The sequence below is a fragment of the Strix aluco genome, chromosome 6 (assembly GCF_031877795.1).
Source record: "Strix aluco isolate bStrAlu1 chromosome 6, bStrAlu1.hap1, whole genome shotgun sequence".
NCBI lineage: Eukaryota > Metazoa > Chordata > Aves > Strigiformes > Strigidae > Strix > Strix aluco.
This window is the reverse complement of record NC_133936.1, coordinates 23,460,393-23,574,107: the sequence shown is the minus strand read 5'-3', so window position 1 is coordinate 23,574,107 and position 113,715 is coordinate 23,460,393. Positions and strand designations below refer to the sequence as shown.

The 113,715-nt window shown below is 37.2% G+C and overlaps 3 protein-coding genes across 20 annotated transcripts; 1 reads left to right on the top strand and 2 right to left on the bottom strand.

Moving 5' to 3' along the window:
* Positions 1 to 19,956: 19,956 nt before the first annotated feature.
* CYBRD1 (cytochrome b reductase 1) lies at positions 19,957 to 36,228 on the bottom strand. Of its 3 annotated transcripts, XM_074829105.1 has the most exons (6): positions 35,969 to 36,058; positions 34,651 to 34,738; positions 34,412 to 34,520; positions 28,597 to 28,805; positions 25,784 to 25,938; positions 19,957 to 25,588 (listed from the first exon to the last, which is right to left on the bottom strand). In XM_074829105.1, the coding sequence occupies exons 2-6, from the start codon at positions 34,708 to 34,710 to the stop codon at positions 25,288 to 25,290; spliced, it is 834 nt and encodes a 277-aa protein (XP_074685206.1). In that variant the 5' UTR covers positions 34,711 to 34,738; positions 35,969 to 36,058; the 3' UTR covers positions 19,957 to 25,287. The 3 variants fall into 3 exon arrangements, with proteins under 3 accessions (XP_074685206.1, XP_074685207.1, XP_074685205.1); XM_074829106.1 differs by lacking the exon at positions 34,651 to 34,738 and having other exon boundaries at positions 35,969 to 36,044; XM_074829104.1 differs by lacking the exons at positions 34,412 to 34,520; positions 34,651 to 34,738 and having other exon boundaries at positions 35,969 to 36,228.
* A 1,972-nt stretch (positions 36,229 to 38,200) lies between these two features.
* Positions 38,201 to 63,742, bottom strand: DCAF17 (DDB1 and CUL4 associated factor 17). 4 transcript variants are annotated; one of them, XR_012623792.1, is made up of 15 exons: positions 63,297 to 63,742; positions 61,923 to 62,026; positions 60,483 to 60,573; positions 59,420 to 59,559; positions 58,581 to 58,659; positions 58,313 to 58,402; positions 56,066 to 56,173; positions 55,454 to 55,559; positions 51,797 to 51,939; positions 50,362 to 50,471; positions 49,899 to 49,986; positions 48,216 to 48,299; positions 46,616 to 46,771; positions 45,558 to 45,830; positions 38,201 to 39,309 (listed from the first exon to the last, which is right to left on the bottom strand). XR_012623792.1 is itself a non-coding variant. In XM_074829092.1 (14 exons), exons 1-14 carry the CDS (start codon positions 63,459 to 63,461, stop codon positions 45,642 to 45,644), a joined length of 1,653 nt encoding a protein of 550 aa, XP_074685193.1. In that variant the 5' UTR covers positions 63,462 to 63,742; the 3' UTR covers positions 45,130 to 45,641. The 4 variants fall into 4 exon arrangements, 1 of the variants encoding a protein (XP_074685193.1); XR_012623791.1 differs by lacking the exon at positions 38,201 to 39,309 and adding an exon at positions 45,130 to 45,469; XM_074829092.1 differs by lacking the exon at positions 38,201 to 39,309 and having other exon boundaries at positions 45,130 to 45,830.
* Positions 58,360 to 96,112, top strand: METTL8 (methyltransferase 8, tRNA N3-cytidine). 13 transcript variants are annotated; one of them, XM_074829096.1, is made up of 12 exons: positions 58,360 to 58,431; positions 64,469 to 64,581; positions 70,902 to 71,057; positions 75,437 to 75,528; positions 80,206 to 80,597; positions 81,167 to 81,216; positions 83,153 to 83,216; positions 83,549 to 83,688; positions 86,678 to 86,784; positions 86,879 to 86,944; positions 88,091 to 88,317; positions 91,172 to 91,452. In XM_074829096.1, exons 2-11 carry the CDS (start codon positions 64,577 to 64,579, stop codon positions 88,279 to 88,281), a joined length of 1,263 nt encoding a protein of 420 aa, XP_074685197.1. In that variant the 5' UTR covers positions 58,360 to 58,431; positions 64,469 to 64,576; the 3' UTR covers positions 88,282 to 88,317; positions 91,172 to 91,452. The 13 variants fall into 13 exon arrangements, 10 of the variants coding, with proteins under 10 accessions (XP_074685197.1, XP_074685196.1, XP_074685199.1 ...); XM_074829095.1 differs by lacking the exon at positions 58,360 to 58,431 and adding an exon at positions 63,827 to 63,977; XM_074829098.1 differs by lacking the exon at positions 58,360 to 58,431 and adding an exon at positions 63,827 to 64,334.
* The last annotated feature ends 17,603 nt before the right edge of the window (positions 96,113 to 113,715 follow it).

The window sequence follows — 113,715 nt, the reverse complement described above, 5'->3', positions numbered from 1 at the left end:
AATCCACGTATAATGGTGTAAGAAAGAAAGATCGGTCTGTAGTCTCAGTGCTGGATTATTGCTGTTCTATCTCAAAGCTAATTGAAATCCGAGATGTTTGTATCAAAGCTGTAATGAGACACTGACAAATACCTTTCTGCCCCACTGGAAATGTAATCTTTCTATTGAACATTTTGTCCTGGTAAATTCCATCTGCAATAGGAATAGGCGTTTTGCATTTGAATCAAGAAGGTCACTACTTTGGATCAGACGATATGGTGTACACTCCACTTGCCTTTAGATGAAATTGATCCTTTACTGTGTTGAACATAAGACTGAATTTTTTACACCTAATTATCGTATTGTTTCATCTAGATTAATTTGGAATGCTAACACTACCACCACTTTTTGATCTTTGCATGTATCAGTGTGACAGTTCTCTTAAAAGCCAGTTATTCCATAGATAGTAATACATTTTAAATATTCAGTTGCATTTCTTTAAGATCACAGGGTTGCATTTATTGATAATGTATTTCATCATTTGATAGAACTGAGTATTTGATAACGTTTTTGCAGCAATAAAGCAATAGTTCTATGTATAATTACTCAAACTTCTTTGAGTGAACTTATTTACTTCTAAGTACCTGGGAACTAAACTATGTATTCAACATTTTGGTTATTTTACTCATAAATAATCCCATTGACTTCAGTGAAGAGAGGCACTATACAACTAAATGGCACTTGCAGTGTGTTCACTCATCTTCAGTGTTAAAACTTTCATTACCTTTTTTTTTTCAAATGTGGCTTGTTATTTTTTTATAATATAAGGTAAATTACACTGAGTGTATGTACAAAACAGTATTTTTTTCTTCTTTTGTTTTGACATGAATATATGCTCTTAGCATTTTTCACTTCACATCAAGTGTGTAGATTATGCAAAAAAGAGATGGGAAGAGATCTCTAGCTATGGAAGGGATAATGTGAAAGGCATAAATAGCATCTAGTCTCTGCAGGTATGAACCTGTTCTTATTTAAATAGATGGAAATTTCAGTGCTGACTGCAATGAATGCAACATCAAGTCCTCAACTCTTCCTGAAAATCAATTAGATGCATTCTTAATAGGCTTTCATGACTTTGAAAATCTGTCTCTAAATTACTGTTGGAAACCAATCAATTAGATATTGGAGTTCATTTTATTAAAATAAATTCCACAATATTATGTAAAAAGAAAGGAAGTGCTTTAATATACTGGCTTTTTATTTATCCAAAAAGATTAATCTGTATCTGGGATTTTCAAATCACCTTGTTTTATTTGCTGAAACATCCAGGATTCAGCAGAATGCTGATGTGACTCTGTATTTGAATTGTTTCTGCACTATGAAGAATAGTGCTGGTACTGGGAAGCTGATAGATGAGAAATTGCTATGTCAGGGATTGGGTTGAAATACATTTTAAATAGACTTTTTATATGGTACTGAAGCAATTGAAAATTCTGATTCAGTGTCTGCTAAGCAAATGTTGGAAATGCTTTTAGAAGTTTCTTAACCAATACTAAATTTGTCAGTTCAGTAATAGTGGATAACCCAAAATAAATAATTAAGGAAGACTAAGCAATTTTTAATGTAAAAACAGTGGCTTATTCTGACTTGGATTTATTTTGAATCTTCCATTGTTCACAGGAGCTTCAGTGATGGCTGAAGAATACATGACACAAGCTGGCAGGTGGTACAGCATAAGGTTTGCATAAAGCTAATTTTTCCTTTTCTCCCATCTTCATCTGCTGTCTTTCAGGCTCAATAATCTGTTTCCTTAAACTGCATTATTGTTAAATGTTATATTGACCATGTGATCATATAATGTTGTGTTATATATTATGCTACACTGTGCTGTATTTACCTAGAGAACAGCGTATTCTTTTGAAATCTTAGCTAGTTATACAGCTTTTATAGATTTAAAATTACAATGTTAACGTCTATTATGTAATTGATACCTTTTAATTGAGGTATTATAATACAATATATGGTTACATAAATTACAATTATGTAATGTGGGTAATGTATCAATACATGCATATAGTGTGTATATTAACTCATGCCTAATTCTATAATAAAGATACTGAGGTTATTATTAGTTTTATTTAATAAATTCAGATAGTGAGTCAAGTAAAAAGATGCTCTAAATACCTTATAACTTTAATGGACCCAGAGAGGAGACAAACTTCAGGAGGAATTTCAAAACAAGAAAATTTTCAAGTGATGTTTGAGGAGTTATTGTATATTACTTATTTATAATTAGGAGAGGGAAAAAAACCTTTGAATGAAAATAAGGAACTATTGTAGTTGGTAAATATTTAATAAACCCAACTGTATCTCTATATATTTGAAAGCCTGATCCTCATAAAATTACTGAATGCATTCTCTTCAAACTAAAAATAGTAAAAATGTGACTGTTAGTCTGAGAACAAGCATGAGAAGTATTGGCCTAGAGGTAATTGTTTTGAAAAGTTATTTTAAGCTAATGAAAAGAATATCATAGAATAAAAGTGCCATCTCAACCATGTAAGCGTTATAAAATCAGCTAATGCAGGAGTGCATTCTGGCAGGAATAAATAAGCGTTGCAAAGCCTGATATGGCCAGTATGGAATACAGAAATGTATCCAAGTGAGTAAACATCAAATGAAGGATTATCCCTACTTGTGAAGAATCCATTCCAGCAAGAAATTGAACCATGGACTACTGCGTCTGAAATATGTAGGACTCCCTAGAGAGCTAAAAGGGAATCTGTAGATTCTGTCGTCAAGTATGCCAAAGATCTCTGTACTGTACTGTAGTGCACAAAAATACACATTTCCCAGATTTCCCTTTTTAAAGGTGTTCTTTCAGAATATTAATCAGACCTTGATGTTCTGAGGTTTTAAAAGTACAGCTATGTTCTTTTTGCTGTTGCTTTGCATTTGAATGCAAGAAAAAAGTTCTGGTTTTCTAAATGTTCTAAAATAAGAACAAAAACATTGTGATATTCTGAAATGGCTTGAAAGGTAAATAGAAGGTTCTAAAACGCTGCCAAATGTGCAAGCTTGCAATAGTAACAGTAAAAACAGGAAAAGAGAAAGGATAAGCATTTAAGGAGAAATAATTTATTCTGTATTTATCTTGAAGTGGAAAGAGACTGTCCAAAGCAAATAACAGAAATACAACCAGATCTGTGAAACTAGGTGTCAGGAGACTGGGGAAGTGTGGAGGAAGAAATTTCTGAGGCCGCAGAATAAAGGTGTTAGGTATAAATCAGAACTGACTTTCTATTGAAGGACCTGCCAAAATGATGGTGCTAGAATATATTGATGCAGGAACATCCTACATATATTGCATATGTCTCAAATAAGTTCCGGAACACCATGCTAGACCATGCCAGAGCAAAGAAATTATCCATGTATAATTTCTTATATTATAAGAAGAGAGAAAATATTTTTATATACCTTTATTAATATGGTATAGAAAATAGAAAGAACTGCTGGAAAAGGATAGTGATGAATTGGATACTCTTAACAAGATTATTAACTACGTGAGTCAGAGGTGATGTTAATAACATATGTATAGTGCCTGCCACAAAAAAGCTTTTGTACTTGAAGCCTTGAGTGTAATAATTTAAAACATATATATTTTAACAGTTGTCAAAGAGATAGGAGATAAGTGAGGATAAAATAATGAAATTAGTATTTCTCTCAAAGTGACGCTGATTTTTGGTGACCAAGAGGTATTACTTTGGGGTTTAATTTTGTAGCTAAAATGAACACTAAGAACTATAATGACTTCAAGAGTCAATTATGGATGTTCAACAGTTCTAAAAAAAAGTCCTAATGCATCTCAAGTAGACACGCATATGCAAAGGTAACAGTCCCCTTGAAAACTGTGGTCAAACAGCACAACTGTCTTTTATCCAAAATACCTGTTTTTTTTGGGAGATGGATCACATTATGAGATTCTGTCTCTGGGCTCAAGAGGTAATGTGATCTGTAGAATCAGTGACAAAAGACTTTACAATTTTACTGGATTTTTTAAACTTTGTGTTTTGTATTTCTCCTGCCACACATTCAGATGTCAGGCTCACTATAGTGTGTTATACTTCTCATAGGATCAGGAAACCTGTGATATAATTTTTTTTAATTTTAAAAACACAGTGTTGCAGTTCTTTCTTAAACACTGTTCCCTGATTGACTTTGCCAGTGTAAAAAGTGTGATTTTATTCAAGTCATCCTTTCCTTATCTTCTATTCGTAAGCCTTGTTTGCATTAAGAAGTTTTTAACTAAATAGACTTCTAATTAAAACTTAATTCAGTTTTACTTGCACGTGGAGATCCCTTTTACAGAATCCCCAAGTTACTTTAAGATAGGTCATTTTAAATTAGGATATGGTTTACATAAACATTTATTTCATTGACTCTTCTGGGTAAAGTAGGTCTCACTGTGGATACCCATTCTCACCCATATTCCACTCTTAATTGGGCTGATTGCTTGTGTGATCATGTGAAGAACTGGATCAGTATTCTAATACAGTTCACCACATAACCCTGCTGATACTTAGATTACCATGATGGAGGAGGAAGTTATGAGACAGAAACAAAAGTCAGGATGTCATAGACTGACTTGTATTAGAAATAGTGTGACCAGCAGAAGTAGGGAGGTAATAGTCCCCCTGTACTCTGCACTGGTGAGGCCACACCTGGAGTATTGTGTCCTGTTTTGGGCACCTCAATACGAGAGAGATATCGAGGTGCTGGAGCGAGTGCAGAGGAGGGCAACGAAGCTGGTGAAGGGCCTGGAGAACAAATCCTATGAGGAGAGATTGAGGGAGCTGGGACTGTTCAGTTTGAGGAGGAGAAGGCTGAGGGGAGACCTCATCACTCTCTACACCTACCTGAAAGGACATTGTAGAGAGGTTGGTGCTGGTCTCTTCTCACAGGTAATTAGCGATAGAACAAGAGGGAATGGCTTTAAACTGCAACAGGGGAGGTTCAGACAGGGCATTTGGAAAAAAATTTTCACAGAAAGAGTGGTCAGACAGTGGAATAGGCTGCCCAGGGAGGTGGTGGAGTCACCATCCCTGGATGTGTTGTTTGGATGAGATGTTGGGGGATATGGTGTAGGGGAGAACTTTGTAGCGTAGGGCTGATGGTTGGACTCGATCCCAAGGGTCTTTTCCAACCTGAATTATTCTGTGATTCTGTGATAGAAGTTCTTCTGTCCCTGTGCTTATTCTTATCCTTACTGTAAAATAGGATATGAGTGTTTCATCAACTTTCACCAACATTTCATTGAGTGAACCCATAGAGAACATGAATGCACACAATTAGGACTATTCTGTTAATTCTGCAAGCCTTCGTAACTTGATTTTTTTTCAGTCCTGTGTCCAGCTGCATAAAGATAGTGGATTAGGCCTTATCACACACAAAACTGTTCTGAAGAATCAAGATGTTTTAGCAGAATATCCTAGCAGCCAGAACTGTGCAGAAGAGTCCAGTTAAGATATGGTTAAATATTTTTGCCAACCTTTAATGAAAAACACTGTTATAAAACTTACAACAGCTAAGAAACATAAACATATTCAAGTCAGTGAAAACTAATTAGATAAGCTCTCTGACATCACATTCAATGTGATTTGATTATATATCCAGAAAGGAAGCTTCATGTTTATGAAAGCTAGATTTCCAGTAACATAGTAATGAATTGCAGCACATCTTTGCCAGTGCTTTTTGACCCAGTGAAACATAAAAGATTGTTTATTTAGTTTATTTGGTAACAAATGGCTGCATGTGTGTGATAACGCTGTAACAAACAACATTGAATTGCGGAATGTTGATGAAAAATCTCATTCAGAAAGTGTGTTTATTTCAAGCAAAGCAGAAATATTCATGATTTCATCTTTGGGGTGATACTTTTACTGTAGAAACATAGCCTGATCCCCTTAGACCTGCAGTCGTAGAACTCAGTGTAAGTCAGTACTTTGAACCTTATCTACTGTACTCAGTGAAAAGCTTTCTTCTTACTATTTTGTTTGTATTACTGACATAAATAGGAGCCCTAGTAAGGAACAAGGAATTTGCTGTACAATGGGCTATACAAATAAAAAGAAAAAGGATGATTCTTCAGTGATGGGTTCTATAATCCAAGTATAAAATAGGTTGGACAAAGGTAGACAGTTTAGTATTAAAAGATACGAGACAATATTGGCTAGTATGATAGATAATGATTTCAGTGTATCAGGGACTGAAGCACTGTCAAGTTTTGGTAAGCGTCATGGAACAAGACAGTTTTGCCAGAGAGCTGGCAAAACTGGATCCCAGCAGCTTAGACAACTGCTTAGGCAACTGATGATGAGTCTATCAGTAGCAACACTTAAATCATGGCAAACGTTTATGTTCCAGCTGGCTTTTTTACTTTTCCTAGAAATAGAATACAAGGATGAGTCCTCTCAAACTGGCAGAAGCTAACCCATGCTTAAATATACACTAAAACCACCTGAAGGGCAGTTGTGCGGAGTAGCACTTGGGTATTTGGCTTTTACCATATCTCATTATGCAGTAATTTTCCAGTGTAGATACATCTTTGAATAAGCATTAGTGGATTTTATTATACTTTTAAGGCATCAAAACTTCTGCCTTCTAATTAGAAGAACAGTCAGTTCCATCAGTGCAAACAAAATGGTGGCATGCAAAGCTACCCTGCTAGTTAATTCATATGAAAAAAATATGTTTAACTTTCAGTTTCTAAATCAAGTTTGAGGTGAATAGTTGGGAAAAAAATCTTATTACATAAACAATAGATATATTTGGTTTATAAGTCTGAAATGTGGACAGTATTCTTAGAACTCCAATATGCCTTTATTTCAGTGGAAAAATGCAGCTGCGCTTCAGTGTATCAAAAAACCTGTTTCAGAGTAAAATGCACACTGAAATCCAACTTATATCATTTGTCTTATAACTTTGGCAGTAATCAAAAAAAATCTTAAATAATTATTTTGTCTTTGGACCAATGATCTTAAAATGTCTGTTGTGGTTTGAGCCCAGAGAGCAGGTGAGCACCATGCAGCCGCTCACTCCACCCTTCTCCTTCAGGAATGGGAAAGAGAAAATAAAGCAAAAAGTTCAGGAATTGAGATGAGGACAGGGAGGAATGATTCACTCATTATGGTCATGGGCAAAAGACAGACTTGCTAGGGGAAGAAAAAGAACATGAATTTAGTTCAAACACTAACAACAACAACATTTAACAGAGTAGGACAGTGAGAAGTATTGACACATCTTAAAAACACCTTCTTCCACTTCTCCCTTCTTACTGGGCTTTGCTCCCGATTTTCTCTACCTCCTCCCGCCCCCAGCAGCATAGGGGGCAGGGGATGGGGTTACAGTCAGTCCATGCTCCTTCCTCCTCAGGGGGAGGACTCCTCACATTTTTCCCCTGCTCCAGCGTGGTGTCCCTCTCACGGGAGACAGTCCTGCATGAACTTTCTCTGACGTGAGTCCTTTGCACAGGATGCATTCTCCCTGAGATGCTCCGCGTGGATCCTTCCCACGTGTTGCAATCCTCCCAGCACTGAACTACAACAGTAGGGGCTTTTTCCCACAGAGTCCTGGCCTTCTTTGGGCACAGCCACCTGCTCCTGTGTGGGGTCCTCCACGGGCTGCAGGTGGGCACCTGCTCCACCATAGACCTCCATGGGTAGCAGAGAAAGCCTTCCCTCTCAGGGGGGTCTCTGCTCCAGCACACCTCCCCTCCTCCTCCTCCTTTCTTCAACTGACCTTGGTGTTTGCATAGGTGTCCTCCTTGCAACTCCTCCTCACAACTCTCCTTCCTCCTCCCAGGGTCCCCTTCTTAAATACATTATCACAGGGATGCGGCCACTGTCTCTAATTGGCTTGGCCTTGGCACAGAAGTGGGTCCAACTTGGAACTGGGGGAGCTTCGAGAAGCTTCTCACAGGGGCCACCACTGTAGCCCCCTCGCCCGCTACCTAAAGCCTCTGGTCTACACACAAACCCAGCACAATGTCCTTCTCAGTACAATTGATAAAAAAAAAGAAAAAAAACCCAAACGTACCTTCAGGGAGAATGTCCTTAATTTTTTTGTTAACTAGCACTTTGTAACAGCTCTAATAGTTATATTCTGTGACTGCAATTCAACTTCGATTGTAAACATTCAAGCTTCTGATAGTCCATTGTTTACACAATGCTGCAATTGTATAAGATCACTTACAATGTCAGCAAGAACTGTGGACAAGAGTAAGAGAGTGAACAGTGGCATCTGCAAGTCAGTTTATTAAGGTTGTATGGTTGTAAAGACAGTAGTGGAGTATGGCATTCTGAACTAGGTCCCTCCTTTAGTATTTTCACCTGAGAGTCTAAGACAGTTGGCTAGAACACTGCTTGAATTCCTGTCTACACAGAAGTTGGTGGAAGAACAACTGTAGCAAAGTGTGGATTCTACAGTATATATACTGCAGTGCATGTATGTATGTGTATATCTGCATACACACACACACACAGAGTAGTCAAGGCACTTCCTTTTCAGAAAAACCTTCAGTCTGCAGAATTATGCCATTTCTAAGCTATCTATGTAGTATCCATCGATCAGGAGGAGACACCATTATTAGATGTGTAATTTAATAGTCCAAAATAAAAGATAATTTGACATTTGGCAAAAATAACAGATTTAGCATGTTCTATGTTTATAGATAACTTTTGTAAGATGTTAAAGTTAATCCATAAATTTTGGATCATGACACTCAAAGGCTAGCTTTTAGATATCTTAAATTACCTACAGCCTGGGGCAAAACCTGCCATTTTATGTAGACCTGTAGGGTGTGTAGCATATTGCAAGATTTTTTACTTACACAGCATCAGAAGCTGTTTTGAAAAATTTGGACTTCAGAATGTATATCTATCTCCTACAAAGTAGGTAGTACAAGGTGGCCATATGCAGGTGTGTTTGTATGTACCTGTACTGCTGTGTGTTAATTCTTTCATTCTAAAAGATGTTTAAACCCAAAGTAGATAGGCAGCATTCCTCCCTTTAGCTACTCTTCACAGGAATGAATCAGTTAAAAAACCTCAGGTATGCAAATATTGTATATAATGCAGAGCAAATCCAATTTTCCTTTTCAAATAACTGTATTACTGCAGCATCCCTAGATCAACAAAAAGTGGAAAATTTCTACTACCAAAAAACTTATATGAGCCAAGGGAAATATTTTGCTATAAAGTGCTGTGGAAGCTAGTTACACATTTTTTAAAAAAACCAACAAAAACTAGATACATAGTAAGATGTGTGAAAGGAAAAAAAAAGTGTAATATTTCCCTACAGTCAAGGAACTATTGGAATATATGACTTGACTTAATGTTTGTTCTTTTTATTTCTTCATATTTTGTATTGATAGTTTGATTACTTGTGAAGTACAATCATGTTTATGGAGCTTATATCCATAAACTCTGAAGTAACTCAATTTCTTTAAGTTAATATTTGGAGTGTATAACTAAGGTCAGACTTTAATTTCTTGTGTATTAGAGATATGAGATAGCCTCAAATGCAGAGGAAGTAAAGTAATCCTGCACTTGGGTCACAACAACCCCATGCAACACTCTAGGCCTGGGGAAGAGTGGCCAGAAAGCTGCCTGGCAGAAAAGAACCTGGGAGTGTTGGTCGACAGCCGACTGAATATGAGCCAGCAGTGTGCCTGGGTGGCCAATAAGGCCAACAGCATCCTGGCCTGTATCAGAAATAGTGTGGCCAGCAGGACTAGGGAAGTGATCGACCCCCTGTACTTGTCAGTGGTGAGGCTGCACCTCGAATACTGTGTTCAGTTTTGAGCCCCTCACTACAGGAAAGACATTGAGGTGCTGGAGCACGTCCAAAGAAGGGCAGTGAAGCTGGTGAAGGACAAGTGCTGTGAGGAGCAGCTGAGGGAAGTGGGGTTGTTTAGCCTGGAGAGAAGGAGGCTCAGGGGAGACCTTATTGCTCTCTGTAACGGCCTGAAAGGAGGTTACAGCAAGGTGGGTGTCACTGTCTTTTCCCAAGTAACAAGCAATAGGATGAGAGGAAACAGCCTCAAGTTGTGCCAGGGGTGGTTTAGATTGGGTATTAGGAGAAATTTCTTCACTGAAAAGAGTCTCAAACATTGGAACAGGCTGCCCAGGGAAGTGGTTGAGTCACCACCCCTGGAGGTAAAGATGTATAGACGTGGTGCTTAGGGACACCCAGACTTGGCAGTGCTAGGTTTGTGGTTGGATTGGATGATCATAAAGGTCTTTTCCAACCTAAATGACTCTGTGATTCTAGAGTCCATCTGACTTCCAAATAAAAAGCTAAATTTTATTGAATTGTGTCATTATAGTTTTATAGGTACTCCAGAATTTGGTAGGTTATTCAGTCTCAAAAATTATCACCCTAGGGCATGTTCTAGAGAACTTGTTTCTGGTGGTTTTGGTGCCTGAATTTTATATTACAGGATGAGTTTATTGTAGTATGTTGGTAGAGTTTTTGTAATTGGGAGTTTCATTAAAACTCCACTTGAAGAAGAATCTTAATACTTGGAAATCTCAGTATAAAAAGTAGTACCTACCTTGCTCTCTGTATGTTTCCTCTAATGTCCTCTAGTACATTTAACTTAACACTGTAAGACTTTCCTACAACTCTTGATTATCAGTTTGCTTTGGAATTGTAAAGTGATCATGGGACTCCAAAGCAGTAGTTATCTCAGAGAGTTGCAGTCTCTGGAATGGAGAACAACTGTAAAAGTTGCCTACATGTTTACTTTTCTGCACTTCATTGTCCTTCCACGTCATTCTGAATTATACGGAGACCACCTGCATATACAGATAGGGTTGCACATTGCATGGGTACCTCACCTGTGAGTCTTTTTCGTTGCAAAACTTTTTGATAAAAATCTATTAAGTCACAATGAGCAGATAAGTTTGTTTTGTGAGAATATCCATGCTTGTACCTTTGAGTTGAGGAGCATGAAAAAATAATAACATACTCTGACACAGTATTTGTTTGGAGGTGCAGAAATCTGTGTATTCCAAATGCAGAAGAAAGTATACCCAAATCAAGTATGTCATGAAATATTATATGGAACCACAGACCGCAGTGGTTTATCTCTGCTACCCATTTTGTGTGTCTACCAGAAACTGGACTAGCTCCTCAATCCAGGTCTGAATACTCAGTTGAACCTCACGGTGGATGAAGCTGGACCTGGTGGTAGACCACTGCTATAGCCAGGCAGAGAAAGAGGAAAATGAGACAGTCTAGCAGTCAAGAGCCATCTGATGAGTTGTCAAATGAAATTATGTCAAAACAAACAGTCTCTTGTCAGAGATAAGATATGTTCATCATACAAAGCAAAACTGAGTGCCCTAAAACTAATGTGGAATGATCTGGTTAACCAGTGACATTTACATAAGTAATTGATATAGCATCATTAGACATCTCTAAATTTCCAATTGTATAGATGATTGATACAGATAGTGGTAGTTGAAGAAGGTGTTATATACTGATATAAACTCATGTTTACCTTCTGGGTATTTTTTACCTGGTATGAAACAACATGCAGTAGTATTCTGGAAAATATCCTTGCAGTATATGCTTATTTATATTTTAATATTAAGTATAGAAGCAACGTGTTAGTCATTTTGCAAAAATAGCTCAATAGGACTCAGTTAATAAAGCAGCAGCAGTCTGGAAAGCTGGGAAGCTGCCAGCAAGACCTCTGTTTTTTTTCTTGTAATTCAGTTTGCACATATATTTAAGAGTTTTGACATTTTTTTTCGTATTTTATAGGACAGCACTATGTTTCCAGCTAGTTTCCACTGATGTGGTGTATATATAGTTACATATACTGTTTCCTTTTCATTGGCACTTTTTCCTTTCCTTTCAGAAACGTTCTCCTGGTTATATTGCTAGCTGTAATCATGGCTGATTGGGTGCTTTTAAAAAAATCTCATTGTAGAGTTTTCTGTGTTGGGTGGAAATTGGATATAATGGTTTATCTTTCTAATCTATCTGATGAATTGTCTTTCATCTTCATAATGTCACCTCCCTGACTTGTGCTGCAAGTGTAGAAAAGAATTGAGGCAAAGAAGTGCTCTCAGCTGCTTGTAGTTTTGTCCCAGTCCTGCAGTGAACCATACAAATTAATGAAATGGCCAAAAGAACTACTGAAAAGAAAGTGACCTGTTATCCTGTTACAAAAGTCAGTTTTATTCTAAATCTTTACCAAACTAAAAAATACTTTATTTTTCAGATGAAATTGTGAAAGTTTATGTGAGCACATATATCTCAAAGAAGTCCTAAGGCCACTTTTGTCATGTATAGGCTAGTTTTATATTGTATTTTGGAGGAGTAAATGTGAACTTGCTCTGCCTCTGCACTGAGCCTGCTGGACTCTGTTGGAACATAATGACTATGGTGAAAGTCTGAGCTGGCGGTGACAAATTTGATTCATTACAATTTGGAACAATGTGTCTAGGGTAAGAAGAATATTCTATCATCTAAATTCTTTAATTACCATTTTTTTCTGTATACTTGAGGCACAATTAGTGAACTGATATGGGAATTATTGATTAAAGGCCTATATCCTGTGATTTGTATGAGCTCAGAATAGTTCACAGAGCTGGACTTCACACTCTCTGAGCTTCCTGGTAAGACCTCTTGCCCTGGATTTCATCCTTAGAAATCTCATTAGCCAACCGTGGAAAATGGGAGAAATACAGCACCTGTTGTTCCCCATAGTGCTCACCTCCCCATGAAAGAGAAATTAAAGTCAAATGTGACATAGCAGGAGGTAGTAAAAAATAAGTAAGAGGTTTTGAAACAGAGAAGCTCTATGTCATCACTCCATTCTAAAAGGGGGCAAAAAATGTAAAACCCCAAACCTAGTCTCAATTTACCATGTTTTGAAAAGAAAATAAATGGTTCTGAAAAGTAGATCAATGCTAATGAGTCTGCCATACCCCTTATGGTAATTTTGTAGCTATATATCAGGTTATTAGGTTTCTCTTCAAAATAATTCTGTGTTCAGGGGGGTCTCAGTAGAATGGAAGGTTCACTAAGACTTTGGGTAGTACCAATTCCTCAGATAAACTTCTACACTCCAGGAAGCTTGTCTATATGCCCCAAATTCAAGGCTTTGCTAAAATTTCTGTTCAAGAAACACTGATACTAAAGGTAATCTTTAGCATAGGCAAAAATACCAAGCAATTATTATCAGTGGCCCTAAGATGACACTTTTTTTCAAGAACTGCCCTTTGAAAATTTTGCAGGTGGTAACTGAGTGTCTCAAATATGCTGTTTTCTGTCAGCAAAATCAGTATTCAACAGGCACAATTTAACTGAAGGATCAGTTACCCTTAATAACTAAATTTCATGAGATAATCATAATTTTGCAATCAACAAATGCAAAACGATAAAATCGGTCATTCTAGTTAGATGATTTGATTTTAATGTCAGGATAAACTGTTGTCCATGCAACTAACTGAAGGAAAAGGGAATGATGGGAATTCTTACCCATTTTTCTATTATATACATCTAGTTCAGGAACTCCAGAATATTTACTGTGGTAATATGATACTGTCTTCCAATTACTGGGTTTAAACTTTGAGACCAAGTAGATAATATTTATTTGTGGTTTGTTTAATTACTAATTATGGAATTAAATTTTATTTCTTCATTGTATATGATTTGATTAGAAAAATTCCTAAAATTTTGTTAAATGATCTGTTAATAATTACATTTCAAAACCTATACCCTCTCAGTGCTAAACTCGTTCAAACTGCCTTCTGCCCTCAGTATTTATTGTCTGCTTACTCTGGAGTCTTGCTTTGCTTGTGGAGTTCCCTGCATTGTGATGCAAACATATTTCAGTATCTCAGAACATTGCATTTTCCATAGGTATTGTAGGTTAACAAAAGACAACAGTCTGACAACTGGCTGTAAATTATTTCATGTTGCACAAATCTGCCTTATAAGCAAAAATCTTAACCCCTGTTAACGTTCAGAGCATGCAATCCAAAATGAAAGAGTACGCAAAAGACTATACAATGAATTACTAAAATAACTGTAATGATGCACAGTTCCACAATCACCCTTTTCTCTCTGATGAAGGACCCAGCTTATAAGGCAAATCTTCACCTGTGAAATTCTAATGACAGTTTTTCTTAATTACATATGTTACAAAATGCACTATGGTCAGCTCTATATACAGCCAGTATATTGCTTCCATTATAGTTGGACATTTGCATTAAAACACAAATAGTTTCTTTGCTTATCTATGTTCCTGGCTTGAGGCCAGTAGCTTCCCTGCTTTTTATTAGTTGCAGCATAATATAAAATAGAGGCTGGATAAAATAATTGACCAAGAATATAGCTTCAGATAATATTGTCTATGTGCCCCACTCTGTCTTTCCCTTTTCTATCTCTCCCTGGGGGAAAAGCAGTTATCTTCCTTATGCTAAATCCAGTTCCTATCCACAGCAATCATGTAAATCTTGGCATCAGTCTCACAGCAGAATAAAAAGTCAAATCAGCAGGAAACTTCCACATAAGAGCAACAGGCAGCCCCAGGAGGAAAAAATGAAAAAAAAATCCTCTCAAACTCTTCCATTTATTTTCTCTCAAAAATAAGAGTTCTTCTTATTAGAAACACTCAGGTTTTCTTGTAATTTTTAAGATAATATGCCTTCAAAGAATAACAACTCATTGTTCAGCAAGCTTGCCAGCTTTTCAAAGCCTTTTATTTCAAAGCTTCTTTCTGAATAAACAAATCTATAAAGAGAACAAATTGAAGTTTCTGCTTTTCCTAGTGTTTTGTATAGAGGCTGCACAAGCTGTCTTCTCTCAAAATGAGTCAGACCTCAAATTACAGATTTAAAGTAACCAAAAATTGTTGGATGTAGCTGGTGGGATGAATTTTATATATTTTACATACACACTGACTCTAAAGCCACAAAAAATATTTTTAATTGAAAATTCAATATGTTAGATCAAAACCCCAAGGTATTCTTTATTATTACAGTCCTGCATATTCAAAAATATTGCTAGTACTTTGATTAGGGGTATTTTTAATGTTTATAGATAGGCAAAGGAAGACCAAGTATAATACAAATACAAATAACTATCATATAAACATGTCAACAACATAATAAAACTAAAAGTGTTTTGTAATATGATTTGAATTTGTACATATTGGACTGATGTACAAAATGTCTTTGCACCCAGTTATTATCCACAAGAGCTTACTTCAAAGTATATTAGTCCTTTAAGGCATTAGGAGGAATGGTCTTATTCATACTCTACTGACTTGCCCTCCACAAATAAGAGAATTATTACCAGGGTTATAAAACAGAGAAAATGTACTCAGAGATATAAAGATTTTGTTTGCTAGAGCAGAGATTCAGGGAATACAAAGTTAGGAATAAAATGTCCTTGGAAGAACTGGAGAAGGAAGCTTGAAATAAGAAAGAAATGTTATTTAGTGAATGGAGCACATGTAACTCACTGGCTTGGAAAGCTTAATGTTCGTAAGTGCAAAATAATTACATTTGTAGGGAAAATGTGAAGAAATGTCTGAACTTTCACAGGATCATAATCACCTCTTAACTTAGGAAGGAGACCTGGGCATTGCTGTGAAGAGCTCAAACCATGTGTAGATTCCCTGCTAGAGGTTCCTATATTCATTTCTTCATTAGTACCTGAGTAACAATTGAAAATTACAAAGAGGCTCAAGCAGAGTATGCAAGACTCCCTGATGACTGAGGCAGGCGTACGAAGGAAGAAATCAAAATAAGCACTATATGTAATTCTGTGCCAGAATATTTGACTTTATAGAAAAAGCAGGTACAAACAGAGTACAGGTGCAGTCAGAGATTGGAATAACATTGAACTCTACTGTCTCTGAAGTCCACTAAAAACTCTGGAAGCAACTCTGACTTAAAGATACCTTTTTTCAAAGTGGAATAATACTACTGTGAGGGGTTCGAACTCCTATTGGTGTGGGAATGGCTGATGGCCTGTATTGCCTGTGAACTTCGTATCATTTATTTAACGATAGGATAGCAGTGCCTAGGTTCGTATGCAAACTCTTTGAGCCAAATACTGCTTTTGGTTATACACTTACAGTCGCATGGAAAAGCAGATTCTTCCCAAGCTTTTGCAGTGCCATTGTCAGGATCCCAACTGCTTGGTAGCAAAGAACAGTTCATCCAAATCCATGTACAACGGTGCCTTCTTTGCTCTGCAGTGGTTGTTATTTTCAGTCACCAGCTGTATAACTGTCAGTACAGACAAAAGAGCTAGGAAGTCTTCTACTGCAGCATTTTGAAAGTTGCTGCAGTTTTGTTTTGCAAGGTCCTTCCAGCTTCTGCTTACAGTGTGCAATAAAGCGAGGACAAGATTTATCTTTGATTTTACATTGCTACAAACTTTAAGAAGCATAGTCATACATTTCCAGCTGCCACTCTTATTAGGTATGGAGACCTGTGAAGTGATGGTACCATTTCATATCACTCTGTAAACGCAAAAAATAAAAGTGCTTTATTTTTTATTAACTGTCCAGCAGCCATCTTTGTTCACTCCATGCACCTCATCCTTTATTTGTGAATTATAACTAAAATGTGACTTTAAGCCTTTTTAAGCAAAGTATTTCCATAAAACCACATGAAGAGAAGAAATAGTTATAAATGGAAAAACCAGTGCCTGTCTACAGCAAATACTTCATGAAGACTGATCTATCCAGTTCAGAGTACAGGCTGATTGCTGTCAGGGAGCAGTGAGGGCTGGCTGGGAGCAAGGCAGGCATAGAAATGGCAACCAGGTTCAACATCATCATCAAAGTTCATGGTGCTGAGGCAGGTCTACAGTCATGCTGGAAAGTCAATCCAGAGGTCATAACCAAACCCACTGAGGGTCAGAGTCCTTTGGTCACTGGGCAGATCCATGGTGATGGGGTCAGGCAGAAACCAGGCCAGGAAGTCAGGTCCAGTGGGGCACAGGTGAGGATTGAAGCTCCCAGGTTGAGCTTAATTAGAGCCCCTGGGCTCATGGGCAGGAGTGTGTTGGTAAGGGTCCCAGGTGAGGCTGGTCAGGGCCATTAAAACCTATTAGTGTGTTCAGGGCCCTGACAATTGTAACATTAGATAAATTATTATCCATTGGAAGCCCTGCATTTGGGACAGACTAAAATGATTTTAGGGGCTTTGTTGTACTGAACTTTTGTTCAAATTTCTCATTATAGATGCAGTAACAATAGCAATGAATACTCATGTAAATTTTCTTGTATTTGTAATCCTGTTCTCTATATCTGCTCAGAAACAGTAGCCAGACAGCATTAGTGTTCTCATTGCCACAGTGTCTATGAGCTATCCCTTAACTGCAAGAGCAATTGATGTTTTTAACAAAAAGATCAAGCACCCAAGATGAATTGCTGGGATAATACCTATACTGGAGGTCTTTTAACACAGTATTTCTACCAGATCCAATAGTCACAGCAATAATGAAAGTAATGCCCTGGAGAATCAGAATTACACTAAATTTTGCCACTTTGTTGACCTAAACATGAATACTAAGCTTTGTGAAAAACCACAGTGCCCTGTCTATATCAGTACTCCCACTGTTACTAACACCATGAAATCACTGCCATAGTTAGTTACAGGAGACAAAATATCTTCCAGTATAGCCTGAGAGGACAAGTAAACAAGTCAGATCAAAAAGTAGCACTAGTGTGCCCTGTACAAAATAGCTTTCAGTAGTACCGAAACTAGTATATTCAGTGGAATGTATCAGAAAACATGCTTACAAAGTCAGTATGCACAAATAGAGTAAACTAAGAACAGAAGCTGTTAGCATGTATCAGGTGGAGAACTTTACTTTTTGGTTATTTGAAACTGGGTCTAATGTTCACTTTTCCAGGGTCAAATTTTATGTGAGACTACAAGATCAAATGGCGAAGTACTGGAAGTTCCTGGGTTTTTTTCTAGTTCTTGCTACTTTCATATCTTTTATGTGAGCTTATCCCTAAACTTTCATGCTCTTATGTTCTCTTTGTTGTGTCTTTTAACCAAGCTTGTACTTGCACAGAAGTTACAAACAGGAGTTCAGGAAGTAAACCAATAAAAAAAGCACAATAAAGAATGATTTCCAACATCAGAGATTAAGAAATACTAAGAAATTTTAAGTGAGCCCTTTAAAAGTATATAAAACTAAATATATAGATTCTGACATGACTGTGTGTTTTATGTCTGCTAACCCTGTAATTTTATTTTAAGGCAGATGACTCATCACGTTGTATCATCTAAAGCAATGATAGACTAGCATCTGTCAAACGCTGTTTTGGTAGTGCTTGCCACCTAGTGGATTACTGCTTGTGTACACGAGAAGGATCATCGGCTACAAAAATATTTGAAAATCTGCTTATTAATCACACTATTTAATAATATCCTGCAGACTTTGGGTACCACTAGATGGAAATTTTTTGTTGGGATTAAACGCTAGTGAAAATTGGAATAAAAATTGTAAACATTTTCACAACTTTTATCCACTTTCTGATAGCTCTATTTATAGCTATTGCTTGACTTGGCAATAGGCAAAAGATGGAATTTAAGAGCCAACGAGCAGTCAGTATACATGGCCATGGACTCAACTGTAAACTCAAGCCCCAAACTAACATATGTTGGTTGGTAGTCTATGATGACTATATTTGGCAAACATGAGTGAGCTCATTGAAATATATACTAGTTGTTTCTACTTCTTCTATTAGAGTTAGCTGTGGTCTTGTCAGTTTTGTTATAACAAAAGTTCTGATATGTGTACAGATTTTCTCCACCTCCTCTCTTTTGAAAGCCACATTCTCTTGGAATGGTTGTCATCCATTTTTTTGACCTCGACTTCAGCCTCTTCCTGTATAGTAATTTACACTTTGTTACTGCCCACTAGTCTTACAGAGATCAAAAGTGTTGCTCATACCATAACACAAGGCAAGAATCTGTACATAAGTTACAAAGGTTCCATCAACTATTTACAAAAAACACTTCTCCACACAAATGCAGTCCTCCTGTCAAAATGTTGAGTCCCCTCTTTCAAGTGTGAATTTTGTAATAATCAACATATTGAAAAAAATATGGACTATTTTACCAGAACTTTCCCCAGAAAATCCAGCCTACAGGAGAGTTAAGAAGTTATCAGCGAGAACTGTCAGATTTGAATACAGCAAGTTTTCTACTATACTGATGATTGTAACAGTTATTTTTTTACTCTTCCATGATGATGATGATGTCAGAAAGTTTTAGCCAGCTGTATGATATTCAGGAATAATCAATTTATGCTTTACACTTTTAGAAGAGTTTCCAATTAATCTTACTAAGCTCATAACATACCTTAATTCTTACTTGTTACAGATATGTTCATATAGATGGTTTTGCCATTTACAGCATTTTATGGTCAATAACCTACTCATGAGTAACTTGATGTGCAGATGTTAAATTGGGGTCAGAAGATTCCATGGGGTCAAAACCTTTGCTCTGCATTCAGTTTGGTTGTTATTTATCTGAGGGATCTTACAGCACATTATGTGACTGTCATACATCAGAATTTATGATGTTCCCTTATTTGCTATGGCAATCTCATGACTGAGGATCATTTGGGGTTTTTTTTCCCCTCTAACAACTCCTATAGGGAAATTCTATTGTGATCAGAAGGTGCAATGCTGTTTCTTTCCTTCACTTTCCATTATATACTGATCATCCTCCTAACACTACAGAGTATATAAATTTCATCAGGAAGATCATCGGAAATACTTGGAATTAAGAGGTATCTAAGAAATTTTGTGCAACTACCTCCTGTTTTCAAAAAAGTAATCAGAAGAATAATTAGGTCTTTTGCCAAATTTAGAAAGTTGTATTTTAGTACTGTAATATAAATCTGTACTCAGTGGTATCATAAGCTTGAAAAATCATTTTTATTAACATACAAAAAAGAATAAGGAAAATAGACATTGTAATTAAACATTTGCTTTCATCTACAAATAAGTACTGCAAGTAACAAAACAATAAAATAATTCTTTAAGTTCTTGTGAACAGTTAGAAACAGAGGAAGAAATTTTCTGAAACAGAAGCAAAAGAGTCTTCTGAAATAGAAAGTATTTGGCAATATCTTTTAGTCTCTCAACAGAGAGTCTCTCTTTTCCCTGGAAAAGGGGAAACATCTCCCCCATTTTTAAAAAAGGGAAAAAAGGAAGATTTGGGCAACTTCAGGCCAGTCAGTCTTACCTCTGTGCCTGGCAAGATCATGGAGCAGATCCTCCTGAAGGCTCTGCTAGGGCACATGGATAATGTGGATGTGATTGGTGGCAACCAACATGGCTTCACCAAGGGAAAATCCTGCCTGACAAATTTGGTGGCCTTTTATGATGGAGCGACAGCATCAATAGATAAGGGAAGAGCAACTGATGTCATTTACATGGACTTGTGCAAGGCCTCTGACACTGTCCCGCATGACATCCTGGTCTCCAAGTTGGAAAGACATAGATTTGATGGATGGACCACTCGGTGGATAAGGAATTGGTTGGAAGGCTGCACTCAAAGGGTTGCGGTCAATGGTTCAATCTCCAAGTAGAGACCGGTGACAAATGGTGTCCCTCCAGGATTGGTACTGGGACTGGTACTGTTTAATATCTTTGCTGGCGATGTGGATAGTGGGATGGAGTGCAAGTTTGCCAATGACACCAAGCTGTGTGGTGTGGTTGACATGCTAGAGAGAAGGGAGATGCCATCCAGAGGTACCTGGACAGGCTGGAGAGGTGGGCCTAGGCCAACCTCATGGAGTTTAATAAGGCCAAGTGTAAGGTCCTGCACCTGGGCCGGGGCAATCCCAAGCACAGGTACAGGCTGGGTAATGAGTGGATTGAGAACAGCCCTAGGGAGAAGGACTTGGGCGTGTTGGTGGATAAGATCAACATGAGCCAACAGTGTGTGTTTGCAGCCCAAAAAGCCAACCAGATTCTGGGCTGCATCAAAAAAAGTGTGGTCAGGAGGTTGAGGGAGGTGATTCTGCCCCTCTACTCTGCCCTCGTGAGACCCCACCTGGAATACTGTGTCCAGCTCTGGAGCCCCCAACACAAGAAGGATATAGAACTGTTAGAACAAGTCCAGAGGAGGGCTACCAAGATGATCAGAGGGATGGAACACCTCTCCTATGAGAACAGGCTGAGACAGTTGGGCTTGTTCAGCCTGGAAAAGAGAAGGCTCTGGGAAGACCTTATAGTGGCCTTCCAGTACCTGAAGGGCACCTACAAGAAGGCTGGGGAGGGACTTTTTACAAGGGACTGTAATGATAGGATGAGGGGTAATGGGTGGAAGCTGAGGGAGGGGAGGTTTATATTAAATATAAGGATGAAGTTTTTTACTGTGAGGGTAGTGAGGCACTGGAACACGTTGCCCAAGGAGGTTGTGGATGCTCCATCCCTGGAAGTGTTCAAGGCCAGGTTGGACGGAGCCTTGAGCAACCTGCTCTAGTGGGAAGTGTCCCTGCCATAGCAGGGGGGTTGGAACTAGACGATCTTTGAGGTCCCTTCAAACCCAAACCATTCTATGATTCTATGATTCTAAAATATCCATATAAACAAGTAATCCATATTTACAATATCATATGCAATCTTGGTTACATGTAGTAAGAAGCGTATATGCAATTACTGTACATTCAATTTTAAAATCTAATTTGCACTATCATTTCTCAGTTTCATTAATGTTGGAAAAAACACTGTTCTGCTTCTGTGCGCAGTACTGCATGACAGCATGTAAATACATTAAAAAAATATTTTTTTTCCAGGCATCTTAAAAAAATAGCACTTGTAGTATTAGGTTTTGTAACTTCCTATGTTTTTATAGGAATCCAAACTTGGAATGTAAGCTCTACAATCATGTCCCTGTAAAAACAACAATGTAGAAGATTTCCAAACATGCAGAAAAGTCCTGATAAAAAATCTAGAGTTCTACCTTCCCTTTATGTCTTTGAAAATACACCTTTTTATTTCCTGTGTTGCTACTATTATATATAAATACAGGTAAGAAAAGTTGCATGAAAGGAAAGTTAATGGAAGGCCACTTTGAGAAGCAGCTTTAGGAATATGTTTTTTTTCCAGAGAAAATTACTCTCCAAAGTCCTATGTATTTTTATTTAGCACTTGAACTAACCTTTATGTTGCAAGGATACTTAAAGACCTTTTTAATCACTTTAGAACAGAAGCCAAAAGTCTATAGTATGTTCAGTCTGTTTTAAACTGCACACACCAAGGTTGAGCAAGGTTTAGGAGCTCATGGCTACTGCATCTCATGGGGACCTTCCACAGACCAAAGCAGCCAGAGGCCCAGAGTTCATACACATGAGATATCACTGATTATGATAATTTCTCAGCATGGAATCTTCCAGCTCCCGCTGAGTTTCTACTATCACATTTAACCTCAAAGTTGAAAAATAAAAATACAGTCTGGCAGACTACCCTCAAAAGGTTGCTAATCCTTGATTTTCAAATAGTTTGATATCAGAATATAGAAGTAAAGAAATACCACCATTCTTTTTCAGATATCATTACCCTTGAACAGTACATGGAATAAAATGGAAAACAGAAGGCATACTGGTTACTATAGCTTAACTTTAACAGCATACAGAACCATTCACCTAAAAGCTGTTGATTTCAATACATCCAAGTCAGTATTGTAACAAAAGAAATCACAGATTTTCTGGGTTTTTTTCCCAATATACTGTACAGTTAAGAGTTTCTTCCAGAACAATCCTTAGACAAATGATTACCTTCCACATGAACACATGCTTTTATTAGATGACTTAGTACTATGCAAGGATTGAATGAGCTTATTTTCACAGGTGGATGAGACACAGTAACAGGCCAATACACACCAACTTAAAATGCTGTTGCCTGTGTGAGTGCAGTATAGAAAGCTAGCATAGTCAATTACTAGAACAGTTGAGTTCTTTTATTCACTTCATCTGTTATACTTCAAAAGTGTTAATAGAGCATCTCTCACAAAAACTAAATGTGCATCCAGCAGCTGTATGATGCTTACTGATTTCACCAAAAAAATCAGACTTGTTGAGCAGAACATAATGAGATCAGAAGACAGCACAGTTTAGTGTTCTCCAGAAGCTACTGCAAATCCCTCTTCCTACTTGATGCTCAATATATAAATTTGTAATAGGATGCATAACATAATCATGTCATGTCAGTTGAGCACTAATGTAATGTAAAACAAGTGCTCTTGTTTTTCTATCAGTACTATTTGAATTTTATGCTGAAGCTGCGCAGAACAATTCTACGGAAGACAGGTAACTGTGTAGAACTTGAAAAACAGGGAAAAAGCTGTCCGATCCACTGCACATAGTACGACTGGAGGAGTGCTCATGCAATAGGGTAGTACTCCTTCTGTCATACCTGAATTCTACACCAAGGCATTTAAAAGCAGGTATTTTCTCAAATGAAATAAACGAATGTTAGGTGGGTCCTAGTCATCCACAAACATATGTAAGTGAAAACAGAACTCCGGGATGTAGTCCTTAAGTACCAAATGGTACAGCAGAAATGTTTTTTTCAGGTGATTTACTATGCTAGCTTTCTATACTGCATTCACCAAATAATTAAATGTTATTACAAATCAAGTGACAGGAACTGAGGTGCTTCTTGTCAGAGAAGATCCAAAATAACTCATGACCAAAATTGTTTGTATTAATGCAACACTGAATTACAAAAATTGCATATTTACTGAAGTTTAATGTGTTTAAACATTTGTAAAAAGCTGAAGTAGATAACAATTTATGTAGGCTTAAAAAAATAGGAAATTATATGCTGTCTGAAATTGTCTATATTGTAAGATGAACTGTTGTAAATTTGGACTTGTAGTGGGCTCTGCAGGTTTTATAAGAGATTATGACAGAAAGGCTCATCATTTTGAACATGTGCAATCAAAATAATCTACTATAATTATTCTTCTATAGTAGTAAAAAATAAGTATTGTTTATATCTGTGAAAATAATGAATGAGCATAATACATTAATAGTCCCATTACTAGAAAGAGCTATAGAAGTGCCAGTAGAGACTCAAACTGCATTATTTAACACTTTAATTTCAAATTTAAAAGTCACAGAGTTTATATAGTTTGCTTATAGGCTAAAGTATGTCTTCATGCCTGTGACAATAATGATTTTGACACCAGTGTGAAGATACCAAAATTGGCTTTCAGTTAACGGGTAGTGTTTTAATCAAACCAGGAAAGCTCAGCTGTTTCTTGGAGGAAGCATTTCTCAATTCAAGCTCCTTTCTTCTGTGAGACTGCTAGCAGTCTCCTCTGGTTTCCAACCTCCTAATTTCTAGTCCAGTGCCATAAATCAATAGAACTGTGCAATCAAATAAAGACAGTAAAATGTTGCCTTTTAGGATAAAAGGAAGACTTGGTTTAAGTGATACATATTTTTCTAAGTGTGTATCTATAGCTTTCCAGATAAGACAAATTCTGCATTTGGATGTTTTACAAATTCCTTAGATTTCAGTAATGATTGCACATAATCCCAAATCAAGTGTTGTCTGTATACAATATATTTGGTTAAAAAGCCAATAGCTATGTTCTGATTTAAAAAAAAAACAACATAGAAGTTTCTGAAGTAAACATAACATTTAATGATTTCAGAAAAACTTTCATTTCTTTTTTTGAATTCAGAATTTTAGACTAAGCATTTTTATGGTGCAACTCTGCAAATTGCTGAATGACCTCAAATCCCATAGATCTTAGCAGCTGGTGAGGGGGTTAATCAGCTTAAGATATCAGGGCTTTAAAAAAGTGAACATTCCCAGAAAAATTATGTGTGATCAAGTAAATTCTGCTGTCTGGTATACTTCATGACTCTGATTCATAACCTGCAAAATCACTCAGAGCAAAATTTAGTCTCAATCTTGTTAACTTTTCACGACTATAAGAGATATAAGCATTAAATTAAGAAGTGATATGGAAAACATTTTCCAATTATGTGATTTTTCCCATTATGTGATGTCATTCATGCTCTCATTCTTTAATTGAGAACTGAGCATGGACCAATGTAATGTATTTGGGACTTAGTGGAATTTAAATTCATATGCAGAAAACTGAGTATCTTTGAGCAAGCCGTATTGAAAATAAAACCCCAACCTATTTGTATATCAATATAACTAAATCGGAAGGAACCAGGGGGCTTGGCAGTATAATAGTATTGTTATTCTGTGTATTTTCTTTACATAGTTGATCGTTGGCCTGCTTCATCAAGCTTGAGGTTTTGTTTTCTGGCTGCTTCACTATTGATCCTCATATCAGATTTATCTGCATTGGTACCGTCTGTCATTGTGGATTCTGCTTCTGTGCCTTCAGGAGTCTCTCCAATGGGCCGCAGAACTTTAGCATTCTCTTCTGGGGGACGCTTCCAGTGGGGCCTGCTTGCCATCCACAAAATAAGTGCACCAAATACGACAAGCAAAAGACCAAGACAGTTGACAAAAGTTGCCTCTGGTGGGGATGCACTATATGCAGGACTTTTCCTTTGGAAGGGAAAAGAAAAAAACAGTCAGTTGTTTTAAAGACAATCCTGGTCTAAAAACAGCAGTCTCCTGCTAGGTAGGAGGCCTTTTTAAAACAAAGCAAAGCAATGTCCCAATACTAGATGGTTATTATTCTGTGCAAATGGAACTACAGTTTGCAATGAATAACCTTAATAAACAAGTGAAAATACTTACAATGAAAAGATAAGCTTTTCTGTGATCCCCATGAGAGCTGTTGCAATCACTGTTGCAAAGATGGTAAGACCAGAATAAACATGTATTGGCAGGAGAGCTGCTCGGAGAGGAACTGGAGCAAAAGGGAGCAGAAAGACAGCGAAACCCAAGAAAAGCTAAACACAAAACAGATTCATAGTTAAAGCTATATGGCAAACAAGCTGTACTTCTCAAGCAGAATAAAAATAATCATAAAAATTCTATTTTGAGATGTCTTCAGGTACAAATTTGAAAAGAATTGACATTTTTGTTTCTGAATGTGTTTCCCTTCAAAACCAAAGCAATAATTCTGGATTAGCACCTGGGAAGCAGACATGATATATTTTATAAATAATCCCACCTAATATCAGTGCCCAAACTTATTGGTAATGCTAAAACTGCAACAAAACTAAGTATTGGAAACACAAGTTTTCAGTGTCACTGATTTAGTAATATATTAAAGGTGTGAGTAGCTACATTTTTACAGTCTCTTCAAGTCCTGTTCTCTTCTTCTGTTACAGATTTACTCATAAATGAAGATCAGAAGGCAGTCTAACCTTCTGACTTGAGTGGACTAAATAATTTTACCTTGTTAAGAGTTTTGGTTAAAGCACATGTCTTTAGAAGGGCAATGGTCTGTATCTCAATATATGAATCAGTTGGCATTTAGTCTGAAGATGTGTGTGGGTGGCATGAAGTTATTTGGGGGACATGAGCCCTCCTATTAGTGCTAATGTTGTGATGGATGAGAACCCATCATGTCACAAGGCTTCAGTCACAGGCTTGCCCGGTCATATTGAGGTTGCATCCCTTCTTTAGCTTGTTCTATCATTACTCACCCCTGCTACTAAATTAGAAATAGTGCATGAATTTGTATTTCATCTTCCTTTAACTTCCAGTCTTAGTCCTTGTTTTGTCTTTCCACACTGGATTAAAGAGCCTGGTATTTTCTCCCTGGGAAGCTTTTTAATACACCATAATCAAGTCATCTCTTAATCTTCTTTAGATCTGCTAAACAGTTGGAGCTTTTTAAGTCTTTCACTGGAAGATAGTTTTTCCAGCTCTCAAATCACTTTTCCAGATTTTTTTTTAATTAAAAAAAAAAAATTCATAGTATTTCATATTAGTTTTGCCAATGCCATATATGAAGGTTAAGATAATCTCTTATTAGAGAATTTACTTTTCCTGTTGTCACAGCATCGTGAGAACTCATTTTGAGCTTCATGTCATCTTTGAGTACTTCTTTCCAGAGACATTGCTTTCCAAGAGACAGTCTCCATTTTACATTTCTGCCCTATTCTTAAATTTATGCCCTTGTGCTATACTGTGTTAACATGCATTTGGCTTAAATACAATGTATTTGCACTACTGTTTCTGTAGACGTAGTATTATACAAGCATCCCCTCTCAATAATTTTTCAATTCTGAGATTGACATACCATTTCTGGTAAATGCCAAGTGTCTGCTCTATTAACAGAGATACTACTTTATGACTATTTTTTAACAATAGTGCTCAGTCACTTAACAAACATCAGTCTCTGACTGGTGACTTAGATCCCAGTTTGGAGGAAGTATCACCACAGTTCTACTGATGAGACAGGCAAGGCATTAAGTGTCATTGATCGTGTTTATATAGCAAAATTAAAAGTAGAATTAAGATCTTATTCACAATTCTTATCTTAACCATCAGAAAAATGCTGATACTCAGTATAGTGGCAGCAGAGATTTCTCTCAAATAACTGCGTTATTAAGACAAGGAAAATCTTAACATTGTTCCTTCCTATTCATTAGCTGTGGTTCAGCTATAAAGAATATATTCAACAATGCTGCAATATGCTTTCTTTTTTCTAAGTGTTAAAAACACTATTTCAATACTGTTTCCTGTACCTCCTAGCCTGAGCAGTGAAGGACAAAAGTCCAGAACCCAAATCCCTCAGCTGGGGATTTTTTTTTGCTTGATCACCAGATAATTAAATCTTATTTTTTCTTTTTAGTGTTTTGGAAAAAAAAATAAGAATCACAATTTGAAGGAATAAAATAAATTTCCATAGCGTAATAACACAATATAGGAAATTCAGAATTTATATGCAGAATCATCACATCTGTATGTGTACGCTAAATGTCAGGGCATGCCTGCTCTTCTATGACAAATGCAAAACATACTACATTAGTTCATTTTAGATTATGATAACTCTAATTCACTGCCAATAGGAGCAGTTAAAAGCATGCACATGAACATTTATGAAAGTTTTGCTGATTCAGAAAAGCTGGTTAGCCAGTAGTAGCTCATTCGTATGTCAGAGCCTTTAGATCTGCACTGCTCCCTGCTGCTCTTCTGCTGATAAACAAGTCTTGAGGCAAAGAAGTGACTACTTAAAATTATGATAGCTGGAAGAAAAAGGAAACAACTGCTTCGAGACTTCCATAATAAAAGCTCTAACTGTATTTAAATATGCTACCAACAAACCAAATCACTTGCTTTAACTTCAGCAGTTTATAGAGCTTGGAAACACGCTACTGTATAACTAAATAGTAAATAAACTGCCATTATCCCAGCAAATAAGCAAAATATGCTTTAAAATACATTTTTCTTTGAAGTCAAGGATCCGGTATTTGCACATTTACATGCTAATTTCCCAAATCACAGAATGTAAAGTGGGTATCCCATTTTACATTGAGTAATTTACTAATTACTATTAGCTTTTACTAATAAGAGTATATTAGTGAGGGCCTATTGTGCCTGAATTAATCAACGCATTCTTCAAATTTACAATCTGTTTATAAATAGATTCTGACCTGGAGAGAATAAAATATAACAGCAGTCAGCCCAATCCAGCTGTGCAGACTGTACATGTTAGGAATGTTCCTGGCATTGTGGTATTCAAACACGGCTACCATAGAAACAATTGCAAGAATCATAGCTATGGTATTTAATCCAGCATGTATGAACTTCATTAGGAGTTTGCTGCACTTCCAGGTCCAGGGCAACCTGTACACAATAATAGCTGAAGAAAGAACAGAAACAAGATTTTATGCCTTACAGGATAACTTCTCTCCAATTTTAATAATCACGCATCATTCGCATAGGACCATCGTAAATCCAGCATTTAATCCTCTAAAAAAGTCTACTAAAAGGCTTTTTCTCCTACACATAGCATAGCATATGCCAGATATACAATTGAGGCTTAAATACAGCTTTTAGGGATATTTCTTCCTAATTTTAAAAAAAACGTGTGTTTCAAAAAAACAACACTAAACAACTTGGTGTCATTTTTTCTTCATTCCTTAAATTGATCTAACAGAGATTCTGTACAGGATTTTGATTTTTCTCCTACTAGTCAGATTGGAAGAATAGGGCCCAATTCTTATATCCAGAAGACCACCTACTGGGAAAGTGTGTAAGATTATTTTTTAATATTTATTTTCTTTGTCAACTTTGGATAATGCTATTCTCTAATTACACAGATATTTATATGACTATCTATTGCATTGATATTAATAGGACTACTTTAAATGGGAAAATACTACTCAGCATAAGGGAATCATAATCTGACTCTTAAGAGACAAAAGGATTTGTCAACTACAACTCTTCCAACACTGTTAGATGAATGTAAGGGGTTTTTGCCTATATTTGCATTAATAACTCTAGCAGACAGTGTTTTGTCCAGTCTGAACAAACCAAAAATTTCTAGTGATCTAACTCCAGCTGGTCCATAAGCAGCCTAGAGCTGCTTCTTGCCAAGCTCTTTTCTCAAAGTCCCCACTGCTCCTTCCCTGCCACAACTGTCCCCTGGCTGTCGTATGACCCAGGTGCTTTCGACCGGGGACACACAGAAACCAGATTAGATCACTGAAGCCCCAGGTACATCTGATTACAAACTAGGTAGTAATTCTGGATGTGTGACAGCACATAAGTATATTCAGATAACAGGGGAAAAATATTTATGAGAACACCTGAACACTTGACCAATAAAGGCTAATGCCCACATCCATGTTTTGCCTGAGCAGAAAGACTGAGCTTCATTCATCTGATTCATCACACCCTCATTTAAGGTTTCTGCTTATGAAATTACATTCAAATCTTTATATGTAATTATCTATACTAAAACAAAAGAATAAGAATATATACAGGTTTTTTAAAAAGTTCCTGTTCCAAACATTAAGAAATAGATGTGTGCCAGAAAAAAAAGTATTACCCGATAAATGCAAAGGTTAAGAATTTACTGAAGTGATTCTCATGTACCTTACTCATTACTTCTCCATAGCCTTAGCTTTTTACGCAAAAAGCACAGGTTATGGAAAATAAATAGGATATTAATTCTGTATGTTGTGATGAATAATAATAAATTACAAATTAATTTCAAGGTTCTGTTTACATATTTTTGTTTACTTGGATTCATGCCATGAAACAGTACTGCACTAAGTAATTCACAAAGAAAACACTGTTCACAAGTGAAATTTCCAGACTACGATCAAATGTTACATCAATTTATGCTTTTACATACTGTGTGAAAATATAATACAGGAATGAAAGCGTCCCTTAGAATATTTAAATATATACAGCACTTAGGTAGCTCTCAGCTCACTACTTTTAAAAAGTAACAGTAGTAAATCTTACAAAATGAGGAAGATAGAAGCCTTGTTTTTAAGGCAGTTTGACAGTAATCAATCTACACGACATAGGTATGATTCGGCACACCAAGCTTGTGATCATCTCCAACAGTTCCCCAAAAATTATATGATAGTCTTATATCTTGTTAATATTCAAATAATTGTCTGCATCAGACTATTATTAATTTAGTACTAATGATTATGATTTCTAATTTTGTAAAGCAGATATGCCAAAAGGCCGCAAACAAGCCTCAACCTCATCCTATGAGGATATTTCCAGTAAATCCTCCTTGTTCCATCTTACAATATGGCCCATAGTTATTGTCAATAATTTATTCCAAGTGCAGCAGAGTACTGGACTCCGTATGTCTTGAAGTAAACTTGATGGGCATAGGTCCTGATCTCACTTTTCAGTCTTTGTATGCAGGGGGTCAAGTCCAGGCTAAAATTTTTGTGTAACATTTTGCTTTGGTGCATAAGATGTTATCTAGTTGATATAACTTCCAAAATCACTATCAAACTCCCTAGTCAATTGTCCACATGGTCTCAGATCTCTGTCTGGGCCATGAATTTTCTGGGCCATTTCCAATAAACAGTATGATAGAAAAGCAAGGAATACAGACTAATGGCTTGGACACTTGTTAACAACACCATGCATTAGCATGTTACATGCCACAAGCCCAGGACATATGCATGATAGTACAATCTGGTTTAATCCTCTTTCTATGAGGTCTATGTCTGAAGTTACACATGGCAATTTGAGCAGATCTGACTGTTTATCACTGTAAAAAGACACAGTCCCATTTCCCCACCACCACTCTTGTTCCACCTCTGTGTGCTTCCCCCTGCCTTTGTTGTAACTAGTGCTTTTCCGACCAGCAGGAGGAAGCAAGACAATCTGAGGAACAAAGGGGAGAGGAGGAAGATTCTGCTTTCAGTGGTACAAACTCCTAAAAACTGACTCAGACATGATGTGTAACTTCATCTCAGAATTAAAATAGCCTGGGTTAAAAGCACATACACAATTACAGCATTTTTAGTGGTGAGATGCTAAAGCAACTGCTCTATGAAGCACTTTCTCTAGGTATAGCATCTCTACTGCTGTTAAGAGATTTGACAATCTCGGCATCCTTAGAGACAGCTTCCTCACTCAGATCTCACTCCTATTTTGAGCTCTGATTTTAAAGCATGTCACACAGGTCAGAGTGATCTTGCAATATCTTGTATGTGGCATGGGACACCTCTTCTTTGCCAAATGTACAAAGGAAATTCTAGAGTTAGCTCTCTAGTATTTCTGACTGACACATGCTGCATGTGGTATTGTGGATGCTCGTGAGATGCCTTCCACCTTAGAAGGCACAATGCATGGTTCTGTGAGTGCACTGGGGGTGCACTGCACAGCACCTCACAGCTGCCAGAAAGCAATATTCCTCTTCATTCCTCCTATTTCCTCTCATGCTCTTTTTTGACTGATCCTGTTGCTCACCTTCAGCAAGATCTGAATGCCCACTAGATTCTTTGGGAACCACTTTAACACAGAATGGACAGGTGCCCATCTATGATTTCAAATGGACTCTAAACTCATCAGGAGAGCTGCCTCTTCACAAGTTGCCTGTGATGAGACCCTTACAGCTCAGCAGTCACTTGCCCTTCTAATTCTTGAGAATTCTGCAGCCTGTTGGATGTTAGAAACTCCAGGAATTAGCTACTTTTCCTTTGAATAGATGCTTTGTTATTTGAGGCAGAGGTAATCACTTTTTTCAGATAACTCAGAACAAGCATTATCTTTAGATGTGATTTCAAGATGAAAGGCTATGCTTACTTTAAAATAATTTGCACTCCTCCTTGCGCTTGCACATTGTCCTCCATCTCCCTTCTCCCATCTATGACACTTCTGAGACCCTTTGTGCAGACAATTCAAGTCTCTATTCCAGCAAAAACTGTACTTGGGTGGTTGTGGTGGTGTGTGTGTTAGTTTCTGGCTAGTTAATTCAGTTTATGGATCTGACAGAGCTCGCACAAACAAACCAGTAGGAAGATGAAGTCTGAGTCAAGGAGAAAGCTGAAAGGGAGAAGTGGAGGAAAAAAGTAGGAATATTTCAGCCACAGTGAGCTGTTAAGATTGTCTCACCCACCTAGGTAATTCATCCATACAGATGAAGTTTAATTAACTCTGTAACACCACATGGTAATGTGGCAGACCAGAATTTTTCCTTTTCTTCTCTCTATAAGAACTCTGAAGTAACATTCCTGTTGTATTCCTTTATTAATATACTGCTGACGTTAGGCTACATCCTCACATTTTAAGCCTGTTTAAAATACAAGTTATATGACATCTGCAAATGATATATGATGAGGAATATTAACCGTGCAACGATCTTCCAAGATTTATAGAGTCAACCCACAACTTTATTGTATAGAGTTTACATGTTACTCATAAGCAGTAGAAGACTGATCTAAGGATGGGAGATAGACTACCCTACTGTCCTTGTTCTGACTCACTCTTTATGCAATCTTCCACAAACCCAAAAACCACCATGCTGCCCCTTAGTCTGCAACAGAGATTGTCATGTCTGTAGAAAAAACCCATTCTTTTATTAGGTGAGTAATGGGAAATCCTCAAAAATAATTTATTCCACATTATATTTTGATGGGTTTCTTAATTAGTCCTTTAGGAGAGAACCAAACATCATCATTTGCAGGCCAAACATGAACTAACATGCAAATACTCCTTTGGAGCATGCCCTGTGTCTACAGTCATTGTTCAACATTTCCACTTGTAAAATAAGACAGAATTCCTTATTTACTTATTTAACCCATTCTATCACACTAATATTCCTTCAAGCCCTTCTTAAAACTCACTTTTTCCTCATTTTTTTCCTATCTTATTAAAATTGTTGCTGTACTAATATGCACACAGACTTTTATTGCCTGTGTTTTTCCCACTTTAGGTCTAGAAAATCATCTGGACAATTACTGTGCACTGACAGTGTTTTGTCAGGTATCATTTACCTGTAGGCACTGATCCTCAAATAGTAAGTATTAACATGCCTACAGCTTTTTCATTTGATTGATAAGATATATACAATGGTTTATCAGGGCACATCTACTTCCCAATATGCACATTATTATAGTCATTCCTTTTACCTCCTATAGACCAACAATACAACTTTTCTATCCTTTGTATAGACTTTAATGAACTCAAGAAACAGCTGATTTGGTTATTTCAAATTCTCTACACAAATTTAACCAAGATTATTTATTAGCTATTCCTTTTCACTTTTTAACTAAAGACTTCTTTTTCTTGTATGTGTGCAAAGAGGTATCCTATTCCCGTCTCATCCAAATTACTTTGAATTCAATGGCAGACTTTTGTCAACTGTATTTGATTCAGATTCACAGTGGTATCTTATCTGTTGGTATTTAATCTGATTTACTACAATACTGGTTCAGTGTCCAACTTTGCTTTTCTTGTTATACAATAGGATTTCCTCCCCAAATAATGCTTTATTATCAATTCCTTGTATGTGTTCCTTTTGTTCTTTTTGAGCTATGGTAAACTTCTGTTTACTTTACATATATGCTTACCTACACAAGGCTTGAGGCAACATCCTTACTCTGTGACACAGGGACAAACTGAGTTTCAGAGGAAAAAAAAAGAAAATGCCTAGGAAAAAGCTGCAGAAAACTTCCCCCTTTTTCTTCAAAAGGTCTATGCTTACATTAAATACAGTAGTTTGATCACAGTAAGTAGTATGGATCTTAGTGAAGTCAACAGGTGTTTCTTGTTGCTTATTTATAGCCTGAAATTATACTTTTCATGACCTATTGAGCAATATGTAAAACAACTTCAAAATACTGTTTATTGCTCAACAGCAATTTGTAACTTGAAGCCACAAAGCTGCGAACACGCCCCACTCCCACTAAAAAAAAGAAATTTGCAGTATATGTTCAAATCACAACATTCCCTTCAACCACCCACTCCCCTGCATCTTCCAACCTCTGACCAGCTGGGCTCCTGCCGAAGAGCGAGCGAGCGAGCACACATGTGATGCAAACAACATGTTCCACTGGAATGAATGTCCGGATGTGCTGGACAAGTTTTCTGGCTGGATGAATGCAACGTATCATGCAGTGGTGAAGCAAATGTAAATAAGGTTATTAAAAATGGAATTCTAAGTTTGTCTAGACAAAATTTTAGTTTGTCTTCTATTACAAAGAAAAAATACTCCTGCTTACATTTATACTGTAAGTCTCCAGAGGATCTTCCTTACTTAAGAACAGTAAAATCTTCTGCATCTTCTTCCCGCAAAAGTCAGTGGTAAAACTGTGGGAGAATTTCCACTGTTCTCTGCAGCATTTATTTGCCGTTCTTGGAGATGTCACTAATGTTTCATTTAGTTCATGTTGAAACTAGCAAACATCTTGTCAATGACTTTATAAAATATCACTGTCGGAAGCTCTTACCTGTCAAATTTCCCCATTCGTTTTAATACCATTAGCATAAATTGACACTCCCAGCTGTCAGGATTTTTAAGGTACAGTCCAGCGCCCTTATTTTTGCAATATTTAGCTCTAGTTTAAATATATTCACAGGCTAGATAAGCCCCTCTGTGTGCTCTATCCTTATCTGCTTTTTAAACTTTACTGAGAGCATTCTTTCCTAAATCGATACCATTTATCAACTATAGTGTGTCTAATGTAGTCGTTTTCTTGGAATTAGCCAATTACAGTAACAGAAAACCACAGTTGAAACTCCAGTTTTCCTCTCGGCCTGAAGGAACAACCCCTTACACTTAAGACCTAACGTACTAATCCTGTGGGATGGAAAAACAGATACTGTTTGTGTTGCAAGTGTAATGGGAAACATCTAAAAGTCAGTCCAAGGCTGAACCCTATGCAATCAAAAGTTCAAACACCTATAAAAGCCGAAAAACCACCACTGCATCATAATCATTGTATGTTACTTAGGCAACAGAATTAAGAATGAATTTAAAAGATATATTTTACAGAATATTTTACGTTAAGTCTGGGCTGATGAATTGTATTTTAACCATGCTTATGGTGCAACATTTTGTCTGGCACAAACCCGGTTCCTGGATCTAGCTTCAGTGGTACTGAACTTTCCTTTCTCCTATTGGGACGTGGGAGAGAGCCAAAAGAGAGGGAGCCAAAGGAGAGAAACTTTCCTAGGGCAGCACTTCTGGCATTTCGATTCTCAACTTGCATGAATCCAGGCTGACTGGGAAAACACACCTCGCAAGCGTTGCTCGGCGCGCACGGCAATCCCAGGCCAGGGTAAACAAGTGCTTGCAGAAAAAACACATAGAGCAGTTTCGGCTTATGACAAGGGTCTCTTTGTGCCTGCTCGGGGAGCGCTGGTTTCCCTCAACCGCTCCGGCCGCGGGCTGCTGCGCTCCCGCTCTCAGCCGCTGCCGGCCCCGCCCCGGCCCCGCCGCCCCGCTCCCCGCCGCCCCGCGCCCCGGCCCCGGCCCCAGGCAGCCCCGGCTCCCCCGCCGCTCCGCCCCGGCCCCCCCAGGCCCGGGCCCCGACGCACCGATGCCCTGGATGAAGACGAAGCCCGTGATGACGAGGACGGGGTGCCAGTTGAACTCCCGCGCGCTGCCGTCCCAGCTCAGCCCCTCGCGGTAGTGGAAGACCCAGACGAGGGAGAAGATGACCGACACGAAGCCGACCAGCAGCGCCGAGACCAGCAGCGCCAGGAATCGCCCGTAGTCCTCCATCTTCCGAGCCCCGTGCACGGCCGGCAGCGAGCGCCGCGAAGGAGGGGCCGGCCGGGCGGGGCCGGCCCCGGGCCGGCGGTGGCGGAGCGGCGGGCGGTGGCGGAGCGGCGGGCGGTGGCGGTGGCGGAGCGGCGGGCGGTGCCGCCCCGCAGCCGGCTGCCCGCCCCGCAGCGGGCTGCTTGCCGCGCCGCAGGGCCCCCCCGCCCCTGGCCGGCGTCGGGCCAGCGTCCCTCGGCCGTCCCGGCACTGCTTTTTCACGAGGAGGGTGTAGCTTTTCCTTTTTTTAAAGCGCTTTTTACAAGCTTGACGAGAGTTTCTTTCCCTCGAGTTCAGAACTCCGCCTTAGAAAAGCCGTTTCTGGGTCAGCCTGTCCCCTGCCAGCGCGCCGGCCCCACAGCTCTCCCCGCTCCCCCCGGCACCGGAGCAAGGGAGTGGGTGTCTGCGGGGCTTGTGCACGTGGTTGTAGCGGAGGCCGGTGAGTGTGGTGAGGGAGGACACCGATGGGCGACAGGAATTTACAGACCTGCCATAAAGATAAGCCAGCACAGCCATAAGCACTAACAGATAAAGCAGGAACGCTGCAGTGAGGAAGAGGCACACAGAGCATCCAGAAAATGCGGAGTAGAAGCTTGCTTAAAGACACTGATGGACTGTACTTGGAGCAGACCTCCCGACATGATCATCCCTTCCCATCAGATTCATTGAGTGCTGTAAATGTAAAACAGATACTAACCAGTTTCATATATGGACTCTGGCCTAAGTATGCGGGAGTATTTGAGCATTGTTCTGTTGGATAGCATCAAATGTATCAAAAGTCCGCTAGCTAAGAAAGGGAGAATACAGACCTTCAGACAATTCCAACAGGTATGGAAAGGCCCATTGCAGGGAAGTTAGAGAAGAAAACAGAAGAAAACAAAACAGAATTGCAAAAGAGACAGCAGGCAGCGCTAGCAAAAGATACCACTTGATAGATAGACCAGTTTTGTCAAATCATGTATTCAGTCCCTTTTTCCTTTGCTGTAGAACATTCAGTTGGCTCTGAAGCCTGTCAGATGTAGTAGGAGGATGTGCCCAAACATATATTCAACACTACTTTTCTGGTATTTGATTAGCTTACTTTTGAAATATATATAGTGTCAAAGTACATATGAATTAGAAATTCATTATTCATTAACTGGTTGAGAGAAAAAAATACTGTTCACTCTGGCTAGTCGTTGAGCTGTCTGATATCTCATGCTCAAACTGAGGCTGAAAAAATGAAACAGTTTTGTGGAACTTAAAATAGTTTCAGTAGAGTATCTGCCAATTCAAACCCAGTACTTACTAAAGTGTTGGAAACATCTACATAGAGACATGAAGACCAAGCCAGATTGGAGTGGGATGCAAATACATTTCTTCATTATTCTCTCTAATCTCCTAAAAATAGATGTTGGGCTCTGACATTTTAAAGAAAAACGTGACTTGAGCATCACTTGTATAATGGTGTTTAGCTTTAATTTGCATGGATTTGGTGTGAACTGCTCTCAGGATTTAAGTGTTTGCTCGTTCTAGTCACAATGGTAATGAACATTGATATTGTTGTTTCACAAGTCACAGCATCTAAGAGAAGGAAACACCTAAGACCTGAATCTTCCGATGAATGCACTCATGCATGAACTTCCAAGGATGCCAGATTGTCATTAGCTCATGAGGCAAGCAGGTAGTTTCAGTATTACGTTCATAAAAATTGTATTAAGTTTTCTGAGGATTGCTTGAATGAAGTGAATCTTCCTATTCTTTACTTGCAAACCAGCATGTAATAAAACCATAAATCTGCCTACTTATGCACAAAAAATGTCATGTGGCTTAAACAGCATAGTATTTATACGTGATCAATTTTAGAGTATTTTTACCCGTTAATATCTTTTTATCTCCTTTGCTGGAATTCCTTTACTCATTGTCTTTTAAACAATCAAATAATCTCTGTTATATTTTCAAAACTTTAGTGTTTAGTTAAAGAGTATCGGAAAATCTTCAGATTTATGTTGAAATGTTACAGATTGCAAAGCATCAGTTTCATAGTGCTTGTCAGTTCCATACAGGGAATTGCAAAATTATTACATATAATTCCAAAAAAAAAGATTCATAGGCCCCAACATGTATCCATTCTTTCCAGTTATATGAGGTAGTCTAATAAAATGTCTTTTGTCTCCATAAAGCCTACAAACTAACATAAAATAGATATTTTAATCTACCTTCTATGAACATAAATCTCCAAATGGTAAAATACTTCCAGTTCCCACTGTTTTCAACAAGCTTTTATTACATCCAGTCACCCCAACAGTCCCATATAGGAACCTTCTACCCAAGTAGATTTTACTTATGCCTAAAACAATATCTCTCAGACATCCTTCATTAATTCCTATAGCTCAAACTGGTGTACCCTGTTAAAGCACCCAATAATAAGAGCAAACACAGAATTCTATTGAACTGGAAGATGAAGCCCAGTTTTGCCAGCTAACCATGAACAAACTGTTTTTAAAATAAACATAAAAGCTTACAGAGTGTTTAATAAACCAAACCTGAACAAAGTGCAAAATAGTTAGACAAAGTGAAATGGGTTTTATGGAACATCTGTAATGCAGAAGAGATTTCAGGCAGCACAATTAGTAACTCCTGCCTGTATTTCTCCGTGTTTCCTGTTCTTCCACGCCTTCTTGCCCACTTGATGCAAATGTCGGGTTGGTATAGAATCAGAAGCAATCTTTAGCACAGCTACGATGTCTGAGGGGATTGCGTGTTTACATGGGGGTGGGAACTCAACATCATACAGCTGACTGATGAGGGCTGAATGATGCGTTTGATAATCTGTTTGAAACATAAACTCCCACTGGCATAAAAATGAAACTAACCTGTATGGGGCTTTCAAGTCTCTTGGATCAATGAACACCTGCTTTTGTTAACCATTACTGTGGATAGGTGCCATGGCAGCTTGTAATCTCTATTCTTTCCCAGAGCCTCTGTCTTCTAGAGCACGTTGATGTTTTTCCAGTACAGCACCAACTCTGTTTGTGCTCCCTCTTAGCAGTTCTGTCAGGACATCACCTAATACGCACATCTTTCTTTGGGTTGCTGCACCATCAGATGTAGGAGTAGGATGACTGTAACTTCAGACCTGGAAGAACATACAAAGTAGAGAAAATAAGACTTACAAAACAGACAAAGATTCACAGATTATTTTGAAGAGGCAGTAATGGACTCCTGCCTGTATTGTGCCTGTGGTACATGGCTACTTGGCAACTTCTGTTGTTGCTATACTCTTCATACATTTTGAGAGCAGCAGCTTAGACATAAATGTACATGAATGTTTATCTAATCAACACACCATGTCACCGTAGATCATTATTTTGTACTTTTGATGTAACTTTTTTAATACAGCAAGTGTTTAGGAAGCATTTATTTACTGAGAGGGTGGTCAAACAGTGGAACAGGCTTCCTAGAGAGATGATTGATGCCCCAAGCCTGTCAGTGTTTAAGAGGCATTTGGACAACGCCCTTAACAACATGCTTTAACGTTTTCAGCCTTGAATTGGTCAGGCAGTTGGACTAGATGATCATTGTATGTCCCTTCCAACTGAAGTACTCCTATTTTCTATTCTATTCTATTCTATTCTATTCTATTCTATTCTATTCTATTCTATTCTATTCTATTCTATTCTATTCTAAATTTTCCAGCAACTAGTGACTGATTTTTCAGAGCTGTAGTTAGAATGAGGTTAGAGAGTCTTTACCAGCTACAACTTATCTCTGTTTTCCATGCTGGACAAGTCATTGAAAATCCAAGCCTTAGAACAGGACATTCCAAATGAGTTACAGTGTAGCATTTGGATGAGTTTTTCAGAAACCTCATGGTTGTTTATCTTGTAAACAAACAAAGCTGCTGAGATAGACCAGCCATGTTTGTCCTGGCAGCTAATTTAACTGACTCTTGTGGAAGCTTTAGAAATATCCCCTTAGAAGTTATCTTACCAGGAGTAAGACTGACAAATGAGTTTAAGTAATGTAGTGTTTGAATAGCACTAACAAACCAAAATGATCCTTTTACTCTCTTTGGCACCATGTTCCACGTCTAAGAAGCAGAACCATTTGACCTTTGCTATTGAGGGTATCACTAATTTATCTTTGCAAAAACTGTGACTATTGAATGGGACCTTTCCTAGAAATAATCTTTACTTACTCTCTATCCTGGAGAGAGCTTTCACTGAGATACAGTAAGGTAGATAGTGCAGATTTTGTCCAAAATTCTGTACTGGTTATTGGTCAGTCATTATTACCTGTGCAATGAAACTCTTTATTGTGCTTCAATCGATAGACATTTTCTTTCTGTGAGTTGCAAAATATTTTTCTAATAACTTAAAGTCTTTTGTAACAATTTTTGAAAATTGTGGAACCATGGGGCAGTAGTTGGAACTGCCAAAGGAAGATTATAGAATATTACTGCTTGTACTTTTCTATTTGGCTTGTGCTTTCTCATTTTCTTCCCCATTGCTCAGCAGCCTTGTCAATGAGTATGTACTCAATGACAAGAGAAAGACAGGATGTGTGCTCTATTTATGCTCAAAGCAAATCTTATCAAGAGAAGCCAGTCCTTCCTATCTTTTCAGTCCCAGGTGTGCTGCAGCCATGCTGCAAGTTGCATGTTAGAGGCAGACAACACATGTACATACACAAAGTTGAGGCTAACTGCAGATCCAGAAGATAATCAGGAAAACTGCCAATGTATGAGTCTAATGTGGAACGTCCAAGTAAACATGTTAACAAAATAATTTTCCCATCTGGCTTCTGGCAAGCAGCTGTTACTGGGGACTGGCTGGTGTGCTTGCAATCCTATGGATCACGTGGAGCGCATTGCTTTTCCTGCAGCATCTGAAATAAGCCAGAGCTCCTGAGCCACTCTGTGGAGTAATTCCAGTGAATTTTAGCTTCCCCTTCCATGCTTTCTTTATCTCTTCCTGAGAAGAATGTGCACTTACTCTTTCCTAAAAATATAATATTCCTAAGAACACAATATTCCTTCCCCACTCAAGCAGTAATAAAGACATCTGTATTCCCAGTTTACTAAATGAGTTGTTAAGCTATACCAACCAAAGCAGTTCTTAACAGTTGTACCATTGTAACTCTTCACTCTGCTAGGATACCTAATTCCTTTTATTAAAAAAAAAAAAAATAAAAATTTTGCAGTTAATTTTACTCTTATTATCCAAAGCAAGAAGTTTGACTACTTCAAATTTATTTAATCTATAAATGTTAGAATGTGTTCACAGAAGATTCTTTTGAAACTTCTGAAGGTTATTTTGGTCATCATTTTGTAACTTCAGTAAAGTAGAAATAAATACTAAAGTCACAGATGCATAAATTCCAAGTCTAGCAACCAGAAACCTTCAAGTGGTCCTCACTGAAAATCTAAGATTGTGAAATAGCTGCAAAACAAAGATGGTCCCTTAAATATCTCTGACATTGATTTTAAATACTGGAATACTTGTTTCCTTCTTTTACCTTCATTACCTATTCAGTGAGAGACACCTGGAATTCATGTTGATACACAGAAACTTTCATCAGTATGAACAGAACTAGTTGACAATTACTATACTATTCATCCATTCTTCAAAAGTAACATATTTGCAGGAAGTGTCTGAATTCTCTGTTTTAGCAGGGACTAATTAAATTTCTCCAGTTCATGGAGATAAACAAAAAGGTTCAGAATAGGTTCAGATATGCTATGCAATTATTATGATTGAGGCATTGCTACATACATATCAGATCAATTCTCACACTTCCAAGAAAAAAAGCTCTTTGAAGGTTTTGTACTGGTGTCTGTGGCAATACTTGGCAGTTATGAAAGAACTCAGTTGCTGTTCTATAAATTCTTTTGTGGTTCAGCCTTAGAAAACCATGTTTGGACTAGTTCTTCCCCTTTTTCGCTCATATCATTTACGTTCTGTATATTCTGGCAACAGCAGAAAGCTTGTATCAAACAGCCTTAAATGAAACCCTGCGTGAATTCAGTAGTCCATGACCTTTTTACTTACTAGACCAACATTTTCCTTTTTGCAGGCAGAGTGCCCAGACTTTGCTTAAAGCAGCTAACAGCAGTTCCTCACAACTATTCTTTAAGAAGACACCCAGTTTACATGCCACCCTATATGGGTGTTCTTTCTAGCAGGTATTCCCAATAGCAATCTTTATCATAACTGGGAAGCAAATTAATTTGTTCATTAGCATGTGTGGGATAGCTGTCAGTTCCGTAAGGAAAAAAGTTTCATGCTGGTGAGTTTTTGGCAGTCTTCAGTTACTGCTAAGTAATATAAATGGCATTTTTCTCAAAAACAAGAGAGAAATAAAAGACAAAATGAGAATAAAATGAGCAAGAAACTCTGCTGTTAAAGTAACAGGACATATCCAGAAAAAAAGAATAAAGAAACATTTCTCCGCACTGAAAAGGCAGAAAGTTTGGTTGAAGCTACCTAACTGGGAATGTTGGCAAAAGTGGCTAAGATCCCTTCAATTCTGTGTTTGAAATACACATTCGAGAACCTTTACTCACGTTAACAGTTCATATATGTAAATTTACATTTATATATATATATGTACATACAGATATTCTTTTTTCCTTGGGCATCTAGTGCTAGTGAAAATAATGGAAGCATGAGCTTTTCAGCTTCAAGCTTTTAAAGTATGCACTTGGTCCAGTTGAGACTGCATTTGATCTAGTTACTTGAGGCTTTATCTGCAGAGTCCGGAGGCCACGGCGTGAGCAGTAAGCACCCCCTGAAATACACAGGAAGTGAGGGAACTCAGAATTTCACACTAATAGTTCCTTAGTCCGATTTTTGTAAAACAGAAAACTATTAGTGAATGGGTTTCCTGATTATAAAGCAGTTAGCTACTGCCTATGAAAACTGAAGAATATTTTTGTCTTCTGTATTTTATTCATCCTAATTTTTGAATTTATAAATGGGAAATAAACTACATTTGAAGAAGTTACTTCCGTTTTTTCAAAGCAGTTTTGTTTCTCTTTTCTTGTACTAATGTCACACTTCGGTGCTTGCAGAGATAATTATGCTGGTCATGTGCACAACATGTAATGGAAACCACATGAGTATCCTCAGAATTTCTCCACTTTAGAAATACTGTTATTCTTCAGTATACTGAATTATTCAGATTGTGTAAGAGATTTCCAAGTACCTAATTTACATTATGAAAAAGAGAAAGATAAGTGCTCTAGAATCATCATAAATGGACATCAAACTGTAGGTCTACAGGTCAGATGTAATGCATTTATTCAAATTTCATATCAATTTGATACTGCACAATAGTACAGCCCTGCCAGCAGCAGTTACCAAAAACTGCTTACATTAAAAATCTCCTGGCAAAGTGAAATACTACCTCTTTCTGATGGATGGGTTTTGTTTCAAAATTTAACTTGAAATAAAAGCTGTTGATTCAGGTGGGCTGCCACCAAGCATTTGTGTTTGGTTCAGATACAGGGTTATTTTTAACAATGTCAAAAACTATTGGTTTGTGGTTAGGATTTTCCTCTCATTCTAACAGAAGTTTATTTTTAGCATTTTCTGGGGGTCTGCATAGTTACAGAAGCCAACACTGCTGTTCACAGCTGGCAAAGTGCAACCCATAAGCGTTTAGTGATTCTGCTTCTCCAGTGTGTCCCAGCCCCTTTGTAAGTAGGGGTTGCAAATATACTCATAGAAGCGTTCAGGGCTAGTCCTTCTGGATTCTCCATTCTTACATAGCTTTCAAGGTGTTTTAAACAGAAACATCTCTCCTGTTTCGGAATGAAAATGTTTAAGTGTTACCTTCCAGGATGGAGTATCTGCCATTATCTGTAGACTGTGTATTTAAAGTGATAGAATTTCTTACATGAAGCCCATAATCTTCTTCATCAAAGTCTGGGCTGCCTTTTGGTCATAACAAATTGTTGCATTTTTCAAAAGATGGATACTGATGTACAACTGTTGATTTAGCAGAATATCACTGCAAAAGTATAGCAAACTCTTGATGAGCAGTACTTGCACTATTTAATAAACAATGAAGTTTAAATGTCTTGTTCTGGGAGGAACTGCTTTAATAATTCAGTCAGAAATGAGCATAAAATATCAGTATCTGCTTAAGAGTTGGATCTTCTGCCTAAGAGTACAGATTCGTATTAGTTTTTACCCTTGTATCTTACTTACATAGCTACTTATATAGTAACAGATAATGGAGAGATGATCTTCCCTGGATAATAAGTGAAAACCTGTTGAAGCTAGGGTGGAAGTAGGGTGTTGCTGCTGCTCTTGATTTCTACTGTTGTTTCATTACCTTCCTAGACCTTCTTTTTGTGTTTTTTTTTTTTCTTTCCACAATTGTATTTCACTTTTTCTTTTGCATTACACTTTTTATGAAAACTCACAGTAGATAATTTTTATAATTCTTCTAGAGCTCTTCATTGTTGCATCAGCTAGAATGATCCACATTGCATTAGTAAAGCTTGCAGTGAAAATAAGTATCTGGGTTTAGAGTTAACACGCTCACCATAATGGTGGTGGTAGTGAGAAATTGGGTGTTGGTCATCTCTCAAAGAGCCACTCTCCCGAGCCCAGCTTTGGCTTGCATTGGGAAACACTCTTTATCAGAATGAAGTCTAGAGACTGTGTTTTGTTGTTGTGTGTTTTTTTAAATTTAAAATGAAAACTTGCATTCTGCAGAACCTGAATATACCATATGGAACTCCCATGCATCAGACAGGCTGCACACAGGGATCAGGCGGAGCAGCTGGTAGCTTTGGCTCAGACTGAACAACTCCTCACCCTTGACACTGGGAAAATCAGAGAAGGGCTTGGTTTTATATATATGTATATATAAAAATATATTTTAAAAGGCAGTAGAAATATATAATTTATTAATATTTCTCTTTAAATCAAAACAAACACAACCAGAAAAGCCCAGTGATTTTATTTCTCACACAAAACCAACAGAATTTGTGTTGGTTTACCAACAAAATAGATTTTGTGTAAGTGGTTTAATGGTAACTCTGCCATTTTCATACTACTTATAAAATTTATCCTATACAGTTTTACATACTTTAATTAACAGTCTGTATTGAAGTTGCACAGGTAAAACTACATAACACAGATCGCAGCAGATGGTAGATGATCAGTAAGTCCATGTCTTTCTCTCTGATGTCCAGTATTTCAATCCAATTGCTGAAGAGAGGCAATAAATGCTGCATCTAGCATTAATGGTGAACTGGTGAATACATGAGAAGCCATGATGGACTACAGACAAATGTACAATGTTACAGAGGAAAAAGAAACAAAACCTTATGTAGTGTATGTAGTACAAAATGTTAAGATTAAATCCTACCTGAAAAACAGCAGTTGACTAATTTCTATGTATGAAGTCCTTAAATAATATCCAGTTGAAGTCTCTGTAGTTGCTGTTTATGGCTTAAATATATTCAAAAATTCTCCCTCCTTTCTTACAAAACACTCTTTCTGTCTTTTCATGGCTTGAACATTCATCATCTTTTGCAGTATCACAGACCATTTGGTAAACGTAACAACTGAACCTCCTGTTAGGCTTCTGTTCTATATGTAATACAAGGTCTTTGTCAAAGTAAACTTCATGACTGTAAGTCTGAAATGAGAAAAAAAAATATTTCTGATTACAGTCTCTGTTTCCACAACTTGCTAATACCTGTAACCATTTTCCTTGGGGAACAAAAAAATATTTAACAGGGGTGACCTCCATGATCAGACAGGAATTTTATGTGGATACACACAGACTGCTCTTCCAGATAAAGGACAGAATTTTAAAACTTTGAGAGGTTTCCCACATGCCTATTTTAGGAATCTAAGTGCAATTCAGAGCATCTGATTTAAGATCCTAAGTTGCCTACGCAGTCAATGATATAAGAGGTGCCAAAGGTGCTGAATATTTCAGACCATCTAAGCTGGATGTCCACCTAAACTTGGACTGTATGGACAGCCCATCCCATCTCTCCAAATATACACACAATGAGGTCCATGCTTAATTCTGTGCATGAGTAGTTCAAGTTAAGCTAGTGAGACTATTTACAAGTTGCAAAGTTAAGCTGATGTAACTAGCCAGAAGCTGAGTATTGAAGTTGATAAATACTTCAGAAATACCTAAGGGCAATCACTCCCCCAAACAAAAAAACCAAACAAATCAGCCAACAAAAAAAAATAATCTTAATTTAAATCATGGAGATTTTTAGATAGATGAACTACTGTCTGATGGAATACTTACAATTTTTGAGTTACGATTATTATTTTGTACAAGTCTCATCCACAGCACTTGGCAACACTATTTATATATCTGCTTCAAATCTGAACAAAAAATGGTAGGTAAATGGCTCTGGGGAAGCATTAGCATAAACAAAAGACAGGAATTCTCCTCACCACATCCCAGGACTCCAGTAATGGAATGCTCTTAAGTAGAATCCCATGTTCATTACAATGAAAATCAAGGTGCGCTTTTCCATCAGCCCCTATTTGAGTAACTGCCACGGTGGATAACAAATCCAATTCATCTTCATAGTCCACAATTTTGAATGTCTTAGGAAAAACAAAACCTCAAGTTTATGCATCAAACAAATTCACATTCTCCTCTACCTAAATTGCACAGCTCTCTTTCTTTCAGGTGAAAGCGGAATTGGAAGAATTATAGTTCTTAAGTCTTCTGGTCTGATAAAGAAAACTTTGCCAGCCTGACAGCCAACAGGCATCTTTCCCAACACAAGCTCTCCAATGTATTTTAGCAAAATTCCTTAAGATAGGAGAGAGGAAAGTGATGTCTGAAAACTCTTAATGTTCAAGTAGATGTATTTTATATCTATCATACAGAAAATACAAAAAAAGTACTTTGAAAGTGACAAAAGAAACGTATTTAAACTTCATGCCCTCTCTTGAAGCAGACATGTTAGAAACAGTGTAGTTCAAAACCATCACTGGTTTTGAGAGGAGGGGTATATTAGGGTAATTCTATTCACATGAACACCTTTATGTTCTGTTCAGAGCTCTCTCACGCTCCACAGAGTATGTGACAGCAAAGAACTGAGACCAAAAGGTGAAGATTGTGAGCTGCCTTAATTGCTTCTCTCTCTCACTGTCATGAACCTGGTAACATAGTCTCTAAATTCAAACCAACCTTTCTCTTCCATAATGGAAAAATATCTACTGGAATTAAAGTGTAACAGTGGGAGAAAAAATAGTGTGCAGACTCTAATTTTTTTTTTTTTTTTTTTTTTTTTTTTTTAAAAAAGTGGATAGAAACGAACTGCAGACCTTAAGGGTTATATTGGACTGTCCTATATTTTTACCAGAGTAAAATCCATTTCCTCAGAAAAAAAGAATAGAAATGACTGCCAGAAACTGCTGAATTTTAACTGTTGTGCTTATGTCAATTACAGCTCCAGCTCTAGATAGACAGCTAAAAAATTCTTCATAACCTCTTGAAGACTCAACACCAAGGCATGTGGTGTTTTTACTCTCAAGCAGTTACTTAAATGAAAAATATTAAACACCTTATCCTGCAATCTAATCAAAGTAACTGGGAGAGAAAAATATAGTTTAGAGATACTATATCAAAGACTAGAGGAACATAAAGCAAAGAAAAAAAAGAAATGTTTCTTTCATTTCATAAAATGCTTTATAAGAAATGTTTAAAGGAGATGTTTGAATGGAGAGGAGTAATGGTTTATCTCACTGATATTTCATTTCTGTGCCACTGAAGTTGCATGGAGTTATCACGGTATCATGGGGCATTAAGATCAGTTCTTAAAAGAAAGATATCCAAAGCACACCACGGAGAGAAGACTACAGACAGAAAGGGGAAATGACGTAATTAAGAAGACAAAGACAGCCACAGAAGAGGAATAAAGAACTCAAAAGATTAACACAGCTAATGGTTATAGCCACCACACCTGACACAAAAATTACTTCTGGCTAGCTAAACATTTTAAATAATCCACAAACTGCTCCGACTCACTACATCAGTTACCTCTTGTTCTGGGTCATCATCCAGCAAGTTAAAACGTGTTTTTACCACTCGACCAGAAGCTGTTACAGTAACGCTGTTGTTCACCTTTGTAGAGAAAGAAAAAAGTGGCTCTTGACTTCAGAGCATTTTAGTTTCTTCCTATCTACTTGACTATTTATCTATTTCATGTCTTTTGCTTTCTGACCTTGTTTTCATCTCTTGCATCTTGTTTTACTCATTAGCTATGCATGGCCCTAGTACTGCTATCTCTTCTGTATGAGGGCTCATGAACTCAGTGGCTTTAGTTGAGATATTACTGATGTTTGCTCATATTCAGAGGTTCTCAGTCCTGTAGAGATGGCAAAGGTTCTCAGCTACCATAATTTTTAGAACAGAAGTGACTGAAGCCAAGGTGCTGGAATGAGAATTAAGACAGCTAAGTCACCACCAATTTGTTTCTTAAACTCTTAGTTCCAGAAGAGGGGGAAAGTAGCATCTTAAACCACCACAGCTGCTTCCACTGGGCATCATTAACACCAGAAACATTCAAAACTGGGGTATCAGTGTCTTAATGAAAGTCAAAATGAAAAGGCACAGCACAGACAGGATTAGAACTCCAATTTCTTTCTCTTATTGCAACAGAAGTTATCTAAATAAATCCTACAAAAAAAAAGAAGTAGTATGGCAAGTCATTAGATGACAAAGCTTATCCTTTCTGAATTCAATGGAAGCTTTATTCCTGAGTTAGTGTAGGTTTTTAATACACAAATTTTTCTTCTGCAAAAGCTTCAAAATTAGTATCACTGATTTCCAGGCACTTTACAATACTCATAAACTATAAAAATTTGCTTTTATGTAGGACATAACTTTGTATGCTGAAGCAAAATGGAGTTGCAGGCACTGCCAAAAAATTGTCTTCACAAGTGTGCTCTTTGACCTTTTTGACATTTAGATTGTCTTTGTGATTTTCTATCACTAAAGATTTCATGAAACAGCTGAGATGATTTAACAGCTAATTTCTACCAGGAGGTTCAGATCATCCCCTCACCACTTGGTTCTACCTTTCTGCACTCTTCTGACCCACTAACGATTCAGTTCTGTTCTGTTCCAGTTCAGCTCAACAAGCAAGCAGAAAAGTACTCACCTTTTCTGCTAGGTTATTGTTCTATTATTTTGTTGCACTGACTTGGCTCACCAGGTGTTAGATGAATGTTAAACCTGTCACAAGCAAGTGACAGGTGTGCATGGCCAGGAGAACAAACAGCCTTTTGGAAGCAATGTATTATCTTTGTTGTCTTAGGAAGACTTACCGCTAAGTTACAAGAGACTTGAAACATTTCTAGCATTTGTATGGTCAACTTACCTGAGCACCAGAGATGCACACAATTATCACTTAGTGGCACCTTCCTTTGAAGGAAATCTGCCACCATCTTGTAAGTATGTTTTATATCAGTGATACATGGTTATACTGCACATCATAAAGAATGCTGAAAACTAAAGAAAAGACTGAAGGTTTCAGAAAGCTGTCCTGAAAGTGTTACTGATTTCAAAATCTTTTTCATACAGCTTAAAGTCCAATGAAAACATAGAATGCCTTTCAATAAACTTTGAATTAAGCCCATAAAACACAGTGATTACTCATGTACACAAACGCCCTGTATATTGCTCAAAATCATACATTGTGATCTCGGACACTAAACTCACAGAGTTTTCTCTGTTGGCCTCAATTGTAAAATCTTCTGCAATCTCCACTTGATCTGCATTATTTTTAACTTCCTTAAGCTTCAACACTCTACAAAAGAAACAAATTACAAAATAAGTCATGCATTCTAATCAATCTACTACAATACTTCTATATTTAGAAATTTAAAAAATCAGGTATATTAAAACATCAGCAATATCTGAAACAAATTATTGTTGTCATTTATATTTATCAGTAAAATTTTAGCACAGTGGTCCATGAACATTTTTCATATCAAAATCTAGTGTTGCCTGCTGGTGCCCACATTCATCATGTAGAAATCTGCAGGTGTTTCTACCAGAACTTCTGATTCTGACAGTTTCTAGGGCTTGATGACTATTTTGGCCCGCAAATTGTCAAACTATATACGCAGCTATGCAACTTTTCCTCTAACAAAAATAAGATTTGAGAAACAAAGGCTCATACTTTATCAAATTTGGTCCCACGTGGATTATTCTACCTGACATATCTGGATGGAAATATATCCAATCAGGTTCCAGTGAACAGCATTTCATATCCTGTATGCCATTTTTTGCCTGAAGGAGGAAGGAAAAGCTTAGAATATTAGTATTTTGAAAATCTCACATATCTAATTAAAGAGGAAATACTGACCTCCTCTCCACATACCTCTGAAGGTTTTTAAATATTCCTCATAATCATGACCAGAAAGGATAGCAGTGAAACAATAGTAATAATAACAGTTTCAACTTTTTTAATATGCAATAAGCAATGACCTTGTACCATGGCTATACATGGTGCTACTTCTCCTGAAACTAAGCAAAATTAAGGTTTAGCTTACACTCTGCAAACACTTCAACAATTCCAGCAATTTGAGTGTCAAAGACGTGAGCTATGTCAAGACTTATGAAAAGCATTAGCACAAACTTTGACTTGAGCGTCAAACCTCAGGCTCAGCCTCTTTTGTGCAAATATTTGCGGAGTGTGAAAGGCTGGGACAGCTTGCCATTTCAGCTGCAAGCTGGTCAAAATCTTGGGATTTTGGCACTGTCATTTTATTGTTAAATTTAGCTGACCCTGATCATTCAAATTTTTAAACATATGAACACACCTAGAAAAAACTAGGTGAGAAAGGATTGCACAAGTCCCTTTGAATCAAAATTGATCTTCAACTATGGTTGTGAAAGATCTGTTTTGAAAATAAGAGATAGGAGGGGGATCATTGATTTGATCAGGCTAGTAAAAGAGATGACACTTACAGATGAGAAGTTTTTTAGTGAAGAACCCTGAACTAACAGGCCTAGAAGCTGCCTGTATTACACAAGTATTGTCAGGTCAAGGCCAGATGCAAAATAAAAGCTGAGATGGAGAGGTCACACAAAAGAATATATGATGAATAGTACGTAAACAAAACCAATTAGGAATGCTGGATTAGACTGAGTAATAAAATCTTTCTAAGGAGAGAGAGAAGATACAAATCAGGGATAAACTACAAACATTAAGGAAACTTATTCTGCAATTTGTAAAACTTAAAATGTTTCTTTAGTCATGCCGTTTGGTAGGCTGACTAGACAGAAGTGCATTAAGATTTACCATGCAAGGGATCAGGTAATGAGATTCTGCCTGAGCCTTAATTTTTAAGCTGAGAATACAGTGCTACGTAACACTGACAGTGCTATGATCATATTGGAATGAGGAAAGTATCAGAAGCAGTACTAATTCAGAAGAAAACATTTTACACATGACTCCACTAGATTGCAGATGTAACACTGTGGAGTGATCCCTGTGAGAGGACCACACTGGAAAACAAGGGTACTGTTACCTCAAGCACTACTCAGAAGAAGATATGAAGACAAACATGATACACATTCATTTCAGAGAAGCTGCTATCTGAATATATTACCAAAGCATTGTCTTTCAGAGAACAAATATGGAAGACTCCTTTGTATTTTTTCTTGTTAGGTGTGATGATATAATGCCAAGGGTAACCTCCAATTTGAAATGCATTCTCCAGAGAAGATGCTTCAAATAACAAAGGTGGGGTATCTGCAAATATTCGGTAATGTTAACACCATTAGTAGCAGAACAATCATAATTCCACTGATCCTTACAATTCTAAATTCCAACAAAGCTATTAATTCTTCAGAACTTTTGAAGACTGGTGGAAATACATTGGCTGTGATCTTTTTTCTAGCACTATCTATGCTACCTCACCTAGCATCCAGGCACACATATGCAGTTCCCTGTGGAAAGTTACTGCCTTCTCAGATCTTCTTGCTGAACTACTCTTCTTATAACTTTGACTTACACTTCATTCCAAATGAACTGGATAAGCAAAGATGTAGCAAACAATTAAAATTAATCCAGCTCATCTGAATGAGAGAGGATGTACAAGTGAACAAATAAAAGAGCATATCAAAAGGGTCATTATTGTCTTGAGAAAAATAGTGATAAATAGCTGGAAACAGGCTAACAGCAGCAATCTCAAATAACAGAATTAAATGCAGAAAGATACCCAAATCTGAATATTCCTTCTCCTGTTTGCATAATACAACAAAATAGCATGGACCAAAGCGAATGCAATCTGTAGCTGAGTTCATAAAAATCAACAGAAGTCTAGGAATTGTAATTTATGGCAAAAGGTATCTAGTTTTTCCTTCAGTTCAGCTGGGATAAATTATACAGATGTAATATGCCATTCTTACAAGTCTGTGTACTAAATGAGAAGCAGCATCTTTGAACATAATGGACTGCATGGAGCTTTACAACTTCTACCAACTAGCTAAATAAAAGCAATTTCTACAGCTGCTATAGCTGAATCAACTTTAGACTGAAGATCAGCTCTTTCTAACAGTATAGAGGAGTGCTGGAAAAAATTTTTGACAAAATGTGGAGAAAATCTGCAATTACAAGGGGCATTTAAACAGACAGAATATAAAAACCCAAGCTGAATGACTGTGAAAACAGTGTTCTTATCTATAGACTTCTGTGTCCCAAAGGTCTCATCCAAATTTTGACTTGTTCTTGTCCTGCTTAGTCTAGATAATTATCCAGATCCTAGCCAATGGTGCTAAGATGTCATATGACATAAGAAATTATGTTTACATGGTGCTGCTTTCTTTTTTCCTTCGTTCATGTTGGAAATATGAATTAGTTCACTGCCCATGGAAATAAAGTCTTTCCTAAGGAAAGTGGCTGTCTCCTAGTTGTCTTTTGGACCAACACAGAGGAAATGGGAGATTCTGTGCAAGATATAACAAAGCATAGTTTATAAAAACTGAGGCATCTGCTGAAAGTGTATAGAATGTTGAAGATGGAGGCATAAGCAGAGGACCTTTTGATATCAAAATCTGTCAGAAAATTAAAAATGAGTCAAGAAAATTTAACATTTTACCCTATCAACTTTTTAAATAAAGCATATATAGCAAGGCCCCTCAAAAATTTTGGTAGATAGACTAAATGATAGTTTTAAATGCGTTTCAATAATACAACAATCCTAAGTAGTACAGGCTGCTGATAAAATATGCCTTTATTTTTATGTTAATTTGGCAAAGATTCACAAGATCATAGCCACCTAAACCACTGTGATAGCGTGACTCTGCTGCCTCTTTCCTGCTATGTGTCACTTGCTCTTGTTGCTCAACACCTCCTGTTCTCATTGTTTGGAAGTCCTTTCCCTAGCAGTGCCAGCTTTCAATCTCCAGTTGAGCTTCTTTGTTCACTTCCTTAAAACTCTCCAGCCTCATCTAAGCATAAAGCCATAAAGTTGTTCCTGGCAGCAGTAACAAGTATTTGTTCTAAATGTAAAAAAAAAATCTCAGCAAATTATCTTCCTCTCAGTTTTTTTATGAAATTACTGTATCCTCTAATAATGAATCAAACTACAGTTTTAAGTTCCAGACCTTTCAGAAAGTGACACAATGAAGATTATAAATAATAAAAATAAAAAATATAAATACCTCTCCATTCCTTCCACTGTGACCAAAATCAAATTCCTTACTAGTCAATAGCTGTAAATGATGTAGGTACATGGTAGCCTATAAGTTTTGATCTTTATACTATTCGTCTTGGGTACCCAACACACCCTAATAATTGCCATCCCTTGAGGCAATTTCTGTAGGGAGGCTAGGACTAAATAAGCAGGAAAATTACACATAGTTAAATTATAGTAAATACAGCTTAAACTCTGAAACTGTTAAAATCTCACTCACTGAAGCATGTTACATTGAACAGTTAAGTCAGCCATCTCATTCTTAAAAGAAAACAGCTCAAAAACCACAGGAATGCAACTATCTGCAAAGAGCAGCCATAGCAAATGTCTGTCCCGAGTTCAAAACATCCTAACCACAAATTCTTGAATATGATTCAAGATCAGAAATGTTTTCTCCAATACACTGGTTTTAAATCTCAAAACTAAAGAGTACAATGATCTAAGACATGAGAACAAACCCGGTATAGGGTTCCTATTAGAGGTCCCACAGCATGTTTTCCACAGGGCCCCTAACATTAAATTGTGGTTTTGCAGACTGAGACAGAGAGGAAAATGAGGAGAAATTTTCCTTTGCAGAATCCGAGACATCAATTATAGCAGCCTATCACTTTCTTTTGATAAAACACTGCATTATAAACTCACTATGTAAGTCTGTATTTGATCTTTGTGTATTTCCTCAGGTTTAGGTAAATCTGGTTTGGTTTGCCTGTTATTATCTGACACTGTTTGCGAACATAAAGATCAAAAGCATTTTTTATGTGGACAGTCACCTGTAAAAACCATTTAATACAGAAACATTCAACATTAAAGAAATAAAAGCATGCATTATTTGATATTGGTGAAACCTACTTTTATTTTTTTTTTGGAAGTGTGAACTTTTGAGAATGTATTTTTAAAGTAAAAAAAAGTTTCAAAGAAAGTCTCAGGCTTTGGTCATTCATTAAGATTCTCAGCACCAAATTCTAATCTCAAATGCACCAACAGGAATGATGTTTGGTTTCAGAGAAATTAAAGTCATCACATAAAGCAGAACATTCATAAATTAATGATTCGAGGCATAAGAATTGTTTTTAATAGATAATTTGTTCTCTCCTCAGGAATTAATTTTATTGAGACTGTCACATTTCTGACAACTTAGAATTATCAAAGTGCAACTCAGACAAATTGTGTTCGGTCTCCTTCAATTCCCTATGCAGTTAGATTGGACGTTCTCACATCTTTTGCTTACATACCATATACTGTTCCTGGGTGTTACTAACAGCTGTCTTAGCCTCTCCTCTTTCCCAAGAGCAGCTGTGTCTCAGAAATAAGGAAGGGGTTTCCACTTCATGCATTGCTTATGAAGTTTTTCAAGTAGCTTAGTTGCTGTACTAGTTTTCTAGGTAAGTTCTATGTAATTAATTTGAGTAGTTAGAAGTAAAGCAAAGCACATTTTCACTATAATGTAAACCCAGAGATACAGCTACAGCACAATATGAGTACAGTGATTTTAATTATTTTTCTCGGTGTGAAATAAATCATAATTAACCCACAAAAGCTACCAGCCAAGACAAGAAACATAATAAATACCTGTTATTTTAATGTTATATGGAAGACCAAATGGATACTTTCCTACAACTCCTACTTGACCATTCCAGTTGAATTCATGTCCCAAATCAAACGGCTGTTCCATGAACTAAAATAACACAGAACAATTTAGCTTTATTATTTACTTGCTGTTTCATTTTACTGCTCTGTTACTACTGCATTTATTTATCTTGTCAGATACTGCTTGAAGTCGTTTTTGAATTAATATTTGATTTTTGATTGGAAGAATATAAACTCAAAAGTCTCACTGCAGTTCTGTTTTGGATCAAACAATCTTGCATGCCCATCAGTTTCTAGCCTTAACAATCACCTATAACTACAGACTAGGTGTGTAAAGAAGAGCACACCCTGGTCTGTCATCTACATAGCTCCCCTCTCTATGCGCTGAAGTGCCTGTCTGACCCTGTATCTCTTACATTTTGCCACCTGTAACTGGTGCAGGTAGAATTTTTCCACTTCCAACTGCAAACAGATTTAGGCAAGAACTCTATCCTTTGACACATTCCCCATGTGCCTATGTGGCCTTACATTAATATTTATGATTTGTTATCCCAAAATAGCATGGACTGTATGAAAAATGTTATATTTCATTACCTGTTCCAAGATGGCCTGGAAGTTATAGAGCCTGACCAGACCCATGCTATGCATTACAATCAGGATTCCATTAGAAACAGCAACATCCGTCACACTATTACCAAATATCTGGGAAAAAAGGAAGAGAAAGATATTCTATTAGGGAAGAAATAACTGAGAGACAATGCAAAATACTGACATTATGTCCTTAATTTTGCAATCGCTTTAATTTTTTATTCTGATCAAACTCTATGATGAGTGTGAACTAAAGTTCATGCTGTTTTCTGTAACTCATCTGTTCTGCTGAGTTTCTATAATACTTTGCACTGCAGTAACACCTGAGATTAGATTAGTCATATTCTGCAAGCAGATTCATTCTCTAATCAGTTCTCAGTCTATCTGCATATCATGTTACCCAGTTATTATCATACATGAATAGATTATATTACCCAACATCCCACAGGAATGTTAGCACAGCTAACAACTCAATCTAAAAGTACTGATTTCAGATCTTCTGTTCTTTCATCACCAGGATAAAATACTAGTCTAATCATGGCTCTATGACTGTGTACAGCTGTACTAAAACTACATTATCCAGCTGTCACAGAGTACAGGATCCTCTCTGAATCCAAATTAGACACAGAAGCTGACTTACCCCTCTTAATAATTATGCAGTATTCATTTGTGCTACTGCTTAACACGTGTCCACTGAGAAAACCCCAACAAACTAATTTTTAATATTTAACAAATAACAGTGCATTAAGTTTGTATTTTTTTAATAGAGATGCTTGGAAATGTAGTTTTCATTTCTTTAATTTGAATCACTATGTTAAAAAGCAGTTAAAACAGGGTTAAAATGGTCTTAAAAACAATTTAAAAAAACCCCAAAAACCAAACCCCAAAGCTGTCGTACTCCTAAATCTTAACATTATCAATGATCTTGTGATCAGTTTGGTCCCAAAAGATACATTCAGTCCTGAGACCCTGCCTTTTAGTCTTATGGCCCTTTCTCAATACATTTATTAGTTTAGGTCCCAGTGTCTTGCAGACACAACCTCTAATAATCTTCCAACCCTAAACACTCCTTTCTATTCTTCAGACCTTAGCTAGTCTGAACTTATTGTGGTGTACCATCTCAAAAAAGTGCATTAGACGCATTCTGCAGTCTTGAACAGTAACCCTAATCCTAACTCTAATAATTATATTCCACTGATCTGCATCAGGTTTGGCATTGCATTCACTGGTTGCTTCCTCTGCCGGGTGTATTCTCAAATCCCAAATTCTGTCCTGATGTTATTCCTAGCTGTAACAATTACTCTGATGAGTACTCAGTACAGGCCCAACTGAAGAAGCACTCTTTTAGATGTTTTGCCTACTATTACCATGATGAATCTGGCATGCCATTCCTAACCAGATTCCTAACCTTTGATATCGGTAATGTTTTTTCCAGTCCTAAATACTAATTTTGAACAGAACAATACACAGCACCTCTAAACTTTCATGGGCTCAAACAAAAACTGTTCAACCTCACTCCTTCACTTGCCAGCCCAATCTCAATTACAGACTCAACCCAACACAGCACCAGCTAAAACCACTAATAGCTCTGGACCCGAAATGAGACTGTAGCTCACACAGCTCTGAAGACAGAGTCTGCGTGTTTGTACTGTTCCATTTATAAGTTGTACTAAGAGCTCTCTTGACTTAAAATAGACATGTTTTTTCACCAGAACGGTAAAACTTGCCATCTGGCTTGAGGTTTCCTAATATATATACTCTTACTTACAGGTCACAAACCGACCTCAGAAAGGTTGTTTGCTCTTGACTGATAAAGCAAGGCATACATTTTGCCATTCAGTATCAATGGTAATATGAGTTTGAAACATTTGCAACTGCATATAGAATTCATAGACTAGGAGTTGGTCAGAGGCACATCTATCTTTCTTTAAAGAGGTGAAAAGAAGTCTACAAACAATTTAGGATTCTAATTCTTGTAATTGCTGTAAGTAAAGGCTAAAGTCCTTCTACACATCAAAGAGTAACCCAATAGCAGAATACATTTGTTATTTTCTCTTCTGCTCATTCAAATTAAGAATCTTCTCCACAACGCCCCTATCAGACACAAGAAGAGTATTACTGCTAATTAATGTTTCAGGGCACTATAGTTTTACAAGCTGTAAGCAGGACTTCTGAAATTCTGCGACAATTGCCTAAACTATGCCTCTCATACAACTACAGTACAGATCACGATTAACAGACGAATTAACTTACCTTTTTGTTTATTTCTAGCATTCCAATGAATGAAAGAGGCAAAACTTGGAATACAGCAAGATAGAACAATACAGACTGTTGGATACCTGCCTGGGAAAGAACAACAATACTGAATATAGGTATCATACTTGAGGCATTTATTAACAGTAGGACACCTTCATCTTCTACCATAATAACAAAGCATAACGTCTCCATCTCTGTTGTTGTAAATTTTTTTTGATCGATTTTGTAAAAATTTAAGAATGACAGAATTTTTCAACAAACTTACCTGCCGCGCTGCTGCAGGGAGCTTATTCTGAGCTGACTTTACAACCATTATCTCTTGAGGAGTATCCCAGCTCAGATACCTATTTGTGACAAGAAATGCCTATCTTAATACATTTAATAATAAAAACATTATTTCACATAAAGTATAATCCACTATAACTAGGCAGATCCCTGTGTCCAGGCAAACTGTTCAGTATCTGATTCAGGAGAGGTACCTGAGATATTTGCTGTTTGCAATAATGCAAAGCCCAGGGAACTAGGAATGGCTTCTTTCATACAGAATTGTGAGAAAAATTCTGAAAGGATGAACATTTACCATCTTAATTTTTCTCCTCCCCTTCACAAATCACTGTTTTCCTACCCTTCAGCCTGAAGGAAATAATTTCTTCTGAGAACTGAAAAAAAGATGCAGTTTACCAGAAGAAGTAACTGCTCTGCTTTTAAAGAGCAAAATGGCTACTCTGTGGATAAGAATGCTTGCAAGTTAAAAATGTCTTAAACTTTAAATGTATTTTTCTTATGTTTTATGAAGTTTGTTTTACAGCTCTTAAAGGTCCTCTCCCAGTATGTTGCTATTGCAATATAAAAGGCTGTAAAATTGTCAGAGAAAAGCCAACAGTAGCCTAGTTTTTGTGGCTTTGGTGGAACTTGATACCATAATACTTAAGCTGCTGAAATTCTTCTATAGAAAACAGCATGCAGGAACAGTACTCCACATAATGTGCTAGACTAACAAACCTGAAGTCAGCCATAGGACAGTACTAAAATAAACATGATTCCCTTTCTCCAGTATAGTACTAGTGACTGTTAATTATATAAAGCCTAGTCAACGTTTAATACCTGAATTTACAACAGGCCCCGGCAAGGTATATTTTTTCCAGTATTTCTCCACTATCAGCAGAGAGACGTAGAAGCCAGTTCTGCACTGTCAAGACTATCAGGGAAGATTTATAGTCTGATGGACTTGGTAGCATTTCCCCCTACATAACAAAAGGTTATCAGGAAAAGATTTGTACCAGGAGGATACATAACATTTTTACACAGTAAGAAGAAAATAAAAGATAATACACATTCCTCAAAAACTAAAGGTGGAAAGCTGCCTGCTAATGACATCAGGATCTCTAAGCTCATGTCTGGGCAAAATAGTCATCTGACTATCACATAAATAATCTGTTGTCACACTTTTTGCAAGGCAGTTACCTTTTCTAGAAAAGACACCTTTTAAAACTTCCTTGCCTTGAAAAAATGAAGTATAAGGGCTTATTGATCTAATTGATACCAGTCTTGAAGAGACTTGTTTAAGTATTGCAGAGTAAGACATTCAGTGGTAACTGAACAGTAACTGCTAAGAATGGTATTCACACTGCTTTATTTTTAGGCACCTCAAGGATGGGGCTAATATTCCTGAGCTCTGTGGACATTGGATGAGAGAAAAACAAGGAGGGAAATTATTTAATCTATTAGCTAGAAAGAGCAGAACAGCTTTTGGGCAGAGTTGCTTCAGTGGGTCTTCAGTTTATGTGGGTTTTTGTATGTCAAAAGATCTGGTAAAAACTAAAACTCCCACCTACTGCTCTTGCTAAATAAAAAATAAAGAAAAAAATTAAACTGAATTTATGTTGTAAGGAATTAGTTGCATAAGCATAAAGGCACTGTTTTTAAAATTTTCCACGAAAGCTCACAAAAAAGCATCTGAATGCGCTATTGAGAAATTCAGGAAAGTATACCTCTAAATGTTCAGTCAAAATAACTACGCACACATTGCGAACCTTAAATGACCTAACTCCATAGGAACATTGAGAAAATAGTTTGTGGGGAAAGATCGCTCTATTCTAAATATGTTTCACTGAAAGGTATTAATTTGGTTTTTTGCACACAAAGCTCTAGTAAAAAGTAATCTTACCAGTGGGCATTCCAATAATAAAGCATCTTCTATTTTTTCTGACTTAGAACACTTTGGCTTTTGATAAAGTATTCTTGGCTCTTGTGCAATGCTGGAGGAAAATGATTGCTAATCATTAGTCTAGTTTATAAACTACTTTCTATTGACAAGTCATTTCATACAGTTTTATAAATCCTGCCTTCTTTTTAGGCAGGTCAGAAATCTAAACATCTTATTTTTACTTTGTAAATGTAACCTGAAATTGCTCACAAAATAAGGCCTAATAAACAATAGTTATTATAATATGATATTTAAAAGCTAACCTCTGTATTTTGTGGTTTGGTGTTGTGAGGTTTTTTGGTTTGGGTTTTGTTTTGTTGGATTTTTTAAAAAACAGATGTAATAGTAACATTCTTACTTCAGTGATATACATTAAAAAGAAAGCATATTACAGAAATTAACAATTATCCTGGAACCTGCCCCTCAAGCTCTTCCAGTGTTGCCTTTCATAATACAAAGGCATGGCATCATGTACAGGTATTTAAAAAAACCCCAACACAGTACTAGAGTAAAAGCTGTGCAGAGTTTTCCCCTCAGGGAGAGGATGAGACAAAGATAAACCTGAAAGATGTTAGACAGGTTAACCCAGTACTGGAAAGCATTCAGACAGTGTAGGAATAAAACCCGGCTAAGCAGATTTAGATCTCTGCTGTAAGTGATAGATTAATTTCATTAACTCTCAGTGGTTTACACTGACAGAGTAATTTCTTTTATGTACCACATGACACTGTCTGAAAACTGTACTGACCACAACTTACTCAGCAACACAGTCCTCCAAGTCCCTGCTACTTCCCTCACAAGAAGGATGGGCAAGGCCAAGGACTGGTGTGCACAGGGCTTTCCATTCTCATCCTCTACTCTGCCCTGTGCTGCCTCCTAAACTGTGCCTCTTCTGCAGGTGATCACGGAACAGGAGAGTACCAGATCAGAGAACTGATCTGCAAAATACATTACCAAAACCCAGCAAGTACTCCCCGCACTGTACTTTTACCTGAACAATAATCTACTTTTTTAACACAGAATTCACAGACATAGCACCAAGCTTGTTACATAGGCTTATTTTGCGACACATTCTTTAGCACACTGCTAGTTTACCAGATCACAAAGAACTACTGTTCATTTGGCATTTTAGTGCAAAATTATAAAATGGTGATAATCTTCCACTCCTATTAAAGTGCTCTGAAAGCTGAAGTTATACAGCACCAGTAAGATCAGACTTTTATTTCACCAAAGCAGGTGTCACATTAAGACACAAAGACTTAGGCACCTGGTTATTTTTTGTTCATAATTCCACTCAATTCACAGGGGCTATTCGGATAAGTAAAGTTGGCAACATGTTTAAAACAGAATCAGAGTGTTAAAACTGTAAGCCAGGGTAACTTTTAATTGTAAATTTATTACCTGCTAATACAGCACTGGTAATTGTCTAAGTAAATTCTTCCTCTTTCATATGCAATAGGAGATGCAGAATGAGTTGTCCAAACGTTCTTGAATTTAGTACTTTCCTGAAACAGACAGTGTTGCAACAGTGATGGCTTTTGTAACAAACCTTGCTTTTGGAAAATGTTTTATTTGGCTCCTGCAGCTTAATTGCTTACTTTAATTGAACCTTTGCTGTTGAATACATAAAGGAAAATCTTGGGTTTTTTTAAATCAAATTCAAAGACTTTTTTTAAGGAAATTTTGTCTTTTTTAAAAACCAACTTAAATTATTTTTTATTAGCTATTATGGACAGCATGGGTAATGAATATCTTGTTATTAACTTGCCTACAACAAAATTAGAACTGGCAACTAAACTTTAATGGCACTTTTAAAATCAAGGACAAAACTCTCGAGTGTAAATATGCACATCTCTTTTATATGCAATTATTGAATTTACTGAACATCTGACTCCATTCTGCTGTTGGTGTTCTGTGTGAAAGGTAGAAAAATGTGTTTAGTTATTTGCAAAAAGTGCCTGAAATGTTAACGGGATAAACTGCTCATATAGAGTTTCTTGGGTGCGTTAGAGACATCAGGAGCTCTATACTATTAACAAAGGTTCCAGTCTTACAAAAAAAAAGAAAAAAGGCATTTGTGTAAGTAGGATGTACTAATTTTTATTTCAATAAACCTTGCATGCCCATTGATCTAGTTTCACAAGCAGACACTTTAGCTGACTTCCAATAAACATATCTTCAATATAGCACAATTGCCAATTCTCTTCCACATATTCACCTTCAATGCATTTCTATCAGCTACTGCATGCGAGCAGTAATCACTCTGATAAAAAAGTCAAGTTCACTTTAGTCTGCAAGTGGTTTAATTCCTATTTTTTCTGTAACATAAATTTCACTGACACATTAGCAGTATGTTTACCTGAAGACCTCTGCTGATTATCTTACGTGGCTGTGAGAACTCCATTCAAATTTAACACTGATGCTCCCTAAAACACTATGAATTTAGTATTGGTATTAAATATTAAGCCATCTTAGGGAAAGAAGTGATATAAAAATCTCATAAAAGTCTATTTCTAACACTGTTAGTTTTACACGTGCTTCTGCAGTTTTTCCACAGCACAGTCCTCTACATTTCTAGGTCTGAGCCTCATGAAATGAAGTTAACCATTTCTAACTCTCTTCAGCACAACTGCAGCATTTTTCTCCCGAAACTTGTTAGTCAGCGTGACCAGGGACTTTCTCAAACACCTCGGTGGAAGACTGACGCTCGGACCACCCCGGCTGAAAGCCTGTACACGCAGGGGTACAGCAAGCGCCGGAAAGCATCGCTATTACCTGACATATTATCTTTCTGAGGAGTCCCAGGTTTTTTCTGTGGGCGACACCGGCGTCTCTGGCATAAAAGCCGTGGGCCCTGCGGGTGAGGAGGCAGCAGATGTTGTGAGCCCCGGGAGCCCGTGAGGCGGCCCTCCGCCCGCCGGCGGCTGCCTGAGGGTACATTCCCGGGCCTCGGGGCAGGCTCGCCTTTCTCCCCCGCTTCTGGCTCGCTCTTGGCGGGGCGAGCAGCCTTACAGGGCCCGCGCCCGTTGCCGGATTTCCCGCACCCCCCGCCCTGCCCGGCGAGAGGTGAAGCAAAGCGGGAAAAGGCCCGAGCGGCCTCTCCGACTCCCGGGAGACGCAAACCGAGGCCTCAGAACCGCGTCTCCCCCACCACCACCACAAAACCGAGGTGCCACAGGCACCAGGCGACGGCAAGCCCGTACCGCCGCCGCCTCCCCCGCAGCCCGCCGGGTACCGTAGTTTCCACGGCGAGCCCGGACTACATCTCCCGCCATGCCCCGCGGCAGCCCGCCCGCTCCCTCCGGCGCCGCTGAGGCGGCCGGGCGGGTGTTGGGGCCGCGTGGGAGCCCGCGGCCAGCAGCAGGGTAGTTCCCTCAGTGTGGGGGTTGCAGCGGCGTTGCCGCTGGCGGAACGCCGCACGGAGCACCGGGGCAGGAGGAGGGTCGCTGTGCAGAGGTCGGTGAGAGCCGCCGGCAGTGGTCGCCCACCGGTACCGGCGGCGTCGCCCCCACGGCGGGAGCTCTGCCCCAAGCCGGGCTCCGCTGCCGTACCCTGCCCTCAGGGACTGAAGTAAACGCAGTGCGCGTCGGCATGCGGGGCGTGTACATGGAATTATTTTATCCCCCCCCCCCTTTTTTTTTTTTTTTTTTTTTGTTTTAATTAAAGGCAGGAAAGTTTTGTCAGTGATAGTTCAGCGAAGGGAGAAGTGGGAACTCGTATCTCAGTTCTTTCAATGCTCCTGTTGGAGAGTGACGCCTCGCGGGGCTCTGCCGGGCGCGGGCAGCCGGTGGCCGCGGCCATGGGGGATTTCGGGTACTGCTGTGCTGGGTGGAGTGTACCCGGGCTTGTGGGGACGGACTTCAAAGGATTTGTTTAAAACTTGTTTAGAACTCCAGGGTCAATAGCGGCTTCCTGAGATGTATGACACTTGATTTTTATATTTTTAGAGCTACATCCCAAAGGTTGTCGCTATCATCAACAGCCGCTTGCCAGCAGAGCGACTGAAGTCTGTGGAAAAACTCGTTTCCCTTCCTCGACAGAGGCGAGGCGCCCAAATGGGGTAATGTCAAGTTGCTGATCTTACATGTTTCTGTGTCTTTTCTGCAGGATCTCTGAGTGGAACCTTTACTTTTTGCTGATACTGTAACAAAAAACAGCTTCCTGTGATTTTTCTGGTGCTTTGCAGTTATTTGGATGAAGTGAGCTAAGCACACAAACATGGTGGTTGCAGTTGCACCTCCAAAGAGTGGGTTAGGACAGTATGCAGAGCGTACTGCCTGGTGGGTCCACAACGTTGCCAGTGACTTCAGAGCTGGCAGGGCAGGTTGCACCTAAGCAAAGTCCTTGTGGACATCCAGAGTCTTGCAGGAATCTCAATGAACGAGGTTCTTCAAAGTAAATAACAGATAGTAGTAAAACTCATGTTGCTGTATCTCCATTCTCAGCATCTTTAATAACAAAATAATGTCGTTTGTGTTGAGACAAATCATCTTTTGATTGTTAGGCAATACAGTTACATGTTCAGTATTTTGTAGAAAATAGGGCTGAAAAACAATTTATGTGATCAAAAGATATGTACATAAATGCATGTTCACTGTGCATGTATATGTATACATAAAGTCAACACAGCTTTGTTTTGTTTTTTTCTTCCTACGTCAGCACCAACCAGCAGAGGGTGCACAGGTTAACTCGGAAGCTGATGGCTTCCTCTTGATGTTGAACTTGTGAATACATTAATTTAGTAAATCAGTTTCGTGTTGTATTCTGCTGTATAAATAACAGGAAAAGACGTGAATTACCTCATGGAAAAAGCAGAAAAATAGGGGAAAAAAGTAAAGGATTGCACAAGAATACTGACGTATTTAAATCCCATTCTACACTTACTGATATGTGGGTGGACAACTTGTCTGTGAAGTTAAACAAATGCAGGATAATAGGCTAAAGAATTACTTGTAGAATTTGCCTCTTTACGTTATGCAATGTTTAAGAAATTTGTAGTGAGAGTAACTGTTATCTTCTTAATTTCTGTTTTTCAAATTATTTTAGTCAATAATATTTATAATGACACTGTTTCTGAGGGTGCCTTTAGTAGGTGTCACAAACATAGAACAGCAGAACAATTAACACCGAAAATGTTACTATAAATAGATCTATACAAAAGTAGAAGTTCCATTCCAAGCATGATTCTAGGATATGAGAATATAATTTTAGCTTCAGTTGGAATGAAAGTATTTGTCACAAGTTGAACTATTTTGAATTCAATTCAAATACTTTTATTGAAGCTTCATTTTCAAGGCAAAATAGTATTTGATAGTGAAGTCAGAACATCACTATTACAAATGGAAATAATGCAAAACACTTGTCCTAATCAAAACAAAATCTTTCAGCATTACAAAAAATAATGAAAATGTTTGAATATATTAAAGTGTCAACAGAATTGCTACATTTCTTTAAAATACTGTGATTTTCTTGAATCAGCATTTTTTCATGAGCTTCTGTCAGAATGTTTTATCACCTGCCTTTACAAATGACAAAATAAATAGGAGCTCAGATTTAGTTTAGGATAGAAAAAATTACATTAGTCACCTGTGGCAACTGAACTCCACATTTTATCCATACAATTCAAATAAAATGCTTTTGTTATTTAATGCTCACATTAGTCGATTAAAGATTCAGTAAATAAAATGCATCTATATTTCTAAGGTACCTGTTTCTTTCTTCCTTGCTGGCTATTCATGTCTCTTTGATCTTGCAGTTGCCGTTATTTTATCTGTAGTTGCATTTTTTCAAGCTGTCTTCGTTAGCTTAAAAACATATTAACTAGTGTAGTTGATTCCCTCAGTACTGCAGAGAAAGCTTTCTTTGCTTCCACTGTCTTCTAAGATCAATAGAATCATATGCCAACAAGAATTAATGTTGCAGTTCATAGTCACAATTGAAGAACATTTTCCTTTTTTTTTATGGGAATTGTTTCTCAAAAATAAAAGAATAAAAATACAGTTATAAACCCTGTAGTTTTATAAGATACTGCAAAAATGTAGCAGAGTAATTCCAACAGCAGTATCAAGATGGAGAAGAGAGGCTGAGAAACAATTCTCAGTGAATACAAGATTAGGGAATTAAATAATATTTTTTAAAACTCTCAAGGACTTCTAGGTCTCTGCTTGTCCCTAATAACTGTCTGCTTTCTTACTTTTAGAAGTGATTACATAGTACCTACATATATTATTTTATCCCAAATAATGTACCTTCAGGTTCTGTTGCTGATCTCCTGGATGTATAGTGATTCAAGTAAATGTTTTCAGTAAATGAGCAGTTTTATTTCCCTCTCTCCTTCGCTCTACCATTGCATAAACTATTTCCTCTTTGCTTGACTTTTTAACAGTCTACCTGGCACGTGGTGTAAGAACAGTCTCTTCTTACTCAACCTTTCTGTACATGTAGTTAAAATTATATCTGGTGGGGTTTGTGTGCTTGTTTTTATCTGCTGTTACTTTTTAACCAATGTTAATTGTGTTGTCTCTACAGGAGTCAGAATAAATAAAAATAATTTTTTGTTTTGTTTTTATTTTCCCCTTGGTAGTCAGTGCTCTCCAGTAGTTTTACTGAAGTTGCTGTGTGCCAGCAGAGAGGCCTGTATCATTGCTGGTGATGATGCATGAGAAGGAAAAACAGTTGAGAGTTTTAGATCTGCTGAGTTTGAAAAGTTGCGAAATATCCTATTGTTTCAAATGTGCACAGTTTTTTTTTGAAGTGTATTGTTGAAAGACTAATCATGAAGCCCCAAGAGGGCGTGTTTAGTCTCTTGGTAGAATAGAATGGCATTAAGCATTCACTTAATGAATGAGTCTGGTAGACGGTAAAGTCCCCACCTTCCCCTCCTCCCCCTGCTCTGATTTGAAATAGTAAGAAATATTAATATGTATATATTCTAAAATTAACCACTTGTAATTCATAGTTATACATTCTGTGTTACCATTATCTTGACGAATTTTTCACTTTGTGTCCATGATTGCCACTTGCCACTTTGTGTAAGGTGTTCTGAGTTTTGGTAGGGTTTGATAGTGATAAAGCAGACGAGCTATACTTTACAGGAGAGCATTGTCAAATGTTGTGTAGTAAGCTTCTAGGTGCCAAGCAGAAAAAGTAATTGTATTAAGTTCATTGTTTCCAGAACACTTTTCTGTCTAGAAATATAAGCTGCACATACTCTTCCTAATATAGACTTTTTTTTTTCTTTATAATGGACACTCTACAAACCTCAAAGATGACAGGTTATTTCTGTTCTGTTTTGGTTGTTTGTTTTTTTTCGGACATCTGTTTCAGAACTGATACTTCTGAAGGATTTTACTCATCAATGAAGTGGTTTACATATGTTTCGGTGTGTAATTCACTATTTAAAAAGCAAGATTAGAACAGCTCTTTTCTCTTGTATCTCTAGTTTTTCCTCTCTGGATGTGACTGTTCAGAGGTTTTAACGCCAACATCAACTAGTAATGTATTATTTCATGTCTAGCTGGCAGTTGATGTGTATACTTTCTTCGCATGTCCACCTTCAAAAAGCTTTACTAAAGGTGCTGTGTTAGATTGCTTGGGGAGGAGAGTAGTTTTAAGGCTGTTAAAGTTTCTCAATGAAACTGAGGACCTGATCCATATTTGTAACAATGACAAAATTCTGAATGCTAAAAGAGTGCTCCACTGGGCAAAAAAAAATCTTCCATGTTGCTTTTGAGTGTGGTTACTAAGTACATTATTTCTTTAAAGTTTTTTCTGAAAAATAGTTATGCTGCCACAAAATATAGGCATTTTTAATGTAATTCAGTTTCATGATAATATCCTTAAAGGTGGAGGTTGAATTGCTTTGATTAATAATCAAACTTAAAGCCTTTCTGACCGTGGCTCTGAACAAGGAAATAACTTAATTCTTTCAGATAACATTTCTTGCTGTCATGGCTTTAGGGTATGATCATCTTATATGACAAAGAGAAAGGGTGTTTGCCTCTTTCATTAGCAAAATCAATTAGAGAAACAATTGAGCAGTGACTTGCTTCTGAAAATGTAGTTTAGGCTTCCAAGTAATTTAGATGCTTTTTGAACTTTAGTAGCCAGATTGCCTATTCATCTCATGATCTATGGATAACTAACTCTCAGGGATATACATGCATGTCTCCAAGGAGTTCCTTCACATTTAGCACTGGATGCAACTGTAAACTCCCCCACCTATCCCACTCTCCTTGCATTTTCTTGATGTTTCAGAATTTGTCAGCTAAAATTGTGCAATTATCACTCAAAGGATCACATTCTTATAAAAAGAGCTGCATCTCTGGATTCTACTGATGCAAGATCATCTTAGTCATCTGACTATAATTCCCATCTGTGCATCTTTTCATGTTCTTACTGAGATATTTAGAAAGCCAAGAAAAATTATGTGACTAGCCTAGCAGCTGAATCATTGTATTTTATGTTGAATATCAGTGCTGGAACAGGAAATGCAAGTTACTATCTCGGGTCTTTTTGAATGATTGAAGGAGGAAGAAGATTTGTAAACAGTTTGCGACGTAATCATGGAATCTTTATCGAGGCATTTCTATACTTTAATAATAACAATTTTAGATCAGATTAAGTTTTGGGGTTTTGGGAGATTTTCTATTTGTTTTTGTTTTCAAGAACATTGCCTTTATGTAAATTACACATTTTGCAGAAATTGTCATGGTGTGTTAATTTTCATGTCTCGATAATTATCATTTCATAATATTCCACATATGTTAATAATTGTGCATTAAGTTATTAAAAATGCATACATATTTTCAAAAACAAAGCATGAACAGTTTGTAGTAATTAAAGTATAAACTGCAATTGTTTTAGTTGCTGAGACACATTTTAAAAAAAAGAGCCATAATAAACTCATTAACATTAGAAGACGTTTTAATTTTTTAATAGGACTAAATGGTACATTTTCATTGTATGGTGAGGCCCCATATCCTGGTAACGTTGCAGTTGCTGCAGCTGGAATTTATCAGTGGTTTTATTTGACATTGACCAGCCAAAGGCAAATCCCATTTTATTTAATCTTTGGCAAATAAAAGAAATTTTAATATTTTTTCTCTTTTTTTCCTGTAGGCTTAAAATGAATAAACAATGCCCTTTTTAAAGCATGACTCATTCAAAAGTACACCTTAAATGAGGAATTGTTCATTTAAGTGATTCCTTTGCCAAGCTTTGTATTGATGTTTGCAAATTAATCTTTTTTTATTCACAGTACAAGACTTGTGATCAAATAGTACTATTTTCCTCAAGATAAAAATCTTCATTTTGTAACCAATTTGCACAGAATGTTTTCTGATAATGTCTGTATTTAAACCGTGCCTGTTCTTTTATAACTACATTTTGTATTTCCAGTGCATTAAATTTGTGTGTGCGGTTTATACAGAAGAAGCACTCAAAAAAAGAAAAAAGGCAGGAAAAAATAGGACTAAGAATAATTTTTAAAGTCATATGCAGAGCACTTGAAGGAAAAAAGAACAAAGGCTCATCAGGGTAAAAGTAGTAGGAGGGGTATTTCATTTTACTCATCTCCTAGAAAGCCTACTTTAACAAGAATATGCAAAAAACCCCAAAAGCCAACAAGAAAAAATGCTGGCACTAGCTACACACACTTGTTGTCTTTCGTTATTAATACTGTATGAAAAGATTCCAAGTAAAGTAAAGTACAGCAATGTAAGAGAGAATTAGACATGTCATAGAGAAATCTCAAGCACTTCATATATAATTTGCATGAATAGAAATTTAATGTTTCAACCCATTCATTTCAAAGAGGCATTAAACAGGGATTGGGAGAATACATGGCAGAAATTTTGGAAGGCTTTCTGTTGCATAATGTTTACACTTTAAAAAAAAAATCTTTCATTTTCTATCTAAAAGTGTAAAGCCACAGTCACAGTTCTAGAATGAAGTCTTTTGAAGATGGTTACCTAGTGAGTGGGGTGAAAAATGTCAATCTCAATGACAGCACGTACCCACTAGAACAAGTGGTTTCTTTACTGATCACTTCTTGCTTGTCTTCTTAAAGGTACAATATCAAACTTGGTTTATTGTTTTCCTGTGTACATCTTTTTCCCCTGCCTGATAGGACTTTGAAATGGTACCAAATAATTTATCTTTCAACTGGTTTCATTCCAGTAACCTACTTTGGGATTATTTGGGCTTTCAGCACACTGAAGGGATGTTGCTGTTTTCTAAAAAGCGTTTAAATTGATGCTATAGTAAAAGATTATTACTAAAGTTGATATTGGTGCTTGATTATTTGACCAGTTTCTCATGTAAGTGACATAAACAATTAAGTTACAACAAAACTGTAATTTGAGTTAATTGTGTTTTCAGGTCTCTGAACAAAATGAATTTCATTACAAGGCTTTCTGCTTTATGTCTGAGGAAAAGCAAGTTGCAACAGAGGCACCAAAGTGGTAGACGACCAGCTGTTCCACTTGGATCGCGGATTTTAACTGATCCTTCTAAGGTTTTTGAGCATAACATGTGGTGAGATGTTTCTTCAAGGCTGATTTTCTTATATTTTTGTGTGTTATTTACTATGATGAATGGGTGGTGTGTGTATATATATAACAATGGACTGCCAGAATAGACGTTGAAAGGTAGTACTAGAGAGAACTTGAGACTATCACAAGTAACCTGACAGTTACGAGTTCTCACTGACTTGTGTAAAAAGCTGCTGAGCAAGTAGTAAGTCATGGAATAAAAGGCAAAATACCATTATAGATCAGTAATGAATTAGGAGACAGAAAGTGTAGAGGATAAGTAGTCCATGTTATAATGGCAGAAAGTTACTAGTTAGGTACAATAATGCTGCATACTGGATTAGCACTGTATTCCAAACTTGACACCATTTCAAAAGGAACATGTAAATTACTTGTATTCTTTTAAAGGTGTACTGAAGATGTTACAGATAGCTCAGCAGAGATTTCCATACAGTGCACAGTTGTCAGAAAAGGTAAACTGAATCTTAAATAAATTATATAATAGCAGCGGAAACATTAACAGGTAGTTGTTAACAAGCATAATAATTGCCCTGTTTTGCAGCAGTACGTCTCCATCTCTAAAAGGTGTTTTTATGATTAATGGGGGCTCAGAAAAGAGTGAGAATGCTAGTCAACACAGTGGGAAGACTGAGATTGAAAAGGTTAGGATTTTTGACCGTGGAATGCAGATGAATACAAAACAGTAAGTGATACAGGAGGTGTTAGAAGGATAGAAGAATATCTAAATCTGTCTAGAAAGTAGAAGAATATCTATCTAAGATATTTAGAAGACCAGGAATTTCTATTCCTATAGTACATAACTTAAGAACAAGGAATATTTGATGAAAAGGGAATTTAGAAGCTATACAAGAAATTGTTTTCCACATAATTTTAAAATATATTTTTGAATTCTGCCACACACCATTTTTGAGAGCAAGGATTTAGCAAAATTAGAAAAGTGACTGGGTGTGGCTGATGATAACCAATGGGTAACATAACATAGGAGTAACATGACAAGTTTCAGGATTTAAGCTTACTTCATAAAAGTAATCTGCAGTTCTTATACCTTCCTCAGAGGTGTCCCCTGCTGGCAACTGGCAGAGAAGTTACTGGACAAGCTTTTGTTCTGAAATGAAGTTTCCAACTTGCTGGGTTTTTTAGTATTATTATTCTTTTTAATAGTCCTTTTTAATTGTTAATTGATCCACTTTACTTTTTAATCTAAATTATTTCCCAAGTTCCTCTAATAAAATTCTGATGAATAAAAAGGTTTTAAGAGAAGAACATGACACAGAGACTGTCTTCGTTACTCTTTTTAGTCTCTAAATTTGGGCTTAACTCATGAGGTAAGATACGCAAATAGATCTGTCACCTATTACTGTTTTCTAAATTAGACGTCCCCAAGCCATGGTCCCCGACACATACCACCTTAAGGCCAAATCTGGAGTTATCTATACTTCTGTAAGTTCCTTGGTTGAGGAAGCTGGTTATTGTGTTAAAAGAGTGTAAAGTTTATCTCTGTGTTTCATAAATCTATATGCAGTGTCGTTCTTAAGCATCTTCCAGTCTCAAGACCTCCTGCTAGATGGAAAAATCCTTTACTTGTGTGAATGCTGACTCAGATATAGGCTATATAGTCTAGGTAGGAAAAGATTTTAAGAAAAATATCACCCTTTTTCTGTAACCCTTGATGAAACTCAGTGTTGATTAATTTTTTATTTTCCTTCCTAATAACTGATCATGTGTAGCTTCAGTTTTTCTTGCTAGCATTTGGTGACAGTCTAATACAGTTATCAAACTATGATGCAGGTGGTTGGGATGGATTGTGAAGGTGGGATTGAAAAGAACAGGGTTGTTCATAAAGTGGAGCTGCAGATGAATCCACATAGCTTAGAAGGGAAAACAGGTGAAACTGAGTTGCAGGAGTGGCTGCGTGGAAGTTGCGAAGGTCTTGATAAATCAAGAACCTGGCTATGAAGTGTGTGGAGGTCCTTGGATCTGAAGCTGGCTGAATCAGCAGGGTTCTCACTAGGGAGATAAGGGGGATCAGGATGAGTGGTGGTTGATCTAAGTAGATCACACAGGGTGTGCATAAGAGATACATCCTTCCTAGCATTGATGTATGAGGATTTATGTCCTCCTGTTTGCCACTCATCATCTTTGGTAATTCATGAAGTGGCATCCTTCTTTTTGCCTGTATGTGAATTGGCAGGGAGCCAAGAGCTGCTACCATTGCTGCTAGGAATACTAAGCAAATTAAATTTGGGAACTAATGCTTTAGATACTTGCTGTGGTGCTTTTCTGTCATCTGGAGAGAGAAATAATGAATGATGTTAAACATTGGAGCAAAAAATGTCTTTTGCTTCTCTTCAGGTTAGTAATTGGCATAGTTTTCACATACTAGTTTTCAGAAATGATTAAGACCTATGCTAGCAAAAAAGTTAATGGAAAAGGGGTAGGTTGAATAAGCTGAACTGAAAGTAGCATTGCTTGATCTTGTGTCAGGCCTACTCATGCTTACAGTTCCTGGTGTGGTTAAAATGGATAGCTTGCTTTGCTGCTGTCAGTGTTCAACTTAAAACACTTCTGTACTTAAACACTTCTGTGGTTAGAATTTTTCTGTATCCTGTGTTCCTGCCAGCTTGTATAGCTAAAGGAGCTGCCTTGTTTGAAGCATCCATACTATGTAAATAGTTTGCATAAGAACTGTGCTACGTCCCCTCTTTTGCAGATTTTGATCAAGAAGTGCTACTGCAGTCCTGTTGTTTGGGGTCTTCCATATAGAAATTTATAGGAAAGAGCCAAGAGATCTTTCTTCAGCTTTATGCATTTCCAAGGAGGGATAAAAGAGAAAATATTGTTGATGAAGATGGAGGACTTCAGGCACCTGTAGTATTGCATGTAGAGCCCTTAAGGGCTTTGACGGACACACAATGGTGGATTAAAATTGATCGGAAAAAGCTTATACCACAGCAAATCATACTGTCAGCCTGTCTGACAGATATTATTGCCATGTGAATAGTCCTTGGATCCAGCTTGCTAGAATAGGCAAGGTCAAAACCAGTGATAGCAGTGAGGGAAGCAAGTCTTTCCAAGAGGATGGCTGCCTAGTAATGCTTCAGTCATACAGTTTTATTCTACTACAGCATGTCTGTCAGAGCCTTGACGCTGCACAGGAACATTTGGTATATGAACAAATACAGGAAGGGGAGAGGCAACCTGCTGGGGACAATAATAAGAAATACTTCAGTAGAGATGCGGAAACCAAGTCTGAGGCAAGCAGACAAATACATACCAATTAGTCTCCCACAATTAACAAAAGAGGAACAGTGAAGGTCTAAGAATTAAATTACCTGTATATCACCAAGCATGGAACAGGAAGATGCTCATTAGCTTTTAGACACAGTTAACTTTTTTCAAGTTGGCACCTTGTTCCTTTTCCCATAGTAACCAATGGAATTTTAGTCATAGGCTTTCAGTTAATTGATTTCAGTAGGATTAGGATCTAACAGGTAACTTGAATTATATTATCTAATTTAATCTGTTTTCTAAAACTGTTCAGACTGGGCAGTTTGGAGGGATGGCTGGTTTGCTTTTAAAAGCTGCCAGCAGCATGTTTTTGGGCACTCCCCATTGTGGCCTGATGCAAACACAGAATCTGCAGGGAAGGCAGTTTAGTCATCAGGGTTAGATCTTGGCTTGGTTTTGTGGCCGTTTAATGGATTAATATAACATATAGTGAACCACTTTACACAACAATAGATAGCATACACTCGAACCATTGCAGCACTGCTTGTCTTTTCTTAGGAATGTCTCATTCTTTTTTCTAAAACTTTTCTGTCTCTATTCTGCAAATAAGTAAAGTCCTGTTCATCAATTCCACTTGTTCCACTTGAATAGGTGGATTATGCTCCCTGTTTCAGGATCAACTGATTCATTTGCTAAATGACCTTTGTGCCTCATCATGAACATTACTAATATGAGGAGTTTCTTGCATCAGGGTGTTTGTTGATAGGTCTATTACTATGTCCAGGTAAATGCAGTTCTAATGGGACACTCAAAATACATTCCTATAAATGCACTCAATTTACAAGATACATGTTAATTCTATTATTAAGAAAAAAAATGCATACTATTTCAGCCTCTTTGCAGTTGCAAGATTTTTCTTAATTGTTTCACTTGAGTTTGACCTAACTAGTAATTAATTTTTATCTATCACACACTGAAACTTAGTTTTTAACTGTCAGTCTCTTTGTGGTCATTTGCTTGCATTCAAAAAGAAAATGTACTTGAGACAGTGTAGCTAATTTATCACTGTTTTCCCTGGGAAAAACCATTACGAAAATCCTATTTAAAGGCTGATTCTTCAACTACCTTTTGCAGGGACCACATGCAGTGGTCACAAGAAGAAGAGGAGAATGCCAAGGAAAGAGCAGCAGAGAACTCACTTGTGAAAGTCCATTGGGAAGACCAAGGTAACAAATTCATAATGGCTTAAAAATTCCTATTGTAATGCTATTTATTAAAGCATTTAAAGATGCTTTAAAATCCAGGAGCACTCTTTTTATTTCTACGTTCTCATGTCTAAATTTGTTGTTTGTTTGTTTCCTTTGTTGCCTCAAAAGATTGTCTCAAAGTGTGTTTTTCTAGCAATTCAGTTACTTATTTTGCATGGGGTGGGGGCAATATGCTCTATGTAAAACAAGTACATCAGTATGGTGCAGTTGCAAGTTCTGGCTCTTTTTGCAGTTGGTGAGAATAAAACTACAGGACTTCATCAAAGGGAATGAATTTGCAGCCAGCTAGGGTGCTGGGGATGAAAGTTCACATGTACAATATTCAAATGCTTTTTAATCATTTGTGGACTGTTTAGAGAGCTAGTGTTTGTACATTGCACCATATTTCAGTTAAGTGCCATGAAAGTTGCACTGGTCCCAGCTGGTCTCAGCTTGCTGCCTTGGCCAGGCTGAGCTGGGAGTGCTTCCGGAACTTTGTGTGGAAGGTGCTCCAATACATCATGCAGAGTCTGCTCTGTAAATGATTAAGGAATTTCATGTGTGTCTTTAGAGGGGAAACAATGTTTTCTGCATTTCTGAAGAATGATAGGCCTAGGTTCAGACTGGCAAACTAAACCCTGGACTAAACTCTAGGATAATTATGTATGCTAAAGCTGGAATATCAGCTTGATACTAGCATAGAAGACTGGATTCTTAGTTTGTTCCTTTATTAGAAAGATATTCCAAAACCAGTTACTTGGATGTCCTGGGCCTCAGTTTACTTGGCATGTCTGGAAGCTGTCTAGATAGTGTCATTATGATCCTGTGCTCAGTTTCCTTGATGTAACTAGGGCACATGATGGACCTGTGAATGTCTCTTGGATTGTGTGCCCTTTGTCACTTTGAATGCTCTGGGATTGTCATCCTGCCCTTTTCTGTTACCTCTCACATTCTTTATCTAAATACAGGAGTACAATGTTTGTTTTTTAAAAATGACGTCTAATATTTTCATTTGATTTGTATAAAAAGTTGAAAAAGAGCTCATGATTGAAAAGTAAGCTGTGTAACCATGTAGCTCATGGAACCTTTCATTCTCCATGTACAATCAATTAGAACGTAGTTTGTGCTGGTGAGAAATGAAATAATCAGGCATTTGTCTATTGCCAAGAAATACAAGAATCCAAGGACACTTCCTATCAATGCCCCTCTGTTTAGAACTTGAATAGGTGAGCATTGCTGATATTGTTCCTTCAGAAAGCTTCAGCTTCATTCTGCAGGTGGAAGTATGTTTTGGCCTATTTGTGTAAACAATGAACTAGATGGAAGCTAACGAGCAGGTTATTTTGGGGCCTCGGAAACTGCAGTAAGGGGAGAAAGACAAGACAGACTTCAGCAATACTATTATATTGCTAAAATAGAATAATTCTGGTGAGCCTTGTTAAACCAAGAGATGTTAAACTGAATGAACTCATGATATTACCTCTGGGAATTTCATTTACTTATTAGTATGTCCAGTTTCTTCTCAGACATGCCTGCTAGTGTATGCAAGATTCTGTCAAGGAGAAAAATCAGTTGACTATGGGATTTTTTTTGTCTCAAAAGGTTATATGTTTATTAGTTTTGTCATTTTTATATGCTTTGGAAAATTTAGTAATCAGGCTACTTAAATATATAAAGTTAAACAAAAAAATTGATAATAATGCATGTGTAGTTATTACACAGTGGTGCAGGAGTGACCAGAGAAAGAATGGAAAGTAAAGTGTTCTTTCACTTGAACTTATGTAATACCATACTAATACAATTTGAAAGGCTGAGTTTAGCCATTGTTTTCCTTCAATTCTGAAATCTGGAAAACTTGATGGGAATTTAAGTACAAGGGTTCTGAGCAGATGTAGAAAAGTAGTGACTATAATAAGGGGTGATAATGATTTAGTAACTGTTTGAGTAGAAAGTTAGTTTTTTATACTGAAGCTGAGCAATCTATGAATGTGCAACTTAACACTATTGAGATCTGGTATATATGACCTCAATCAACTTTGCGCTTACATTATAAAACAAGTCTGTACAGTTACTCTTCATGGCTGGATCTTGCCCTTTAATAATACAATTGGTTGTATTAAATGTTAAATTTAAAAAATTCTGCAGATTTCTAGGACAAGGCATTCTGCCACCTCCTTGCCACTTCCCACTGCCTGTCTGTACCTCTAATGATAATTCTCAGCCTTGTTTATCTCTGAAAAGCTGTAGCGATTTAGGAAATAGTAGTATGGTAAGATTTAAATGAGAATAGTAGGAGAAATGCACCGTATATTTACTCTGTGCATTTATATTAAAAGAACTAATGGGTCAGCGTAGGTGAGTAGGGACAAAATAAAAAGGCAACACATTATATGTTGTACACTTAGCAAGAGATGCCAAGGGTAACATGTAAATGCTTTGGGAATGAGGTGAAAAATCAAGAAAAAGATTTGGTTTGGTACTTGGGAGGGATGAGGAAGGGAAAACCATCAACAAAAGAGACACTGAAAAAGCTGTAATTCTTATCTTTTTATCAGCCTTCCTTTGAAAGGGTTAGCTGCAGTCCAGTGGCTAGCACAATTAGTGCTAGTAAGAAGGAAGAAAGATCTTGTTCTCCTACTGAGAAAGAACAGGTTACAAAGTACATTCATAGAGTACATGGATGACTGGGAAAGCAGAAAAGAGAATATTTAGTTTTTTTAAAAGGGAGGTAGGAAAAGAGGAGAGTCAGAGAATTAGTTTCAGTTCCTGGAAAAATACTGGAAGAGATAATCCAGAGCTTGCAGACACTGGGTTTGGAAGAACAAAGGAGATGAATACTGGCCAACAAATATTTTTCAAGAATAAATCATGTAAAATCAAGCTAATTTCCTTCTTGGAGAAGGTTACAAGCCCTGGGGATAAGGAAAAAACAGCAGACGTCCTGAAATTTATCCTTAGTCAGGCTTCTGACATGCTTTACTTGACATTTTCATAAGCAAGTTAGGCAAGCGAGATCTAATGAAACTGCTTTTGGGTGAATGAATGCCTAGAGAGATCCTTTCAGAATGGAAGGCTGTACTGGGCGGAGAAGTGTTTTGTTCCATGTCCAGTTCTGCTTGGTATTTTCATTAGTGACCTCAGGACATGGGAGACTTGAAGATGATACTGAGTGAAGAGATGTTTCAAGTATGGTGAAGGACAGGATTACGTTTCAGAAAGGTCTTGACAAACGGTGGAAAAAAAGGACCTGAAAGATACAAATTTGCTAAAAATAAATGCAGAATACTTTGCCTAGGAATAATTCCTTGAAAAAAATACTGGGCTCTGGAACAATTGGCTAGGTAGTCATTTTGCAGAAGAAGATCTGAGGGTTGTGGTGAATCACTAGCTGAATCAGCAGTGTCATGCTGTTGCAAAATGGCAAGCTGGGAGTTATAAACAGGATTACAGCCTGTAAGCCTCATAAAATATTCCTCTTGCTCTGCGTTGATAATGCCTTTACCAGAATGCAGCACCAAAAAGTAGTAAATCAATTGGATAGAATCTAGAGAAGAAAAACGAAAATTATCAGAAGTCTAAAAATGGTTACTTCTGTGGAAAAAAGAGATCTAAGTTTATACAATCTAGAAAAGAGATTGTTTATGGGAGACATAGTAAAAGACTTTGAATAAGTAAAGAGGTGTTGCAAAGAGAAGTGAGTAATCTTGGCTTTATCTGCTTGGTTAATGGGACAAGAATTACTGGACTTAACCTGAAATTTCCTTATTGCAATTTAGGTAGTGGAAAAGGTTCCTAACTGTACAGATGGTGAAGGGCTGTAATATATTACTGAAGAAAGTTGTCAAACCTATATGAAAGATGGTATTTTAAGAACAAGTTAAGACAAATTTCTATGGAGAAAGGGTATGAATTCCCTGACTGGGTGAAATCCCTTCTAGTCCTATTCTTTGACATTCTAACATTAATTTAAAATGTTTTGTGAATTAAAAGTTAACACAAAGGTCTATTGTAAGAATCTCTGAAGTATTTTGAAAGTAAGAAAGCAAATATGTTGCTTCTGACTGTATTGTTATTTTCTGTCAAAACTGCATTGTTAAATGGTTAAGAGTGAATTACTGTGTATACTGTCTATAAATGCAGTAGCATTTATCACTCCAGTTCACAGAACTGGATTTCTAATTGATGTTTTTCTTGAGAGATGACTAGCTACCAACAAATTTGCAATTGTTCATAGAGTTCCATAAATCATGAAATTAATTTCAATTTAGTTTTTTTAAATACGAAAAACATGGAGAACATTTATTTGAAAGGATGCATTTCTTTTATAATTTGAGACATGAAAGCCTCTCTAAGAAGCTTATGATTGCATATTTTGGTGATGTTGTTCTATTATGTCACTGTAGTAAAAAAAAAAAAGATGATGCAGAAAGCCTGTCTGCCCCATCCTAAGTGACATAAAATCAATTAAACCCTATGGGAGTTATTTTGAGCGCAGGTTAAGGTAAGACGCAAAATCTGTGTTTTTATTTAGATGTGTACAATTTGGGAAACTACAGATTTTTAAACTGAAAATTTGGGGTCCAAATTCCATGCTGCTTTACAGTATTTTGTAGCTAAGCTCATATTCACCAAGATTTTGTTTTGTTTTATTTTCAGATAAATATGAGAGAGAAGCCAATAAATATTGGAATGAATTTTACAAGACTCATAAAAATAACTTTTTCAAGGATCGCAATTGGCTGTTTCTGGAGTTTCCAGAAATTCTTCCAGAAAAAATGAGAGAAGAGTTGAAAACAGAAGAAAGATCTTCAGGACACACAAAAATAAATAGTATTGACAGTTTTTCATGCAAAAATGAAATGTTTGAGGAAGGAGAAAAATATTGGAAGAAAAATTATGGAGGTGGTTCTACTTCTGTACAAGGATATGTATATAATAAAACACAAGCAAAATCTCTTACTGACAATCCTCAGGGTAAAAATTGTGGAGAAGAACTTGGCAGGCTAGAATCCTTCCCTGGTAGTGATGCCAGTTACAGAATATTAGAGGTAATGCACTGCCAATGTTCTACCCCTCATGTACAAATCCACTTAATTTCTCAAAAGCCTGATAAAGACATTTAGTCAGCATCAAGAAAGTAAACATTTAGAATTTGACATACTACATTGATTTATGGCAGAAACTTTCAGGAAAACCTGTGATCGGGGCTTTGTTTTCCCTTTAAAGTTTCTCCCAAATCAGAATTTAGGGCTAGATTTTCAGATTCCATTTTCACTGGAAGTTGGGTTTCTAATTTCCTTAGGAAAGTTCTGTCTTAAAGTCTTGAAGTGAAGGTACTTGATGCATTCTTGCCAACTGGTGAAATTGGACAAGAATACTGCATTTTCTTATGCAGTTTGAGACATGGATTATCTCTTAACTTTAGAAAGGGGTTGAGGAGAAACGTGATCATAGAAGTGATTTGAGGATTGAAGTATGAGCTGTTTATACCTTCTCTGTCCAACATACCTTCAAGTCTAATGGGTCCTACCTACCAACTAATTCAAGACAAAAATTTAAAAATACAAGGTTTTATTTGCACGTTTATTTTAACTTTTTGTGTCTCTTCTGATTTTAGGTTGGTTGTGGTGCTGGAAACAGTGTCTTTCCAATTTTGAAAGTTCTGTGGTATGTAGTGCTGGATTTTTAATTATGAAAGTTCTGTTCTCATCTTCTTCATTTGCTAGACCAGTGCTGCAGGAAACGTTGAGTGGACTGCTTTAATTGCTCACAGATCACAGATAATGTTAGTAGCATCACTACAAAATACTCATCAGCCCTAGTCTCAGGGGGACAGCATTTGCTGACAAGGTTTGTCTTCAGGTGCATTCAGACTGATTTCTTGTAGTTAGGCAGGTGAAATATTCTCTTGTCTTACATGTCACCATAAAGCTGTGCAGATGTCTCTTGAAAAGACCAGAATCAGAGACAGTAGATAATGGCATGTGTTCTACCGGTAAGAAGTTGTATTATTTCTGAATTTGGCTGTTGTCATACTGCTTCAGATTTTAGTGTCAAGGAAGGCAGAAGTCCTGTATTGCATTACTTCATTCCCTGAAACATCTTAGTCCACTTAGCTTCTGGTTTTACAAGAAGCTGTTACGACAGCATGTCCTCCCTTCCATCTAGGCAGGAAGGTTTTATTGGAAAGACTGTGTATGTATCAAGGGTTGAAATAGATTTCTTTTTATTCATGCCTCCAAGAGCTTGAGTACAGCAGAGTTTGTTATTCTGTAAATTAATTCTGATTGCTAGTATTACCACTATACAATACTCCATTTTGCAGGCACGGAAACAGAGAGCAGGGGCAATTGAGTGATGCATCAGGGTCGTACATGGAACCTGTTAGTGTTAGCAGTGCCTCTTCATCCCAAAACAAATGCTTTGCCTTAGACAGCATATAATGAAAGGGGAGCCATGTTTCATATGAAAAGTTTGGAAAGTAACACTATATGGGGAAAAGATAGCATGTGGCTGCATTAAAAAAGATGAGACAAACTTCTGTGTTTTCCTCACAGGAGGCATTAGTCATAGGTTGGCACTTCTGAGAATTAAGAATCCACTCATTAGGTATTTTTCCTGGAGGTCTCTATTCTTATGCAAATCCTTCAGTCAATCACATTGGTTGGTACATTGAACAACTCACATGTTTGTCTTGTATATGACCTGATGGAAACATCTCTTATCTCTTAGCAGGCCTGGCTATATAGCACAGTTGGTTTTACTCTGAATTTAATAATATAAAAATTGCATTTTTTAGGCATATAAAAAGAAGCTGGTGTAGAGTATGAGTGTACCCTGGCTACAGAAAAATTTTCCACTTGTGTTTGTAATGTAACTTTTAAGTTACAAGAGGGGCTTGCTCTGTTTCTCTTAAATGAATTCTTTGGAGGTGAAAAAAATGTATCCCTAGAGTTCCTAGTATCTGATGAATGGTATGAGGAAATTTGCAGCTGGCTTAGTCTTGGATGGGAAAGGAAGGGAAAACAGTGCTACAGGAAATACTTACTCATCTTGGCTTACAGAACAAAGGGGATAATGGAGGGAAACAACCCATACTGCTTAATTTCATCAAAAGCTCAGCACGATGGCACATGGGAACCCAAATCTCTACAGTACTGTGGATGACTTTTGCAACACCCCATCCCTGCCCAAATCGATTGCTAATTAAACTGCATACATGGGCTAATGACAGAAACTTAATGCAGTGCTTCTGTAAGAAAATGTGACCTATTAATGTGCATTTATGTAATACAACTCCAGGACATTGTCATCAATCCTGACAGCCCTCTGTGACCTTTTTTCTTTTCCTTTTCACTTCCTCTCTGACAAGGCTATAATTCTCCTTTTTATACTAACTGCCTGTTGGTATTCTTATGAATTTGTCTGCCCTTTTGGTTCATTACAACCTATGTGGCTTTCCATGTGCTAGACATCAATAAGGCATGCTTGATCAAACCTGTGGAGAACCCCAAAGGGCCCTCTGTAGTTCCATGAACACTGATGTAGACTTTCATCTTTTACAATAATAATTTTTTAACTGATGTTGGTTTTGTTTTCTTAGCAATACACCTGGAACCTTTCTATACTGTTGTGATTTTTCTTCAGGAGCTGTGGAGCTGGTAAAGGTAATTCATATGCTCGCCTTAGAGTACCTTATAAGCCTGTAATTCAGGAGGCTGCCAGGAAGCCGTCTTCATGAAAAAGAATGTGATGGCTTTGACAACTTTTAACTGAAGTTTTCAATATTCCAAAGAACAAAGTCTTACTCTATGCAGAGAGGAATGAATACCATCAGTGAGCTTGCTTCTCAGCTTGAGTAAGATACCAGACAGAATAGGCTTTTATATGAGATGTTTTACAATGCTGAATAATTGAAGAAAAAAAGTTTCTTGAGTCACAGTAAACGTATTAACTACTACTGTTCTCTCTGTGCCACCTTTCATCTTTTTCCTGACAGTCACATTCGTCCTACAATTCAGCCTGGTGTTCTGCCTTTGTTCATGATGTGTGTGATGATGCTTTACCCTATCCTTTTCCAGATGAGATCCTGGATGTCATTCTCCTTGTCTTTGTGCTCTCTACTATTCATCCTGACAGGTAAATGAAGACTAAAGGGCAAAGCAAATGGGTTAAATCTCTTTTATTGCTGGAGATTTTCAAGAATAGCAGAAGAAGATGATGAGTCTTTAATTTATTATTTAGTAAGCTATGATACATATAAAACAAGGTATTTTAAATGCTGTTTCCCATATTCAGGCTTCAAGAGAAAAGCTGGTCAGGCTAATTCATTAGTGAGCCTCCTGTCTCCATCAAAATACAAGGGATATATTGTAACTAAATACATCCCTATTAAAGGTGACAGTGATTCAAGAAAATTACAAATTAAAAAAAGACCGCTAGTCTTCTAGAAGGAAATTATTCTTAGTGATCAAAACCAAACATTCATGATTTAACACCTTACAATATGTTGATAAAGACTTAGGTTGCTGGTTTAGCCACACACAGATGCTTACGTGCAGGCTTTTAAAACAAAATGCATTCAGAATTTTGTAACTTGTTTGGATTAAGAAAACTTGATCTCGTTTTTGTGCTTAGTGTTATGTTGAGCGCTGTTCACCTTGTTACTAATGCCATTCATTGTCTGATGAACCAAACTTTGACTGTTAAGGCTGGCTGATTGTGAAAATGCCCTTTATTTAATGGGAAAAATGCAGAAGAGGACACATAAGTTAACTCCTTGACTCTTCCTTTAACTAGATCATATGAAGGGAAATACATGCTGTATGTGTGGTAATACATTTATTACTTTAAGGATGCCATTAAAATGGGCTTGGCAAACAGACCAGTATTTGCCTAAGTCTGACAACTGTTTCCCTGCCTCCCTGCCTAAGTTATTAATGATTAGCTTTACAGAAAAATCTTTCCCATATAGGATATTGCTTTTTCCTGTTTGTTCAGAGATGAGCACATGAGTCATGCAAAGCCTGGGTCCAGATTACAAAAACAATTCAAGCAGTAGATTTCAGATCTCTGTAACTGTGGTGATGCTGCCAGGAAGAAATTGGACAATAGAGATGCATTCATTCAATCGCTTTGCCTGTAGAAGCAGTAATCAGATGTTCTGTCAGAATTTCTGTGCATCTTTTCCTATTGGTCATTTGAGAATGTGTTTGTCTTTTTTTTTTTTTTTCCCCCCCCCATGTCAGCATCTAAAGGCTGACATGGATGCCTTTGTGTGTTTCTGTATACACACATGAAGATTTCTGTGCAATTATCTGTGTTGTAAGACCCACTTTCCAAAGATTTGTTAGTCATTGCTGTCATCTCATAAAATTAAAATGACTGCAGAAAGGCAAATGTAATCCAGATCCATCTTGCTCAGTATACACTTTTTCTGGAAATTTGAAAGTGGGAAATGAAAAAGAAAGCCAAGAGAATGATGATGCAGAACTTACGTATTTTGGAGACCTGGAAAATATACATGAGAGGGACACATTTATATTTAGGACAATTGTTACTTAGTGATTTCTCTTCAGGCTATTGTATTTAGTTTTTGACAATTGCTGCTTTTGTACCCCATTTTTAACACATTTCAATTCTGCTAGAAGGCTCCTCTAAAAGTTGGTTGCAGAATTTGAAAGGTATTTAACTTTCTTCAAGCTACATACCTACGGGATGAGATTTCTCAAAGCACTTGCACTTTTTGTGCATGTACGTTTTTTCTGTGTGGACAAAACTTATGTTATATAGGCAAAGTCTGTAATTCTGTGCACAACTACCTGCCTTGAACAGTCTTTTATTCTTAGGTAGTGCTGCATTTTCTGTCTGTGGCAGCACACTTGTTTACCTGTGTTGAGCATGAGCAAAGAGGACAACTTTTAAAGTACTTGGCTTCCTCTGAGGGAATTCCATGCTTAAAAAGTGTATGCTGCTTTTTGTTCTTGTTTGTTTGGAGATATGATACTATTTTCTGCTGAACTACCTCCTAATTCTGTTCCTTAATGAAGGTAAGATGCCTGCACTGCTGTTGCATAAGGACCAAATTGCACTAGTGCTTGAGTTCTGGCATTCCTGGGGCAAGGGGGTAAGGCCACCTGAGAGACAGGGATGGTGTAAGGATGGTCTCTTGGTACACAGTAATGGTATGCTAATTTTGTATAGTTAAGACTTCTTTAGCTCTTTTCAGATACAGCACTCTGCCTTTCCTTTCTATTCATTTAGCATTCACTCTGGCTCCACATCTTCTACACGGTCAGTCTGCTTCCCTGTGGGAGGAAGGCTTAAATTAGGCAAGTGGACTTTTCTACTTTGCAGCCTGCCAGGTGCAGCCTGCCTTCAATGGTTTTTCATGAATGTGGAAAACCTGAGTCTTTCAGTTTATTCTGAAAGTGTGAGGCAAATGCAAGTGATTTTTCATTAGTAACGTATTTTGTAGAGTAATGCAAATGTATTTATAAGAAGCTCCAAGATAAGGTTAAAAGGTGAGAATGAAGATACTCTGGTCTAGTTACAGAGAGTACTGTGTATGGTACTTTTTCTATCATACATACAGCAGGCTTGTGTAATCTTGATAAGGAAGAGTTGATGTTAGATACCACCAAGATTCACAAACTTGTCAGCATTTTGGAGGATGTAGACTTTCCTTCTCTAACTGGCAATATCTTTATATGGAGTTCTGCCAGATTCCTCTCCTGTGATACTATGTAGATTCTTCTTTCAATCCTCAACCATCAGGTGTGGAGATACAATTTTGTGTGTATGATCAGTACCTCCATAAAGAAATCAGATAAGTTTTTGTCTGCCTTCCAGGCCCTTGATTTTACTGTGAGCAAGAAGGCTCAGCCTAGTGTTCATTCACTGTTTGTCAGATATCTGCCTGACCCACATACTCAAAAGCTGTGTTTTAATCCATCCTTGAGATTCTGTTGAAGAGGACTCCTTTTCTCTTTCCAGTTTGTATTCTCTTACAGTTCCTTTTAAATTTTTGGTTTAGAGGCTTTTTCGTAAAGAGTTCTTCCTGATTCAGGCATCTAGAAAGAAACAGTTATGTTTGCAAATTTCACCAGTATCCCATCTATTTTCTAAGGATGCAAGGGGTTGTAAATAGGTTGGCTAAACTACTGAAACCTGGAGGAATGTTGTTATTTCGAGACTATGGAAGATACGATACAGCTCAACTTCGTTTTAAAAAAGGTAATTCCTGAATGCTATTGCAGTTCACTGTTCATTTTAACTCTTTTTGAAAAAAAGTGACATGTCTTTATTCATTACTGCTCTACTTTTGTAGGTCATTGCTTGTCAGAAAATTTTTATGTACGAGGAGATGGAACCAGAGTATATTTCTTTACCAAAGGTATGAAATGGTATAGTTTTATAGAAGGGGTTGAATGTCTCTCAAGATGATTTGGGTTATAAAAGCTCACCTGAGAACAGAAATGTTAAGAAGGCTTTATTGGCTTTTTTTAAAATTCTCTGCTTTTACAAAGCCCAAAGCTAACTGTTGTAAGAAAATAATTCCTTTTATGTGTACGCTTGTTGCATCTGGGGTTCTGCAAGGTTGCTTACAAACATCACTGAAAATTTCTTTTTGTCTAAGCATTTTATGTCTAATGGTATGCTCAAATTCTGTTATTCAAAGATGTACTTGATTTCTTTCTTAAAATTGAGATAAACATGCTTGGAAGGACAGTTGGTAGCAGTGCTCTGATATTTTGTTCTGCTGTGTTGGTGAACCTGAGCTGACAGGCTGCTCTTTCTGCAGGAACTAAACTTAAATTCCTGATTATGGATACCATTGCTCTTTGCCCATCCATTCACTTGGTTCTGTTGGCAGTCAGCTTAGACTGATACATTTTAGCTCCTGGAAATTGTGAAAGTGAGCATCACAGTACTTTTTTTTTTCTTTTTACCTTCTGCAGCCTAGACTGTAAGCAATAGAGATGTCTCAGGATTTATCCCAGCCTGAGTAATTTTAGAAGTAAGAAGGAGGATCTGGGACATGTATGGGAAATCACTTGAATTCAAAGAGCCTTCTCAGTTTTGAAATGTCTTGTTTTGTGCTTACCTATGACAAAGAAGCCTAAAGTTTTCCAGTGGTGACTGATAAGGAGATAATGACACTGGTATAAATGTGTGGATTGTCATTTGACAGGTGAAATAGCATTAGTTCGATAATAGGCCAACAGTGACCAAATGGCATGCATTTGTTTTCCTCAACTGTGACATACTGAAACATCTGAAGAAAGGGCATCTATGAATGCCATGAGTAATAACCAATGGGGTTTGGGCCTCAACATAACATTTTTTTACTATAATATAAATCGAGAGCTGTGAAAATTAATTTCTAACAAATAACTTCTTACAAGCAGTTTCCTTGATCTTTCAAATCACAAAACAGATTTAGTTCCATGTTTGATTGAACTGCCGGTTGTTAATTACAACATTCCACAAATGCCTTTTTTTTTTTTTAATTCCAATAATTCTTCATATGAAAAAATAGATGAGGTATGGAACATGTTCAACTTGGCTGGATTAACTGAAGTACAGAATTTAGTTGATCGGCGATTACAAGTAAACAGGAAGAAAAAAGTGAAAATGCAACGAGTTTGGATACAAAGCAAGTTCCAAAAACCATTGCTGCTATCTCAGAATAATCTTGAAGAAACCACCAAAAGTCACCCTTATATATAATTGTACCATGAACTCCAGAAACCAAAGCAGATTTGAGTACGTATATTTCCTATAAATTTTGCGTTAGCCACTGAAAAGGAGAGATACATTGAACTGAAAACCTTTCCCTGATTTTTTTGTAAATGTATATGTGTGTGAAGATGATCTGGGAAAAAGCATTTCTGACTTCTGCTTTATATGCAATAAAGGGAGGTGCATTAATCTATTCATAACTCTTACCAGCCAGTATTTTACTTCCTTGAATATGAATAGTCAGTAAGTATAAGTATGTATCTTGTTCCTGTTGAAATTCACAATATCTAAAAAGTTTTAGACTGAAGCATAATTGTTTCAGAGCTTCAGAGAAACAAGAGTATCTGTTCTCACTATCACTACAAGCTGTGCTGTTAATTTCTGAGTCATGTCTCTTACCCACTGTTTGTCTTTCAACTATTTCCTCTTTGGGGGGAAATTTCTTGGTGCATAAATAATGAAGACAAAAATCTCTTTCTGATTTGCATGTACGTTATCATTTCATAGTAACTGCATGTGATATGCATAGGTATCAGATTAGTCAGTGATTGGCATCCTCCACTGTGACTGACTTATTCCTCTCAAGTCTCTACTTTTCATCTACATGCTGATCACAAACATGCCAAACTCAAGTTTCTGTAACAGCTTAGTGACACATACGTTATATTGAAAGTGCCGTAGGTTGTGAACTGAACATCATTTAGAAAAGAATTGCCAAAAGAGTGCTGAAACCAAATAGTTAACATTTGCCTGGATAAATACAGGCATTATTTTTGCGATATGTCAGATACACTAGAAGGAGGAGCAAAAAGAGTAGTCTGGAGTGCATTTTATTAATATTGTTATGGGGTATTGTAATCATACTAAAATGGTGATCTATATGGCAGCTGAGATATTTTTGTTGTTTACAGAGAGAGATTGCTTGCTTAGGGCTTGAGTCTTAGAAAAAAGATACAGTGTTTTTGTATTGATACTAGTATTTAAAGATGCCACTTCTGCTATTTAAATGTAGTTTTGCAATCACTTAGCCACAAGAAGAGGATAAGAAACAGGTGAATGAATAAAAGAAATCTCTTACTTCAACAAGGATATAGAATGCATGTAATCTATAACATGCATGCAGTTTTGAGTGCCATTAATATAGTAACACTCTCAAAGTCTCTTTTCTTGCTTTTGTTTTAGTCTGAAGGGTAAGCATGTCACAGCTGACAGCCCATTTTTTTGCAAGTTGTTAGCTGGTAAGCTAAGTAGAACTGTCTTCCAGAAAAAAAGAAATTATCTAAATTTAGATGCTAAATATCTTTATTCCCTTTCACAAGATGAGGGACCTGCTTAATTTCTATAAATCCAGATCTGCTTCAAGAATGAGGTATAATAAGGGGTCTTTGAAGATAAGATCTGATCCTGCATTTCTAGTGTATTCTAAACTCCCATTAGAGTAAGATACTGTTTTATGAATTAAGTGGCTTAGGAAGCTTTGGTTAGCAATGGCATTATTGTAACCTGCAATAAAAGCCTTGTGGTATAAATCAAAGGTTAAAACGTAGCTGTGTTTCTTCAAGCCCTAAGTCTTAAGAGACTGTAGCATCTGCCTGGGAAATGTAAATAAATATCTGCTTATACTTTAATTAGGTTACTACCCTGTGCTATTAATCATGCCTTCTGAGTATGCATAGCTCTTGGTCTAGTACGAAGCATTTTCAGTTGTAGAAGTTTCCAGAGGGGTGATGGTGATGATAAGCTCTTGAGCATCATGCAGTCTTATTCATGTGTGTGATGTAGATTTTCCATGTGTAGAGGCTAATGAAATGTTTGCTTTGGCTTTCACACTGATACGTTGATTTTGGCAAGATTTTAATAGGCTATGTTGTTAGTTTAACAAAAATGTGACATCAGAAGAAACCAGACCCTGAATTCTTGTATGGCCTTGAGCAGAATTGGTTGTTTCTCTTCCATACCCTGCAGCATTAGTATTGGCTGCCTCTTTTAGAGTAATGGTGCCTGTTTTAGAAGTAGTAAGATCAGCTACTGTTTCTAAGTGTAGAATATCCACTGTAAAGTGAACTGTAAGATTGTAAGATTGATAGAAGGGTAAATGGACAAAGACGTAGTTCCCAGTAAGAACTTTGAATCTGAGTAGGACTTTCTGTATTTTGGCTTAGTTTTCAGTTTTCAAAAAGCTTAATCAAGGACATGTTTTTAAAATACTTTCAAATTATCTGTATTAGTTGGGAAAGATAATATTAGAATATTGGTAAAAGAAAGGCAAGTAGAACTACTGAAATAAAACAAAGAAGAGAGACGCAGACAATTGTATGGGAAATGCAGTTTAAAGCGGCTTATTGCTAATTATTTCTGGATGAAAGAAAAATGAGGGTATTGCAAACAAAGTGTGCCCAGTGTAGAAAAAGGCTGTAAATTTCCCTTCTGAAATCTGAAGTTACTTCTTTAGTCAGATATGTACCTGAAATCTCTAATTATATAAATTTATAGAAACACACATAAATACTAAACATTTTAATTGTTAATTGCTTTTTTTTTTTGGTTCAGCATGACTACCTGTCCTGGTAAAGCCAACTTGTGAATGTATACAAATGGCAATTAGAGAAAGATAATACTGTTAGAATTAACCTTTGACTTCATTGGCTTTGGCTTGCTTTATCAATACTGTGTACTTTTTGCCCATCTCCACTGGTATTACATTAGATTTCTGTACAGGGATACATAAGAATAGTATTTATTGGTTTAGACCTTGCTTACTTTTTAAGCAAGTACAAGACAGGTATAAAGAAAGTGGCCAACTTTTTTTCCTAAATTAATTCTGAAGTATCAAGTCAATAACAATTAACTCATATAAAAAATGTTGGGTTTTTTCCAGCAAAACCAAGGCGAGTGCTTCTGCCATATCTGCAAATCCACTGAATCTGAAGAGGACAACCAAAATGCAGGGCAGACAGGGAGACAGCAGGAACTCTAGTGACAGTAGGGAAAAGTTTCTTGTATTGGAAACTGCTGTTTCTGTTTTGTCTTTTGCTTGTAACTTGGCTAATCTGCAGATTCTGCTGTTTAATAATGACTAAAAACTTGTAACAAACCATTCTGAAAATTTGTATTAAACACCAGTGGAAATCACTTAACATAAATTTTGCTACTTTTTTTTCATTTGTGTAATCCTTATTCACTGCTCTGGTGTGCTCTTTGATCTGTTGACATATGCCTCATTTCCCCTTTTTCCTGTGCATACTAGACGATTAAGCAGTTTCCACAGGAGCTATACACACAAACATTTGCAGTAAAGTTTGCTGGCTGGGTTATTTCTAGGATCGAAGCAAGAGAGTTTTATTTCCTTCTGTACAGAACAGATTGCATTTTTTTTGTGTGTGTGTGTGAATGCAATCAGTTATATAGATGCTAAATTAATATACTGGTATTGGCTATATTTTTAAATTATTTTAAGACAAATATACCTTAGAGTATACTGTTTGTAATGGCAGTGATAATAGTAGACAGTTCATACATAAATAATTTCTTCTTCATAGAGTGTCTTCATAATGGGGGATTGAACAACCTTGGAAATAAACCATATATGCATATTATAAAAATATTAAACATTGCTATTGTTAGTAATACAGGTCACTTTGCCTTTCAGTATCTTATGTAAACTTCTCTCCATGTTTGGAACAGAGATTGGACATGAGGGGTTTTTTACATCAGTTATGTGCCAGTTGCCCTCCTCTTGAGAATCAGCCAGAAACTGGACAAGTCTAAGTCTGCTAAATGCAATGATAGTAAGAACTACATGGGTTGCCATGGACATTTTAGCAGGTTCTTTGTTGGTTCTTTGTCAGCTTTGAGCTGAGAAGGGAACTTCTCTGTCCAATGACCATCCTCCACCCTTTGCTAGTACCAAGCAACTGAAAGAAGAACTTGCATGATTTGAACGCAAGAGCCATACAGGCAAAAGGGGAGGAAGACAAAGATGCAGCTGGAAGGCAGACAAGAGAAGGAGTGTTTCCTGTGGGAACTGGGGTAAGAAGGAAGCTTGGATGGACTGACAAAGCGAGAAGAATGAGATGCAGAACTGAACAGGGAACTGAGGAACAGAACACCATGGGCACCATATAGGGAGAAGATGGAGGCAATGTGGCAGGGTGAGGACATTGGGGCTAGGAATGAGTGAAATGAAATGGAGGAGGCAAGAAGAAAAAGGGAACTGATCTGTCACAGAAATAGGGTGAAATGTGGGTAAACAAAGAAATTGGAGTAAGGATTGGAGGTGGAAAGACCTACCTTTTTCTCCCAAGTGGTACTGTATTTTCACACCTTAGTGGAATATTATAGGCTTTGTCTTTCATCATATGTGCACAGTGTATTTCAATTTATTACAAAGATGGAATGTTTCATTTGTTGTAGTTTATATGTGCTGTGCACATGTTTGCAACAGTGCAGGCAGGTTTATGATACACCTGCTTTTGCTTTTTCCTTGGGGAACAATGTTTTTACCTCCTTTCAAGTAAAACTCTATAGTGGCAGAAGCTACACTCCTAACCTCCTGGGAAGCAAATACAAAAGAACAGAAGTGCTTGCATCCTGATTGTGTTCAATCAAGGTAGGACAATTAAATTTACTCCATATGTTCTGATGTTGTCCCATTTAAATCAAGACCGTATCTGCAGATTATCACCTTGAAGTGTCTCCCAATCTCAGTTTCTGTTATACTTGCATCTGTTCAAGAGAACTTAAATGAATTTGAATAAACTAGAAATACGACTTAAAAGGAAAATAGCAGAATAATCTTTAGTCTCTATCTGGGGTTACAACAGTTTAGAGAAGGAATATGTTTGTTATTTTAAAACATTCTCATGATTGCAGAGGAGCACTCATCCAAGAGGCTGAAAATTTAGGTTATTTGAGGTATAACGTACATCATCAAGGATATTAAAGCTAATATTTGTGTTATGAAGCTTTTTATACTTAATGTTAGCCAAAGGTGTCTTGTCAATTGTTACTGTGAAAAAGGAGTTAGCAACAAGATAGTCCCATTTTCAGAGGATGTTTTATTGATCAGGTTACTACAATTTTGAGGGGAACATGAAGGATTAAGAAAGCAAGTGAATTAGCTTAATGATGGCTAAAACCCACTGATTATGTACACGATTTAATAAATACTCAAAGAATAATCTGAGCATTCCTGTGTATTGATACTAAATGAACTTTTAAATTCATTAAAAACACAGACTTGGTGTATGCTGCTAGTTATAAAAGCAACCAAAATGTTAAAATTTGTAAATATGCTGTAAAAATAGAATGTTCTATAGCTACTGCATAAAAGTGTATAGTCTCTGTATTGTGTCCAGCTAGAAAAAAGATGCAGTAGAAATACATGGTGAAAATTCCTAGAGACATGAAAAAACTTCCTATGAAGGCAGGTTAGGGAAATGAATGATTGACAATGTGAGGAGTGCATATAACTTGTATTTAGAAGGTCTAGTTTATCCCTTTACATGATACAAAAAGCAAGGTGAATTAGTCAAGTTGGCAGGCAACAAACCTACATTGATAAACATATACAGTGTGCCCTATAAAAACAAGGAATCACAATGTTCACAAGGCTAAAAGACTGGTGAGTTACCAAAAATGAGTTACATTAGATTTTTCCATTTTTATTTTTATGTGTGTGTGAAAGGGAAAATCTACATACTTATTAAGATTTTAAAATGCCTCCAATAAAAAAAAAAAAACAACAAAAAAACAACAATCCTACAACCTTTTTCATTATCTTTTGTGAGATCCTAATGTTGCTCAGCATTAGAGCTGGAGAATAAAGCTGAATAAAAAATGGGTCTAGTAGGCACAGTTTACTGAATTAAGAAAAGATAGAGGGGAAAAAAGTAGAAAAAAACATAGTAATTGGCATGACAACATGTAGTCCTGTAGCAATCATACAGCAGTATTTTATATAGAATGACAAATTCAGTACAGTGCCTTAGAGAGAGGGAGGGAGACATCAGTCTTACCACACTTCCCTGTCACGACAATATCACTGTAAACTGGCATTTGGACTAGCCAAAAGCTAAAGAATAAAAGTAACTGGTTTGCTAAAAGAGCAGATGATTAACTATGCTTGAGTCAGACTGGCTGTATTGGAGGGTTTCATTGCAGAGCCAACATTAATTTTTTCTTTCTTTAGTGTCAGGCACACTCTAGCCTCCATTTCCTCCCAAGTAACAAGTGCTCTTTAAATGGAGGAGCTGCATCTTTGAACTTCAATAGAATGGTTGTTGTGCAGCATAGGATTTAGCAGATGGACCTAGAGAATCCAAACCTACCACTAGTCTTTTATTCTACACTAGGAAAAGCGTTGCCATTTTTAATGGCTCTGGTACATACCCTATTAAGCACAATAGTCAGATGTCGTTCTGAGGAATCGGGCAGCTTAGTTTCCAGTGACATTGATTACACTCAACAGTGAGAGGATGAGAAAGAGTGGTGGGTGGAGAAGCGAAAAGGCAGTGTGAGGCATTTCAAGGAGGAGGTTTGCACTCCAGCACTTGTATGTGGGTGACAATCCCTCTGAGAAACAGTTTTTACTCTGAAGCGGAGCAGAGTTGCATCTTCTGCACTCACTTCAGGATTAATCTCCATCCCTGCAAACTACCAGTGCAGCCTGTATTAAATGTGCATTTACTTAAAATGAGAAAATAACAGTAGCAAGAAGCTACATCTTTAGAATGGAGCTGTGATTTCACAGAGAGACCCTGGCATGTTAATCTCTGGTATAAATGGGTGTAATTCTCAATGACAACACTAAGCCTGTTTACACAGGGTCTGAGCTAAACCCAGAGATGATACACAATGCTGTTCAAGATCAATCATTTAATCCTTTTTAAATTTTGTGATCTAACAACCAAAGATGTTTGTGTTAATAAAAGATGGTGTGATAAAGCTGTGATTGTCACTGAGCATGACTTGCTTTGAGATAAAAATTATGACAAACATACTCATAATCTTATTTTAGATAAACATTTCATCTTATTATTCAAGAGTGAATATTAGTGAGTTGAATAAATACTCAGTGATAGTTACCGAACTCTGAAATAAGGTCTATTTTTTAAATTGGAAACAGTCTGAGCTAGCTTATACAAAGGGAGAAGAACAAAATCACACTGGTAATAAGTCTATGTTCTATTTTACTGAAGTTTACAAGGAATCAATATAATCAACAAGAACCTTGGGTTTAGGTTCTTTTTATTTTGCGTGTACTTATTTTAGTAACAAATGAAAGCAGATGAAAAAGGACACTGCATGGCGCACAGTCTGCAAAGCATGTAAGTATTATTATATCACATGAGATATTTAAACGACTAAACCACACTTTTATTCTTGCATCAACTGGCTTGAGACAGAGTATCAGAAACAGTAAATATTTATTTTACTTTGAAACAATGTTAATAAAAGGCCTCAGGGTTAAATCTGAAAGAAAAATATCTTTGAATCTTTGACCCAGATTCCCAATGTCATTTATGTAAGTGCAGAAGACATGTTCATTTTTGCTATTTCTCAAATACTTGAGAAAGCACCTGTGAGAAAGTATGCCTATTCTTAAATTTAACAGTCCTTTGAAGTCCAAAATAACAAAATTAGTGAAGATTGAAAAAAAAAAAAAAGGGAAAAAAATGGCTTTTTTAATGCATTCTTGGGAAATGAAAATGTATATTTATGTTTCCCTATCTTTTTAGATTATTCCATTACCAAAACACTTTGTATGTTGGTGTGTGTTTCTAAGGAAATACCAGTAAAGCATTATAATTTAAACTAACATTATGCTTTGAGCTTCCATTTTTTTCACAATTGTTTATTCTCCTTTGTCTAAAACAGTCCATCAGATTGAAAAAGAAAACAAACACTCTTTGAAAGCCACAAATTGTTGATGATAATGTAGGCAAATATTAACTGAGTGTTGTTTCCAGTGGATTTTCCTATCTGTGAGATCAAGAACGGGACCATTTTATCTGCTATGTTACCAGCATTTTTTTTAGTAGAGGTATGCTATATGTGTGTTTGTGATACTTCATATCATTTTCACATTCTTGTTTATGGCTGCCCTACCTTCTGATATACGTTAATAAAGCTTTTGGAGATTCCCAAGTGGAATGTAAGTATTACATATTACTTACATTATCTAAGTATTACGATTTGTATTCATAAAGTGAATAAATACAAAGTTTAACATAAATCTCCACATGTAACTACATGAACAGTGACAGCTTCAGGCCTCTTGGTTTTCATCCCCAGTTTACTAGGCAAGATCAGCCATGAACATGCAAACTTTCCCCACGGGAGCCTAGAGCGACCTTTTTTATCTCTCTGAGAGTGCTGCCAAGTATTTCAGTGCTCCCTGAATTTTTTTTTTAAAACACAACAAAACAGTTATTGCCAAAGAGAAGCCTAAAGGGCGTAGATTACATACATACATACGTGTGTGTGTGTGTGTGTATAAAAATAAAATGGGAGCATAGCTATCAGCAGACTGGGAGGTAGAGAAATGGAAACTGGCCAGCATCCAATTAAAGAAAAGTTCAGGCATGAGAAAAAAGAGATTTCTTTAAAGAGGCATTTAACAAAAGGTAAAAGGGAAAGGTTGTATGCTTAGAAGTTCTTCCTAAAACCACTGGCAGTATGGGATGAGAAGTAGAAGAAAAGTTATTAATAGACTTTCAGGTTTTGGTCTGGAAAAGTGTATAAGCCATAACTCTCACGTTTGGACTTTCTAAGCACTTTTATAAAAGGGGCCTGCTGGGGATCCGCATTCTTCTGCAGTCAGTATGGGTGCTGAGTCATCAGGAAAGTTGGCCATTTGGTTTTAGGTTTCTAAATATAGAGGTGAACATTTAAAGCCCTAATCTGGGACCAGCGGACACTCATATACAGCTTTGGTGACCTGAATGATTTAATTCTTGACAGTGCTTGTATCAGAACCAAAGCTGTGCCTGTATTACACATACTCCTGAAAATTGTAGCTCCTATGACAAACACAAAATAATTAATTAAAATTAGAAAATGATTAAAAGAAATATAGAAGAGTGGCAAGTTTCAGTCTCTGCTAAGCATCAAAATTCTCTCAGGATACCTCGTGTGCTCTTACTCTATGCAGAGGAGGTTGAACAAGTAGACTTTGTGGGAGAGAGCAGAAGAGCAACCTAACTTAAGGAAGGAAGCTTAGGTTAAGCCTTAGAAGGGGCGAATTTTGACTCTTCAGTTGGGTTTTAGCTATTGTGTTCAGGGGGTGAGGAATGTGAATTTGTGGGAGTCTGCCTGGAAATTGTCAGTTCTCTGAATAAATATTATCAGAGAAGATGTTTACTAACTTTACCTTTGCAGCTGGTATATTATACCAACATTCAGTACATGGGTTGGGTTTTTTTTTTTTTATTTCTGATGAACTTCTGCACACTTTGGTTTGTTTGAGAACTTTGTTAAAATATAGGACCTTTGACATTCAAAACGTTGTGACAGAGAATCAGAATTACAAAAAGGTGTTTTCACTTTCACTGTAGACAAATGTTTATAATCCCATATTATATAGTAGGAGCTCCTTCTTAAAAAAGCAAGGTTTTATACTGGTGATTCAGTGTTTTATTTTGACAGCATTCTGTGCCTTCTGCATAGATCCTAGCTGAAGAAATGCTTGCTGAGCACTTCGCCACCTGAAAATATGGGACAGGGAGGTTTGAGAAATCCTGTCTGGTCAACAATTATGTCAGTTTGGCTAAACGTGTCTATTGCTGCCAGCGGCGACGTGCCTCTCTGCGAGGGCAGGCCTGCTGGGCCTGCCATTATGCCTGCTGCGTGCCACTGAGCTGTGGTGACACTCCGGGTTCTCTCTGCACTAATCTGCTGCTGCAGAGCATGTGCAACATAGGTGCTGTCTCCCCACCCAATTACCAAAGTCTTCCAGGAAAGTGAGTTCTTGAACGAGCTGTGAGGTCTGGTGGGTATTGTTCTGGCAAGCCAAGTATGGCCCAGGAGTGCACTAGTGCCTGGCACTGCTTTAAGAGGAGCAAGTGCTTTATTATTTAGATTGATTACAGTCCAGGTAGGCAAAACTCTTGGTGATTTTTGAATTAAGGGAAGGATATCTAGCAAGTGGATAGCAGCAGAGAAAAGACTGTTTTGAGGGAAAATAGTCTTTTCTATAAACATTGTATCAAACTTTCATCCAGAGTACCTACAGTGTGTTTTAAGAGCCATTTTTTCTAGGTGAAATAGCTGGGAACAGAACTTCTTAACAGTGAAAAAACCCTGTAGCTATGTTAAGTGACAAAGTACTAGCCATTGCATCCAACATGCAGTGCTTTTGTACAGCAGCAGTTCAGTGCAGCTGATTTGTTAGTCAAAAAAAAAAAAAAAAAAAAATCATTACCTTACTATAAAAGGAGACTGCCCTAATTTTCTATGAGAACTTAAAACATGCAGAGTTTGAGGTTTTAAAAGTTAGTCAGCCATGTGTGACTTACAAAACCACAACAAGTTAGCAACTTATGTTAACATTTGAAATAAGTATTTTTTTATTTGCTTCCAGCTCAAAACCAGTTTTATCAGTTTCCTTCCAACTGGTGTAAGACAAAGACAGACAATTTTACAGCCAAAGGGGATTTCTTGACAGAAGAAATCCAGCTTTTACAGCAGGATGATGAGAAGAACCTGTTGTGGAGGATCGCACTTACAGTTGTCTTAAAAGGTACCATTACTAGCCTGTCCCTAGCCATAGACTTCTTGTTTGTTGCTCCGCAACACCTGCTAAATGCTTGGAGTTCCTCAGCAGCATGTAGATGGAGTCAAGATCTCTGGGCTACAGAAGATAAATTCCTAATACGTGACCTACAAGTGATTTCTGCTGCCTGTGATAGATACAAAGAAAGCAAGAAAGTCCTGTTTTATTCCACTAGGAGGAAAATCAGTAAATGTTATATTACCCAGCCTTTTATGTGGGGCTTTCTGATATATTCTTTGGAGAAGACTGAATGCTGCTTTCAATTATGCATAGTATGCTGAAAGTATTGATTTGTGACTTTATTACCAGTCTTTATTATAATTCTCTTAATTTTGGGTGCTGTCTTTGCACAGGATCAAAACCAGAATGTGTCTGTTTTTCTTAATTGAACTTTATTTCTTCTGATTGAACTTTAGGTATAAAATAGATGTTACTTGTCTATTTTATACTATGACATTCAAAACACTACCTATTTCATGTGTGCTACCATTAATATATAATGGATGAGACCTTGGTACAATTAAAAAAATACAGAATGCAGCTGAGAAATCCAATGTAGTGATTGTCTATAATATAGCCATGATTCCACCTTAAAATCTAACATTGTATGAACAGTTGCTACATTTCATTTGAATCTTGTATGAAAAGAAACATGGAAAATGTGAAATCTGCTAGTGTCTCTTTCCTCCAGTGGAAATAACCTCCCTGTGTCTGTAACAGTGAGATACACCCAATTAGGTAGCAGTAATCCCCAGTAGTATCATTTGGGTTTTGTTTTCTTGTGGAATTCTATGCCATTTTCATTCAGTCTTTTTCTTCGTCTGAAGGCCCTGAAGTTTCAGTCATCCCTGTTAATTCTGAAGATGCTGCTATATGAATTGTGGTGAAATTAAATTTCCATACAGCATCTCTAATATGATGTTTTTAATGTAATAATTTTCTTTCCCATGATTCCTAAGACCCTAGCTCAAAATTGACGTAAAAAAATATTGCTCTGACCCACAGGAACCAAGTAAAATTTTTGCCACCAACTTCACTCAAGATGAAATCTCTTTATGATGAGATCTCATAGTCAGATCTGCAGCTATTATGCATACCTGTTCAGGTAGATCTGTTGATGCTTTTATAAGTTTAATATCAAGTTGGACTTGCAGAGAGATCTGGACAGGCCAACTGTATGAGCTTCAATAAGGCCAAATGCCAGGTTCTGCACTTGGGCCACAACAACCCCCAGCAGCGCTACAGGCTTGGGGAGGAGTGGCTGGGGAGCTGCCAGTCAGAGAGGGACCTGGGGGTGTTGATTGACAGCTGGCTGGACATGAGCCAGCAGTGTGCCCAGATGGCCAAGAAGACCAATAGTATCCTGGCTTGTATCAGAAATAGCGTGGCCAGCAGGGACAGGGAAGTGATCTTGCCCCTGTACTCGGCACTGGTGAGGCTGCACCTTGATTACTGTGTTCAGTTTTGGGCCCCTCACTACAAAAAGGACATTGAATTACTCGAGCGTGTCCAAAGAAGGGCAACGAAGCTGGTGAAGGGTCTGGAGCACATGTCGTACGAGGAGCGGCTGAGGGAACTGGGGTTGTTTAGTCTGGAGAAGAGGAGGCTGAGGGGAGGCCTCATCGCCCTCTACAACTACCTGAAAGGAGGTTGCAGAGAGCTGGGGATGAGTCTCTTCAACCAAGTAATGAGTGATAGGACAAGAGGTAATGGCCTCAAGTTGCACCAGGGAAGGTTTAGACTAGATATTAGTTACAGAACGGGTAGTCAGGCATTGGAATAGGCTGCCCAGGGAGGTGGTGGAGTCCCCATCCCTGGAGGTATTTAAGAGTCGGGTTGACATAGCACTTAGGGATATGGTGTAGTTGAGAACTGTCAATGTTAGGCTAATGGTTGGACTGGATGATCTTCAAGGTCTTTTCCAACCTAGACGATTCTGTGATTCTGTGTTTTTGTAGGACCTTCTCGATACTTGTGGTTTTACTCTTCCAGATAGGAAAATGTGGAATCTTTTGGCAAAATGAAAAAGAAAGAGAGAATCCTGCAGCTTGACTATGTCTGTGCGTTGCTGCATTGTCAGACTTGCTTTTTAAAATAAGTTTTTCAGTTCTTCTCAGAAGTGCTTAAGTAAAAGATTAATGTTGGTGTTCAGCAATCATAGGACAGAAGCAGTCCAGAGTCTGTATCTGCTCCTTATAGAAAAGGCCTGTAATAGAAGCAGTGGGATGACTTGATACAAAGAATTTTGAAAAAGGAAACTAAGCTGTTTTGTGTTCTCATTTATTAGACAGAGAGAGGGAACTGAAGAGTAACCTTTAAAGAACTCAAATTGCACCTGAATAATTTGCATTTAGAAAGGATGTTCCTTTCGTGTTCAATTGGTTTATCAAATCTGTGTTAGATTCCTGTAAATGCTGCACAGCTTTTGCATCTCCAGTACTTTGCCTAAATGAAAGACTAACCTTTGGAATCTGGCTTGGCTATATTACATTTATGTTTAGTCTAATAGAGGTGATGAAAGTCATTGAACTGAATGGCACAAATTCCCTTGGTCCTTTAGAAGCAGCTTTAACAACAATCTCAGTTGGATGTTCAGAGTGACAGGAATTAACATCATTCCTATACATAGGAACATGCTTCCACTTGAAACAGCCTTCACAAATTCATGTTTCAGTAATCTTCCATGAGGGCAGTGTGGTGCCAAAGGCAGAAAAGCTGAATATACTTTTCATTCCCGGGAGAAATTAAAAAGAAGGCAAGTGCTCTGAGTGGTTAGCAAGCCTGCCTTCATTTTGATTCTACTGACCTGCCATAAAGAAACTTGAAACAAAGCTCACGTTACTGAACAAAAATATTTTGCAAATGAGTGTCTTAAGGAGCTGTGGGGTTGGTGTGAATGTGGTCTGAGCTCATTTTTTTTCCTCTAGTATAGAGTATATGTTGACAGTAAATTCTTCCTGCAGATAGTGGTCATGAGAAGTTTTGCCCTGGGGGTCAGACGGAAAACTGTATCAGAAGTGTACGAGAAATCTTGCTGTGTATGTGGGATCTCTATATAATATGCCTATTTCAGTCCCTTTCTGTTTCAGCATTTTTGTGTAAATCTCTCGGGTAGCTTGTACAAAGTCTTTATGGACAAGGTAGTATTTAACAAGGGTTTTGAGACCTGTAATGTTTTGGGATTTGTTTTTATGCAAAAGCAAAATCATATTGAAATCAGACGTGAATCTAGTTTGTGAATTACATTACACAGGGAAGTGCTGTGTGGAAAAATACCCATAATCACTAACAGGGATTAAGGTTTTAATATTCTACTTAATATACCCAGCATTAGACACATAAGATTGAAAGTAGCATTTCTGCGTTTATTCATAGCAGTAACTATGTGCTTGTATTAAGGCAAAGTGACAGTTTAGTTCTGATCCTGAGGAGAAAGCTAATGTCTTTGTGAGCTCTGCACTCACACTCTCTTTATGGGAACTTTGCAATAACAGTGCAATTGCGCTTTTGAGACAGAGTCTGGGATCTCCTGAGTTATTCTGAATATGTGCTAGCCTCAGTTATTGGCATCATTGTCCCCAGATGGACTTTTTCTTCCACTGCCCTGTAGCACTTCTTGCCAAAAGGGTAACTCTTACCATTTACCATGTGAAGGTAGGAAGGGTTAGAGTTTGGAATGACAGTACTGAGAAGTGAAAGCTTCAATAAGAGAGAAATCATAACTTTTTTCCTCTAAAATACCTATGTAGACTTTGCTTTTGGATTGTTGAATCCCACCCCAAGAAGCTATCGAGTAAACAGTTTGTCATTGCTGGGCATCAGGACCAAATAACAAGAGCCATGGATAACCACCATCACAAAGGACCGCTAAAGCCGTATATAAACAAAGGATTCTCAAACAACCTGGATATTTTGTACCTGTCACATCGGCAAAAAGGGCCTGACTGCAGTTGTGGAGTTCAGTACAGCTGCTTAACTGTAGTTGGTTATGAGGCTGTCTAAGAAATTATCCCATACCGATGAATAATGATTTCATCTCAGTCATTGTTAGCTCATGGTTGGGTTAGAGTGAGGGCAATACGATAACGTATAGCAGTGTAGCAGTGTAACGTGTAGTAGTGACTTCAGTACTTTAGACTCGCAGCTAGAATAGAACAATGCTGCGTATCCTCAGAGATGGAGGCTACTGCTCATTTGTCTTCTGTTCCTTGCTCTGCCTGTTCAAAGAATAATATATCGGCATCAGCATCCTGCTGTATTTTCTCTAGGCACTCCAAGAATTAGCCTTTGGATATTTAAGGGATCTACCAAAGCTCAGAAATAAAACATGGGTCATCTAGAAGAATGGATCTTTCTGCAGTAATAGCAAAGCTTGGCTGAATTTTCTTTGGAAATGGTTCAGCTCTGTCTGAGAAGCTACTGAAAAGGAACATTTCTTTAATGTTGTGTGCTCCAACATAAGTACCCGTATTTGTGCGCACGTGTGTGTAAAACAAAATAAAAATTTCAGAACAAAGCAAGCTGACTTGCTCCTTCCCAGCTCCATGCAGACAAAATCTTAGAACTGCATAGATAGCAGTTGTGTTGCTTTACGCATGCCTGAGATGTGGTTGGGAAACAATACATAAATACATAAAAAATAGAATAAAAAATAGAAACTAATGTGCAGAAGCCTCTAAATAATGTTATAAATAAATGAGTGTGTGCAATTGACCATGGGTTATCCTTTACCCCTGAGGATCTAAAAACTTGATTTGGAACAAGTTTTACAGGATATTTTATAACTTTTTTTTATTTTTTAAAATTTTGTTTACTTTTTAATAATGCAGCATATGAATTTATGAGTGTACTGTGGTACTATAATCAAAAAGAAGATCAAAATAGTGACTGGAATAAGTGAAAAGGAGATAGAACTGGCCCAAAATCTGTATGGAACAAAGAAGTTACATTTATTATCTAACATACAATTCCATTAGGAACTTGGGTAGGTATCATAGGATTCATGATGGAATATGTCCTCTAACGAAGGACCATTATTATGGGAAGCACGTAGTCTCCATTTAAAATAAAAAGCTAGGAACAATTACGTTAGTTGTTAGCATGCAAGCAGGTAAAGGAGCCCTGTGTGTTATTAGGCACTTACCCTTACTACCTGAAGTGGAATTGTCTGATAGGAAAATTGGGTAGGGCTTTCTGTGAAAAAAATGCAAATTGTATACAAAGTTGTCTGTATGAGTCTTATGACTGATTTTAGTGCTTTAAGGTAAGTATTGTTGGCAATGAAACAAATATTTTTGCTGTTCCTGTGGTCTGTGAGCTTTATTAAGTACATGAATAACAAATACACTTGATGTATCTGATAGCAAACTATGTTCCCTTTGCTTCCCTAGGATCCTTAAACCTTGACTGAATCTCATCATCGGAGACGGGCATTGCTTTCACTGTTGTTTCTATGACAGTTGTATATGAATGGTGAATCTATCTTTGGAAGGCAGAAAATGAGATGCATTGTCTTTTGGTGGTCAGGTCTGATAGATATGCTCTTTTATGTGTTGGCATTGAGTCTTATATAAGATTTTGCAAAAGTGAGAATAAGTTTTCCCTAGAGAGACAGAAGAGGAATAAAGGATTAGTACATCTCTCCATACAATAACTCCTAATGTGAAATTCTAGCCCTATTTATAACAATGAGAGCTTTGCCACTGACTTCAGTAGGATCACAATTTTACCCCTAAGGTGCAGTTGTGCTTTCCTAGGAAAGCTAATGTATAAAATACAGCCACTGCCAGCACATCATCAATGCAATAGCATAGAAAGAGGATAACATTGAATTACATCCATAGCCAATAATAGCTGCTGCAAGCATCCTGTCGAGCAGTGTATTAATGTTAGTCACCAGCTTTCCAGGTTTGTATAAGATTATTTTCTTTGTACCTGAACGAGGTAGACTCAGGATTAGTTTGTATTCTTTGTAGAACTGTGGTTAGTGTTTGTTTTTTGTAATTTTTTTGAAACTCATCAAAGAATGTCAGATGTGGTAAAGCATCATTGATTTTTATTAACAAAGCACACTGTTTATAACTAAGTAAGTTTTTAAAGGCCTTCAAGGCACTGTTTAATTTTTCACCTCTCTTTTTTGGTTCGGTCTAGTTCTGTATTAGCTTCCTATCCTCAGGTCTTGCCTTTTGTAAAGCAGATACTGTCATGCATGCATTTCTGGGAGGTATCTTGAACCTCAAGAAGGAAGGAAAAAGACTCTCGATTGGGATCCCAGTCTTCACTGACCCACTGCTCAGTAGGTAGTGTGCTGTGGACATCAGCAACATTACAGAGGGGCTTTGGCCAGTATGTTGCCTACACGTCATGGATTGAAGACTGTTGCTCCATATCTTCCAGGTAAGACTAACGTACTCTTTTTGGTATGACTGTTCAGATGTCAGCCAAGAAAATAACTCCTTGATGTGTTTGCATGAGAATGAATCCTGTAGATAAAATTATATTGCGTAATAGTTTCCTGCAGCTCCCCAGATACTTGTTAGAGTAGTCCAAAATTTAATTCAGCCTCTCCCTATGAAATTGGATCTCTATGTTGTACTTCTGATTGCTTCTCTCAGCTCGATTAATGACATGGAAGCACTTGTTCTTTCTCTGAATAGTGTCTGGGTGCCTCCTGCCAGAGTAATGGAGATCACCTTCTGCTGAGCTTATACATATATGCAGCAATAGCAGCCATAATGGGTGCTTCAGTGCACTGTGTAATATCTTCTTCCAAATTAAGGAGACTCTGACACATCAGTCAGTTTTTCCTGCCTGTATTTATTGCACTCTTAAAATCAGCTGACTCTCAGATCAAGTGGTGCCTTGTAGCTTTAAGCTCAGCAGTGGCTGTTGTCTATGTTAGGGAATTCTGTCACTGTCAATGGTAAAACAAGACTCATACTAAAGCTGGCTGTGGAATTTCTTTGCAATGATCCTCCCTGAGAAACTTGAGCTTTCTTGATTGCAAATAAGAAAACTCTTGAAGGGCTGTGTGCACATGGTAGAGAGAACTTAAGAAGGGAAGAAAAGGATTTTATTGAACAATTTCCAAAAGTGAAGTGAAAAAAAAATTGATGTATATCAAACCAGAAATAAGTAGAACAGTAGTGCAAGGTGACAGAGTCCTTTTAGAGTCTGAAAGTACTGGAAGTTTCACTCAAGACTGGGCAAAGTTCTGCATTGTGGTATTAGATGTCACCATCCTGAGATATTCAGCTTGGCACAGTGAGACCACTTCATTGCCTCATTTCATGCTAGTGTGTTTCAGGCTACGTGCTGAGTGTCTCCAGTATTTGGCTTTTTATACAACATGCAATAGATTCAATTTTCCTATTCTTACCATCAATATCTTTAGCAGTATGCCCTGAAATACCTCATGGATTCAAGCTGTCCCTTAATCAATGTTGCGGAGGATGCAGTTTTGATCTTTTTCTCTAATATATGAACTATGATACTAGATTCATCCTGGCATACATCTGTCAGGCCAGACTGAAAGCATTCAGTTAGAGACACTTCATTACCAGAATGGGGCCAACAAATTGGAGACAATCTAAAAAAAGGGGATTGAAATATAACATAGATGGGGAATAGAGGATGTCTCAAAATAGGGTCATAATGGAGAACTTAAATTGCACATCTATCCAGACAGCAGCAGGACATCCTCAAAATATGCTACAGTATCTGCATACTGATACTGATTTTTACAAATATGCCACAAATATGGATTGTTTGTGAAAAGAACAGCTATGGGTCAAGATGTAACATAACAGAGGAAACAATTCTGCAAATATAAATATTTATTATTAGTGGGTAGTAACTGCTTCCTACTAAAATTGGCAAGAATGATGAATCCAACCCTCTTAATATTTATTGGAGAATTAGGAAGCTAATGAGAGAGTGCAGCAAAAAAACCTCTTCTGCCTTCTAGAAAAATCAGCAAAGCTAACATTGCCAGACCATAATGAAGAATACTCCAGTGTACTGAGAGTTACTGGACTGCAGATCCACCACTAAAAACCACCAGTGCTTGATACTGAACCAAGGAGTGAAAAATACGAAATAAAAAATCCTGCACTGACTGAAGGACATGCAGAATTCTTTTCCATCTGTAGTTTTTGTGATTGTTAATACTTCTGTGAAACACTGCTGGACTGCCATAGAGCAATTGACAAGCAAGAGATGAATGTGTCTGGTTTGATCTTTGAGACTCTTTGATTAGTGCAGGTAAGAGTCAATGTCATCTCTGCACACTGTGGCATGTTTTAGTATCTGCTGTTACTTTCTGGGTTGGTTTGCACTGTGAGTCCTTAACTTATGACCTTTTTTTTTTTTTTTGATTTAGCCATTGATTACACCCCAGAAGATGTGATTCCCTTGAACTACAAAATCCCTGTTTGTTGTGGTACTAATAAGCATTGTGCCTACTGAAAGTTGCAGCAGAATAGAAAGGGAGGAGACCTAACAGGCTTGACACCATCTTTTTGTCTGTGTTGCAGCAAAGATGTCTAGGAATTGTCTTATTATCATACGGACATATACACACACATAAGCATTTTTTATTTGTTTATCTAATCTCTTGGATGCTTTTTCGATGCCTGTCTTAACCTTTTGTTCTTGAAGGAAGCAAGGAAAAACTGTATGACAAGCATTTAATTTCTTCTTTTCTCAAGAGCAGCTAGTGTTCCTTGTGTTGAGAAGAAAATGGGACTATGTGGAAAGCTAGATTTCAATTAACACATCAAAGGGCAGTTTGTGGGCTTTTGCCTATAAGTAAGGTCTAACTGAGTTGTAGGACTGTGGGAATTTTGTGTTTTCAGATACGCTCACGTATTGCATTCTTACTTTTCCTACTTCTCTACCTTTACTCTGCTTCTCTGAGGGGGCCAAATGAAAGCAGTATAATCTTATTGAATATATTCTATGGTTCTTGCTGATGAATTAGGCGAACAGCTGCTGGGAACAGTCTGGGAGTACAATTTGGTGAAAAAAAAAAGATGAGATACAAAGAAATTCTCTTATGATGCCATTCATTCTATATGCCGTATTATACCAGAGGGGTGGAAAGACGGGAAGGCCTAAAATTCAATTTCAATTTGAGCTGGTTTAAAAAGAAGCAATTCTACATACATTGCACCCACAAAACCATGTATTTATAGGCAGAAACTTTCACGTTGTAGGTAGAAACTGCACAGCTGGTTGTATACATTTGGTTTTTTGCATGCATAAGAACTTACTTTGACAGGCACAACCATTGTACTTTCTTCTCATTATTTCCCAAACAGTTACGCTAATTCTTACATTATATAGTTCATATCTCTTCTGTGTGCTTTAAACAAGGTTGGAAAGGAAGAGAAAGCCTACACTTGACATGCAGGACAATCAAAAATACAATCCAGAAAATGTAAAGGGAGTCATTGATATGTGTCAGTGTTCCTGCAATATTGTCCCGCTTACATTTCTGCATTGTAAAAATCCAGCATGCAATTGTGTGTTAAGAGTGGAAATTAAAGCTAATCTCCTCACTTGCCTTACAAATGGCATACACCAACTGAAGCAATGGTCATTTTGCTTTCTTGTCGTGCTACTTCAGTAAATTCCTTCTCAGGTCCTTTTCATCTAGCAGCATCTGCGAAACACACAGAATTAAACATGCCTGTCTACAGAAATGGGAGGGTCAAACATGAGAATTACATTGATCTTGGATAAATTACCATTTAGTGTAGTTGTGATAATTCACACTATTTTGGAAAGGTTGATCAAATTTTTTGATGTGGATCTTGGTAATATAGAACATGTTATGGCCTTTGGCCACACATCCTGTATTTTGAACTAGATGTTTGTGGTTTACCAACTTGTTTCCCTTTATCCCACTGCAGGCCAATAGTAGGTATTGGATTCTTTCCTTGGTTAGTTGGCTGGAACACATGAAAATCCTCTTATGCTATGTATGTTTTGTAAACTATGGGCTTGGTCTGAAAACATAACCATTTTAGAGTCCTAGGACAGTAATTTTAAGCAAATATTTTAAAATGTTATTCTGGAACAGAATTTTTTTCATCCTTAGATAATTGGAAGAGGCCTTCTTGGTAGTTATGAAAAATGGAAAAAGAAATAGGTATTTTTTAAAATTAACTTAGAAATAATCTAAAAGTTTAATAGTAGTCATGAAGACTTCAACACAAATGATGTTTTTGTTTCTTTAAAAGGGATTGTATTAGCTCTCAGGATGAAAGTGTCATCAGATCAACTATAGCTTGACACTTCGTGCCTCTGTGCATGTGCATAGCTTGATATTATCTAAGTACTGGTAACAATGATACCTAAGGCTACCGTGGATAAACACAGGTTTAAGCACAGGAGAAAAGCTCTCGTGTGGTTTATGATACCATCATAACCCTGAGGTGCTGACAGAGCTTCATTCACAGTTTTTCTATGAGTTCTTTTTCTGCATTTCATGTATCACTTTTTGTTTCTTGATAAAATAATAGATTTTTTTTTCTCTTTAAATAAACCCAGATTAAAATTAAGAATTAAAATCAAAATACCTATTACTACCCTGGTTATTTTAAAAGAATTTAAAAATCTGAATTTGACATCTTAGTGGTTATAAAATGGATGTTTTGGACAACAGAACCATATTTTAAGAAATAATGTAATTAATCAAAAATAGTATTTTTTTAGTTGCATTTAACACAGCAGTATGATTTTTGCCATTTGGTTGATCATATCACTCAATATGACAGGCAACTCTATCACCATTATTAACAGAATATAATGAGTATTGAATGAAGCTTTTGCAAAGATATATACGTGCAAGCTGGCTAAAAAAATGTTAATAGCATTTGCCATTATAAAAATATGGGATTTGTTTATCTGTTTTGGTTTTTTACACATTTATGTTTAAAAATTGCTAAAGTTAGTGTTCTTTATTTTTTCATTTTCCAAATTATTTTTTATTTTACATGGAGGTTTGTTTTATTTTACTAAGGCCTTGGCTGCCTACAACAGTTGCACTACCTAACCTATAGCAGCCAAGTTAAAGGAAACAGGTTCTCTAGTACCAAAATCATTACAGGAAAAAAAAAAAAAAGAAGAGGGGCAGAAAAAGACCTTAAAAGGTCATCCAGTCCATCCCTGTTCTGAGGCAGGAAATGGGTAACTAGGTCATCCCTGACAGATGTTTGTGTAGGCTGCTGTTAAAAACCACAAATGAAGGGGATTCCACAACCTCCATAAACCTATTCCATATAATCTAGACTTTAAATTGAAAGGATTTTTTTTTGTTTCATTATTTTTTTTCATCTAGTCTACTCTTGTTTGCTGCAAATTAAGCAATTACTTGTTATAATTCAGGTGGGTACAAAGAACTGTTGATCATGGCTTTCTGTACGCTGCCTTGTAAAATATGCATTTTTCCTCCGGTCATCTTTTTTCTGAGGAAGCCAAGCCCCATTCCTTCAACCTTTCCTTGTAAGTCATATTTTCAAAATAACTTATCATTCTTGTTGATTTCATTTCAACTGTATCCAAATTGTTGAAATTGTTCTTGGAGTGCATTGGCCAAAATTGCACAGAATGCTCCATCTGAGGCCTCAGTGGCACTGAAGATTGCAAAATAATTGGGCCTGCATCTCACATACTGCACACTTCTTAAAACATCCTGGAATGCGAAATGCCTTTATGTATGCATCATGTTGTTGACTCATATTTAGTTTGAAATCCACTTGAACCTTCCTATCCTTTTCTGCAATCCTGTTGCCTTGTTGAAGCATCATCATATTAGATTGATATACTCTCTTTTATTTTTGTCATAGGTAGTACTTAGTTTCTATATAATATGAGCTTGTTGAAGTTATACTGTTTCTCATGTTATCTAGATACTTTGAATTCTGATCTGCTTTCCTATGTGTTTGCAACCCCCTTCCAGATTTTTTGCGAATTTTACAAGTTTATTCCCTGTTCTATTATCCAAGCTGTTCAATGAAAAATTGAACAGAATAGGACGGATGAGAAATCTCTGAAGGATGTTACTGCAGTGCCATCCTGCTTTGTCAGGAAACTGTTGATAAATACTGTTTGGGAGAAATATTTAACTACTTGTGTGTCAACTGTTACTTGATTTCATCTACACCATTTTTTGTATTGCAGGCAAAATTAGAGAGGACTCAACTAAAAGCTTTGTTAAAGCGCGGATATCTCATTTACTGGTTCCTTCTTATTCAGTAGGCCCGTTGCCCTTTCTAAGAAGGAAATTGGAGAGGTTTGACACAATAATGATCCTAAGATTACATTTTAACATCTTATTGCTTAATTGTTTTCTATCATATTGTTATCTTCATGCCTATACACTAACTGCCTGATAACCTATGATAGTACCCCTCAGAGATGGGGGAAGTATTTATGAAAGTTAGGTCAATTGAACTCTAATTCCTAAGACAGGTAGTCTTTTCATCCTTTCTAGTCTTTTAGGATCTCCCTTGTACTCCATGAATTCTCAAAAGTTAAAAAACCACAAACCACAAAAAAAGCTCCAGAATCATCATGCAGAAATTATTTTATCTTTTTAAGTACTCCAGGTAATTTTTAGCACATTTTCCTATGGAAACACAGTTTATATGATCACAATTGTATGACCAGTCAGACCGCACCATGCCTTTTCAACTTGTTGCTCACTTTCCAACCAAACTGGACTGAGTAGTTGTGGTCTCAAAGGTACCACATTTCTACAGTTTTTGTGAAAATGTGCAGGTAAATAGAGAGTCCTCCACCGCACCAAGGAATTCAGTGCAAATGAAACCGTGGTATCAGACATTGGAAAACTAACAGAAGAACATTATGAATATTCCAGCCATAAATTTCGGTCAGAGCTTTTGCTCTGGGCTAATCCAAACAGGAGATGCGAGACTACAGGGAGGCAGACTTTATCAACTGCTTTCTCAACCACACTTTTAAGTCAGCAGGATCAGAAACAGGCATGTCTTAATATCACTTAAACCATTCCCTCCCTTTTCTGGTCTGTGCTTCTTGGACCTTTGTTAAAATTAATTGCTTTGCATATCTGATGCTAAGATTTTTGTAAACACATTAGGTAAAAAAGAGCATTGGCTTTTTTAGTCTTCTCCGTGTCACATTATTTGTTGTCTTCCTTGTTAGATATTGGATTTGAACCTTTGTTTGTCTCTTTTACTTCATGTGTGTGTGTAACCTTTTATTGGCTCTTAAATCCTTTCCTAGTTTAACTCATTTTGCCTCTTAGCCTTCCTGATTTGTTCCCCATGTGAGTGTGCTATTCTTTTAAACTTAGTCATCTGTTCTTGTTTCCACTTTTTTGTGTGATTCCTTCTTGTTTTTTAGTTAATCAAATAGCTTCTGATGAAGCCTTTCTGCTTTCTTTCAGTGCTTTCTTTGCATCAGGGTAGTCTGCTATTGTGCCTTTAATACACTTCTGTCAGTAACTGTTGGTTCTCCTATGCTCCCATTTCCTTCTGAATTTCTTCCAAAAGATCTACCCACCCATTCATTCCCTAAGCCAACTAAAATCTACTTTTGGAAGCCCATTCTTTTTCTGCCACTCCATGCTTTCTTTGGCATCATTAATTTTATTGTTTTGTGATCAGTTTTGTATGTATACCTTCTGCCTTTGTCTTAATCAGGAAGTATTAACTGATAAGCTAAATAATATGCAAAACAGCCTTTCCTCTCCTATCTCCTCAAGTGTCTGAAAAACCAACCACCCTAGACTCGTATGACTTTTGCCTGAAAAAAGAATGAAGACATGCCCCATTGCTATTAGAAACCACATACAGACATGGCTCTCTGCAAACACTGTCTGTCTCTAATGGCTCAAAATCAAAGGCAACAAAATAAGCTCCAGGCAAGACAGATACTTCAGGAAAGAAGATGTAAGGTGTAAAGAGTGAGACAGAAGTATGAAAGATGTGTGGAAAAGCATGAGCTTAAAAAAAGATGGAGAGGAAGCCTGACAGATAAGAGGGGCCTGTTTACCTGAGAGCAGCGTTATAAAAGGAACAGTCTGAGTGTAGAAAAAATTGCAGGGAATAGCAGACAAGAAGATTGCAAGGGACACAGGAAGAAAAGCAATAGAATAAGATGAAAACAGACAGGTGAGGAAAAAGAAAGTGAATATAGCATCCATCAGGATGGAGTTTTTCATTTTTTCACCAGGGAACATTTAAAACCAAATTATTTTTTATTAAAATGACATACACAAGAAGGGATTGTAAAACTATCCTTGATTCTGATCTTAGTAGCTAGAGCAGGGAGACTGGAGTTGAGAGGAACATTTCTATGGTAAAAAACCCCACCGTTTAATTCTTGTGTTTGGTTTGAAGGGAAGCCATTTGTAGGCTTCTTAAAGATTTGGAGTACAAATAATCATAGCAGAGGTGGATCACTGGATCTGACTGATGGTGATGATATCAAAGGTTTGATAAATGCAGTTTATGACAATTACATGGATGATAAAAATAGATCTGTGCTTACATGGTGTTTGTGGGTATTTCTCAAATGTAGGCTTAATGTGATACCATTTTTTTCATTTTGGCTTCTCTGCATCTTGATATGCTGGTATATTTAGGGAAGATATTTTT

What these genes read in the sequence shown, in the direction of transcription:
- METTL8 (XM_074829094.1), top strand. An exon ending in GAGCTGTGGAGCTGGTAAAG is followed by an intron (nt 83,217 to 83,548) that starts GTAATTCATATG and finishes TTTTCCTGACAG; the next exon opens with TCACATTCGTCCTACAATTC. An exon ending in TCTACTATTCATCCTGACAG is followed by an intron (nt 83,689 to 86,677) that starts GTAAATGAAGAC and finishes CTATTTTCTAAG; the next exon opens with GATGCAAGGGGTTGTAAATA.
- DCAF17 (XM_074829092.1), bottom strand. Translation starts at nt 63,461, where the DNA reads ATGTACCCTCAGGCAGCCGCCGGCGGGCGGAGGGCCGCCTCACGGGCT. An exon ending in TCAGAAAGATAATATGTCAG is followed by an intron (nt 62,027 to 63,296) that starts GTAATAGCGATG and finishes TGTCTGTTTCAG; the next exon opens with GAAAGTACTAAATTCAAGAA. An exon ending in ATATAACATTAAAATAACAG is followed by an intron (nt 51,940 to 55,453) that starts GTATTTATTATG and finishes GAATATTTGCAG; the next exon opens with ATACCCCACCTTTGTTATTT.
- CYBRD1 (XM_074829104.1), bottom strand. Translation starts at nt 36,155, where the DNA reads ATGGAGGACTACGGGCGATTCCTGGCGCTGCTGGTCTCGGCGCTGCTG. An exon ending in TTATATTTTATTCTCTCCAG is followed by an intron (nt 25,939 to 28,596) that starts GTCAGAATCTAT and finishes TTTTGTGTTTAG; the next exon opens with CTTTTCTTGGGTTTCGCTGT. An exon ending in GAAAAGCTTATCTTTTCATT is followed by an intron (nt 25,589 to 25,783) that starts GTAAGTATTTTC and finishes TCCCTTCCAAAG; the next exon opens with GAAAAGTCCTGCATATAGTG.